This window comes from Lontra canadensis, unplaced genomic scaffold (genome assembly GCF_010015895.1).
Source record: "Lontra canadensis isolate GAN:19392208 unplaced genomic scaffold, GSC_riverotter_1.0 scaffold1, whole genome shotgun sequence".
Lineage (NCBI taxonomy): Eukaryota > Metazoa > Chordata > Mammalia > Carnivora > Mustelidae > Lontra > Lontra canadensis.
In genome coordinates, this window is record NW_022630995.1 from 23,269,832 (window position 1) to 23,409,126 (window position 139,295).

The 139,295-nt window shown below is 37.7% G+C and overlaps 2 protein-coding genes across 9 annotated transcripts; both read right to left on the minus strand.

The window, feature by feature from the left end:
• Positions 1-3,199: 3,199 nt before the first annotated feature.
• On the minus strand, positions 3,200-59,666 carry EXOC1 (exocyst complex component 1). Of its 8 annotated transcripts, none has more exons than XM_032851253.1 (21): positions 59,517-59,666; positions 55,991-56,124; positions 49,799-49,929; positions 46,796-46,955; positions 43,862-43,882; positions 42,128-42,315; positions 39,766-39,993; positions 39,426-39,558; positions 38,679-38,788; positions 37,869-37,922; positions 32,807-32,956; positions 27,625-27,730; positions 23,027-23,071; positions 21,609-21,772; positions 20,932-21,039; positions 19,621-19,697; positions 18,870-19,098; positions 11,333-11,516; positions 8,644-8,843; positions 4,999-5,193; positions 3,200-3,356 (listed from the first exon to the last, which is right to left on the minus strand). In XM_032851253.1, exons 2-21 carry the CDS (start codon positions 56,112-56,114, stop codon positions 3,204-3,206), a joined length of 2,760 nt encoding a protein of 919 aa, XP_032707144.1. In that variant the 5' UTR covers positions 56,115-56,124; positions 59,517-59,666; the 3' UTR covers positions 3,200-3,203. The 8 variants fall into 8 exon arrangements, with proteins under 8 accessions (XP_032707144.1, XP_032707153.1, XP_032707148.1 ...); XM_032851262.1 differs by lacking the exon at positions 23,027-23,071 and adding an exon at positions 26,667-26,690; XM_032851257.1 differs by lacking the exon at positions 43,862-43,882 and having other exon boundaries at positions 59,517-59,665.
• Positions 59,667-79,595: 19,929 nt separating this feature from the next.
• On the minus strand, positions 79,596-95,733 carry EXOC1L (exocyst complex component 1 like). Its single transcript, XM_032865280.1, has 3 exons — positions 95,613-95,733; positions 86,408-86,538; positions 79,596-79,939 (listed from the first exon to the last, which is right to left on the minus strand). The coding sequence occupies exons 1-3, from the start codon at positions 95,731-95,733 to the stop codon at positions 79,673-79,675; spliced, it is 519 nt and encodes a 172-aa protein (XP_032721171.1). The 3' UTR covers positions 79,596-79,672.
• Positions 95,734-139,295: the final 43,562 nt, after the last annotated feature.

Genomic DNA, 139,295 nt, shown 5'->3' on the forward strand with positions numbered 1-139,295 from the left:
TTTTTTCTCTCAGTACTTTAAATATTCCACTCCACTCTCTTCTTGCTTGCCTGGTTTCTGAGAAGTTGAATGTAATTTTCATATCCGTGTTCCTCTAGAAGTGAAGTCTTTTTTTCACTCTGGTTTCTTTCAGGATTTTTTTTTTTTTAATCTTTTATTGTCTGAGGCTTGAAAATTATGTGTAGGTATAGTTTTTTGGGCATTCATTCTGCTTGTTTTTTTTTGGAACAACTTCCTGGATTTGTGGTTTGGTGTTGGACACAAACTCAGGGAATTTCTCAAGCATTATTTTTTTCAAATATTTCTTCTGTTCATTTCTCTTCTCCTTTTGGTATTCCCATTACATACATACTATACTTTTTGTAGTTGTCCCTGTCATTATTTTTTTTTTTTTTCCCCCTTCTAGTCTTTGTTCTTTTTGCTTTCTGGTTTTGGAGGTTTCTTTTGAGATATCCTCACACTCAGAGATTCCTTCCTCGGCAGTGTTCAATCTACTAATAAGCTCATCAAGGGCATTCTTAATTTCTGTTCCAGTGCTTTGATCACTGTGATTTCCTTGGGTTTTCCTTAAGGAATTTGTCCCTGCTTACATTGCCCATCTGTTCTTACATGCGCTCTACTTTATCTCTTAGAACGGTTACCATACTAAGTATTTTCAACTGCTGCTGCTAAGTCCAAAAAACCCTTTCCTATCTGAGTCTTGTTCTGATGCTTGTCTCTTTAAATTTTTTTTTTTTTTTTGCCTTTGTCTTGTAATTTTTTCCTTGATAGCCAGATAGCTAGGTAAAAGGAACTGCTGTATATAGGCCATTAGTAATGTGAAGGTGGGGTGTTGGAGGAAACTATATAGTCCTATGAACAGGTCTTTTAGTGAGCTTGTACCTCCAGGCACAAAATTACCTGTGCTTTTCAGCCCTCCCCCCTTTATGTGGGAAAAGATGACATAGAATGGACTGAAGTTGGGTATTTCTCTTCCTCCATGTATAAGGCTAGAGCCAGCTGGAGCTGGGGACTTCCCTTCTCCCAGGTCATTTGAGCTCTGGTTAAATAGTTTCTCCTGAGAACACAATTTGTCAGGGGCAGAATATTCTGCCATATTTCAAAATGGATCCTTTCTTTGTCCTTCTGCCAGAAGGACAAGAGGATTTTTCTCTGACGTTCACTGGTAGAACTACAGGAGGTAAAACTCGCAAATATTTGAGGGACTCCCAATGACTGGGAGTTATTTCTCAGACTTAACCCACACTCAGCCTCAAGGAATTTGTCAATTACAGTTCAGTTTTCCCTACCTGGACATTGGTTCCTGTGGATGTTTCAGCTTGTGGGTTTCTGGTCCAGTAAGTTGTGATTCTGTCTTCTCCTGCTGGATCTCTCCAATTGTGGCAGTGGTTTGCCCTGTGACTTACTACTCTTACAGATCTGAGAAGAGTTGATTTTTCAGTTTGTTCAGCTTTTCATTTATTAGAATGGAGAGGTGACTTCCAAGTTTCTTTTGCACAGGACTGGAAATTGGAAATCTGTACCGAATCTTTACATTTGAGAATAACTGATATTTCTACTCTGTTATGTGTTCTTATCTGGACACATGAAACAATTCCCCACTTATTTAGGCCTTCTTTAATATCTTTCAATAGTTTTTATAATTTTCTTCCTAAAGGTCTTTTACATCTTGTATTATTAGCTCAGGCTGCCATAATAAAATACCATAGATTGAGTGGGCTAACAGAAATGTTATTTTCTCAGTTTTGGAAGCTCTAAGTTCAAGATCAGAGTGCCAACATGATTGGATTCTAGAGCTCTTTCTGGCCTGGAAATGGCGGCCTTTTTGCTGTGTCCTCACATGGCAAACAAAGAGCTCCAGTGTCTTCTTATATGGGTACCAGTTCTGCTGGATCACGGCTCTATCTTTATGGCCTCATTTAACCTTAATCACCCCCTTAAAGGTCTTATCCCTAAGACAGTCACACTGTTGGGGGATGTTGGTGGTTAGGGATTCAACAAATGAACTTTGAGAAGGCATAATTCAATATATAGTACAATGTTTTGTTAGATTTAGTCTAAATACTAAATATTTTTGATGCTGTTATATATGGTTCTATTTTTCTTATACTTTTAAGTGTTTTGTGGTAAATGAACATGTAATTAATTTTTGTATATTGATTTTGTAAGACTTTGGTTTTATAAAAATAACATATAACAGACCTAAGAATATAAAATTTTAACTTTTTCTGAAAAAAAAATTTTTTTGAAAATTTCTTTATTTCAGGTTCATTGCCACATGAGTCACATAATTCTCAAAATCTAAATTTATAACTGATCATCACAAGATTCCTTATCCATATACACATTAGTTAGAAGGGAAAACAATTCTGTACAATATTTTAGTAGTTACATGATTTGTAGGCAATAGTGAATTAGTGAAAACTGAAGAACTCCTAATGCCTTACACACAGGATAACCATTGTCAAATACAAGAAACTAGACAATAAAAGAAGACTTTCTGCTCAGTCATAGAAAAATGCTAAAGGCATTTTATGATGAGAGAAATGTTTTAAATTAGTACACAACTTATTGGGCAGATAAAACTGCTACATAAATTGGTACTTTTGCTCTTGAATATTTGTAGTATGGTATTACCCATTTATCTGACATTTAATAATACATAAAGTTCCAAGTCTGGGTTCTCAAAACAGTAACTTGATAATTTTGAATAATGTCTGGTGTACTCAGAGTGCTTTTTTCATTTATCTTTTTCTTCTTTCAGAAGGTTTTAAAATTTTTAAACACTTAAATGATACATTTATTGGAGTCAAAACTTTTCTACCACAATGGATTAAAAAAACTTGTCAAAAGTATGGTTTTGTCACTTTCTGGGCCACTTAATTTGGTGTTCATCCTTTCACATGTCTCTGTTATTACATAGGGCCAAGTGACCACTGTAGCAGGTAGCTCTCGTGTTATTAGTTACACAGATAAGGAAAGCTGTATATAAGCATTCCTCTAACTCAATCTATTGACTTAAAGCAACGGGGCTCCCTAGCACCTAAATCTTTGCTTTTTTTTTTTCATATGTGTGTGCGTGTGTGTGTGTGTGTATGTATGTATGTATACACACATATACATGTGTATGTACACACACATATACATATGTATATATACACACAACAAAATAGTAGACACTCTTTTCATTTATCTCTTCTTTTTTAGTGCGACTGTGCAATGCTAGAACAATAATCTAGAATGTCCTGAATAGTGAATTCCATTGTAACACCAGATCCAGGATAACAGCGAGCTATCAGACCTTCAAAGTGCTTGTATTGGCGTATAAATTCATCTTGCATAGAGTGCCACACTACCTATTATAAAAATGAAAATAAAAGTCATTAAATTATGAATGGAAATATATAATCAAGTGTGTAGAAATAATATCAAGATATATTCTAAGATTTTAGCAGAGGGTAATGGTTAAGGACACGCATCTTTGCTCCTTCGACTTACAAGACACGTGACCTGGAGTATGTTACATTACTGCTCTGGGCCTCAAGTTCCTCATCTGTAAACCAGGATAGTAACAATAATACCTTCCTCATAAGTTTCTTGTGAGGACTAAATGAGTGCATGTATGTAAGGTGCTTACCAGTGTTTGACATGATAAGCACTCATTACATTTTAGCTATTATTATATCTACTACAATATCCAATAGAGATGTGTATATGCACAATTATACGTGGAACTAAGACTAGTAATTAAATAAAATGCAACAGTTAATGCTTACATTTCATTCCAGATGGAAGTTTAAACATTTATCTAAAATGGATGATATAAAACATTGCTTGATGCCATGAAGGATACCAAGATGAGATAGACGGATTATATATATGATTCAGCAGTGGAAACTACTATGTAGATAACTATCAAGGCAGAACCTGATATATACATCGACACATTAGCTAATACGAACAGGTGACATTTATCGAGGCTTACTCTGTATCAGCACAGTACAAAGTGCTTTATATATGTATCATCCTATTTAAGTCTCATGACACCCTGGTGAGAGTGGGTGCTATGACCATCATTACTATCCAGCAGATGAGGGAATATGTTTTTCCAGGAATTTTCCTTGTAAACCCTTAATCTCATAAATCCTGAATCCTGTCACCTTAAGTCTACTTACCGAACAGTATTACACTTTTTGCTTTACATCCTTTAGCTCATGGTATTTCTTCTACCTGCCACTCCTCTCACTTTATCCACATCTATCTGACTTTCAGAGGCCAACAGAAATGCAACAGCCCTCAAAAAGGCTTTGATGATATTGAAATCAGAATTATTCTCACTTATCTCTGGGCCTTCCAGTGTGGTTTATAGAGAAAAATGGCCCCATCTGGGGTTTAAATCTGGCTCCACCATCCATCAGCTGTGAGATCTTGGTCATGTTACTCCACCTTTCTAAGCTTGGATTTTCTCATCTATAAATGGCAATAATAGTAGTGTCTGCTATATGAGAGAGGTATTATTTCCACTTTTCAGATAAGAAAATTGTGGCTCAGAGATGTTAAGTGACTTGCCCAAAGTCATGCAGCTTAATCTGGAGCCACATTATGAACCTGTTTCTAACTCTGGCTCCCATGCTCAGAATCACTCCACTGTAATTATATACTCTACTCCATTTAGTTAATCCCCTCAAATCTCAAGAAACAAACAGAAAGCCTAAAAAAAACCCCTGCCCCAACCCCAAACAAAAGAAAAACAACTCATGCCTCAAAACTATAAAGTAGAAATATAAAGTAAACAGGAATAGCCATATAAACACATTATAAATATTATTCCTTTCTTCCTCATAACGCACTGATCTGGTCTGTACTTTATAGCATTTTATGGAAATTTCCTCCTGTACTAGACTTAGAAAATCTGTAGCCTTTCCAGAGGACTTGTTTGGAGAAAAGCAATATATTTTAAGATGTGCAATCTAGTATGGTTAACAGAAGGAAGCATACCTGAAGTAAGTTTTCCTCTTCACATAAATGTTTATCAACCTTCTTGTAGAGGTTATCTAGACCTTTTTTCACTTCCTTTCCAGGATACTCTTTAATGACTTTACGAAGTTCTTGTTTGTTAAATGCAAGTTGATAGCTTACTTCCTCCTCTCTTATACCTTGTGCTACTCGAGCTTCAACGCCTTCAAAGAAATGCTTCAAGGAAATGAAAAAAGAAGATGTGGAATACATATGCAACGGACTATTATGCAGCCATCAAAGAACAAAATCTTACCATTTGCAACAATGTGGATGAAGCAAGAGTATTATGCTAAGCGAAATAAGTCAGAGAGACAAACACCATATGACTTCACTCATGTGGAATTTAAGAAAAGAACAAATGAACAGAGGGGGCAAAAAGAGAAGCAAACCATAAGAGATTCTTTTTCCCCCTAGGATTTTATTTATTTATTTGACAGAGAGCAAGCAAGTGAGTGAGTGAGAGAGCGTGTACACACAAGCAGGGGCATTGGCAGCAGAGGGACAGTGAGAAACAGGCTCCCCGCCAAGCAGGGAACTCGATGTACGGCTTGATCCCAGGGTGCCGGCATAGTGACCTGAGCTGAAGACAGATTTTTTTTTTTCCCCAAAGGCACATGCTTAACCCACTGAGCCATCCAGGTGTCCCACCATAAGAGACTCTTAACTATGAGAATACACTGAGGGTTGCTGGATGGGAGGTGGGTGAGGGGATGGGACAAGGGGTGATGGGTATTAAGGGAGGGCACTTGCTGTGATGAACACAGGGTGTTGTATGTAAGTAATGCATCATTATACCTGAAACTAATACTATACTGTATGTTAACTGGAATTTAAATAAAAACGTGAAACTACAAAAAAAAGGCAAAATAAATAAAAATAAAAATGTGAAATAAAAGAAATAATGGCTAAGCACTGCTTTTATTGTCACTTAAATTAAAAAGTCCTACTTAGAAAACAGTTTATTTTATTAACTGTATAAAACTCAGAAAATACATAAAAGTACGAAGGATAAAATAACAATTATTTCACTACTCAGAGATAACCAGTGTTAACATTTTAGATTTCCTTCTAATCTTTTTTTTTTTTTTTTTAAAGATTCTATATTTTTACTTTAACATTTTATTATTTAAAAGATTTTATTTATTTATTTGACAAAGAGAGACAGACAGCGAGAGAGGGAATACAAACAGGGGGAGCAAGAGAGGGAGAGGCAGGCTTCCCGCTGAGCAGGGAGCCTGATGCGGGGCTCGATTCCAGGGCCCTGGGATCATGACATGAGCTGAAGGCAGACACGACTGAGCCACCCAGATGCCCCAATATTCTATTTTTGATTCTAATTTTTTAAGTAGTCACTACACCCAGTGTGGGGCTTGAACTCATAACCCTGAAATCAACACTTATATGCTCTACCAACTTAGACAGCCAGGTGCCCCTATTTCTAATGAGTACATAGGTGAGATAATAATATTGTATGTTATATTTTCCATGTAATATTTATTTTTTAAATTTAATTTTAATTTAAAATTTTATTTTATTTTTTTAATTTTTAAAAATATTATGTAATATTTATTTTTTCTGAAGTATAAATTGTAATGGCTATATAATATTCCATCTAATGACTGAACTACAACTTATACATTCATTCCTCCAGTACTGGATATTTAACATTTTTCACTTTTTTTTTTTTAAAGTTGGCAGAATCTACTCAGATTAAAAGAAATTTATTTTAAACACAATTGTCATAAGTATCTTTCATACGCAACTATTTACCCACTTACTGATTACTTTTCGACACAAATTTCTATGACTATAATTCCTCAGTTGAAAAGTATAATTTTAAGTATTCTGAAGATTCTTATAAATTCTCATAAATTGCTTCCCAGGCAAGTTCAAACAATTTATATTTTTGTCAATAGTACAGAAGAGACTGCTATTTACCATATTATCACAATTTAAAGAAATCATTGCATTTTAATGAGTGAAAAAGACTTGTTTCTTTATTTCATAATTCTTTGGCTATAAATGAAGTTAACTTGCTTTTATATGTTTCATAGTATATTCAGAACCCCTGCCCGTTTATACGCTGGGATTTTAGTGGTTGTCTTACTGATTTAAAAAAGGTATCTTATATTTTATATTACTGACTACTGGATTGTTACAAATATTCATCTCAGGTTGTCTCTGAAATATATTTGTTTTTTATTTTATTTTTTAAATTTTTTATATTTGTTTTTAATGCAATTTTATTGATTGGCAAGTCTGTATTTGATCACTATACAATATACTCTTAATACTGAAAAGGCAAACTCCCCCTCTCATTACTTTTTTCTAAAATTTTCTTGGCAATTACTATTTGTTTATTCTTCATTAAATTATTATTATTATGTTTTTGCTAATAATTGTTTTGACAAGTCTATTTCTGGTGCTTTTAGATTTTTGTTTTTATATAAACTTTTAATTGGTTATTATGACATATAGGAAATAAGTTATTTTTTATATTTTTATTTTGAATCCTGTTATTTATTATAGTTTAGTAATTTCAACATATATACCTGTAATTATAATCTTGACTCTCTTTTTCTTTAGAGAGAGAGAGAGTGTGTGTGCATGTGGGCAGGGTTGGGAGGGCAGAGGGAGAGGGAGAGAGAATATTAAGTAGGTTCTACTCTCAGTACAGAACCCGATGCAAGCGCTTGAGCTCATGACCCTGAGATCATGACCTGAGTTGAAATCAAGAGTCAGATGAGCCACCAGGTGCCCTGTTAACTCTCTTTCAATATCTTTTATTTATGTTTTAGGTCTTATTGCATTGGCTAGAGCTTCCACAGCAATGTTAAATATTAAAGGATCTAGCAATGTTTCTGCTTTAAATTTGATTTCACAGGGAATGTCTCTGATGTTGCAGTTAAGTATCACACAGGATTTAGGTCTGAGACAGACCTTTAACCCTAGAGGGAGGGGCAGAGGGAGAGAATCGTCAAGCAGACTCCCAGTGAGTGTGGAGTCTGATGTGGTGCTTGACCTCACAACTCCTGAGATCGTGACCTGAGCCAAAACCAAGTCAGAGGCTCAGCAAACTGAGCTACCCAGGTGCCCCCAAACCATCCTTTCTTAATTTTAGTCAAATATGTTCTGGGGAATAACTCAGTTCAGGAAAGGAAGGGAAAGAAAGAAGCAAAGAAAAAAAATTTTTTGGTTTTTCCTTTCATCTTGATAAAGTTTTTGAAATCTTCATCTGAACTAAGGTTAAAGACCAGCCATTTGTGAGGTATGAAATAGGAGAGTATGGAATAATGGAAAAGCCTAACCTAGGGTTCATTCCCCAGCTTTGCTACTTGCCAGCTGTAACTTCAAGCAAGTATATTTACTTTCAGTTTCTTCATTTGTAAAATGGGTTGATACCACCTTACCCCACGTCACTGTTTACAACAATTAAAAGAAATAATATAGACCATCTAGCAGTATCTTGGTACACTGGAACCTTTGATAACTGGGTCCCTCCTTCCTTATGCTTCCCATCAATGCATGATCAAATTTAGGATAAATGTCTCCTGTTTTTCATATGTAAACATATGTACAGAGGTTCAAAATCAGGAAAATAATACTGAATGAAAATATACTTACATTTAGTTTTTCAAGAGGCTGTCCTAAAGAGTAAATGACATAAGACTGAAGGTGATCTGTGTATTTTTGTTTGGCTTCTTTTTTTTCAGCTTCTAGACATGAGATTTTCAAACGAGAAAGTGTTGCAAAAATATGGTGAAAATTTTCCATCATAACTACATCTCTGGGGGTCTTCTGGCTTTCATTTGCTACTTTCTCCACTAAAATAAAAGAAGAAAATATATAATAATATCCTGACATGAGGATTACCATATTTAGCTATAAAATACTTACATGATTTTTTTTCATTTTTAAGTTTAAGTAGTAAGTACATTTCTGGACCTAAGATATTCTGAAGGGTCTCCATATCCACCTAGCCCTAATATAAAAATCACACTGAAATAGTGTGCAGGGGCACACTGGGTAGCTCAGTGGGTCAAGCCTCTGCCTTCGGCTCAGGTCATGATCTTGGGTCCTGAAATCGAACACCGCATCGGGCTCTCTGCTCAGCAGGGAGCCTCTGACCCCCCACCCCTCTGCCTGCCTCTCTGCCTACTTGTGATCTCTGTCAAATAAATAAATAAAATCTTTAAATAAAATAAAATCGTTATAAAAAATAAAATAGTTATAAACATATAAATGGAAATGTAGCATATAATAAAGGTAGCTTTTCAAATCAGTGGGGGAAATGATGAATTATTCAGAATGCGGTAGGACAACTAGCTGGTCCTTTCGAATACACTAATAAATCTGGATTCCTATTTCCCATTTTCAGCCAAACAAATTCTAAATTGCTCAAGTACTTAAAAATGTAAAAAGCAAATAAACAAATATAATCACAAGTACTAAGGAAAATAAATCTAATTAAAAAAATAATTTTGGGGCTCCTGAGTGGCTCAGCTAGTTAAGCGTCTGCCTTCAGCTCAGGTCATGATCCCAGAGTCCTGGGATGGAGCCCTGCATCGGGCTCCCTGTCAGCAGGGAGACTACTTCTCCCTCTGCCTCCAGCTCCCGCTGCCTGTGCTCTCTCTGTCTCTCTCTGTGCCAAATAAATAAAATCTTACAAAAAATAATTTTGTGATTGCATGATTTTTTTATAGATTATATGTAAACATATGTACAGAGGTTCAAAACTTAGAAATCATAAAAGGAGAGATGAATAAATCTGAGAGGAAATTTCCAAAGCTCTTGCATGGCAAAAGAAAAGAAACTATGAACAAAATCAATTTTAGTCTATTAAGTTGACAAACAATAAAAAGACTGATAATACTTACTAATATTCAGCATTAATGAGATGTGATGAAAACTTTCATCAACAGCCTGGCACATTAAACTCACCTTTCTGTGAGGCAGTCTGGCAAAAGCCTTGAAATATATGCAAACCTTCTGACCTGGTAATTCCATTTCCAGTAATTTACGCCAAGGAAATTATTGGGCAAGAATACAAAAATATATGCAAAAAATTGGAAATAAACTAAATACCTATTAATGAAGATATGATAAATAATGATACAAGGATTATTACTTTCATTAAAAATGATTACAGTCATAATATAAATTGACAAGGAGAGGTATTAGAATTATAGAGTAGCAGGTTCCAAAACAGAGTGTAAGGTATGATAAAAACTTTTATATTCAAGAATACACATACACATATATACAATAGGCACATACATATGAAGGAGAAATACTGAAAAGCTTAGAAGAATAAAAATTAAATTTATCTCTGCCTAATGAAATTACAAATTATTTTTATTTTTTTCTTGATTTTTAAAATCTTTTTTTTTCATTTTGGGGGATGTACAATGAGCATATATTACTTTACGGTCAGACAAAGCAAAGCTACTTTGAATTTAATTTTTTTTTTTTTAAAGTAGGCTCCATACCCAGCATGAAGCCCAACCTGGGGTTTGAACTCATGACCCTGAGATGAAGATCTGAGCTGAGCTGAGATCAAGAGTTGGATGCTTAACCAACTGAGCCACCCAGGTGCCCCAAAGCTACTTTTAATTTTAAAAGAAATACTCCTCAAAATGAATGAATGAATGAACGAATGAATGATCAACCATATAATTTATCCATATAATTTCTCCATCTTTCCCCTAGGCCTGCTTCCACTGAAAATGTTGTATGTGATTGGAAAGATGATTCCACTTCCTGTCAACTGTTTCAGCTTTTAAAGTTCCTGAATATATGCAGTCAGATCATTTATTTCAAACTAAATGGCCCATCATACTGTTTCTGTAACATAATTGTAGGATCTGCCACAGGAAGACCGTAGTTTAGCATTAATCTACCTTACGTGACAGATAAAAAAACCAAGGCCTAAAGAAGTAAGTTGATTTGCTTAATGTTACACAGACATCACTGCCTATCATCTCCCAAAGAGTCTCGCTAAAATGCAAATGTAAAATCTCATTTTTAAATTTTTTAAAAGGGTTGTTTTTTTTTTTGTGATTAAAAAAGGAATTCCAATTTTGCATAGTGATAATCCCATATGAACCCTAAAATAGAAGCGGTTCCTGATGAATATGAATGGGTTTAATATACTGCTTCTTATTTTTTCAGATTCAAGAAATACCTACTTTCAAAAAACTTAAATAAGACTATAGACTATGGAAATAATGAACATATCTATCTCCCAATTTGAGTGACCATAAATAGTGAACCAACCAACCAAAAAATTCTTCAGTACATCACAAAGACTTACCATTAACAAATACTCCTCTGATAAGTTTAGTGTATGCTTTATCTAGATCTCCACGACGCTCAGCATTTTTAAAGATCGATTCTGCAAGTCCAGCAAATTCTTCAAATTCAGCAACAAATGGAAGAATTCCTACTTTACTCTTCTTTGAAATTTTTACTTCTTCCATTTGCCTTATTTGGTTACTCTATAGTTAGGCAGAAAGCAAGAGAGAGAAATAGACAAGCAACTTAGAAACATATAATTATAAGTAAACGTATATATCACAGAGGAAGGGCACAATTTAGTACCTAGAACATTTTCGATGTTTACTAATTACAGATTAATACAATGGGGTAACCAAGAAACACTATTTTTATAGATTAAAAAGAACATACACATATCTTTTTATTGTTGTTGTTAAAGAGGGAGAGAGAGAAAGTGGGGTAGGGGCAAAGGGAGAGAGAGAGTAGCAGGCTTCTCGGCCAGCCCAGAGCAAGACCTGGGGCTCAGTCTCACAACCCTGAGGTCACGACCTGAGACAAAATCAAAAGTCGGAAGTTTTAACCAACTGAGCCAGGCAGGTGCTCCAAATGGACATATATTTTAAGAAAAGGAAGTCGACGGAAAAAGCCAAATTATTTAAAACAAGAAACAATTAAACTTTGTGAAGCTCAAATTTTTGTTTAAAGTGAAAACAAGCAATAAACGATTCTATCATTCATGAAAGGTAAAAAAAAAAAAAGGCGATTGCTCATTTTGGCGTAGAGCAGATACCAGAGCCCACACCGGATTTCTCTGGGTTATTTCTAGTTGAGAATTATAGTTATTTCCAATTCTCATCAGCCTAAAATCTGTGTTTGGACAGACCAGTTCTTTAATTTCTGGATATGAGAACAGAGAGAGAGAACAGGCATTTCCACAATGGATTTATACTATATAAGTACGCTTTGTAACTATCAGTTACTTATCCTACTTATTCTCTATTATTTCAGCAAAGTGCTCGTGTATGATGGTGACAAAGTACAAAAGGGATGTCTCACACAGACAAAACCTAGACGTTTGGTTTAAAAAAAAATCGATGGATTCAGTTACGGTTCTGCGTACTTCTCAGAGGATCTAGATAAGAATTACTCTGTCAAATACTGTTAAGACATTTTTACTTCTATCTAAATCTCATAAATGATTTTTGTGGTGTAACTTGAAAATCATATGATATGTGGGTTAGAAAAGTAATTCTTTGGGGGCACCAAAGAATTGTGTCACTGGGTGGCTCAGTGGGTTAAATCCTCTGCCTTCAGCTCAGGTCATGATCCCAGAGTCCTAGGATCGAGCCCCACATCAGGCTCTCTGCTCTGCGGGGAGCCTGCTCCAACCACCCCCACCCCCCTGCCTCTTGTGATCTCTGTCTGTCATATAAGTAAATAAAAATCTTAAAAAAAAAAAAAAAGGTAATTCTTTGTAGGCTACAGGCATTAGTATTAGAAAGTCCTGGGGAGTACTGTCAACCACTTGATACTATCTTTCCTACTACGGCACACCCATTTTATTGTACTTCACTTTCCTGTACTTCACAGATACTGATTATTTATTTATTTATTTATTAACACAAATTGAAGGTCTGTGGCAACCTTGTATTGGCAAGTCTGTCAGTACCATTTTTCCAACAGCATTTGCTCATTTCATGCCTCCGTGTCACACTGTGGTAACTGGCAACATTTCAAACTTTCTCATTATTGCTATACTTGTTATGGTGCTTTGTGATCAGTGATCTTTTGTTTGGGGTGCCACAAACTGTGCCCATTTAAGCTGGCAACCTTAATCAATAAATGTGTGTATTCTGACTGCTCCATCAACTGGCCATTCTCCCTTCTCTTTCCCTCTCCTTAGGTCCAGACACAATTTTATTCTGAGACACAATATCGACATGAGGCCAATTAAGTGTTCAAGTCAAAGGAAGGATCTCATGTTTCTCGCTTTAAATCAATAGCTAAGAATGATTAAGCTAGGGAGGAAGGCATGTCACAAGCTGACAGGCTGAAAGCTAGGCCTCTTGCACCAAAGTCAAGTTGTAAATGCACCGGAAAGTTCTTGAAAGAAATTAAAAGTGCTACTCCAGTGAACACACAAATGGTAAGAAGGCAAAACAAACTTCTTGCTGATGTGGAGAAAGTTTTAGCGGTCACGATAAAAGATCAAACCGGCCACAACGTTCCCTTAAATCAAAGCCTAATCCAGAGCAAGGCCCTGACTCATTCTGGGAGGGCTGAGAGAGGTGAAGATGTTGAAGAAGGAAAGCTGGCGGCTAGCAGATGTTGGTTCACGAGGTCTGGGGAAAGAAGCCATCTCCAGAACACAAAGTGCAGGGTGAGGTAGCACGTGCTGATGGAGAAGCTGCAGCAAGTTCCCCAGAAGACCCAGCTGAGAGAATTCATAAAGGTGGTCACACTAAACAACAGATTTTTATGAAGACAAAACAGCTTTCCGTTGGCAGAAGATGCCACCTGGGACTTTCATAGCCAGAGAGATTATCAATGCCTGCTTCAAAGCCGCAGGGGACAGACTGACTTGTTATGGGCTAATGCATCTGGTGACTTTAAGTTGAAGCCAATGTTCATTTATCATTCCAAAAATCCTAGGGCCCTTAAGAATTATGCTAAATTTACTCTGTTTGTGCTCTATAAACAGAACAAAACCTGGATGACAGCTCATCTTTTTATAACATGATTTACTATTTTAAGCTCACTGTTGAGACCTAGTACTCAGAAAAAAATACTCCTTTCAAAATATGACAGCTTATTGACAATGCACCTGGCCACCCAAGAGCTCTGACGGATATGGACAATGAGATTAATGCTATTTACGTGTTTGCTAACACAACATCCATTCTGGAGCCCGTGAATTCAGGAGTCATTTCAACTTCCAGGTTTCATTATTTAAGAAAAGTATTTTATAAGGCTAAGCTGCCATAAATAGTGATTCCTCTGGTGTATCTGGGAAAAACAAAGTGAAAACCTTCTGGAAAGGATTAACCATTCTAAATGCCACTAAGAACATTTACGCTTCATGGGAAGAGGGCAAAAGTATAATATGAACAGGATTCTAACCCTTACAGAGGACTTTGAGGGGTTCACGACTTCAGTGGAGGAAGTAACTGCAGCAGATGTGGTAGAAATGGGGAAAGAACTGGAATTACGAGTGAAGTCTGAAGATATGACTGAATTGCTACAATCTCATGATAAAACTTCACTAGATGAGGAGTTGCTTCTTAGGGGTGAGTCAAGAAGGTGGTTTCTTGAAATAGAACCTATTCCCGGTGAAGATGCTATGAAGAATGTTGAAATGGCAACAGATTTAGAATATTACATAAACTCAGTTGACAAAGCAGTGGGTGGGTAATATGCTGTGGGTAATATGTTACTGAACAGCTTTGCGTGCTATAGAGCAACAGAAAAGAAGAGTCGATTCATGGGGCAAACTTCCCTGTTGTCTGATTTTAAGAAACTGCCACAGCCACCCTAACCTTCAGCAACCACCACCCTGATCAGTCAGCGGCCAAAAACACGGAGTCAAGAACTTTCATCAGCAAAAACCTTAGAACTCGCCGAAAGCTAAGATGATGGTTAGTATTTCTTAGCAATAAGGTATTTTTAAATTAAGTTATGGACACTGTTTTTTAGGCAAAATGCTACTGAACCCTAACAGATTACAGCATGATAGTATGATAAATACACAGTATGATAAACATAACTTTTATGTACTTTTATGTACATATAAACAAAACTTTTATATGTACGGGGAAACCACAAAATTCATCGGAATTCACTTTATTTCAATAACTTGCTTCATTATGATTCTCGCTTTACTGCGAGAGCTTGGGCCAACTGAGCCTCAAGATTTTCTGAGGTATCCATGTGTTCCATTTCATCGGTATCGATAACTGTGAAAAGTAAAAAATGGATGCAGCAGAGAGGGTAGTGTAAGACTGCAGGTGCTGGAACCAGACGGTCTGGGTATGCATATTAATTCCATCACTTTTTACTGCTGACCTGGGCAAAGTAACATAACCCCTCACAGAGTCTACTTAATGTAGGAGGAAGGACAGTGTCAAGTTTAGGTGACATAAAGTGTGCAAGGTGCTCAGACCAGTGCCTGATACCCAGGAAGCACTAATTTATGAACGCTGGTCTACAGTAGTTATTAAGCTGCATGAAGATTTTTGGCATTTAAAGGCACAGGATAGAATTATAGCCTGAATATACTTAAACATCAACAGGAAATATTCTAAATGACGGTTGTCTGTTCTGGCATTGTAACTGGTAGAATAGAAACAACACATTTGTTTAAGAAAAGAGCCATCGGGGGTACCTGGGTACCTCAATCAGTTAAGCAACAGATTCCTGGTTTCAGCTCAGGTCATGATCTCAGGGTTGGGAGATCGCCTTTCGCCTTGCGCTGGCCTCCGCACTGGCCGTGGAGACTGCTTAAGATTCTCTCCCTCTCCCTCAGCCCCTTCCCCCCAGCTTGCATACACGTGCATGCTTTCACTCTCTCAAAACAAAGCCATCGGTGAACTAAATCTTACACAAATAAAATTTCTCTCAAGCTCAACTCATATGTTATTTGCAGCTGACTGCTCAACACAGAGGTTATTCAGGGATTAAGACTAGAACTTGGGTGCGAGGCACAGATCACTGAATTACTTATCCGTCCTCTCTGCCCATGGCAATGTAACCAAATCATAACATTCTCAAAGGTTTAAGAGGGCAAGTCCACATCACTATAGTGTGAAGAATCCTGAAAAACAAATTGAGTGCAGATAAGAATGTATGGGACTGCAGAGCTTACCTTGGTAGTACTTAGTATGTCACTTACTTTCTAACTTTAGTTTTAGCTTGGGCTGGGCTAGCTTTCTTAGTCCTGTTCTTTGAAGAACAGCAGGTGCTCTGAGCTTAGCCACCAGATGAAAGAGCCAAACCTGATGCTATCTGTTCCACTTTCTGCAGCCATCTGACATTCATGCTTTTGGCTCAATACAAACAGGTCCATTTATTACCTTTTCAAGGTACACCTTAGAGTCTAATCTTGTCCCAAATACCAAAATACAACTTACTGAGTAATATAACTTACTGAGTACATACTACCCAGTAATATAACTTACTGAGTACATACTACCCATCAGACACTGAGAAGACATGAGTTAAAATAAGAGAGAGATGTCCCTTTAGTGAGAAAAGACAGATCCTTTAGAAATGCTTGTAATTTTATGAGAAATACATGTAATTTTATGAGAAAATATTGAGTTCATACCTTTGTCTAAGTTCACTTACTTTGTTTTTCCACTATTCGGTCTTGAGAATAACATGAACGTTGTTTAAAAAACTATTATGAATTATTACCACTGGCGGCAACAGCAGCACCACCATTATGAGTGATGAGTTAGTACGTGTCACTTCTGTGTAAGGCAGTGTGCTAATAAGCACATCATATGAAGCCACCTCTATATTTACCTGACACTCCATCCTATGCTTTTAACAATTATGTTCGGTTGGACTGACAGGTGTTACACAGAGCTATATTTTACTAATAAAAGCAACAAAGCCTTCAGAGTCTGGAAATGTAGAGTCCTCATGACTTAGTGTTCCTGCTGCATCACATGGGACTCATGATCTCAGCCGTTGGCAGCTCTTCCTTTGCCCTTTGCTCCCAGCTCGCGGTCAGACCCTCTGGGTTGAGCATCGCTGCTGGAGAAGCTGGGAGAGGCAAGAGGTCTAAAGTGGTCAAATTCTATAATATTTCAAATGTCAAGTGAAGTCATGTGGTAAGAAAAGAGGATTAACAAGCCTATTGAGGCGACATTTAAGTTTCTATAATGAACATAGATTGCCTTTATATTTTAAAAAGTCAATAAATATTGTTTTTCAAAAGTACAGAAGTGATGTGGATTTTAACTGCCCTTAATGTTTTTATCTCCTATTGTTTTATGGATATTCAAGAGCTGGATATGACTTAGAAGTTACACAGTAGAAATATTCAAATGATAGACATCCACTTTTATATACTAACTACATTAATAAAATCAAGCTTTTATTTTAGAACCTGGCCCTACCCAATTCATACCTACAAGCTTACCAAAACCTAGACAAAATAAAATTATTAATGATTTTTCTTTCCTATAGAACATGATGATTGCTGGAAGTTATTATAAGAACAATGTATTCTCTATTTTTTTAAGGCATTTAAAAAATTAAAAAAAAACTTTTTTTATTAACATATAATGTATTATTAGCCCCAGGGGTACAGGTTAAGGCACTTTAAAATTTTATTTATTTATTTTTTTAAAAAAGGGTTTTTGTTTTTTTTTTTAAAGATTTTATTTATTTATTTGACAGAGAGAGATCACAAGTAGGCAGAGAGGCAGGCAGAGAGAGAGGGGGAAGCAGGCTCCCTGCTGAGCAGAGAGCCTGATGTGGGGCTTGATCCCAGGACCCTGGGATCATGACCTGAGCCAAAAGCAGAGGCTTAACCCACTGAGCCACCCAGGCGCCCCAAGGCATTTTTTTAAAGGTTTATTTATTTATCTTGGCAGGCAGAGGGCAAATGGGGAGGGAGAGGGACAAAGAGGCTTGCACTGAGCACAGAGCCCAATGTGGAGCTCCATCTCAGGTCCCTGGGATCATTACTTGAGCAAAAACCAAGAGCTGGACACTTGACTGACTTCGTCACTCAGGTGCCCCAAAGAACAATGTATTCTTAAAATACAACAATATGATTATTAATTAAAACTCTCAATCTAGCAAACTAATAAACCTAATTAAATAATTTAAAGAATCAATTAAAATGATCCAATTATTAATTTTCTTATCAGTATATTTTAAGAACAACAACAATAAATCCAAATGAGAGTTTCAGTTGTTTCATGGGACCTATGGTCACCAATCAGTTAAATGAGATTTCAGTTACTTAGTGGATCTCTCAAGCAGCTGCTGCCTCTATGCCACTTACTCCAGAATTTGCCAAGACTCACACACAGGGGAGAAGGGCAGCTAGCTGGCACAGTAGCAATCCCACGAACTCTGTGCCTGTGAACTGCAGCCCACACTCTGCTTCAGGGCTTTGAGGGATGTGAACAGTAGACACTCAATGGAAAACTGAAAATCCCTCTCTCTCTTTTTTAATTATTGTGTTGTGTTAGTCACCATACAGTATATCATTAGTGTTTGAAGTACTGTTCCGTGATTCATTATTTGCGTATAACACCTAGTTCTCTCTCTCTCTCTCTTTTTTTTAAGATTTTATTTCTTTGACAGACGGAGATCACAAGTAGGCAGAGAAGCAGGCAGAGAGAGAGGAGGAAGCAGGCTCCCTGCTGAGCAGAGAGACTGATGCAGATCCAGGACCCTGGGAACATGACCCGAGCCGAAGGCAGAGGCTTTAACCCACTGAGCCACCCAGGCGCCCCACACCCAGTTCTCTCTTGATTTAAATACATTTACCTGTTTTTTGCAATGATTAGAACTCTAAGTTATTTAAAAAAACAAAAAAACAAAAAACAACTTACAATGCATTTGTCAAAGTTCCTTTTGACAGTCACCAAAACATTTCCCAACGTAGTACTCAGAAAAGAAGCAGGGTCCACATTCTGTGCAGTCCACACATGATGGCTCATTTTGACAAGCATGTAGAGGGAGTTAAAGCTATCAATTTTGTCTCCTAATGCAATCAGGTTGTTCAGTTCTGGCTCAATGCAGCGAAATATTTTAATCATCATCTGACGGATCATATCTTTCCTGTTCAGGAAACAAACAAAATATGGGAATTGATTATAGGTTTCATATCTTGATCTTTAACTTTAATCCACTGCAGATATACAAAATGACTAAAATTTCACATTTTAATGAAAAACGTCCAGATAGGATGAACTAATTTTCTACAGCAGTTTCCAACATAAAAATATTTTTTGAAGTTTTATTACTCAAAATATAACTTCATGTCATTTATAAAGCTGGATCCTGAAATGTGCTTTGTAATTCCTGAGAAATACCCTACAATTCAAATGCTACTTCTTAGCAGCAAACACTAAACTGATTGCACTTTTTTGTGATTACGAGCCAAAAAGAGCTGAAGGGTCAGACAACAGGACCAATTTTAACTGAGTAAGACGTTTGAGAAGGCATTGGGCACACATGTCAGTGCTCTGAGTGCTGTCACATCACCAGAATCATCTGGCTCCTCACCGACCAGCACCCCTTGAGGTTCAATTTTAAGTGTCCCCCTCCCCAGATAAACAACAGATATTAACAAACACATACTCGGATGAGACAGGTGGTGGCACGCCAGCATTATGTTGCCGGGATAATGTTCCTCCATCTAGGTCCTCTGCTTCAGTCTGCAAAAATTATTCGGGTACTTTACATAATAAAAGACCAACAATTTGACTAGCTTATATAGCAAAAGCCTGCTCAGTCCTAAAATTCCTAGGAGAGAATACATTATGAAAAATAATGATTTTTAAAGGCAGTACTTTTGATAAAACCACATAACTTAGTATGTTTAAGAATGGTTAGGAAATGTTTTGTTCTTAGATTTTATCTGAGAATTACTGTGGGCTGAGAAGATGTGCCTGTGTGTATGCATATGAGGGGAAAGCAGGGACAGAGAAGGTACCGGAGGCTCAGAGGGGGAGGGAAGCTCAAAAAAACAGAAACAACTTTTAAGAAAGAATTTTAAAAATTAAAGAATTTCATCAATCGTTTAAATAAAACTTTGGCATTTAAAAAATGTTATTAAAAATTCTTAAGAGAGGCTAACAAATAAGTAAATTTACTATCAACATCACCTAGAACAACAAATTCATTTTATGATTGCTTTTTATATATTGGTTCTGTATATTAAGATGACCTTACTTTTTTTCAAGTAAGCTTTATGCCCAACATGGGGCTCAAACTTATGGCCCAGAGATCAAGAGACACATGCTCTATCAACTGAGCCAGCGAGCCGCCCAAGATGACCTTAATTTAAAAATCACTTTATTTGTATTGTGCTTTTAAGTTTTTCAAAATATTGCAACAGCATCTCATTTTATTTTCTTACATTTATGCCACCTGAGAGGCATGCTGAACAGTTATTATTCATTGTACAGATGAGGAAAACTGGGGATTAAATAATTGGTTTAAGGTCTCATACCTAGTTAGTAACAAAGGCATAGGAAAGGTTCAGATTTGGGGCCTGGTTCTTTCTTCTTTTTTTTGTTAGACCTTGTTATACACACTCATATATCTTTTTCTTTTGAAAATTGTATTTTTTCTTGGTGACTACTAAAATGCTAAAATTTCCTTTTGAAGAGTATTTTTTACAAAGTAAATTCAGACATTTCCCTCTTACTAATTTAGAGGCTATTTAGGTCTAAGACAATTTGGAGTATTGTCTTAGACCTAAATGTCTGGAGTAGCCAACTATCACTGTTTTCATTATCTTGTGGTATGACAAAAATTACTGAAAAAATCCTTGCATTGTAAATTTTTTCTTTTTCTGTTCTGATGTTGAAATTCTGACAATAAATTAATTAGGCTAATTATACTACTGATTATAAATATTAGCCAACAAATAAATGTGAACCATACCATAGTTCCAGGCATACTTTGATGTTGCTGTAGTTTGAAAAATTTACTTATGAAGTCCTGTTCTGCCAGACACAAGGGCTCTAGTTCACTTAGTACCTGTTCAAAGATCTGAAGAAAACAAAAATGAACTGCACCAAACGCATAAAAACATCTTCTACATTTAATTCACTTTTCTGGAAAGATCATAGATGCTTTACGTATAATCTCAACAGAATCCCAAAAGAAACTATTCCAAGATTGATAGGACGATGCAGATGTATTAAGGCTTAACAGGGCCAGACACACCTAAAATAAAACTCAAAATAATTATTCACTTGGAATCTGGAAAGAGGAACACAGAGACAAACTTTTTAAACTTAATGCATTGCAGAGAACAGTTTAGCTTCATGCAAGCTGTTATTTCCACTTTACTTTGAAGTTTGGCTCAAGGAACTTAAAGATACAAGCTCTTAATGATTTATAATAAATTCTAATAAAGTTGTTATGTCAATGAATTGATAATACACATTTCAGTTGCCATTTGAATAGTATTTTTTTTTTCAGATTCAGAATTCAAAAGATACGGTTAATTCAGAGAGCCAACATAGCCCAAATCCTGGAACACACTTAAAGCAATAACAAACTGCTATTAGAAAACAAATGTTCGTGTTTAAGACATACTTGTTACATTATTTTACCTTATCAAATTTGGTCCTGTCGGCAACATCGAGATCAGAGGCAGACATGTTTCCCATATCCAACAAAGAAGATGACTGAGATCTGCGATTCCCTGAACTCTGAACGCTGAGTTTATTTAGACTAGAAGTAGATCCAGTTAATTTCCCAGAACTTCCATGAAGACCTAAGAAATAATAAAACTTTGAAAGTTGTGACCTTCATGAATAAAAGACCCATAGTGTGAATGAGGGATCTCGCCTACTGTCTTCGTATTCAGTGCTCATATCAGTTATCACACAAGCCGACCACATGGGCTGTGCGGTAGCGTGTCCTGCTCTCTCATTAACATTTGTGTCCTATTCTTGAGCATACTGTAAGGAGTAGCAAAAACTACACAGATTTACAGAATAGGACCAAAAGCGGTCTTAAGGATCGCATGATCTATACCCTACCCAGTACCACCAAAGTTGCCTAGTATTTCTAGGCTAAAGTAGATGAAGATTTCCTTCCTGAGTTACTCAAAAGATATAAATATGGATGAAGGCCAATGACTCCTTGGTGTACTAGCTATGATGTCTTTTTTATTTTTATTTTTTAATGACTTTTTTCTTTCTGAAGAAAATGGCCATATCCCATTATTACATGCCTCCACATTAAATGAAAATATTGGGTTGAACCAAACAAAACTGCCAATATGCCATCATTCTTGCCGTACAAAAAGCAGATTACATATGATGCAACTTAACACATTCCTGAATCCAGAAACTGTCTTTACAGTAAGTGAACTGATTATCTACCGCTCTTTAAAAACTAAACAAATGAAGAGAAAAAAAAACACCTGAAAACTTGCTATACTTAAAAAAAAATTATATGTAATATATACATCATGAACTGCATAATATGAGACATCTTTGAGGAAAAATGAGAACAATGTGGCTGGACAATATTCTATATCCATCAAGGAGTTAAAGGCTTCCATTTTTACAAGAAAATGTAATATTTTTATTCAGAATTAAATATAAACAATGAATAATTTTTTAAATTTTCTAAAATATTTCTCAGTTAACCTATACTATTTGCTGATGGTCAGAAGGGACAGAGGAAGATATAATAAGGACAATTAAAGATACACCTTGGTTTCATTACGCAAAAATCTGACCATATTTGTAAGAATTTTTATAGTTTCTAAACAAAGCCTGAAAACAGAAGTTTAATGGTTAAGCCTTTTCATAATTTCTGATTACCCACCATATATTTTGAATTACATTTCTTGAATGTAGCCATACCACTACCATCATGCTGGTTTTCTTCCACCGAACCTGGCAACTCAGAGCAATCAATATTTTTGGATGTAACTTTTTTCAAGACAAAAAACTAATTTCTAGACATTAAACAAACATGCATTGAGAATACCTACTAATACACTAAGCATACTCACTCTCTGTTTCCTGTTTGACAGCACTTTCTTTTCGAGGCAGTGTAGCTGTGATGGATTAGGTTGCAAGCATCAAAGACAAAGACAAGTTAATAAACTGCAATTTGCACAAACCATGCACAAGAGGAAGTTAAAGCTCTAGTTTAAAAGACACATGCAAAGAACCATGAGCATCAAGTAACAAGAGGTATGCAATGTATGTTTAGTTGGTCAGCTACTGTTTGATAAATTCTGAGAGAAAAAACTTTACTGGTCTAATGTTTGTTTTTACTCAAATAGGCAAAAATGTCTGTATTTGTCGGCCCCTCCCCCAACACTTTTAAGTGATTTTTTTTTTTTTTTTTTTTTTTTTAAGTTTATGGAGCTAGTGCGCTTAAAATTTAAAAGACTACATTTGTAAGTTTTGGTTTCTGGAAAAAAAACAGTTCAAGTAAAAGTGTTTTTAAAATTTTTTTAAAGTCATTTTATTTTATTTTATTTTAATCATAAGTGTACCCTTTAATCCCCAGCCCCTATTTCACCCATCCCCCCACCCACCTGCCCTCTGGGGACCCTCAGTTTGTCCTCTATAGTTAAGTGTCTGTTTCTGGATGTCTCTCTCTTTTTTTCCTTTGCTCATTCGTTTTGTTTCTTAAATTCCACATACGAGTGAGATCATATGGTCAAGTAAAAATTTAATAAAGTGGAAATTTATTAGAATGAAATTGCAGACTTAAATATTAAACACATCAACATTCTCGCTCCCTGAAAAGTCCTGAGAGGAGTCTCCACTGTACTGAATAATGTTATGACCACATCTGATAAAAAATTACATGGTTGGGGTGTTAAAATCATTTCAAAATATCAACCTGAACTACTTAGTAGCTGGCTTTATGAACACCTAGAATGAAAATTAGATATCAAAAGACTAATTATCAGGAGATGGGTGGATGGAAGGCTTAAAGCCAAAGGAACAGGTTTAATATAGGAATCTGAGTTCTTTTGGGATCATTTGGCATTTCTTTTATTCTAAAACTTCTCTCTATATAATATTTATTAGATCAATTGTAGAGATCATCTTGTGAAACATTCTCAACTCAAATTAGAAGTTAATGTGAAAGGTAAAGAAAGAATTTATAGAAAGAAAGAGAAAATTAAAGAATATAACTATAACCTAGAAATAATTTAAATACAGAGAACAATGTATCAAACTGTCACCATCCCTACCAAACTTCGAGGCAAAAGCCCAAGTAAAAGCTACTGACTTGTCATACCAGGGATATGTACATCTTTACAGCCCTAGCTATGTGGAGCTTAAGAAGAATGAAACACCAACGCTAGAGATTTAAGTGGTAAGCAGGGATTGTGCTGGATCAACTAGTGGGCCAAGCTGAACAGTACCTCCTAGTGGCCTTAAGGTGTCACTATACTAAGTTCACCCGTTTCAGAGCAAAGCCTGAACTTTATACACCTTTTTTTTTTTGTACCCAATAAGGAATACAGAGTTACTAAAAGTGCCAATTAATAATGATTTGGGGCTCATCAAAGACTATATTATTTATCAGCGACAAGCAATATTCAGGCAACTTTTTTTTTTTTTTGTAAAGTAGGCTCCACACTGGGCATGGAGCCCAATGTGGGGCTTGAACTCATGAACCTGAGATCAAGACCTGAGTTGAGATGGAGGGCTGGATGCCTAACCTACTGAGCCACCTAGGCGCCCCTTCAGGTAACCTTTTAAGTATCTTTAAATAATCCCCATTAGACTGTAAACTTCATGAGGTAGGGTCTTTGGTTATTGTTGCATTCTCAGTACTTAGCAGTGCTTATTATATAATAACCAGTATTTATTAAATGAATTTTCTAGCCAGCACTGAATTTAGTCTTGTATTCAAGACTCCTTTTGGAATCAACAAGATTCTTAGTTTACTGGAACAACACAGATTGAAAAACAATTTTGACATACCACTATTAAAATTTTGGAATGTTAAATACAAGGGAGGCAGTAATTATATAAATGCATATGTTAAGGGCCTAAAATAATATGCATGTGTGTGTTGTGTTATCTTAGCTATAGAAAGAAAAAATCAGTGATTTAAAAAATAATTTCTAAATTTCTTTGCCTGCCATTTCATTAAGTATATTTGTAGAACATAAGGGGAAAAAGTCCACCAAAGTATTATTCTTGGGGAGAAAATTCTATGCCTCTGAGTTTATCAAGGTAAACCTATTAATTAAAAAAGGCAATCACCTACTAAAGACCTTATTACAAAGAAAAGATGTCTGTTGGTATTTCAACATTATTCTGAATGACCTGAGCTAAAGTGATGTTAAAGTTGAGTCAAAGTGATTCAAAAAGAGAGTATTCCCCTGAATCTTTATAATATTGACTATACATTTCTGACCTTCTATTCTTATTAGCATCTATGACCCAGAATTTTCAGAGCAAGTAAAAAACAAAACAAAATTAGGGGTGCCTGGGTGGCTCAGTGGGTTAAGGCCTCTGCCTTCGGCTTGGGTCATGATCCCAGGGTCCTGGGATCGAGCCCCGAATCAGGCTCTCTGCTTGATGGGGAGCCTGCTTCCCTTCCTCTCTCTCTGCCTGCCTCTCTGCCTACTTGTGATCTCTTTGTCAAATAAATGAATTAATTCTTTAAAAAAACAAAACAAAATTAGATTTTATTTATAATTACTTCATTTTGATTCATGGACAAGTTATCTTTCTAAAATTTCAGGTATCTATTTTAATTATATTACTATTAAAAGTTGATTTAAACACAATTTGAATGAAAAGATATTTTAAAAATTTTCACTCTACCTTATTTAGAATTTAAATCATCTGTTTAAACTTGTCTTCTGAATTCTGTTTACTATTTAGTTTTTCTTCTTTTGTAGTTGATGTTATCAAGATAACTGAAACTATGATTTTCTGGTGCTATCAACCATCACAAATGACTCTCCTGCTATTATTTTATACATAGGAAGAAATGTGATTTTAATGCTATTTTAGAACTATAAAAGTACCTTCTAAACTTCTAATTTAAAACTATTTTAAACAAGATAATTTAAGAACTTCCCAGGAGGGAGAAAAAGAAAAAAATTAATTTTCAGGTTAATGCAATGATACCATTAAGATAGTGTTGTACTTGTTTTAAATTACATTTTTGTTATGTCATTTATCTCAATGTGAATCTTAGGCTTGATAAACTATTATGATACTGGGATTAACAGCCTCCTAAGGAGATAATTTTAGAAAGATTTCCTTTTTACCTCCAGTTTTCATATTCTGTTAGAAGAGTTCTCTCACAATAAAATGGTTCACTAACAAGTGGTGACAAATATACTAAATGAAAACATTAAACATGTAACTGAATTAATATGTTGCTTACTTAAAAAAAAAAAAGCATAACATACCCACAGTGAAACATTAACAAGGATATAAACACACTGCTGTTTTAGAACAATTAACCTTTAGGATGAGTTAGCATTTCTGTTTCCAAAAGCCTATGGTCCCAAGATACTTATCAGTGTATTTACCTACGTGTAACATATGTGTACACAGATTCAAAACATTTCAACAGTCTGGACTACCATAATCAATATATTAGTGTTGAATTAAAACAACAACAATAACAACAACAACAGTGAATTACTAAATAATTACCCACTAAAGACAGTCTTCTCTGTCCTAAAGGAAAAGAATGGAAAGATGTGCTATCAATTTCAATCCTGTTTCCTGATGACCAGAAGTTGCTTAGGGCATAGGCTCCTTTCAACAAGCAAATGCTAAACTCATTGGTCTAAAGGGAAACTAGGCAGACACACTGAGGAGTACACATTGTAGCCATTTAAGGCCAGGTTTTGACTTGAGTAGGCACAGAACTCCATCCAAAAGGAACTCCAGAGATGGGTACACATGCAAGAGCAGAATGTGGCCTCGGCAAATCACCTTCCTCGCAACTTGAAACTTTCACTGGTTATCTTTTCAAATCACATTTCTGTCCGCTTAACATACTTCGAAGCAACAAAAAATAACATGCTTGGAAAATATCCCTTTGGAAAAATAAGGTATAATCCCAGGAGAAATTTGGAGGACACTTTTATAGCCCCTTGACCGGGGAGGAAACACAAACTTTCTTTTTGATTCAAAATAGCCAGTGAGAAGTAAGAAGCCAGGAATTACTTTTCATTTCCCTGTAAAGAGCAATGACTTAAGAGATCGATGACTTGCCACCAACTGCTACAGAAGGCCTTTTAGGAAGTCAGAAACTCAACTCTCAACTTGTCTCTGAGCCTAATACTTTCTCCACCAGATTGCACTTCATTCTCTGGTCAACTGCTTTTCTTATGAATAGATGCTTTCATTTATGGTATGAATACACAATTACTGTCAGATTCATTTACTAGAGAATTCTGGTAAAAGCTGTATTTATAGATATAAACATTTGTTCTGTGAAATAACTATAAATCAAACCAACACATCAGACTTACTTTTTCATCAATTCTACCATATCTTCTTCCACCTTGCTCTAAAATGTCTTAGACTTATTTGTCATAAATAAAACCACTTTTAATAGAATAGAATAGAAAAGAAAACAATGAACTGAGGTGTCTAAGCTTACCAAACTTCTTGCTTTCTTTAGTTGTGCCAGTCATCTTGATCTTTGCAACTTCAAAGAAATCTTTAATTTCTCTCTCATATAGTCGTGATAAATAATCCATGTAATTCTTAAAATAAAAGTAAGAGGTACTTCTTATTAATTAAACAAATATAACAATTCAGTCCCCCCAAAGCCTTCGTGCTTGCTTTAAATTTTCTGGTCTAAAATCCTGAGGTATTTCATAGGATAAAAAAATTGGCTGTTTTCTGTCTTAAAAAAAAAAAGAACAGGCATCAAAACAGCAATTTATAAAAATATAAAATCGAATATAATCACACTTATAATTTCATTTTTATGTATTTTCTTTCAGAGATTTCAAATAGAGTTGTAATCCTACTGTATAGCATATTTGGGTCTGAGCAATCATGTTTTTCCAGCCTCACACTTTAATGACTGTACAGTGTTATGCTTTGTTGATATACCACAATTCAGCAAATCAATCCCCCAGCAGAGGCCACTTAAGTGGTTTCAATGTTTTGCTATGATAGACAATGTTATAATAACCTTTTCATCTTTAATGAATTGTTTTCTTGGAATCATTTCCTAAGGATGGAAATATAGGGCCAAAGAAAATGGGAATCTTTGTAACTTCCTCCATATTGCCATGCTGCTATTAAAAACAATCATACCAACAGTGTCAATGGCAACTAAGGGGGACATTCAGTGTCAGTGTCCCCTGCCAACTTAGGGGTAGTTAAGGCATATCAAAATAGGCTATTTTCAATACTCTTTCAAGGAGTGCCTGGGTGGCTCAGTGGGTTGGGCCTCTGCCTTTGGCTCAGGTCATGATCTCAGGGTCCTGGGATTGAGCCCTACATCGGGCTCTCTACTCAGAGGGAGTCTGCTTCCCCTTCTTTCTCTTTGCCTGCCTCTCTGCCTACTTGTGATCTCTGTCAATTAAATAAATAAAATCTTTAAAAAAATATTAGTACTGCAAATCAGTGAAGAGTTGACAGACAGAAAATCAGTTTCACATAATTTGTGAAATCTTCAATGGTGGTTTCTACTCAAATCATTCAACATAACAGACTGCATTCCAATACCCAAATTGTCTAAAGTGCACATTACCACCCAAGCAATTTGAAAACAGCTTCTTTGGTATCTAGAAAACAGTGACATGAGCAGACTATTGAAAATCACCCCCTTTTCCAATGCAGCTTGAATGACTAGATACCTTTTTCCAGCTACGTAACAGAACTCATTGGCGGGTGAGGCCACAGACAGGTGTAACCATCAGTTCATTCATTTACCAGATTCTGAAGAATGTCTCTTAGAAGGAGCTTAGCACCTTGTAAAAAGCACCTTACATTTAACTATCAAGAGTTTAAATACTGTTGTCTCAGGTAGTCTTTTCAACTTTCATTGTTTTGACTGTGCAGTCTTACCAAGATCTCTATATTTTACTTTTTCTTTACACAAACGGGTAAATTCCACAAATGCAGAACTGGGGCTGAAAGGAGACGTCTGAGTAATCTTCAAGGAAATTAATGGGAGAGGAAAGCTCATTTCCTCCCTAAGCATGAATGGAACATCTCTATTCTTAACTGCCCTACACGAATAATCCAGAGCCATGGAGAGGGGCTGTAGTCCTGGGGAGGAAAGAATCTGGGCAGTTATCTATTTCTCTAAGCTCTAATTATGTATACTAAAACTTGGGGCTTTGCTTAGATTAGATTAGAAGCACAGCTGGGCAGTGCCTAGTGATTCTTATCCCTTAAAGAACAGAAAAAGGCTTTTCTCTTTCCTGCCAGAAAGCAGGAGAGCTACGTACACCCAATCCAGTGCAAACAGCATTTCGTTATTATTTCTTACTAAAGAAGTACTGGTTTGTCTGTTTCCTTCTTTCTTTCCTTCTTTCTTTCCTCTCTTCCTTCTTCCTTTTTAGTCAAATTCCTGTTTTTGATGACTTCAGCAACCAAATTAGATTATGAGGTAAAATACATAGTCTGTCAAAAGTTCAAGCCACAGGATCAAGTAACATTCCTGGGAAATAAGTCAATTTCATTTAAAAATCTCATTAATATTGTCAATCAAAACTATACTTTGAGCAGAGAATGAGTCCATAAATCATCGCTAGGTTGGCTATCATCTTGTTTCTTTACTTAAATTACATTCATGAATACTGCATTATATATAAAGATAGGGCAATAATACTCACTGAGAACACAATTAGGCAAAAAGCTTATTGATTATTTTACTTATTTGAATATTCACTAAGGGACAGAGCACTTGTTGGCACAAAACTCTTAAGGAGATATAATAATGTTTAATTATTCAAAATATTAATCCTCCTAAAACTTCAAAAGGCAAAGAATTCCAGTACTGTCAATATTTTTCCTTAAGATATCTCCAAATCAGAATTCTGTTGAATGAAAACAAAACAGAACAAAATATAACACAACAGTAGAGTTGCAGAACACTTAAAAGACTAATTCTGAGGAACAAAAGTAGTCTTAAAAATAACTGACCAGATAAGATATATATATAAATACCTCAGGATACTTACATTCTTTTTGAAAAACATTTTTAAAATTATACTTTAAAATATTATTTATTTTTACCAAGGTTTATGTCCCTTTTCTTATGATCTCAATTTAGAAGTAAAGGGACCAGATCTTACTTTAAGTGGGCAAAGGCACTTTGAAACACATAAAGACTGATATACAAGAATGTCCTATGCCAAATGTGTTCAAACTGATACATTGATAGGCATGTATGACCTGCTTTTTTTCTTATCATCATAGTTCTCATAAATTTCTACCTAATCCTTTGCCTTCTCAGGAAGTATGAACCTAACACTAGAGGAAGTTATAATAATTATTTCAGTAAGTATGAAGATAAAATGGGTTCATGTATAAACATTAGTTTCCTGAGGGAGAATAAGCTTCATTATAAAACACTCTGAAAGAGAGCACCACTTTTTGAATAAAACCAGGAAAAACTCTGGCTAGCAAAACTAGCGAAAAATAAGATGATTTTGCTATCTAAATTCTGTTAGAAAATTTTTTGCCACAAGCATATGGGTTAAGGGGAAGGGCTTTTATATTAACAATCTCAATATTTTTGTTTTCATTCTAAGAAACAAAATACGTCCCTCTTTCCAATTCGAGAACATCTTTTAAGGTCATATTGTCCACATAATTAAATTATTACTAATTATTAAAATAACTTATGCCTTACTTAAATTTTCATAAAAACTTAAAAGACTTCACTTTTTCCAGGGTATTTCCAAATTTTAAGTAAAGTGCTCTTACATCTGATATATCAATACAGCGCTTTATATTTTGGAATTAGGTAGCAATTCTTCAGTTCCCTAAGTGACATGGTCAATTTCAATACTAAAGGTCATAGCAGAAATGCCAGAAAAGTATTATACCCATGGCTTTCTGCCACAATGGCCATTTATTAAAGCTAAATCAGATCATGTCGTTCTACTGCTCACAACCCACCAAAACCCCTTCCCCTATCTCCCTCACGGTAAAAGCCAAGTCCTTACCATGGGTACACAGTCCCTTCCAGATCTGCTCCGCCCCACCCCCACTTCACCTCCCCTACCTTCTTTCTAAGGTCCTGTTCCTGGTCCTCTGTGCTCCAACCACAGTGCCTTGCTGCTCCCCCAGTACACAGGCATGCTCTTGCCATAGAACAGCTGTACTGTGCCTGGAACGCTTTCCCCAAGAAACTCCCCCTGCTCACCTCTGCTTACTTATTTTTTTTTTAAGATTTTATTTTTAAGTAATCTCTACACCCAACATGAGGCTCGAACTCACAACCCTGAGATCAAAGAGTGGAATGTTCTACTGACTGAGCCAGCCAGGCACCCCACACCCTTGCTCATTTTAAAAATCTACGCTCAGATGTTATCTTCTCATGATGCCTTATCTCAAGCTACAGTCTTCCCCCAGTCCCAGCATTCCCTGTTTTATTTTCTCTAGAGCACTCAGTAGTACCTTCTAACCTACCATACAAATGATTTTTTTGTCGGTCTTCCTCCACCAAAACATGCGCTATGAAAACGCATTCGCCTATTTCCTTCCATGCTGTATCTCTAGCACTTACTTAGAACACAACAGGTGCTCGGTAAATTCGTATATGAATGAATGACTCATCTTCTCCAATTGCTGATGTTGCTGCCGCTGCTCTTCTAGTCTCCAAGTCTAGAAAGTTTGGCATCATCCTGTCCCTTCCATCCCTGGAGTCTCTCTTTTGGTTTCTATTCTCTATATCTACCACTATCTTCCTGGTTCAGATTTCATTTCATCTGAATATTATATTAGGTTCTTAATGAATTTGCCTCATCTAGTCTTTTCCCATGTATGAGGAATACTGTTAAGTCTCAAGGCTCATCTTTTTCAACATAATTTCTCACTGCTCCAGAATATGAAATTTCTGCTTCATGGGCCTCCATCCTCCATTGTCCTGACAAAAGGGCGTATTTTCCCACCTTTGTCTGCACGTCTTGCTCCTCATCCCCGGAATGCCCTTTCTCTTTTTTCTGGTTTATCTAATCCCATTCATTATTTAAAACTCAATTCAAGTCCAATTTCTGTCCTAAAGTTTTCCTCCATGGCTTTAGGACATGGATTTCTCTTTCCTATAACTGCCATGCATTTAAACTCATTTTCAGTTTGGCACTTAATGTTTTCCTAACTTTTTAAGTATAATTGTTCTTGTCAGATGTAAGGCTCTTTAGAAGTAGGGGTTGTTTGTTAGGGCCCATGTGCCTAGAATAGTGAAATGCTTGCTTAATAAAGAGGTACTCTGCATTTGCTTCATCGAACGGGTTATCCATTCTTAGAGGGCAAACACCTCACTTATACATCATCTAGTCTCTAGTTTCTATAATGCATATAAAATAATGCAGGAGATAATTATTGCATTTAACTAAACTGAATGATGCTTAAGGCCACAGTACAGCCCATTACTACACTAAACTGAAGTTTGAAATTAAGCTCTTCCTTACCCAAGTAAATAAAATAAATGTCCTGCCTGGTTAATGGGCACTCAGAAATGCAAGTAGTTTCTGCTTTGCTAAGAAAGTACTACAGTACTTCAAATGTTACTTGGGGAACTGAATACATGACGTCTTGCTTCTAGAAGACTACGTTCCATACGCAGTGAGTAACTGATATCAAACTCATACCTTTGTTAGTCCCTCATATTTTCCATAATCTGTATTCTTTAGCCACTCCATCAGCTTGGCGTATCGAAGCAAGTCTCTGTGAAATGGATGATGGTTGGGCAAAGCCAGTTCCACAGAGTGCTGAGCAAGAGTTGAACTCTGATCGTGACCCTAGAGTGAGTAAATAAGTAAATAAATACAATGACAGTAAAAGAAACACATGCTGTAACTGAAAATTCTAAACAGTGACCAAATGCAGCCAAAGAAGAGCAAAAGAAGATAGAGGGATTAAAAACTGAGTACTTACTTGTCTTCTTTCATCATCTCGCGTAAATCTACTGTATACCATCACCATAAAATAATCATAAACATGCAAGAATGGCACTCTGGGATACATCAACTAACCATTTCATCTTCTAAAGAAGCTGAGAATGAATGTTTTAATCAAGGCTGTCTCTCCCATTCCGTATCATTTTACTATTTACTAAGCAAATCAACCTCATGATACAACTGTACTGAGAAAGACATCAAATAGGCAAGTCATTCAAAACAAACTGTCTACATCTATGGTATTTCTACTATTAGAGTTTATAATATTTAAAACAACAGATAAGAACATACAGGATATAAACTTTTAAAACTATGAAGCACTACAGATGATGATATCCTGGGCTTTCCTGGATAATACTTAATAACAGTGTCATTTTAGTTTTTCTGGGAATTTGTTTAATAATTATACAAGATTTTATTTTAAAACTTGACAAGGTTTTTATGTAAATAAACTTGTGAGTTATCAGTCAGTCTTAGATGATGCATCCTAACTTTTGTTTTGAAAAATATAGTCCTGGAAGATTATCTGTTCCAATGACCTTATTTTCTAGAAGAAGTGGAAACTTAAAGGGTTAAGTGATTTGCTCAGGTCACAATGGAGGGAAGAAGTGGAACCTCAGTCATGTGAGTCTCGCTTCCATTTTCTTTTAAAAACATATCTAACAAAATCATTTTAACCAGATTCAAAAACTGCAAATGCTTACTAGTTATTGGTATCTAAAAACAAACACACAAACAAACAAACACTAAAAATCTTCCCAGCCATCTCTAGAAACAATCTAGCTCTCTGCTACTTGGTCAATATTTGTCATGAACTCAAAGCCAGTGTCTAAGAGATGAGGAATTGAAAGATTAAAGGAGTAGATTCCCCTTGAAAATATAAATTCCCAAGAATGAGGAAAAGGAAAAAGATGGACTAATTTGATGTTTATTCTGACTCAATCTAATTTGCTTAGTTAAAACTTACTTGTTAGCATTCTGTTAAAATGACACAGGGATTGAGTTTTGGCACTCATTAACTCATTTCCTAGTAAAGTCACCTAAACCTAATTATATATGTATTATACTAGCTGACATAGATTAGCTTATAAATATCCTGAATTTAAACGCTTTTATTTTTATTTTTTAAAGATTTTATTTATTTATTTATTTATTCAGCATGGGATAAAGGGCAGAGGGAGAGAGAATCTTAAGCAGACTGTTGTGCTGAGCGAGGAGCCCGATGCGGGGCTTGATTTCATGATCTAAGGGTCATGAAATCAAGAGTCAGATGCTAAACCAAATGAGCCATCCAGGTGCCCCTGAATTTAAATTCTTTTAAGTTAAAAGAGGTTTCTTTCCTCTATCTAATTTATATGCTTTACCATATAGACAAAGTAAGAACTTGGTGGTTATGGATTTTTCAAGCAATTTAACTACAGAGTACCCAGAAAAAATTCTTAGTTTAAGGCAATGAAGAATTCTCTAGCAATTGAGAAGTACTTTTAGAGCAAGAAAGGCAGGAGAGTAAGACATGCCGAGTACTAAAACCATTGTTACTTAAGTACCTTTTTCATTAAAGCTTTCAAATCAGCCTGTTGGGAGAATTTTCTTCTTGTAAGGTTATATACCCAATTTAAAAATGGAGAGAAAAAAGAAAAATAAGGACCCATATAGAAATTCCATATAAAACTATGTAGAACAATCAATGTATTTCTTTTTTTAAAGACTTCATTTTAGTTGAGAGAGAGAGTGAGACAGCACAAGCCAGGGGAGAGGCAGAAGGAGAAGGAGAAGGCTCCCTGCTGAGCAGGGAGCCAGACTTGGGGCTCAAGCCCAGGACCCTGGGATCATGACCCGAGCTGAAGACCGATGTCCCACTGACTGAGCCACCCAGGCGCTCCAATCAATATATGTCTAAGACTAAGATTACAAAAAAAAACAAAGATTAAGATTACTGATATTACTTAAGATTAAGATTACTGATACCTACTTAGGAAACTACCAGAGACAGCAGAAAAGTATCAGAAAACTAGACCAATTCAAAACAAAGAACCAGAAATGGCAAGGCAACACAAGTTCACAGCTATTATAGATGTTATACACGAGGTACACTACGTACATAGGTCTACAATCCCTTTCAGCAATTCTAATATACAAAAAACTCTCAAACCTCCATTTAAATTAGGTACCAAATCTATTTTAGTGGCAAAACTTGACCTGAACTGACATGAGGCTATTTATAGAATTTGGAATGACTATTCATATTTTTTTGCTATAGGAACATTGTGTGCTTCATCACAAGGCCCTATGCCAGCCCCCTCCTGGAGTGGCTATGTAATATTTAGTATGTATACTATATTACTTTACTAGAATCTGAAAAATTCTAAAAACATCCCAAGAGTTTTGGATAGGGGAGCATGGACCTATGTGAACATTCTCTTTTGCATGGCTGATAATTGTTAATGTTCTTTTGCAACTGTTTACTCAGGCCATTACACGTTAAGTTATATTACTTAATTTAGTGTCAGGAAAGTTCTTCAATTAAAAACCTTCTCCTCGGGGCACCTGGGTGGCTCAGTGGGTTAAGCCTCTGCCTTCGGCTCAGGTCATGATTCTGGGGTCCTGGGATCGAGCCCCGCATCAGGCTCTCTGCTCAGCAGGGAGCCTGCTTCCCTTCTTCTCTCTCTGCCTGCCTCTCTGCCTACTTGTGATCTCTCTCTGTCGAATAAATAAATAAAATCTTTAAAAAAAATGCATTTCAAGTTTCATTAAAATACAGCTCTGTGGAAGTCCTCATGTGAAAGCTGTATCATAGACAGTGTGCTCCAGATCACTGATTCCCAAATGCGAAGATTTTTTTACTGGCCTACGTCTCTAAGAAACAAATAAAATGATGGTAGAGAGTTTCTCACAAAGGGAAATGTATTCAATTGAGAAGTTTTAAGTTGTATTTTTTCTTTCAGTGCCAAGATAAAAAGATAGTGAAAGTAGATGGCAGGATTTCTTTTTAAAAGTTTTTACTTGGTAAAATAAAAAATTGGTGACTTAGTGGGGCCTGGGAGCTCAGTTGTTAAGCGTCTGCCTTAGGCTCAGGCTATGATCTCAGGGTCCTGGGGTCGAGCCCTACATCGGGCTTCCTTGCTCAGGCAGAAGCCTGCTTCTCCCTCTTCCTCTGTACCTGCTTGTGTTCCCTCTCTCGCTGTCTCTCTCTGTCTAATAAATAAAATCTTTAAAAAAAAAAAATTGGTGACTTAGTAAGTCTCCAGATTTTATTTCTTTTAATTTTACTGATGTATGAATTTTAAAGACTGGGAGTCATCGCTCTTAAATTACTGTTAGATTGTGATCAACAGATTATTTCCACTGTAGTCTTCTGTACGGTACTAATAGATGCTGAATATAGATACATTTGACAAAAACCGCATTGCAGACTCTGTTCAAGTCTTCTTACCTTATCCATGATGCCGTATTTGACTACCTAAATTTTCTGTAAACTCACTTATATTAAAACTTTTTAGCACTTGTACATATATATACATAAACTATGTATACATAGTCATACAATTAACAATTTCATATATGCATTGCTATAGAGCTTTAAGTACTTTAGTCTTAATGCCTCCTTAGAAGCATCTGGAGTGTAGGAGGCATTTCTTATTCTTACATATGGCAACAAGTATTTAAGAGGCATACAATGAAAATCTGCTAACTGACAAAGAGATATACTATAATATGGTAATCAACTTTTCCCAGCTCATTTGTTCCACAACTAGGAATAGAAATACCCATGTTTCCGAACCTTTTTTGCTAGGTGGCTTGATGCACTGAATTCGACACACAGAAAAATCTATTTTCTATACTTGAGGCACCTTCCTCCACTTTCTTCAGCACATCCTAGGTCATTACAACATTCTAGTTTTTCAACATGTATCACTCACATGTTACAATACATATTAGATTTTCAGAACTTGAAGCATTCATAGTAAACAAAGCCATTAGTTTACAAGGCAAGGAAGCAAAATCATTAATTAAATGCATGTTACAACAAACAATGAAGGGTGCAGAAAGGACTACTGTTGACCTACAGTAACATTCCAACATTCCAATATTTCTAATGCCATCTACAAATGTGGATAACATCACTATCAACGCTGTCATTTTTAAAAACTATGGAATTGGGCAGAAATAAATATTAAAATACTAATGTAAGAAAAATATGATCAGTATTTCTTGTATGACTTCTAGATTTACTTTTTTCTTGATACTTTTCAGGTCAAGTGAAACGTTAAGTCTTCCCCAATGTTTCCCTCATACCCTTAGCTAGATGGTCTTCCTTTATGCTCACATGTGTGACCACTATGATAACATTTACCTTTCCTAAGTATATCTACCTCCTTCCCTTAGACTGTGAGTCATTTGAGAACAGGATCAGCCTCTCACTTATCCAAAGTAAATGTCTGGTGTGTATCCCAGTCACCTGGTAAAAGGTTTCTTTCTTCCTTTTTTTTTTTGTAAAAGGTTTCTAAATAAATGAAGGAGTGAGTGAGTGAAAGAATGACAGGAGGAGAGGCAAGCAGAAGGAGATGAAATGCCTTTCTGGCCAAAATAAACTTTTTGCTATGGGATATTAAAAAGCTGCTATAAATATGGTTAACAGGCAGCTTAAGTCAGTAAAGTTATAATATATAAAGATTCTGCTGCTGTTAAGTTTAGCAAACTTTATAGAAAAAAAAAGAATCAGAGAAGCTTGAGACAAATTTGATGTACTCACAGGCACCGAAAGAAAGTAGGACCTGTTATAGAGCTGAAGGAGGGCCTGAGTAAACTAATCAGAAATAAAATATAGTAAATACAATTGTTTCAGAATACTGCAAAGTGAAATGTTTCAGACAGAATTTCTTGATGAACAAAATTTCTCTCAACTTTTTTTGTCCAATAACCCTAGTAAGAAATGAAAAACATAAGAAACCTAATTTATTATGCCAGATTAAAATGCCTTCTATTCAAATCCTTTTAAGGTACTCTTTATATTATTTATATTAATATTATTGCCACAACCTTAATTATAACCTCCTTTTCCATATAAAAATGTAGACAAAGGGTTTCTATAAAAGTAAATCAAATGGAATTTACAATTCAGCTACAGTCAGTTTTCTTCCATATAAAAATACATACAGCTAATGAAACATTAAAAACACTTGAGTCAAGTCCTGGTTCTCACCTCAAAAATACTGGAAAATAAAACAGGCTAAGCAGCAAACATGTAACAAGTTTGGACTTACTTTCATAAATAAGAACATATAAGTGGTATATGTAACAAGTAGGCAGAGTTATTTATTTGATTTCTAGAATCAAAAGAGTTTCAGTTGAAAGGAACTAGACTGTCTATCTGAGACAGTTGAGGCCCAACATACACCTAAGAGCAAATACTTAAAAAAAAAAATCTTATTTAAAAATCTTAAAATTGAATAAACATGTGAAAGAATACTGTGATCTCAATTAAACACATTACAATTTCTGTGGAAATATATATATAAAAGCTAATAGAAACATGGCAGTGTTATTAATGAAATAAAATTACCTGTTGAACAAAAACATTGTTGAGGTGACTGGCCAGTCTCCGGGCAAACTGCTCACGCAAATCACTGAAACGCTGCTGCTGCTGTTTGACTGCCTGGAGCATGTCATGACCTGAAACCAGAACATTTCTTGACTGATTTAAGACATAAAAAGACTTCTCTGCTATTCAATGAATACATTTATAACAGTCTCTATATTTCTGTTTTGAAGAACCCCAAGTTTTATTGGTTTATTCGTTTGCTTTATAAAAGGAAGGTAAAAAGAGGAGAAAATGGTATAGCACAATGGTTCTCCAAGAGTGGTCCTGCCTCAGCATTGTCTGGGAGCTGCTGGAAATTGGGATACTGGAGCTTTGGCCCAGACCTACTGAATCTGGGGCTGGGGCCAGGCAATAACGTGTTTTAACAAACCCTCTCCATGAGCAAACTCAAGTTTTGGAGCCACTGGCCTTACAAAACCTCCTGCTCTCTGGTCTAATCAAAGCACTGACTCTGTGCTAGGTTCTGTAGACAGTATTAGAGAAAAATCATGGTGTTGACTAGAATCACTGATGATCAATCACAGAAAAAGGAAAAAGTTCTTAGTGCCAACAGAAACATGTTTGGAAAGATGTGATACTGGTTTGAGGAGCTAATACTACAGACCCCTACACCACTTGCACTATGTATTTCCTGTTAAAAGCTTTATACCATGTTACAGGCTTAGTCTCAGATTCTTGGTCAGATTTTACTATTTCTAATGAACATACCTGGACGAAGAGCTACATTCATGCACTGCAAAAGGGCATCAGCAGCATTGGTGCAGGCCTCAATGCCTCTAGAAGAGGAGAGATCTCCTTCTTGAAGGGCCTTTATATGACCTTTGGCCAAGTCCATATGGTTCTGGAATTTACAAATAAATACACCATTTACACATGTAATTTTGGGAAATTTACAGGTAAGATGCTACTCAATCCTATCATAAAGTATTAGAATTATTTTAAATCTTATTCTCATAAGGAATTTAGAAAATGTTCATAAATGTGTTTTATATATTAGATTATCTTTTTTAATTTTTTGTTGGTGGGAGCAATTTACCAACATACTTACCACAAGAAACTCTATTTCAGACAGGAGCTTTACATTATTAGTGTTACTCAGATGAATTAGGTGGTTGCTTTCTGAGATCTGATCCATTTGTTCTTTCACACTTTGGAGCATTTCCTCGTAGCTGCTCAGTTTCAACTCAATCTGATCTACCTCCTTTAGAGCCTCATCCAACAACTTCATCAGTATGTTCACTTGCTTTTCAGAGGCCATGATTGATTGGATGTTGGCCTACAAAATGAAAAACAAAAGTAACTCTTCCCATTATTTAAATGGATAAAAGAAGTAGAAGATGAAATATTGCAAAATCCCTTTGACAGCCGAGTAACAAAGATTGGTATGCATCTATACATTTCTTTTAGTTTATCACTCTATGTTTATGTTCCCTTTTTACACAGTATTTCAAGCAGATACACCTGCCTCTTTATCAAAGTTAGAGACCACGCCTCAGTATTTCATATTTCCCCAGGCTGTACAAGTAGGGTTTTGCCCCACAATGTATCATCAGTGTCGATATTTCCCATTTCTGATATTTCCAATTCTACCAGCTATAAAAATCTTCTATACTTCTTAACATTGTTGTAAAATGCTAAAAAAAATATGCCTAATCACCGGTGTAATACTTTAATCAAGAGGGTAGCAGTGGTATATCAGTCTTTGAAGGATACACTGAACTAACGTAAAACTGTAGTATAATTGGTACTTATGTGATATGGAAAAGCCATGACCATAAGACCATATGGCCACAGACTATCTATCTATAAGAAAGCTCCTTCTATTGTCTTCTTTCTTTTCTCTTTCATTTGCAACTACTGTACGTTTTTTTTCCAGGCAAAGCAGGAACAAACCACCATCCCCTTATCATTGTTTTCTAAGTGATTCTGACTATTGATTCTAAATTTCCTGAAATATGGAAGCTGTCAAATCCAAAATAAAACTGGGAAGCAATATGATAACTTGTAACATACATGCAATATTTATTAGAAAAGAAATTATAAACCACTAAGCCACACTAAGAAGGCAGGTAATGGGATATGAGGAAAAAACTTGGCCTAGGAATGAAAAGAATTTCACAGGACAGTAGATACTGTAATTTCACACATATTTTGTATGCTATTCATAGTAACTCAACTGTGAGTGCAACCCAACTGCAAGAGTCAGCAGGGCTCTGGGCCACTGAATAGATCTCTCAAGAAGCAGACCCGGGGCTTGACCTTGTCCAGGACAATTTCCACTGTAACATCTTTAAGTTTCTTCTAGGCTTAGCTTCCGATGGGTTTTATAAACTTGTAAACTTGCACTATTTGTGTAATCTCGGGGCCTGAGTTCAACCTCATAAATTCTGCACCTTTCATGTATAATATGTCAAAATTCTTTAAGTGTTTAAAATATTCTTCATTCTCTGAGGGTTTTTTAAAAAATTATTTTTATTAACATATAACGTATTATTTGCCCAGGGGTACAGGTCTGTGAATCATCAATTTTACACAATTCCCAGCACTCAACATAGCACATATACCCTCCCCAATGTCCACAACCCAACCACCCTATCCCTAGCCCCCCATCCCCCAGCAACCCCTCAGTTTGTTTTGTGAGATTAAGAGTCTCTTATGGTTTGTCTCCCTCCCAATCCCCTCGTTTCATTTTTTCCTTCCCTACCCCCCCAACAACCTCCCTCCCTGCCTCTCAAATTTGAGGTTTTTCTTAAATGCTTACTTTGTCTAAACAAAACAAAACACGTTCTTATTCTAGACTTTACCGACATTAGTGGTGTTATTTTTAGCTGTTTTTTAGCTTTTTACTTTCTAAAGATGTGCTTTAGTTTCTAGACTCAGAAACTGTGCATACGAATTAAAAAGAGCTATCCCAAAACATTTTAGCAGGAGAGCCAAACATCCTTTTCCCCTGGCTCCTTGTTTTCACTATACTTATTCTGCTCCGTTTGGGTACACGATTCACTTATTTCAAACTAATTTTTCTATTTCTAATTTGTACTTTTTTTTTTCCCCCCAAAACACAAAAATGCTATTCTTTTGCACTGAACTATTCTGCGGTATTTCAGAGGCTGGGGGGAGGCGACCCCAAGTCAGTTTCTGGTTGGCTATTTTTTTTCCATCACTTTGTGTCAAGAACCTCCCCAAATCCCCAACCTCAGCCAACTGCCTTCACTGGCCTGATTAACAGGAATGGTTCTGTCTTTTGAACAAGAGCAGTAGAAGATAAGGCATCTGGTAATGTGCTTATGGAAAGAGACAGCAATAATCATAGTATAAAGACTTAGGTGCTGAGGAAGTAAAATCTGCACATTCCTGGTCTTCTCAATCCACTACATATCAGTCATTTACAGATTATAAAAAGGTCTTACCCCATCCAGCACCTGCAGCTCTCTGGACAACCTTTCTGCAAAGGCCTCAGCATTAGAGATTGCACATTCACAGCCTTCCATCATTATTTCAATATCCTGCTCTTCTCTTGCATTTAACTCTTGGTATACATCTACTACCTCTTCATCACCTCCTGTCACACTCTGATTTTCTCCACTTGGAACAGACTCTTAAAGAGGGTAAAAATTAAAAATAAAGTAGTAAAAAAGGAGAAAGGACAATAACATGGTATTTATAGTCAGTTATAAGCACAGGTCACATTTAGTGGCTGGAAAATAGGAAAGAATGATTCAGAATATGAAAAAAACCTTATTTTTATGAAAAACTGCATATGTTAATATTTTTTTACTATAACATTTACTTTAACAAACACAAAGCATGCAGTCTAATTCACTCACTTTTAAGTGTTAAAATAGGCTTTATAACAATTCCCCAAAACATTCTTAAACTATGAAAATGAATACAAAACCAGAAACAAACTATGTGGGAACAGCCTAATCTTTTTTTTCCTATCTGAGGTGGTTGTTAGTCTAACAAAACAATGACTATGAATTTAGGGCACATAAAAAATAATTTGCTTTCCTTCTTTTCCCCTGGTAACATTTTTCTTCCGTTCTTTTTTGTCCTGGTTATGCTTTTTTCTCCAAATAACTTTTAGTTGAAATGAAAAATGTATTTACAATTTATTTTGGGTATTAAAAACATTAACTGAATTTTCCATTTCTTTGTTTAAAACACTTTCATATGCATTGATAAAATTTCTAAAGATCAGGTATAAAAGTTTTCTCAGTAAGTCTAGAGTAACAAGAGCAACAATAACATGGCTATTCAAAATTACAAATATTTAAATGGTCTTCACGCTTCTTACAAAAGACCAAGAGGTCAAACGTAAGTTGTTTCCGGATAAATGTTTCAATTCAATTTTTTGTTTCAATTCAATTTTTTGAGAAAATATACTTAGCTTGTGGGATTTTATATAAAGTGTGAGGTTAGGAGAGGTAACATGAAAAAAAAATTTTTTTTATCCCCTAACTAAAACTCTAAATAAAGTTACTGATTTTCATAAACTTAATGGGACATGATTTAAATCACAATCTTTGGACACTTTAACTATTCATTATTTTGTATGCAAATGAAACATTTACAGGCTGCATGACTTGACATAGGTTAATTTGTTCTAGGAAAAAACCAACTAACTCAAAGTAATAAATGATTTACGAATGATAATTAGGCAGATTTAGATAATATCCCAGAATAAAAAAGGAGGGGAATAAAACTAATAAAACTCTTGGTACAGGCAATTACAGATTACAATATATGAATAGTTCTTTAGACAGGTATCACCTAGTTCCCTGTCCTTTGAACGAGTCCATTTTAGCTCACTGTGGAAATGTCAAATTGTCACATCTGACAGTTATTAGCCACTAGGGGGCAGGGACTGCCCCAAACTATACGGCTCCTTACACAAGCAGATATTTAAAATAAATAAATATTTTAAAAGACCATAACTGCTTCAGAAGTATTTTCTCTTCCATGAAACACAGTCCTTTGAAAGTCAATAATGAATCCTATCATTAATTTTATTACTATATGGATTTTGTGGTAATAAACCTGTCCCTATGCACAATTTCATAAAATATGCAACCAACAGTACATAACAATGGCAAGTAATAAAAAATATATGGAATAGAATAAAAAGAAAAGGTGTTACGCACCTTCTGTAACTTTAGGCAGTTCTGGAGAGTAAAAAGGTATGAAAAAAGCAGAGGAAAGTAAGCAAAGAATATTAGCTGGGTAGAAAAGTATACAGGTTTAAAATTTTTAAAATACTACCCATATTTCATTTGAACTTCTGGTACATCAAAGTTTAAAAGACAATGTCCAAATCAAGTACAAGATGGAAAGATCCTCAGAAACTAAATTTCCAAAGTTAATTCTCTTATTCTTTTTCTGACAATGACTAAAAATACATTTATCTTCCTAGTTTTTCCTTTCTTTTAAGAAACAGCACCAACTAGCCCTTGGAGAAAACTGGGAAATAGATCACTTCCTGAGAATTATTTTTAGGTCAGCTCTGACTCATGCATTTAGTCTAGTTATTTTCACTCAAGGCCCCAAAACTTTACCCTGACACTCCCTTCATAATAGATTAGTCATAAAACACTGTTAGAAAGGACGAGATTGAAATAATTAAAAAAAAAAAAAACAAACCACAACACACGAGATATCTGTTCAAGCTGGCTTTTAAGGATTCAAGTCAAAGATTTCTTTTTTAAAATATGGTTATAAGAATGAAAAAGAAAAAGCCAAACAAAAACTTGACTTTACTTCGACTGCTAACAAAAATCCTCCTTTAAAAACCTTAAAAGCCTTCTGCTGAGAAACCCTACTTACTAGCGTAAACATTCAATTGTCACCAATAAAAACCACTAAAGACGCCACTGTTAGCATTCACAGTGAAGTATTACTTGGATGATTACTTATCTCTTAAAAGTAGATGGTGATAATTTCTTACTTGTTTTCTAACATCACCCAAAACTTAGATACATTTATTGTTTTTTTTTCTAAATGGGAATCAACAGCTATGATTTCAAAATCCATTAAAACATTAACACAAATTTGCAGACATTAAGAAAACTACTCTCTGGACTCCTCTAAACCAAAGCAACAGTTATTGATTTATGGAAAATGATATTAATAGTGAGATCCTTAAGGATCTTCGCAGTACACCTAAAATTGGTCTGAACTTATAACTTCTATAAACATGAAAATGTCTACATTTTTTGCTTTAGGCCTTAAAAAATTAAATGTCTTTTTTTTTAAGCTAGACATTTCATTCTAAAAAACAGCAACTCTTTTTATTGATTATGGTAATATTTCTTAATGAGGGAAACCAGATAATATTTCTTAATGAGGGGAAAACCAGGTATTTTCCCATGACTCAATGAAATGTATTGGTTTAAAACACGTCGTAGGCAATAAATAACATCTGGAAATACACAATATTTAAAGACAGAATGGCAATCATTCCCTCAATAAAATGTTCAACCCTGAAATGGCAAAAAAGTAAATAAATAAAATAAAAGCTGTTCAAAACAAATTAAACCACTATTCAAGGCATGAAAAATTACCATCAATTTCTTTAAGGCCATTCCCTCAATATACTCAATTGAGAAGACACTGGGGTCTAATGTTGGTGAGATGGTGACCCCAAGGGCTACGCAAGGGCTTCACCGGGGGAAGTAGCACAGGGTCTGACAGATGGGACTTGCCTCTGCCAGCAGAGCATCAAACCTGAAACCAGTAACAGGCTTACTAATTACTAAGTGCTGGGAAGGAATACTATATTTCAGGGAAATATCCACAGGCAAACAGAAAAGGAGCAAGTAAAATAGAATAGAGAAAGGACAGAGGCAAGTGGCTGAGTAAATAGTTTGAAGCATCTGAAACACCATTTTTATAGGTCAAAATGTTTGAATATTGGCTATTTCAGATGTTTTAACTGAACAGAACAAAGCTCCTATTTTAAAATGCTAATATACAATTTAGGACAAATCTAAGTTTTCTTACTAATATATATTATTTGGAATAAATCTGTTTTTTTTTTATTAATAAAGAGGAGCAACAACTCTATTCTTCTGCATACTAGCTGTTATTTCAACTGCTTTCTTTGAGATAAAGAATACAACACAAATTGTATCCACAAGGCATACAGAATCATTTTCTTACAATGTTTATGTCTTTATGAAAGAAATTTTAAAGGAATAACATTTCATTGTGAATTTTTAATAAATAAGTTTTCATCTTGTAACACAAAATAATCCATAGTAACATCCCTAAGGATATACTGATCAAAAATATCCTATTTAACTTCATGCCTAAGGATTTTATCCTGATAAGATAATAAGAGCTAGTATTTGTTGAGTACTTATTATACACCTGGCACTATTCTCATCACTGCCATATATCAAATAATTTAATCCTCACAACAATCCTATGAGGTGGATACTACTAATTATCACTATTTTGAGATAAAGAAAACGGAAACATAGAATAATCCAAGGTCACATGACTGGTAAGTGACAAAGCCAGGATCTGAAATCAAGCAGTGTGACTCGAGTTATGTTCTTAACCACTACACTTACACTCTGCACAAAAATACAACTACAAGAATATTCATGTCAAAATTATTTAAAGTAAGCAAAGACTGGAAATTTTAAAATAAATGATTAGTTAAATAAAATAAGATATATTCATATAATGGAATACTATGGTACTACTAACAATAATGTTGGGTTAAGTATTTAATAACATGAAAAATGTTCATTATAAGAAAAAGTAAGTTAGAAAACAGAATGTGAATTTTAAAAAAAGTTTTTAAATATGCATAGAAAAAAGACTGGAAGAATGTCTAACAAAACATCAACAGCAGTTATCTGAAGATTAAGTTTATAAGTGATTTTTATTTATTTAGTTTAATGTATCAATTTCTATAATGAGCAAGTATCATTTCTGCAATAAGAAAAATTATTTTTCAACTCCTCTGCAATTTAAGGTAAATCAGTAAGCTAATCATTTTGAGTAATGTCAAATTATATATTCACTTATAGATATACTGATTTCACATAACCATTTTTATTTAACTTTACCTTCCAAGAGCTGTGAGCTAACATTGACAAAATCGATTTTCTTCCGGAGATATCGCTGATTCAATTTCCAAATGCATGAAATAAATGCATTCTTTTCAGCAGTGCTGCTGGCAACCCACTTATATATTTTTTCAAAATGTAAATCAAATTCAGGATTTTCCTGAAATAAAAATATACAAAAGATATTGTTTTGGATCAGATCCCTTTTGCATTATTATAAAGTCTATATTTCTATATAGAAATGAAATACGAAAAGAAATTGTGAAAAGAACATGAAAAGAAGAAAAAATATGAAAAGAAGTTGTTCTTTTAAAAAAAAAAATCACCATTAAACATCAGCTAAGTGACTTACAGAGAACAGTTCAGAGAATTCAATTTATAGGAAAAACTTTACCTCCCAAAAGAAGCTGGATAAAAAAAACAACACAGTGTTTCGGTATTTTCCTTCCTATGCCCCTTAGGTATATGAGTAGAAGTATAGGATGTCTAGGTAAAAGCCTTGTGCCCTGGCTTCCTGGTCAATAAGATGACAATGGTCTCCAGTTTTGATGTGGACCTATTTTTTCTTTTTAAACTGCCTCTGGGGTTTTAGAGCTATACCTCTTCTTGGATGACAATTTACGATTATTCATAACTGTGATCTGACACTAACTCCTTCATAAAGAATATGTCTTCTAATTATAACATATGAGAAAGAAATACATTCTACACCCTGGTGTGGTTCCCAAGAACAAAAGAGATGAAAGCAGGGACTGATTCTGCCTTCAATTCTGCAAACAGAGAAAGATCAAAGGTGCCTCAAAAATTAAAAAATGCTGGCTAGCCTGGAAGTTCTTTCGAATGACCAAGAAGCTCAACCTGTGGGAGAAGTGCAGTCTCTTAAGCCAGCTTGCAGCAGTGATTTCGTACCAGGCTAATATTTCCCACTGAATGCAGAATCACTTGACTGCTATCTAAAACACGAAACCATATGGATGTATGCTCTGCTTCACATCAGAGGAATTAAAAATAGATTCAAATGTTCTTAATGTCCTACGGAAGGCTACTAGTATATCCGATTCATTCAAAGTGTCATTTTGTGGGGGGGGGGGGGCGATGTAAATAATCGCCTCCAGGTTAAAGGAGATGATATCAGACTTCCACTGTGAAGAGTGGGGATAATTTAGGGATCAGGACTTGACCTGGTACAACAATCACATAAAGGCAGCATGGAACTACTAATTAGCTCAATAAGCAGAACTGATGTATCAGAAGATTAAAAATCTGCATTTCCAATAAAAAGGTAATTGTATTACTTATAAAAAAAAATCTCAGAGTATTGGCAACTAATCTAAAACTTGATGGGAAATGATCATTTCCCTGGGAATACTTCCCATAATGCCATAAAAGAAGCTGAGTGCTCTAGTGGCAACACTCACACAGATCAATGTGTGACACTAAATGGCTGATGTTAGGCTATGTTTAAAAATTTTATGTTTTATATCCATATATAGGGTGCACACGCCAAGGTGCCTATATAAAATGAAAAAACAACAATATCCATTAAGAAAGCCAGCAATAGGAGGCATCAGCTGTGAGAAGGCATGCAGATTAGCATCAGCAATGTTAGTGAATTATGCAAGTCAGTGAGCTTATCAAGTGCAAAACTACTGAAGGAAAGAGGCTCTTTAATAAAGACACATTTCTAAAAAGCTCTTACTGTATTTTCTCTTAAATAGAAACCTAGCAAAAAAGTCTCTACTCTTGCTCTTTTCCCATGGCAACAGAATATATTAAATAAGTTATTAAAGTGTTTTGGGTACCCCTTAGGGATAAAGCTGCAACCCAGTGTGCCTAAAAAACTTCTAGAAAGGCATTCACCACCTTTGTTAGAAATCTGAATTCTGAATTGTGTATTTTAGTCATGCAAAGCTCTCCTAAGTTGTTTTTGCTTCATTTAAAAAGTATTTCACACTCAACTCAACAGCCTGTCATTTTGTCCAGCCTTTAGTTCCTCAGAGGTCTGTACCAGGATAAGGGTGAAATGAGACTTTTATTTTATTGGATTATTCTACAAAGGTAGCTTCTACTTCTTTGTGTCTTTGAAGTGAATGTGTGAGACTTGAAGGGTTAAGGCAAAGGGCACCTGCAGTTACATTTATGTAAGCCTTGCTATCGGCCCCATCACAAGTGGGTGTGATGCAAAACATTCCTGCAGAAGGAAGATGAGGGGCAGGGTGAGAGAGGCTGAGGGGGAAGGAGCACCTAATTTCACCAGAGGAGCACCACTTAATTTCTCTGAAAAAAGGGTATGGTTGTGAAAAGCCTGGACTTGTCAAAAATAAACATGGTCCTCTAACACGATTATTACGTTATTCAATTTTCTTAAAGTTTGAGTGTGGCTTCAGGGAAAAGTATAGGTATTTACATTCTTGTATCTTATTCTTTAAGTTCCTTAAAATAAGGGTGTGTAACTCACCATCACTTCCTTTACTTGAGCCACAGCTTTGAAACCATGGCCTCAAAGGCCAGCCTGGTTGCCTCTGCTGATGATTCTACATTAATTTGTGAAGACAAACTAAGGAAGACTCACTTTGGTTATAGCATTACACATGATGTTGAACTAGGTTTTATCAGAACAATGAAGGCTTTTAAAAAAAACTACACACAACACTTTACAAATGTGTACTAATATGTGGATTTTATATTAAATATACCTAACCTAAACACCAAAATATATAGCTATTTTGCTCCAGGGTATGTAAGTTGTGCACAAACATAACAACAACCCAAAAAAAAAAAAAAAAAAAGGCAAAAACAATGAAACCACATGCATACAGATTTATTTTAGTAGTGTGAGACTGAAGAGTGGGAGAATGGGAGGTTTAATAATACGCTTTAGACTAATTCTTGGTGAGTTGGGTTATAAAACAAGAAGTTTAGATCATCTTAGAAGACAGAGTACTACGTTAGAAAATGAAAGACACTTTCTGAACACAGGTTAAAGCACTAAGAAAAACATACTTTAATAGCATCCTTGGCATCTACCACAGCAAGGTCTCGAAGGGCCCAAGCAATCTGCCTTTTGTAGAAATCTCCTTTATCAGATTTCTTGACTTTGACCATCTTCACCTGCACAGGGCGTTCAGTTGTCACTGTCGAATAAAACACACTTTCATCAGAAATATTCTTATTCTTCACCCATTCATCCACTCATTGCAAATACAGCTGTCAGGTGCCTGTACATGGCACTAGAACAGGATGGTATTTCCCGATACATGCCACGACCGAGGAATGCACAGAGCATCAAAGGGAACATCTAAATCAGACAAAAGGTCAGAGCCAGATTCCTGGAGAAGCAAAGCTTCAGACCAGCTTTGAAAGAACAGTAGGAGCCCTAAAGAATGACTGACCTAAGTGAAGCCAAGGGGCCTGAAAGAGCCTAACACCATTTCAGAGCAGTGCTAAGTGGTTCAATATGGATGGTTTATGCAATAAAGTGGATGGAAATGAAGTTACAAAAAAAGGTGAAAGTTCCGATCACGAAGGGTCTTCATCTGAGGTTGTGGAGTGCTCTTAGAGGACTTTAATTAGGGAAATGAACTGCTCTAATTTGTTTCTAAAAACTACTCTGTCAGCAGAATAGTGGATGGACAGGAGTGAATGCCAGTACATCTAAAAATTTACATGAAGTGGTTGAATCTCTAAGAAATGTAACTTACCAAAACTGACTTAAGAACAGAAAATACGGAAAATCTTTTGTATTAAAGAAAGTGCATTAGTAAGAGAAAAATCTCTTCCCCAAAACCTAGTCCAACACAGGTTTACTGGTATCTTTTGCCAAGTTTTCCAAGGAAACATTCCAAACATACATAACTACTGCACTGTACAGAAAACAAGGGAACACTCCCAACTTACCTTATTGCTTTGGTTGTAAGGACAAAGGCAGTGTATAAAAGAAAATTAGAGGGCCGTGTCATTAATGAACATGGGTGAAAAATCTTACAAGTACAAATATACAAATAACTACAAACAAATACTGCACTGGCAAACTTAATCCAAGGGCATATACAAAAGGTAATATTTCATTTCAACAATTCTGAGATGTACACTTTTTTCCACAGTTTAATATTTCTGAAATCAGAGTATATCTTTTTTTTTTTTTTTTAAAGATTTTATTTATTTGACAGAGATCACAAGTAGGCAGACAGGCAGGCAGAAAGAGAGACGGGGGAAAGCAGGTTCCCTGCTGAGCAGAGAGCCTGATGCGGGGCTCAATCCCAGGACCCTGGGATCACAACCTGAGCCGAAGGCAGAGGCTTTAACCCACTGAGCCACCCAGGCGCCCCAAAATCAGAGTATGTCTTAACAATTGATGTAATATCATAGCACTTTCTAAATGGTACATAAAATAATATATGATATAATTGATGGTATCCGGTACATCATGACTGAGTTATGTCATTCCAAGAATTCAATTTATCATTTGAAAAACCAAATACAATTACTCACCACACTAATAAATTAAGGAAGTATATGATAATCTCAAAGATTTGAAAAAGCATTTGATAAAATTGAACATCCTTTCAATGATAAAAATCCAAAAAGAAAAAAAAGTCAAGAACAGAAGGGAGCTTCCTTTGCACTGTAAAAAACCCAATAGCAACTATACTAAAAAGTGAAGACATTCCTTTTGAGATCAACACTGTATTGATGGTCCTAACCAGCAGACTAAAGCAACAGAAATAAACAAGAGATATAAAGACAATTGGGGCGCCTGGGTGGCTCAGTGGGTTAAAGCCTCTGCCTTCAGCTCGGGTCATGATCCCAGGGTCCTGGGATCGAGCCCCGCATCGGGCTCTCTGCTCAGCAGGGAGCCTGCTTCCCCCTCTCTCTCTGCCTACCTCTCCACCTACTTGTGATCTCTCTCTGTCAAATACATAAATAAAATCTTTTAAAAAAAATAAAGACTATAAAGGAAGGAAGACAATATCACTATTTAGAGTTTGTGGACAAATAATCAGAATTAATAAGAGAGTCTAGCAAGACTGATATAGAAATCCATATAAAAAACCAACTGTATTTCCAGATTCCAATAAATGATTTTTAAAATATATTAATGTTTGATAAATTAAAAGCTTCTGCTCTGCAAAAGACAACATCAACAGAATGAGAAGACAAGCCAGACTGCAAGAAAACATTTGCCAAAGACACATCTAATGAAGGAATGTTATGCAAAATATACAAAGGACTCTTTTTTTTTTTTAAAGATTTATTTGCAAGAGACCACCTGTACACGTGGTAGGGGAGGGGCGGAGGAAGAGAGAGTCTTCAGCAGACTCATTGCTGAGTGCGGAGCTGACATGGGCTCCATCTCACAACCCTAAGATTGCAACCTGAGCTAAAACTGAGTTGTACCGTTAACTGACTATACCACCCAGGTGCCCCTATACATAGGACTCTTAAAAATCAACAATAAGAAAACAAAAAAACCTGATTAAAAAATGGCCAAAGACCTTAACAGATGTTTCCCCAAAGAAGGTATATGGATAACAAATCAGCATATGAACAAATACTCAACACCATGTTTTATCAAGGCAATGAAAATTAAAACGAGATGCCACTATACACCTATTAGTACAGCCAAATTCCAGAACATGACAACACCAAACACTGACAAAAATGTGGAGCACCAAGAACTCTCAAACATTGCTGGTTGCAAAATGATATAGCCATTTTGGTAGAAAGTTTGGTGATTTCTTAGAAAACTAAAGATACTCTCACCATATGATCCAGCAATCGCAGTCCTTGGTATTTACCCAAAGGAGCTGAAAACTTATGTCCATGCAAAAATCCACACATGGGTGGTTAGAGCAGCTTTATTCATAACTGTCCAATTGACAGTTGAGATATCCTTCCATAGGTGAGTGGATAAACTGTGGTACATCCAGGCATGGAATATTATTCAATGCTAAAAAGAAATGAGCTATCAAGCCATAAAGAGGCACGCAGGAAACGTAAAAGTATACTACTAAGTGAAAGAAGCCACACTGAGCAGGCTACATATTGTACGATTTCAATGATATGACATCCTGGAAAAGGCAAAACCATGTAAACAGTAAAAAGAACAGTGGTTGAAAGGGTAGGGGTTGGGGGGGAGATGGAAAGGCAGAACACAGGATTTTTAGGGCAGTGAAAATACTCTGTATGATACTACAATGGTAGATATATTTCATCATACATTTGTCCAAACCCATACAATGAACACCACCAAGAGTAAACCCTAAGGTAAACTATGGACTTTGGATGATTACAATATGTCAATGTAAGTTCATTCTTGCTAACCACTGCCATTGTTGCCAGTGGTACTGATAAAGGGGGAGGCTACACATATGTAGGGTAGGGGATATTTGTGCACTTCCTTCCTCAATTTTGTTGTAAACCTAAAACTGCTCTAAGAAATTAAGGTCTTGGATGCCTGGGTGGCTCAGCTGGGTTAAGCGTCTGCCTTTGGCTCAGGTCATGATCCCAGGGTCCTGGGATTGAGTCCCACTTCAGGCTCCTTGCTCAGCTGGGAGCCTGCTTCTCCCTCTGCCTGCTCTGCCTGCTGCTCCCCCTGGTTGTGTGCACGCTCTCTCTCTCTCTCTGACAAATAAATAAATAAACAAATCTTAAAAAAGAATTAAAGTCTTAAAGATATATTAGTGCTAATAACTTTTTATGATAGTATCAAAAAATCTAGGAATAAATACAACGTATGTGCAAAATTATTGAAAGCCTTTAAAACTGTAAAACTTATTTTTTAAATTTTTATTTTATTTTTTAGTATTTTGTTTCTAAATATTTTCTTTGTTTATTTGACAGACAAAGATCACAAATAGGCAGAGAGGCAGGCAGAGAGAGAGGAGGAAGCAGGCTCCCCGCTGAGCAGAGAGCCCGAATTGGGGCTCGATTATGACCCGAGCCGAAGGCAGAGGTCTTAACCCACTGAGCCACCCAGGCGCTCCAAAACTGTAAAACTTACTGAAAGGCATTAAAGAAGACCAAAGTAAATGGAGAACTATATCATGTCCATGGACAAGAAGACTCAGTATCATGAAAATACAAGTTCTCTTTGAACTGAACTACATATTTAAAACAATTCCAATTAAAATCCAAAAAAATCTGCCAGTTGCCAAGTGGATTCTAAAATTTAGGTAGAAGAATGAAGAATCAAAACAAGACATAATAAAAACTAGATGGCGGGGGGAGAATCAAGAAACGTGCACACTCATTTTCATCACTACAAACATGGAAACAGGTAAATTAAATATCAGAATGTGAATGGCAAAATTATAAAACTTTAAGAACACAGTATAGGAGAATACTTTTGCTACTCCAGGGAAGTTAATCTTTTTTTTTTTTTTTTTTTTTTTAATTTGGCTCCACACCCAGCATGGAGCCCAATGTGGGGCTTGAACTCACGACCCTGAGGTCAAGACCTGAGCTGAGATCAAGAGTCAAATGCTCAGCCAACCAAGAGGTGTCCTTCTAGGGAAGATATCCTAAATAAGATAAAAAGGTGGAAGCCATAAAGGACCAGACTGATTAATGAGATCTCATTAGAATTAGAAATTTCATTAAAAAGTATCAAAAAGCTAATACACAAGTCACATACTGAGATACATATAACCAACACAGGATTAGTAAATATATAGAACTTGTACAAATCAGTAAAGGGACAACCAACACAATAGAGAAATGAGCAGAAGGCTTTAAGGCAAATTTCTAAGACAAGGAAACCAAATGGCCTATAAAGTCATGAAAAGATGCTTAATTTCATCATTAATAGGGCAATGAAATTTCAAACCACAATGAGTACTATTTTACATACTATTTCTACCAGATTGGAATCAATTAAGCCTGTCAAAACCAAGTGTCAAAACCAACTTTTCACTAGGATGTAGAGAAAGAACTCCAAACACACAGTGCTTGTGGGCTTGAAAACCAGTGTAATTACTTTTGAAAATAATTTGGTATTAGAGTAGTGTTGAACACTTACATGCCTATGACCCAGCAATATTACATTTAGTATCAACCCTAGAAAATTCTTGCCTCTATCCATGAGGGCACATGGACAAACATGTTCACAGAGTGCTGTCTGAACAGCAAAACCTGAAAACAAACCTAATGTTCTTCATTAGTGGGATGTGTAAGTAAACTGCTACTCTCACAGGGTAGAACACTCCACAGGAGTGTAAATGAAAGAATTATTGCTATATGAAGAAACAGAAATTAAACTCATGAACACAAATATAATGTTGAGTGGAAAAAGTCAGAAAAGGATACATGCACTATCATTCAATTCACATCAAATTTCAAAGACATGCAAAACTAAACAATATGTTATTTGAGACTATAAACAAATATAGTAAAATGATAAAGAAAAGCAAGGAAAGACTGAACCAAAATTCAGGATACTAGTTACCTCTTAATGAGTGAGGGAAGAGAATGGGATTAGGGAAGGGCACACGGGACACTTCAAAGGTAATGGTAATACTCTTCTTACACTGGGTGGTAAGCACGTGAGTGTTCCCTGTATGGTTAGTCTCTGCACCTTATATATATGATATAGATTCTGTTGTATCTACTCAAAATTTAATTAAAGACAATTTTAAAAATGAATTTGTTGGCCCAACAGTTTTTCCAATTATAGAGACAATGAGAATATACATATATATATATATATATATTTAAGATTTTATTTATTTATTTGACAGAAAGAGAGACCACAAGCAGGCAGAGAGGCAGGTAGAGAGAGAGAGGAGGAAGCAGGCTCCCTGCTGAGCAGAGAGCCCGATGTGGGGCTCGATCCCAGGACCCTGGGATCACGACCTGAGCCGAAGGCAGAGGTTTTAACCCACTGAGCCACCCAGGTGTCCCGAGAATATACATATATTTTTGAAGATATTATTTATTTTGTCAAAGAGAGAGAGCACAAGCAGGGGGAGCGACAGGCAGAGGGAGAAGCAGGCTCCCTGCTGAGCAAGGAGCCCAATACGGGACTCGATCCCAGAACCCTGAGATCAGACCTGAGCTGAAGGCAGATGCTTAACCGACTGAGCCATCCAGACATCCTGAGACAATGAAAATATTAAAAACAAGGAGGAAAAGTCTCCTGGGTAATAAAACAATAAAAGAATGCCAAATAAGAGCTTTTTCTTACTAAATACCCACCTGTGGCACACAAAAAACAGTTCTTTTTCTTTTTTCCTGCTTTGCAGACATTGACAATACTCAGCAGGCGTTCATCGTTTGGTGTAAAAATGTCTCTCTGTAATGCATGCTTGATTGCTGTCATTTTTAATTAACTGAAAGAAATTGAGAGTATAGATATTAAGCTCATTCTCAAGATCATTTTATCTCATATTGTTCCATTTATGATTTAAAAAAATTATCTTATTTATGGCTAGTAAGCATAGTTAGAATGATTTCATACATCAACATACAAACATCATAAAAATAAAAAGTCGTTATGACTCGAAAAGAAATTACAGAACCAGCATTATCAAATTCCATAATCTTTGGAGTACTACCCAAATATGATAACAAAAAAAATTTTTAAGAAAAAAAAATAACGTATGCTCAATCTTAAATTATAAATTTCCTATATTAGGAGCTCTTACAACTCAACAATAAAAAACCAAATAACCCAATTAAGAACTGAGCAAAGGGTCTGATTAGACATTTCTTCAAAGAAAATATACAAGTGGCCAATAAGCACATGAAAAGATGCTCATGCAAACCAAGACCAAATGTGCTAACTACCACTTTACACCCACTAGAATGGCTAAAATAAGAAGACAAGTGTTGGTAAAGATGTGGAGAAAAAGAACTCTTTCATTGTTGGTGATTGTAAAATGGTGCAGCCACTTTGGAAAAACTGTTTGGCAGTTCCTCAAAAGGTTAAATATGAAATTACCATATGACCCACCAATTCCATTCCTAGGTATATACTCAAGCAAACTGAAAATATATGTCCACACAAAAATTTGTACATAAATGTTCCTAGCAGCATTATTCCCAATAGCCAAAAAGTAGAAACAACTCATATTTTCTAATTAATGAACTGATATAACAAAGTGAAGTATATCTACACAGTAGAATATTATTTGGCCATAAAAAGGAACGAAGTACTGATATATGCTACAACATTGATGAAACCTGAAAACATTATGCTAAGTGAAAGAAGCCAGTTAAAAGACAACATATTTTATGATTCTGCTTACATGAAATGTCCAGACTAGACAAATCCATAAAGACAAAATGATCTGTGGTTGCCAGGCTTAAGGAGCAAGAAGGACTGGTAATGGATATGGGGTTTCTTTTGGGGTGATGAAAATGTCCTTGAATTAGATAGTAGTAATGGTTATATAACCTTGTAAATACAATAAAGACTACTGAATGATACACTTGAGAGGGTGAATTTTATAGCATATGAATTATATCTCAATAAAGCTATTATAAAGAAAAAGGTTTCCACTTCCTTTTTCTCACTAAATTCAATGCCTTTTTTCAAATATCAACGTAGGTTAAGTATTTTTAAAAATCTCTTTTCAACTTTATTTTAAAATATGTATATTTATGTGTATATATATATTACTATTTTCCAATGCAAATGTGTGGTATTTCATACATGTGAACTTGCTTAGGAAATTAACTCTGGATAATGGCCACTTTTTTTCTCTATCTCTGCACTTGGTTCATGCAATTTCCTTTTCCTGGAATTCTTCCCCTCCCGCCCCCCCACCCCAGGAAGTTCCAACTCATTCTTCAAGATCCCACTAAAATATCAACTCTTCTGTGAGGCAGTGACAAGCATAAAAAGAATAATCATTTTATACTTCTCAAACATTTCACCTTTACTCTGCTAACATAACACAAACCCTGTTTTCTAGTTAGTTGTATTCTTTCTCCCATTAAAAATAGCTTTTTGTAGGAAAGGACTCTATCTTCTTCATCTTCATATCCCTAGAACTTGGCAAAGACATAGCAGGTATTTCAAAATTAAGCAAAAATGATAGCACCAAATGACATGACAACAATAGTTTCCCTGATTTCCCTTTTCCAATTCTCACATCTGTAAGCGAATGTCTGAGTTCAAAATCTGTCATATTTTATTCTCCTTTGTCAACATGAAATCTGCTGCCGCGTTCTGCTGATTTCCCCTCATCTACGTATAGTTTACCCTTCCTTTCATTGCTACCACACTAACCCAGGTTCACATCAACTATATCCATTTAACACTTCAGTATCTGGTTATCTCTCTGCAAGTTTCCACAATCCCAAACCCTGTATAAACAAATAATATTAAAACATAGCTTTCATCACAACATGCCCCTGCTCAACATTTTCCTAAGGTTCCCAAATACAGATCTTCCGGTCCAAGCCCTCTTCTCAGTGCAGTCTTTGCATCTTCGCTTAGTGCTTTTCCATGCAGGGAATATCATCCATCCAAACCCTAATTACACTTCATGGTTTATGTGAATGGATTCAATAACGACTTTAATCCAAACTGATCTCTCCTCTCAATTGCCAGAGCACTTTATAATCAAAAGCACTAAATAGAGCACTAAATAATCAAGCACATTCTGTCCAATTGATTCATGAGATCATAAGCTTGTAGATCTCAAGAATGCTCTTGAAAGGAGAGAGAAAGAGACGGTGCTCCCACATAGTTCTGTGTTCTTGCTTTGCAGGTACTCAGCAAATGCCTCTTGAGGTAACCTGAACTGAATAGTAAAAACTGGTCAAATGAGTAATAGTCGCCAACCTTTACCACACAGTCCCTCTTAGGTCAAAAGCAACAATGAGTGCATGGGATGTGTAAAGCAAGATGGGACTGGTTATACCTCATAAAGGAGTTAGGCATAAGGGAAAGCACTATGCCACCCTTTTTCATTCAGCAAATACTGATGCCTACTAAGTGCCAAGCACTGTTCTACGTTAGAGGTGAATATGACAGACATGTTCAGGAAGACAAGAACATCGTGCCCCAGTGGCATTTACATTCTAAGGGTCGAGTCTTTAGAGTACTTTTGTGTAAGTGAATAAATCACTAGAGATCCTCGAATAAAACTGTTTTCCCAGTTTAAGAATCCATGTCTGACCACGTTTCCAGAAATAGTGAGCTACTGTTCTCTGTACTGGTTCTTGTTTCCTCAAAATCAGCTGGCCCATTACACTGCGTGACAAAGAGCTTGTCAATCTGAGCGTCCGCGTGGGTCGGGCCCTGTGAGCTATCGAGGCAACTGAGCAAGTGAAGCATTGTCATCCAGAAGAGAAAACTGTGCACAGAGACCGGAGAATGCGCTTCAGAGATCTAGAAGAAAATGTGGATTTGGACAAAGAAGAAGGCACTGTCACGTCCTTTTCTCCTGGTCCGCGCCAAACAGCGAATGATCAGGGCCATTCTGCACAAATGAAACCTGGTTTTTATGGGTGAAACAGGGAAGGGATGTGTGGGAATTGTTCTCCCAGCCCCCAGGACAACGAGGAGTTGGCGGATGCTCCTAGCGGACTCTGAGCCTCACCCAGACACAGGGGGAAAGGATGGGAGGCCAGACGGCGGAGAGACAGGTACCCGACCCTGGACGCGGAGCCAGCAGCGGGACTGAAGCGCCGCCTCAGACCCGGGCACCGCCTGTCTGCTAATCTGTCCACCGCCGCCGGAAGTACTGGGCAGCCACGGCCCAAGGCTTACCGCAAGGCCCGACCGAGCCCGCCCCGTGCCAAGGCGGGTCCTCCAAGAGAGAGACCGGACAGGGCCGCAACGGCCACCGCTACTAGCCTGAACCCGTCACCTGAGCCGTTCCGCCACCACTTCCCATTTCCGGGCACGTGACAAACCCCACGCCGGAAGTCGACCCCGTAGAAAAGGAAGGAGAGGGGCTGATGGGCGTGGCAAAGCGGTCGCGGTCCCGGTCCCATTGGAGGGGCGTGTCAAGGAGAGGCAAGGGCGGGGCCTCTGTCGCCCGGAGACCGCCTTGGCTCCCGGGAATTTCGTGTTGCGTGCTATTACTCTCTTTAGAAAAGTTATTTATTCAGATATTTCCCGCAATTTCATTTAGGAAGCTATCCGATTAAGTGTTTTCTTTTTTTGTATATGTAAAGGTCTGTTAACCCGAGGTCCTTGCTACTTACAACATGGGGAGTTTAAATGACTTAAATCAGAATTTCTGAGGGGCGAGACTCAGACTTCAATACTCTCAGTATCTTCCGAGGAGATCCTAAAATGCAGCTACAGTCGAGAACAATTGATGTAGTGACCGTGACAGTCTAAGTGTGGTTCACAGACCAGCTGCTTGGGCATCAGCTGAAGTTTTTTTAGATACTGCGGACTCTCTGGCTCGCTTCAGATCTATTGAATCCGAATCTGCATCTTAACAAAATGAGCCCTATGCACATTTAAGTTTGAGAAGCACTGATGATGCCGAGGTTGCTGTTGCAGGCAGATAATTCATATTCCATATTCCTGATCCTGGTTTTATGTGCAGAAGTGATTCAGGTGCAGAAGTGATTGAGAGTATAACCAGGTGCAGAAGTGATTCAGACGTGAATTCTATGCTGACAAGTTCACAGGTTGGTAGGTGCAAATACATATAAAAGATACAAAATAAGGGACCAAAGAGATGTGCAGGTGAGATAAGTGTGCTGGGAATTCAAAGGTGTGACTTCTTTGGTCCTGCTCAACACAGTCCTTTGCAGGCATTCTGCAGGGATCCGTTTATGTGTGCATTCAATTTATTTGAACAAACAATGCCATCTCTATACCAGGCATTGTGTCAGGAGCTAGAGATACAAAGGCAGGGATTCCATTCAAAAAGAGGGCACACTCTGATTGGGGAAACAGAATGAAACACATGGATAAATTATAGTTTGGTGAGGTAAACACAAAAGAGACTACCATGGGACTGTAAAAGAAGAAGGGACTAATTCTCTCAGGTGTGGAGTCACTGAGAAAGAGAAAGATAACTGTGTGAAGCATCTTTCAGAGTTTATCTGAATAAATAATTTGTTGGAAAAATTCAGAATTAATAAGGACTTATTTGCTGCTGAGATTAATATGCTCTAGTTAATGCTACTTGGAATGATTTTTGATTTCATTAAATGATTTTCCTTTTAAAAGCAGGATCTGTATCTAGCCCTATCTTTAAAAGGACCCATTTGGCCCTTCGTGCTCAGTCCTAGAACTCTTACCGTGGACTCTATTTAGGTGACAATGCATGTGCTCTTTTGTCCTATTATGCCTTTTTTTTTTTAAACAACTATGTTTGTGGCTCTCTTCAAAGATGGAAAGTGAATTGCATTTCAAAAGTCTGGACTTCTTCCTTAAACTCCAAATTTGGGTACAGACCACCTCCCTAACATCTCCACTTGCATGTCTTTTCAGACATCTCAACCTAATGGGTCCAAAAGTAAATTATTCTTTCCCCTCTCCCCTCTCGGCTTTCCCCAAAAAAGAGGCTGAAACAAAGACCTGTGTACAGAAGTTCTTAAGGGCTTTGACCCCAGAGAGCAAAAGTAAGAGAAGGGAGAGGGAAAGTAAAAGAAGGAAGAGGGAGAGGCAATATAATGATGTGTTATTGAATTGGTTATCACCACATTTGAATATTTTCTTGATCCCTTAAGACCTTCTCAGAAATTTCATGAGATAAGTCTCAAAACTGCCCACTGAAAGCAAGAATGGAGACCGAAGTGACCAAGAAATAGTGAGAGTTTCAAGTTCACTGAATTCCATTCTGTGTATTCTGGTGGAAATACCCCTCCACCCAACCCCTGGGGAACTAATCATTATTATCTAGCAAAACCTAGATTTGAGAATTAGGAAACATAAATCTGTAAGTGAGTCACTGATAAGATGGGCCAATCCTTCTTCAATTCTTGTGTTTCTGGAGCCATGTCTTTGAGTGTCCAGGGATACTCCTTTTTTTTTTTTTTAAATATTTTTTATTTATTTAACAGACAGAGATCACAAGTAGGCAGAGAAGCAGGCAGAGAGAGAGGGGGAAGCAGGCCCTCTGCTCAGCAGAGAGCCCGATGTGGGGCTTGATCCCCGGACCCTGAGACCATGACCTGAGCCGAAGGCAGAGGCTTAACCCACTGAGCCACCCAGGCGCCCCCAGGGATACTCTTTATTGGTTGGTTTTGGCATTAACCACCTCTTATATGACACCACCACAACTCCCAGCAGCTACGTTAACTGGGTTTGTAGCAAGACATTTTACTACTTTTATAAGACTGGCTGCTACTGAGCGATGAGTGATATCGCAATATCAGTGGATTCCATGGTGCTGTGTATATTGTCACCGTGCAGTTGGTTTGGTTTTTAGCTGTGACATGGTTTCCTTGGTTGAGATAATGTTGAGCACGAATATTATAATTCTGGTGGTCATAGACATTGGCAGAGTCACTGCAGGCAAGAGAGAAAAACCTAGACATCTGTAAAGATTTTTATTTCAGGCCACTTGTCTCTCTCTCCAAAGCAGATAACGAAGAATAATCCTTCATGTTCTGCCAGCTGGGAAGATTTCCCTTCACCTCTGTTCTCTAGATCCTTCCTTGCGTGGAGCTATATAGAGAGCAACAGCAGTCCAGTCCTGTCTACCTACCAACGTAATATGCGAACTCATCTGTGAACCAGGTTTAAATTTTTTATTCTGTGTTAGGTGGACATAGGGACATCCTAAAAGGACGTAGGAGTGTGTTGATGAACAGATGTCACTGCCACTTACTTAGAAGTAAGTGCCAGGAGTCAGACCCACTCAGTCATGTAGTTTTTACTTGTGTCTGCTGGAGCTGCTCAGGCTCAATTCTATACCATTTCCATACTTCATTCATTCCTGCTGTATCCATGTGCTTATGACTTGATGGGTGATGGGTCTGATCCTATGCAGGTCATGACAAATAGCTCTCGTTTTTCCAGGGACTAGTTCTCTGCCTCAGAGACCATAACCTTGTAGAACATGAGGGACCTGTACTGCAACTCTCTTACTGGAGGCTTTCCAGAAATGTCAAAGTGTGTTTTTTTAAAAATCTATCATAGATCCCTCTAGCACCATGAGATCTGCTCAAACGAATGACCTGAGCATTAAGTAACTTGCATTACAGCCCTTGTGAGAGCATATCTAAGCGATGGGTACTTAGTTTCACAAGTTCATTCCAACACCCTTACTTCTGAGAAACACATTCTAGTGGTGGTTCTTTAGTCTCACGTGATAAATTCATTCATTTTTTAGAAATTTTATTTATTTATTTGCTTATTTGAAAGAGAGAGAGAGAACAAACAAATGGAGGGGCAGAGGGAGAAGGAGAAGTAGGCTCACTGCTGGGCAGGGAGCCCGACGTGGGCTTGATCACAGGACCCTGTGATCATGATCTGAGCCAAAGTCAGAGGCTTACTGACTGAGCCACCCAGGCACCTCAATAAATTCATTCTAACATTTCTGTTTCTCTGTTTTCTGATTCCTTTCTCAATACTCATTCAGAATTGTTCTAGTAACATGGGGCTGATAAGGTTATTAGGGGATTAAATGAGTCATTATTTATATATAAAAAAAAGAATTGTTCTAACATCTCATTTAGCACAGACCATCATCATATCCAGCTTTAAGAAGACATCGGGGTTTTGTATTAGAACTGACTCCAGATGACTTTGTGGAACATTAAATCCAGAATCACAGGCAAATGGCCCCCTGATATAAATTCTCCCCTGTACAGCCTTATAACCAGATCCCTCTGGTATAACACTCTAAATCGTCACTCTCACCAATATTCCCCTGGTTCACATTGGTATGTTGTAGCAGTCTTGCAATTCCTTATGAGTTAGTCTAATTCAGTAGTTCTATACCAGGTGTGATTTTGATGCCTAGGGAACGTTTAGTAAGGTCTGGAGACATTTTTGATTGTCATTATTAGAGGGGTTCTACTAGAATCTAGTAGTGAGATGCCAGGGATGCTATAAATAACCTGCAATACCAGGACAGCCCTCCACAACAAGGAATTATCCAGCTCAGATGTCATAAGGGCTGAGACTGAGAAATCCTGGTCTAGTTACCCTTATAGCAGGAATTGCCAACGCCCGCATAGGCTGTGTTGAGATCTGACTGTGGTTACAGGCTTGAGGTAATGAAGGTAATGGGGGTGGATATTGAGGGAAATAAGATTATATTAGGAAGCCCTTGCCTCAGATATATTCTCTGCAGAATTTCTGTGCAAGGAGAGGCTGCTTTATCAAGAGGAAAGAGATTGTTGGCACAGAGGATAACAAAAAATCTGAGGGCTTAGGAGTATAAGGCATGCCCACAAAAATGTCCACATGCTGGACCTCAAGGTCCCATTATTTTTCCATTAGGACCCAGGCTTTGACATGGGTGATGTTTCAAAAGCTGTGCAGACTTCTTCATAATTCTGCCACACTTACGATTATTTGTTGTAGCTGATTTTTAGCACAGTTTGCTCTGTGGCTACATGGTCCTAGAGGACTTATGGTTTTCACAGTGTGCCATGATCGGCTGCACACAGCCTGTCATTTTCTTTCGTTAAGCTCTCCAAAGCAGTTAACAGACATCAGCCCATCTTAGAATTGCTATTACTGCCATAATGCTGAAGTACCGTATGTACCACTTAACCCAATGCTACATCTTCTGTCTGTCCCTCCTTCCAATCTACTGGAGCTGAGAATCATAAATTGTCACGTTACTCTATGCCAGCGGCTATCACCCCTTGGGATTTACCACCAACCACTTACCACCAGCAGGGGTCCTTATTGTCTTGTGATCCATGTTATAGGCTCAGCCTCTAAAATCTGCTCCTGAAGGTTTCTTGTCTAGAGCCAGTTTTAGAGCCTAGGCTTCCGAACCCAAGATGAAGGGTTACATGCTTGTAGTTTATTTGAGAATATGAGTTCAGGAAACAGGGTGAGGGCACAGAGGAAATAAAATAGAGGAGGTAAAACCAATACAAGGGTACATTATTGAGGTGGCCTAAGCTATGGCCTACTTTGATTGATCTTCTGGTGCCTTCTGAGAAGCCTTATGGAATGTCTTTCAGAATTCTTCACTGGAATGAAGGAGAAAGAGGAAAGCATTTATCCATCCCTTCTTGTCTACCTGTCATTGGTCAAGATTGCTTCGCAGGCTTCTGGTTGCACATGGGTGTGGAGGGTTGTTTTCTGCAAGTATCCCATGCTATGAGCAGGAAGTGAGAGAGACAAGGTGCTGTTCTGTTGCTCTTGAGAGAAGCTGGTCGATACCTGTGCAGAACTGTTCACTGCCCAACGCTTAGAATAGGAGGCGGAGATGGAAGGATTTAAAATGATGCATGACTTGGAGGTGGGTACTTATAGGATGCCTCAGCTGAAGAATGTACAAAAAAATAAATAAAATGATGCGTGAAAGGCTTCTAAACACAGCTTCTCCCTCAGCTTTCTCTATCTGGACTACTGGTATCTCTCTCTTCTCTCTCCCTCACATTCCACATCCAATATTTCAAGAAATCTTACTGCTTCTACCTTCAAAGTAAATCCAGAATCTGACCACTTTTCACTATCTTCATGACTATTCTTTCCTTGATTATTGCCAGTATCACGTCTCTCCTAAATTACTGCTGTCCAAACTATCTCTTACAGCTCCCTGCGCTCTGCTTTTCTATCCTTGTCTCCTCACAGTCCCTTCTTAACACAGCCTCCTGAGCGATCCTTTTAAAAACACGAGTCAGATATGTTACCCTTTGTTCAGAATCATCCAGTGGCTCCAGAGTAAAAATCAAAGGTCACACAATGACCTACAAACCTCTACACCATCTGATCCTCTGTCCACCTGCCAGGACTGCATCTTCCACTATCCCACTTGATCACTCTAGTCTAGTTCCTCAGACCTCCTTGTTGTTCCACAAAAAGTCCGGGCAAACTAGACCTTGGTGCTTGCCTTTTCCTCTGCTTGGAGTGATTTTCCATTAAATATCTGCATGACTCACTACTGCATCCTTTTCAAGTCTTTGCTCAAATGTCACCTCAGCGATGGCTTCCACAATAGCCCTATTTAAATTAGTGTCCCAGGGGTGTCTGGCTGGCTCCGTCAGTAGAATGAGTGACTCTTAATCTTGGGGCTGTGAGTTCAAACCCCACACTAGGTGTAGAGATTACTTAAGAAAAAATAAAATAAAATAGTGTCCCAACCTAGCATTCTTTATCTTCTGTCTTTGCTTTGTTTTCCTCTTCATGGTTCTTATTACATCCTGGAATACTATGACATTACATCCTGTCATATATGGTATTTGTCTACTTGCTCTTTCTCTTTCTCTAGAATGAAGCTTTATGAGGCAAGGACTTTTATCCATTTTGTTCAGTTGTATTCCCAGTTCCGAGAACTCATACCAATGCACTTATTATGTTCTATATACTATTGTAAGCACTTAACATGTATTAACTAATTTAATCTTCACTACAATGCTGTGAGGTAAGAATCTTTATGATCCTCACTTTGAAGACTAGAAAATGGAGGCACAGATTAATTACTTAGCCCCAGGACACATAATAAACACATAGTGGTATTTTAATGAATATCTCTTTACGTTACTATCATCACTGGGTCATGCAGAACTAGGTTTAAGTCTGGTCTTCACTGGTTCAGTGACCACAGGGAAAGTTACTTAATTAACTCTACTGACCCTCAATTTTCTCATCTGTAAGTTCAAAATAATAATCCCCAACTTTTGGGACTCTCATGCAATTTGCTGAGATATTTCTGGTAAAGCACTTGGGATAGTGCTTGACACATAGTAAGCAGTCAAAACCTGATAACTGCTATGACATGCTGGTTGATTTAGAAGATTAGATCGGGTAGATTGAGGTTCTTGAAAAATGAACGAAAGTCCCTCAGGCTCTGAGATCCTGCTTCCTTTTCATAGACAGAAGGCCACATGTATGAACATAGATCACATAGGAGGTAATCTCATGTTTGGATAGCATGAAATAACTTTTTCATTGTTAAAAAGCTCTGAGGGATCGGGCTTTCTGCTCGTTGGGGAGCCTGCTTCCTCCTCTCTCTCTCTCTCTCTGCCTGCCTTTCTGCCTACTTGTGATCTTTGTCTGTCAAATAGATAAATAAAATCTTTAAAAAGGAAAAAAAAAAAAAGCTCTGAGGGATAAGTTTCTTCCAAGCAGCCAAGAGGGGTGAATATTGATGATGACAGCATTAGTGGGATTACTGAAGTTAATTGCTTCCTCAGAGAAATCTCTCTTGATACCTTGCTCCAAAAAAGCAGAGGTGGGAAGCTTGTGGATTCTTAACGATCTTGGAGCACTCCGAATAACTCTTTTCCTCATTTTCCACCTCTTGGAGGCAGAGGGGGAAGCCCTTTTCCTCTGTTTGAAACCCTGAGGAAGGAACAGCAGAAGTGTCCTTCTCCAGGGCTCTGCTCGATGATACACCCATGGATAGCACAACTGACTCTGTGGACTTTCTTTAGTGAGAAACCACAGGGCTCACAGAAATGGACTTTCACATAGCCCACTAACACTGCAGTCCAACTGTCCCCTAGTTGACATCTGATTGATTTTAATTGCATACGAGGCCAAGAGGCCTTTTTATATCTAAAGAAATCATATAAGTTTATATAGTTTCATTTTTTTCCTTATTCCTGACTTTGGGGACTTTGATTATGTCAGTTCTTTGGATTTCTCTCTTTTCTTTCTCTTAGCATTGTTTTTTCACAATTCAATTAGGCACATTTCTGTCTAAGGAAGGAAGAACAACTTCTCAGAGATGTCAGATCATTAGTATGAATACAAAGAAAACCAAGTAGTATTTTTTGGAACAATGAGAATCGCAGTGCTCCACTTCCCACGCTCTTTCTTTATAAATGGCTTTAAAAGTGTCAAGATGACAGAACAGTGTCTACTCTTATGAATATAATAATTGTTTGTTTTAAGCTTTATTAGAAACAGATATAAATATCCCATAATACTTTTCATTTCTTTGCAGCTTTAGTGAAGGAAGTCAGAGAACTATTAAATGACAGTGATAATTCTCCTTGCCACTATTAATTAAGTAAATATAAAAAATGAATATTTGCTATGTAACAGATGCACATTTGAACAACACAGAAAGTAATACAATAAGATATACAGATACAAGGAAGACAAAGTTTGGCTTGCAGAATCACATTGTGTCTCATGCTTTTTTAATGCAGCTGCCTTATTCAATGTACATATTGTGGGGTGATATTACAATAAAATACATGGTGCTAAGTTCCCTGCACACACTCAGAGGGATTCTTTCAGAAGTGCAGAGATCAGCTCTTAACTAATTCTGAATCTCTTCTGGGAAATGGCCACCATGGACAAAAATATACATATTTTAGCTTGAAGTTGAAGTTAATGATTCTCAGCATGACTTTGTTAATATACTTGGGTCAAGCACAGGACATAGGATTTTTCTTCTCTCTGCACGTGGGGAATTCAGGAACAATGCCACTGGCAAACTTACACCTGCACCTTAGAAGTGAAGGAAACTAATATAACTATAAATGAATACACGGGCTTGACCACATTAATTTTTGCTAAAAATCAGATTTCATGTTGAATACTCCAACTGCTTAAGACTTATAACCGTCCTTAATTCCAAGACATTATTAAATTGTTAGTCATTTCATGGATTAAACTCCATGGCAATATATTTTCACATATACTAAGTAATATGTTTAAACAACAGTCAATAAGTAACTTTCTAGTAAGTAGCACTTACACTGTACAAAGGTAAGACTGCTGTTACTGTTATTACTTAGTGGCAAGGAGTATAGATAATTAATTTTTACCTTTAATGAAGTCTCTTGAAGATCAAGGACTTCCTAGGAGAGGCATGAAATGAGTTTCCAAGACTGCTTTTCCCTTAGAAATGTATATAAAATCTGGTACTTCTGCAGTAAACTGATTACCTATTTTTTCACAGCATCTTCAGTCTTTCAGAAAGAATATTTAAATTGGTAGTGAGCAGAGAAGGGATAGTCAAACCATGAAATAGGAAAGCACAACGGTTATGAGAAATTCAGTAAAAGTGGCCTCCAGGAGGTTGTCCAACCTAGAATGGTTATATAAGAAGAATGTACAAAAACTTGGTATGAGGACTAACCATCCGAGAAACGTGAGCTCACCTGGACTACATTTCCATCAGCATGGTTGAAATCAAAGACTTGTTTCTGAAATCTATGGATGCCTACAAAATTTATTTTCTCTTTTCTTGATGGTAAAACAATTGGAGCTTGTTAATATCTGCATTGGTGGAGAATTGCAAGTATTTTTACTTGACTTAATATTCTGATCGGTGTTAATTATCAGGACAGTTTACGGTTTTTATTTTATCTGGTTGTTTGTGTAAGGGCAGGAAAATTTTTGAAAGCACAGTGGATTACTCACTTCCTTAACATTTTCAGTGTTTTCTTTCCCAATACTTAAACGTTGTGGTAAAAATATACATAACATAAAATTTACCATCTTTACTATTTTAGGTGTACAGTTCAGTGGTATTAAGTACATTCATATTGTTGTGCAACAAGCACCCCATCCATCTCCATAACTTTTCATCTTGCAAAACTGAAACTCTGTGCTCATTAAACAATAGCTCCCTATCACCCTCTCCCCCAAGTCCCCGGCAATCGTCATTCTTCTTCTTCTTTTTTTTAAGATTTTATTTATTTATTTGAGAGAGAGCACAGAAGGAGAATGAAATGGAGAAACAGACTCCCTGCTGAGCTCTCTAGCCTGACACAGGGCTTGATCCCACCACCCTAGGATCATGACCTCAGCCGAAAGCAGACACTTCGCAGACTGAGCCACTCAGGTGCCCCAATCATCACTATTCTTACTGATGTCTTCTTTTAATGAGATTTTTTAAAACAGAAAATTAGATGATTAAAAATATTACATTAGATTAAAAATTGTATCTCTTTAAGTACCCTACATATAATATCTGGGAAGTAATTATGTTAATGAATAATTTCCTGGCTCAGACTTTCCCAAGAAGGGAAAAGTGGCTGCTTTCACGTCATGAATAGCTACTCTCAGAGGATGTGAAAACAAGTGGCTGAAATGTCCATTAGTTCTCTTCTGTCAGGACTTGGCTTCACTTACTTGAGAACTGAAAATTTCCAAGTTTCCCCTACAACCAGCCTTCAGGGGCAACACGTTAATGGACTTACAGGATCATAGACTTATTTGCTACTTATTTAAGGATAAAAAAAATGTGTATCATTTGCAAATGGGAAGTATGACAGCAATCAATCAAATAAATGCTTTTACAATTTAGGTCTCTGTATTATAAAAAACAAATCTGGTTTTCCAAATAAAACCTCACTTTTATATTTATAAAACATTGGTGGGGACAGGCACTGTATTATGTGCCCTGAGGAACCCACAGATGAACAGCTTTTATCATGCCTTCAAGGACTTTAGAATGAAAACTGATGACCATTGGGCATATCCACCCTGTGAGCCTATCACTTTCTCACCCATGCAATGCCTTAATATGAACTTAATTAAAGTAAATTTATTTTACCTTACTTTACTTAATTTAAAGTAAAAAATTAAATATCTTTATAAAGATTATTTATTTATTTATTTATTTGAGAGAGGAGAGTGAGAGAGAGAGGGCATGAGAAGTGCGAGGGTCAGAGGGAGAAGCAGACGCCCCACTGAGCAGGGAGCCCAATGCGGGACTCTATCCCCGGACTCCAGGATGATGATCTGAGCCAAAGGCAGTCGCCTAACCAACTGAGCCATCCAGGAATCCCAAAAAATTAAATTTTGATTAATAGTATATGGGGCACCTGGGTGGCTCAGTTGGTTAAAGGTCTGACTCTTGATTTTGGCTCAGGTCTTGATCTTAGGGTCATAGGATTGAGCCCTGTGTTGGACTCTGCAATGAGCATGGAGCTTGCTTGAGATTCTCTCAATGCCTTTCCCTCTGCCTACCTTACTCTCTGCTTTTGCACACTCTTGTCTCTCAAAAAAAATAATTTAGGTGGTATATTATTGTACAACTGAATAACTCCCCCTGAGAGATATTTCCAGAGCCCAGGCAGGCAGAATGCATATTGTGCTACTATTCGTTCTTCCAATATCCATCTAGGTGAGGAAACAAAGACAGAATGACTTAGGCTTCTGAGAGAAGAAGGTGAGCAAGAGAAGCAGTATGAGGAGTTTGTTAGATTGTGGCATTGTTCTCTATTATTCCCCTGGATTCCTATTATACATTTATATTCCTGGTGATGTTATGGTGAGTGAAGTATATTTCCCCATACTTTGACTTTGGACTTGATCCGGTGACTTGCTTTGACCAGTGGTTTGGTAGTGGAGATCATATGAGCAGAACTTTGAAATCTGTTTGCACAACTGGACTTGCCCTTTGAAAAAAAAAATTTTCAAGATTTTCCTCTTTGACCATAAGAAGCAAAATCTTGGGTAGTCATTGGTCCAAGGAGGAAGAGAGATGTGGAGCAAACCTGAACTCATCTGAAGCTTGGAGGCCACCTTGGCCCAATTCAGATAGGCCTAAACCCCAGCACCTCCCCCCGCCGCCACTGCTGCAGTACTCGGCTGGGTGATCCAAAATTCCCCTTTAGACGTGGTGCTCTTGTATAGTGTGCAACATGAATGCCTGTACAGGTGACCCTGCTGGTCTTGGGAACTAGGTTCTGGGAGTTTCAAACTGCTTACAGTGGTGAAAATAAAGAAGAGTACAAGAAAACATATTTAAGAACAGAGTATAGAGAAATAGGACATTTCGGTTTGCAGAGGAATTCAACAAAAACAAATTGGAAAAAAGAACACAGAAAAGGCAAAGGGAAGAGAGAAGAAACACAAAATAATGTTTATTTGATGAGGTTTTCAATAAGTACTTAAAGGGTCAGACTTCCTTTATAAGGATTGCATGTCAAGAAAATAAATACATTTATCTTGAGTGCCTCCTGTGTATATTCAAAAAGTGAATAAGATACTATCTTTATTCTCTCTATAAAGACATCACTCCAACGTAGGAAGTGGTCACTTTTGTTAACCACAGTCTGAACTCTTTACCTGAGAAGTAAACATGTGAGCTATATGGATCCGTTTTTATTAGTTGGAAAGGGCAACGTAAGACTTGGCACAGGAAATACGAGATTTTTCTAGCATATCGTCATTTGAACTGCCTGCTTTGATTAAAAGATGTACTCAAGATTGTACTTAACTAGAGGGCATTTCCATTTCCAAAGCAACTAGATAACTAAGTAACTTTGGTTTCAGGGAGTGAGACACCACTAACTTTTCCACATTTTGATGCTGTTTGTACCTCATGGCCCTGTTCATCTTTTAGCTGCTTCATAGAAGTCAACTCATATACGGCTTTGAAAGTTTTATTTTGGAAAAAAATTTAGACTTCCTGAGCAAATGCAAAGATAGTACAGAGAGCTCCATACTTCCTGTCTGGCTTCCCCCAATGCTACTATCTCACACACCATCACACAGTTATAAGAACTAAGAAATTAACCTTAGGACAGTATTACTAACTAAACTATAGATCTTATTCAGATTTTTCCAGTTTTTCCACCAATATCCCTTTTCTGTTCCAGGATACATTCTAAGATCCTATAATGTATTGAGTTATCATATCCCCTTAACCTCCTCCATCTGTTTGTGAGTGTTAATATGGGTTGAATTTGTGTGAAATCATTTGTTGAAGCCCTAAATCCCAGCACCTCAAAATATGACTTTATTTAAGGATAGGGTCTTTTTAGAGGTAATGAAGTTAAAACAGAGTCATTAGGATGGGGCTTAATCCTATATGACTATTGTCCTCATAAAGAGAGGTAATGTGAACCCAGATGTGTACAGAGGGAAGATGATATAGAGACAGGAGAAGGTGACCCAGAACAGATCCTTCCCTCGCAGCTCTCAGAAGGAATCCATTCTGCTGACACCTTGACTTCTAACTTCTATCTTGACCTCCAGAACTGTGGAACAATAAATTTCTGTTGCTTCTCCTAGTTTGTGGTTCTTGGTTATGGCAACCCTAGAAAATACACTTAGTCTTTTCTTATCTTTTGGGACCTTGACACTTTTGAAGAGTGTTACCTTGTAGAAGGTCTCTCAATTTGGATTTCTCTGATGTTTCCTCATGGTTAGAATAAGGTTATGGAAGTGATGCGCCTTTCTCCTGCATCATGTCAGGGGGCATACAACATTGATACGTCCCATTGTTGCTGATGATGTTGACCTTGAATCCCCTGGTTAAGGGAGTGTGTATCAGGTATCTGCCAATGTCAAGTTACTATTTTTTCCCCTTTTTAGTCAACAGATATTTTAAGGGAAACACTCTGAGGCTATGAAAGCAACCCATTTCTCTTTACACTTTCACTCACTAATTCAAGCATTCATCTCTTGATCTTGCCTGTAATGATTATTACTCTGCGGTGTTTTACTGGTGATTTTCTATTTCTCTCATTTTCCTACATTAACTAGTCCCATTGTTTCCTTCTGCTTTTATTATTTGGAATTATAGTGCAAGGAAGAGTTGTCCTTGCTCCCCTCACTCATTCATTTCTATCAGTATGTGCTCATCTTTACCTTCTTCTTCTTCTTTTTTAATATTTACTTAATTCTTTGGGTTGTGTTCCAATACTTCCATTATTAGTTTTGCTCAAATTGTTCCAGCCCTGGCCACTGGGAGCTATTTCAAGTTGTCTCTTGAGTCTTTTTTCCTCATCCATGGATTTTTTTTTTTTTTTTGAGTGCTTCCTCATCCTCTGGCACAAGATGTTCTGGGCTTATCTAGTATTTTCCCTGCTGAGCCCTTCTCAAGGAACTCTGGCTCCTTTTATAGGACAATGGTATTCCAAAATGAGCTCCAACTTTTGTTTCAAGATGATAGATGCAGGTATTTTTAAATGTTTTATTATGAAAATTTTAAATGTACACAAAAGTAGAGAGACTAGTATAATAAACTCCCATAGATTCATCATCCAGTTTTGATAATGACTATGCCCATCCTATTTTTTTATCGCTTTCCATTTTTTGCTCCCTGGAGTATTTGAAAATAAATCCCCACTTCATGGCATATTACCAATAAATGTCCAAGTATATAACTATCTTGTCTAATGCATAAGGATTTTTTTAAAGATTTTATTTATTTATTTGGCAGAGAGATAGAGAGCACAAGTAGGCAGAGCAGGCTCTCTGCTGAGAAGGGAGCCCAATGCGGGACTTGATCCTAGGACCCTGGGATTATGAACAGAGCCGAAGGCAGCTGCTTAACAGACAGAGACATCCAAGCACCCTGTATAAGGCTTTTTTTTTAATTTTTAAGATTTTATTTATCATCATGACCTGAGCTGAAGGCAGAGGCTTTAACCCACTGAGCCACCCAGGGACCCCCTGTATAAGGATTTTTAATGAAACACACCCACCACATTCTATTCACACTTAACAAAATTAACAATCCATTCCTCGATATCTAATACTCTACAAATTCCTATTTCCCTATTTCAAAACTGTCCTTTTATACTTGATATATTCAAAACAGGGTCCAAACCAGGTGTGTGTGTAGTATTTGGACACCATATTTCTTAAGTTTCTATTAAGAAATAAGATAATAATAAACATTGCTCCTCCTCACACTCCATCAAAATAATTGATTCATTAGAGAAAATGAGTCCCTGGTGTTGTAGAATTTCACATTCTGTATTTGGGTGTCATTTAGCTCATTCTTCCATTTTCCGTATTTCCTGTGGCTAGACCTAGAAGATGGATTAGATTCAGGTTCATTTTTTAGGTGAGACTCCTTCATTGGTGGTGTTGGGTACATACTTCATCGCCTCATGAGTACTTCAAGCTAGCTCATCCACTTCTAGTGATACTAAGATGGCTCATTGAGTTCAAGTGTTGCCAGTCTGATCCCTTCATTGTAAGTTCCCCATAAACTTTCCCCTAATGGTTTTAGCATTCACTGATAATTGTTGCCTAAATCCATTATTTCATTAGAGATTGCAAAACAGCAACTTTCTAGTTCTATCATTCCTATGGCATTTAGTATTTGGAATTCTACTTTAAATCTTCCCCGCAATACAGCTCCTGCAGAAAAGGCAAGATACACGCTTGAGTCTTTCTTTTATTTATCAACCTTCAGATATACCAATGATGATACATGAGATTTTTAGTATTATGAAATTCATGGACTTATATATTTGCTGTGTCATTCTATTATAGTCATTTTCTTTGTTATGCTTAGATTTCTCCCTCTTAGGTCGGTGGGAGTTACTTCAAGTTGGCTCCTTTGTCCTTTGATCCCAATCGACTTTGATAGCTTCCTTTCTTCCTGGTGTATGAGGATGTCCCATGTTCATCTTGTACATTTTCTGCCCCAGGCTTAGAATTACTAGTTTCTTTAAGTAATCCCCATTCTTTTCAGTAAGGAATAGTGTTTATAGATGACTCCTGAAAGCTAAGATGCTTATTGCTCATTGATTTCTTTGCTTCAAGGTCTCAGTGGACAAATCTAGAAAATGCATACTTATTTTTTAAAAGACAGGTTTATGTTAATATTTTCAGTTAAATTACTCTTTCAGGATTTTAATTTCTTTGAATGTATTCTCTCTCTTAAGCTTGAAGTCTCAGTTTCTAATGACATTAACATGATAACATATGCTTTATCTTATAATACTCACTACTGTCACAATTGTGTCAAAATAACATTAACATTATTACTAGGAATAATTAAACTTCAGAATACGGTTTACATTCAGTGGATTTTGACAAGCATATATAGTCATGTGACTACCACCATAATTAAGATATTTTTGAATATGCAATTGACCGTGACCAGACTACACACAGGAATAGAGCTCTGACCCAAACTTGCAGCAGTCAGCGTGGGAAGCCAACCTAGTAGATGCAATAACCAGTCCAGGAAGTCAAAGTACTATTTGTAACAATCAGCCTAGAAAGTCAAATAGCCTGGTCCAAGTGGCCTGGACTTGATTAATAATTGACAACTTCCTTAATTTTGGCTCCCACGTCTAACTTAGGACCTATTGGAGAAAGCCAAATATGTGCCTTTAACCAGTCATTTAAGATACCCTGCTTCCAGTCAGCCCACCTTCAGCTTTCCATGCCAACAGCCCCCGCACAGAACACACCTGGTGCCTTCACTATTTCCTAACTTTGTTCCGCGGCATGGTACTGGATTGCGCGTGCGCGCCACAGTTTATTCCATTCATCCTCCAGTGATGGACGGTTGAACTATTTGAAATACTTTGTTCTGGTAAACAATGTCACATGCCTGTGCGTGTGTCATTCTGTATCTTTGCTAAAATATCTTTGAGATTTTGAGATAGAGTCCTAGGAAAAAAATTAAATTGCTGGGTCAAAGAGTAAATGCATATGTGGTTTTGCAAGATATTGTCAAATTCCTCTCCTATAGGATTCGTACCCTATTGCATTTCTAACAACAATGAATGAGAGAGCCCGTTTTCCCACTTCCAGTAAAATATTGTTAAAGTTTGGATTTTTGCCCATCTAGTAGGTGAGAAACAGGATCACATTGTAGATTTAAATTAAATTTGTCTTACTGGGACACCTGGGTGGCTCAGTCGGTTAAGCATCTGCCCTCAGCTCAGGTCATGATCTCAGGATCCTGGGATTGAGTACCAAATTGGGATCCTTGTTCAGTGGGGAGCCTGTTTCTCCCTCTATCTGCCACTCCCCTTGCTCATGCTCTCTGTCTCTCTCTCTGACAAATAAATAAAATATTTTAAAAAAATTAAAAAATAAATTTCTCTTATTATGGGCAATGTTAGGCATCTTTTCTCTTTCTTTCTTTCTTTCTTTCTTTCCTTCTTTCTTTCTCTTTTTTAAAGATTTTATTTATTTATTTGACAGAGATAGATCACAAGTAGGCAGAGAGGCAGACCAAGAGAGAGGGGGAAGCAGGCTCCCCGCTGAGCAGAGAGCCTGATGCAGGGCTTGATCCCAGGACCCTGAGAACATGACCTGAGCTGAAGGCAGAGGCTTAACCCACTGAGCCACCCAGGTGCCCCTAAGCATCTTTTCATATGTTTAAGTGTCATTTGCGGTTCTTCTTAATGAAATGTCTGTTTATATCATTTCCTAATTTTTCCCTAATTTTTTAGTGAATTGCTAAGTTTAGCAAAATTTTAAAGAAGATTTATTTATTTTAGAGAGAAAGAAAACGGGGGTAGGGGCAGAGGGAGAGGGAGAGACAAACTTAAGCAGACTGTACACTAAGCAGGGTGCCAGATGTGGGGCTCAATCCCACGACCCTGAGATCATGACCTGAGCCAAAACCAAGAGTCTGACACTAAACCAGCTGAGCCACCAAGGGGCCCAGCATTGTTGGTCTTTTTAACCCCTCAAGTTTAGGAGAACTCCATTTGTGAAAAATATTAATATGTTGTAATAATTTGCATTTTTTCTAACTTTGTCATTTGTTATTTGATTATAATATTTTTTCATGCAAAGCCTTCTTATAATTACATAGTCAAATTAATCACTTTTTTGTTCATTATTTCTGGATTTGAGTGATAGTAAGCAGTTTTTCCAAGTCTCAGTTTATAAAAAATTCACTCATGTTTTCTTCTAGAAGACTTCCAGTAGACTAAATGTAGTCTTTTTTTTAAACAGCTTTATTGAGATATAATTTAAATACCATACAATTCACTCATTTAAAGTGTACAGTTCAGTGACTTTAGCATATTACATTATTATTTTTTAAATCATGGTAAAATATATATAACATTAATTTACCTTTTTCACCATTTTGTAAATGTACAATTCAGCAGTATTAGGCGCATGCACAATGTTGTGCAGCCATGACCACCATCTGTTTCAAACTTCTTCTTCATCCCAGACAGAAACTCTGTAACCATTCAGCAACAACTCCTTCCAGCCCCTGATAACCTCTTACCTACATTCTGTTTCTGAATTTGCCTAGTCTAGATATTTCATGTAAGTAGAATCATATAATATTTGTTCTTTTGTGTCTGATATTTCACTTAGCATATTTTCAACGTTCATCCATATTTTAGTATGAATCAGAACATCATTGTTTTTTACAGCAGAAAAATATTCCACTGTATGCATAGACCACATCTCCATTCATCTGTTTATGGATACTTGGTGTGTTTCCATCTTTTGGCTGTTGTGATTAATGCTGCAAAGAACATTGGTACTATATGCTGACTAACATAATATATATATATGTATATATACACATATACATATATATATATATAAAGAACGTTGGTGTGCAAACATCTATTCAAGCCTCCTGCTTTCAGATCCTTTGAGTGTACAGGTAGGAGTGGAATTGCTGGGTCATTTGGCAATTTGGTGTTTAGCTTTTTGAGGAAATGTGAAACTGTTTTCTGCAGTGAATGTACCATTTTACATTCCCACCAACAACATATAAGGACTCCAATCCTCCACATCTTGGATAATACTTGTTATTTTATGGTTTTGTTTTTGCTTTTAAAGCCATCCTAGTAGGTGTGAAGTGGTATCTCATTGAGGCTTTAACTTGTATTTTCCTGTGACTAAAGATGTTGAATATCTTTTTTTTTTTTTTAAGATTTTTATTTATTTGACAGACAGATCACAAGTAGGCAGAGAGGCAGGCAGAGAGAGAGAGGAGGAGGCAGGCTCCCTGCTGAGCAGAGAGCCCGATATGAGGCTCGATCCCAGGACGCTGGGATCATGACTTGAGCCGAAGGCAGAGGCTTTAACCACTGAGCCCCCAAGGCGCCCCTGAATATCTTTTCTTGAGCTTATTGTTTATCTTCTTTGGAGAAATGTCTACTTGAGTCATTTTTTAATTGGGTTGTTTGTCTTTTTAGGTATATGACTTGAAAATATTTTCCCCCACTTTTTGTAGGTTTTTCACCTTCTTGATACGGTCCTTTGATACAAAAGCAGTTTTGATGAAGTCTAATTTATTTGTTCTTTTGTTGCCCATACTTTGGATTTCATAAGACTCTGTTGCCAAATCCAAGGTCTTGAAGATTTACCACTATATTTTCTCCTAGGAATTTTATGGTGTCAGGTCTTACATTTAAGTCTTTAACCCATTTTAAGTTGATTTTTATATATGGTGTAAGATGGGGGCTTCATTCCTTTACTTGGGGATATCCAGTTGTCCCAGCCCAATTTGGTGAAGAGATTATTTTCCCCTTTGAATGAACTTGGCACCCCAGTCAAAAATCGGTAGATCACTGGTGTTTGGATTTATTTCTGAACTCTCAATTCTATCCCACTGGTTTATATGGCTATCTTTATGCCAGTACCACACTGTTTTGATTACTGTAGTTTTGTAGTAAGTTTTGAAATTGGAAGATATGAGTCCTTCAGCTTTGTACTTCCGTTTCAAGATTGTGTGGCTGTTCAGATCCCCTTGCAATTCCATATGATTCTGAGGATCGCCTTTTCCAGTTCTGCTAAAAGTGTTTTTGGAATTTTAATAGAGATTGCATTGGATCTGTAGATTGCTTTGGGTAGTACAGACATCTTGATGATATTAATTCTTCCAATCCATGAACACAGATGTCTTTCCATTTGTTCAGGCCTTTCAAGATACTTCTTGATGCTTTTTAGCAGAATACAAATGTAGGCAAAACCATCCAGATCCTTCCTAAGTTACTAAGAAACACACAGGGAAAAGTCCCAAATGTTGAATGATTGCATCAAAACATATTTCACTGCATTTTTTCATATTAATAAGAGTCACTGATGAAGGGAAAAAACAAAATCACAACTATCGATATTTACCTAGGGAACCATTTTCATAGAACACTGATGGAGGAACACGGGATACATCTTCAGAGTGGCAGGGGACATAGGGACAAGCACACTAGATTGAAAGCATAAAAGCATATTCTCATAAGAACCAAACAATCCTTGTTGTTGGAGGACCAAATGGAATCATCATTAATGTAAGTAGAATCAAAGTTCACAATCTGTAAATCCTTCTTAAGATAGGCATGATTCAGCTTATTTACAGTTCGAGCAAAGGCATATTTAGAAGCACAACTGTATGCTTCTAAGCTGTACACTTTCTTGAAATGCAGATCAAAAAATGGATTGTCCTAGAAGAAAAAGAGAGGCATGATTAAGCTTGTCGCCAGGAAAGTAGCTAGATTTCCTGGGGATTCTCTCATATTCTCTTACATATGCTTATTGATCCTAAAGTGTCAGTATCAAACATATTCCTAAAATCTACAAATGAGCTTTCCAAAGCTATCTGGTTTAAACATATTGCTTCTAAAGAGAACAATAATAATAAGATTATTTTCAGAAGACTCTGTGATTTTTCAGTGATTCAAATAAAACATGTCTCAAGATTCATAGTTACCAAGTCTTCCCACAATAGTAAGTTTGAGAGGATAAGTAGGGGTGGAAAAAGAGAATAACCCCCCTTACAGACTTTGGGAAAGGGGAAAAGATTTCTCCTTTCCTTTATTAGGAGATTGGCTCCTTGTGCTATTCCAGTGGTAGAAGGGGGTAATATAAGATGGCAAGATTAGTTTTGCCATGCTACAGATCACCAGCTTGCTGACTTTGAAGTTAATAGCAAGGAATTATCTTTGAAGTTAATAGCTGGGATCATTAAATCATTTGACTGAAACTGTCAAATTACTTAACACTGCCTCTATTGATTGCTCCTGGCTGTTGCCATACATCTAGCAGAGGTGTTCTGAGAAAAAGTGGACACCGAATCTCATCTAGGTCCTATATATTAAAATAATCATTGCTCTTACTAAGAGCAGTAACAGCATTGCCTTGCAATTATAAAATACTTTTCCATTACAAAATGCTTCCACATTCATTAACTGTCTAACCCCTAACTCTTTTTGAGATCAGAGGTTTTGAATTATTTATCTCTGTGTTCCTAGTGCTTATCCGTGACAACTACTAAGTTCTCAACAAATGTGTGTTGAACTGATCAGAAGTAGTCCTATAAAAAGACAGGAGGAGTAAGTGTTGCCCTAAATGACAAGGAGGTAGAGAGAGACCAAACCAGACTATTAATAATTTGTTACCATTTAGTGTATAAACATTATACAGAAATAGTTTATGCATTTGCAATTTCTCTTTTAAATAAGAAAATTCTTGTGGGAGGCAGGAGAAAGAACATGAGTTTTGAAGTTAGATAACCATTTCAAATCTCTGATGTAACCATGGGCAAAGTACTTACCTGATCTGACCTTCAGTTTTCTCCTCATTTTAGAAAAAGTTACTATGAAATTTATATGAGATTAATGATAAAAACTGCATGTGTAGAGTGTAATAAATAATAGCTCTTTTTTCCCCCTAATCTTCCCCCATAGATTGTGATACTGGTGTAAATGCTACTTTGCTTCCTACCATTAAATTAAAAAAAAAAACAAACCCAATGCTTTCAAACAAGATTGTACAAAAGTGATGTGATTTTTAAACACAGTGTTCCCTTGAGCCACACCTTGCAAAAAGTTTCCTGGCTGTCATAATTTCAGCTTGAAAGACACTTCTGCAGGAAATCCCAATAAAAGGAAATCACGCCCATTCCATCACCATACTAATCATGCTCTTTATATAGTTTTCTCACTGGAACATTTGTTCCTTATCCTGTAGATAATATCCGTTATGCCTTTGAGATACTCAGAGATTACTTTTCTCCTTTAGCCTAATAACTGAAGCCTGAGGAGGCATGCACATGGAATACAAGTACCTCCTTCCCTCTCTTTCTCTCTCTCCTCTTGTTCTTTCTTCCCATAGAATCCTAGAGCTAGCAGGGGATCTCATGGATCATTCAGTGACCTCTTGTTTATGGCTGGGATGATAGTTTCCAGAGAGGTGGAGCCCAGGTCACACGTGTAGTTGTTAGCAGAGTCAGGATAAGAACCAAGATCTCAATCAACCCAGCCCAATGTTTTGTTACACCACCCGTCCTCCTGGTATACCACATCACTCTCCAAATCCCCAGTCCTTTTGATTTCTGCTTTATAGACTGACTTCAATTTCAATTCCATTTCACTTTAAAGTTGACAACTCTCTGGCTCAAAACTGTTCTATTTAAAACCGTATCATTGTTGTTGAGAAAAATATAATAAATGCTGACTTCTGAGGATTCAATTCCGAAAGAGAGGAGACATAGAAATTCCCAGAACATCTGGGATATTTTCATTTCATCCACAGAAACCAAATCTTTGAAAGAAATGCTCTTTGAATATGATAAGGTGGTTTTTTTTTTTTTAATTCCTAGCAGTTTAGTATTTTAGGTCCTAAAGTTTTAGGTGAGAAATACTCAACTTTTCTTTTGTATCTAGTTCATGATGATCTTCCATGGGAAAGGGAAGAATCAACAAGGTTGGGATGGAATTAATGCCAGAGGTAAGGAAGAAATAGACCACAGCGAGCTATTTCCATGGAATCTACATTGACAGCCTTGCTGAATACAACTTCAGGCACTGACCAAGCTTGTAGAAAATCATTATGACACCAGTAATATTTGAGAACTTGAGAGAAAAATAAGAAAAGAAAAATGGCCCAAAAAAGAGACAGGGATGGTTAAGTCATGAAACTAGATCAGTGAACTTGACATCGATTTCTTTTTTTTTTATTTTTAAAGATTTTTATTTATTTATTGAGAGAGAGGCAGTGAGAGAGAGCATGAGCGAAGAGAAGGTCAGAAGGAGAAGCAGACTCCCTGTGGAGCTGGGAGCCTGATGCGGGACTCGATCCCGGGGCTCCAGGATCATGACCTGAGCCAAGAGTAGTCGTCCAACCAACTGAGCCACCCAGGCATCCCTCGATTTCTTTTTTTAAAATGTTTTTAATTTATTAAACAGCACAGTAAGAGAGAATGTGAGAGAGAACATGAGTAGGGGGTGGAGGGGGGAAAAAGAATCCTAAGGAGGCTCCACACCCAGTGCAGAGCCTGATGCAGGGCTCAATCTCATACCCTGAGATCATGACCTGAGCTGAAATCAAGAGTCAGATGCTTAACCAATTGAGATACTCAGGAGACCCTTTATATTGATTTCTGATAAAATTCAATGCAATATAGAAATTTTGACAAGTACATGAAAGTGTAAAGAAGAAATAATAATTTAAAAATATGTAATCCTGGGGCACCTGGGTGGCTCAGTGGGTTAAGCCTCTGTCTTCAGCTCTGGTCATGATCTTAGGGTCCTGGGATCAAACCCCACATTGGGCTCTTTGCTCAGCAGGGAGCCTGCTCCCCACACCCTACCCCTGCCCCGCCTGCCTCTCTGCCTACTTGCAATCTCTCTGTGTCAAATAAATAAATGAAATCTTTAAAAAAATATGAAATCCCATCACACAGAGGTAATTATTGTTAAAATACTTATTTCTTTCATCTATACATATACATGTGTAAATATGTATACCTGTATGTATTTTTTGTAATTGAATTTAAGTTTCAGATATTAGTTTTCAATAATATGAAATATTCTAAATATGCAAAATGAGATAATAGCAAAGAAAAACTTTGTATTTGGCTGACTTTTAAAAAACTTATTAAAATTTGGCTCAGATGGTTGGGCGTCTGCCTTCGGCTCAGGTCCTGGTCTCCAGGTCCTGAGATGGAGTCCCACATCAGGCTCTCTGCTCAGCAAGGAGTCTGCTTCTCCCTCTCTGTCTGCCTCTCCCCCTACTTGTATTCTCATTCTCTCTCAGGTGAATGGATAAAATCTTTAAAACAAACAAACAAACAAACAAACAAAGCTTATTAAGTGGTGAACAACTGTGTTCTGAGCCATTCTTGCAGAAACATGATTTTTAATGACATGTAACATTCCATCACATAGATATGCAATAATAATTATTTCCTAAGTGTCTGAAACTTTAAGTTGAATATATTATCAGAAAAATGTTATGTGAGTACAGGAAAAAAAAAAAAACAATGATATCCAGCATGCTTTGGCCAAGAAGTTATGCCAAACATACCAAATTTTTAAATAGGATTGATTCCTAGGTGATGTCAAGATAATGGCAGATAGCATATATTGATTTCAGTAAAGATCATAATGGCAAAATTCAGGCATTCAGACTAGATAATTAAGTAAATAAGTAAGTAAGGTAGAATTAAGTGCTTATGTCTGTCCATTTTACCACTGTATCTTCAGAGCCTAGCACAATTTGGTATACCACAAATTCCAAATGAATGAATGAATGAATGAATGAATATATGAACTTGTAGAGATGTTAAACAAGCAATCCAAAGAAGGCAAATTAATAGATTTCTGGGCAAAGTCCAACTCCATCACTGAATAGTTTTGTGACCTTGGGCAAGTCAATTAATCTCTTTGAGTTCCGTTTTCCTCATCTGTAAATTGGAAGTAATAACAGAATCTAATTCTATAGGGTTTTGTGATGATTATGTGAAATTATATATGAAAAGAGCTTCATGTGGTTCCTGGCATCTGATAAGAGTTCACTAAATGTGAGATGGTATCAGGGAGAGGTATTACAAGTGGTGGTAATAGTAACCTAACAATTACCTAGAGGTTACCCAAATGGCATTTAGCTCTGCCTGCTTCATCATTTTTATTATTGATTTGAATCAAGTCCTACATGTTGTGTTCATTGAATCTGCATCATAATACAGTGAATATTAAAAAAAAATCAGGTGTTAGAATATTTGATAGGTGGAAATAATAGGCCAAACTAAGAATATGGTATTCACTAGGATTAAGAACAAATGCACTGCCATTAATAAAACTGGAGGGGATTACACTAAGTGAAATAAGTCAGGCAGAGAAAGACAAATATTTCACTCATATGTGGAACATAAGGAATAGCGTGGAGGACCACAGGGGAAGAGAGAGAAAACTGAATGGGAAGAAATCAGAGAGGGAGACAAATCATGAGAGACTCTGGACTCCAGGAAGCAAACTGAGAGTTACAGAAGGAAGGGGCGGGTGGGGGGATGGGGTAACCAGGTGATGGGCATTAAGGAGGACACATGCAGTGATGAGCACTGGGTGTTATACACAACTAATGAATCGTTCAACACTACATAAAAAAATAATGATGTACTATATCTTAGCTAATTGAACATAATAAAAAAAAAGAATAAAAAAGCTTAAATTGATCCAACAAACCACCAACACTTATTGAATGCTTACTATCTACAAGGCAGAAGACTACGATAAAAGATGAAAAGTCATGGTCTCAGTTTTTTAGGGGGTTTCCATCCAGAAGAGAGACAGAGTAAGCCAACAATTGCAGTTTGTAGAATTATGTCTGTAACTTACATGCGAAATGCAATGGGGGTTTTGGGGAAGGAAAACATGAGTACGATTTTATCCAATGGGGAATCTGGGAATAGGGTGAGAGATGGAGGTGACTGGACATTTTAAACCTCAAGAATCAGTAGTTAAGCACTGTGGATTTATATAGTTTAAGGGGGAATGACCAGAAATAAAGAAGCCAGATCACCAAGAGCCCTAATTTAAATTTTATTCTATGTAAGTAGAGGCTATGGCAGATCAGGTTAAATGGTAATTCAGGCACAAAAGACCTGAGGTTTCAGGTAAGTGTTTAATAGAAATAAAGAATTTAGATCATAGGAAATACAAACTAGTCACACTAATTCTAAACTATTGTATTTAATTCTGAAAAGCTGGAGCATTCCAGGGGAGAGAAAAAGGTGGAGGGAGGGTGTTGAAGCAATGTCATCAGAAAGAAATCACAAGTAAGCTACTACCTTTTAGCATTTGTATTGTCCCATCATATTACCTTATTTGATCCTCATATGAAAGTTATTTAAAGAATGAAATGGGTACATTTAACCTAGAAAAGAGGAACCTTGAGGGAACATTATAATCATCTTCTAATATTAGAAAGCCTGCTATGTGAAAGGAGGATTGGATTTTTCCTAAATCGCTCTGAATGGCAAAACCAGGACTGATGGGTGGATGTTAGGAGTGAAGTAAATTTTTGGTTAAACATAGCAGGAAATTTAAAAATAAAGTATGGTGATTCAGAAGTTGAATGGACTTCCTCACATGATAAGGAGTTCCCCATCAGTGGATGAGTTCAAGAGAAGACTGAGAAAATCACGTGTTAAGTGGTCCTGTGGAGACATTTGCATATACACCCTCTCCCCCGCTTTCAACTCTAAGTTTGTAGGATTTCCAAGAGTTATTGGTTTTTCTGGAGGTTCAAGTGGTTAAGGAACAGCAGTTTGAAGAAGATGAGGAAGGAATCCCCAACATTTAATGGAGGAACTAGGGGTGGGGAGAGGGTGACGGTGGAAGCATCATATAAAGTTTTAGGATTGACTGGAAGATCATGTTTTACCTGTTAAGAACCCCTTGAGAAAGATGCTTTTAAATTTAAAAGACGAAAATTCAAACTTCAGCTCAGAAAAATGGAACAACAACAAAAAAAATCCAGTGGATTATCCCAGCAGAAAAACCCATAGCACTTAAGAACGCTATGTCATCTTAACACTTAGTATATGCCAAGAATAATATGAAGTAGGATATTGAACATAAAGATTTCTAGCATATTGATCCCACATCTCCCTTGCAAAACATAACACTTACGGTATCTGCTTCTTTTCCATCAATCATCTGCAGATCGTTCAAAGACCACTTTTTTGTTACTTCATATTTTTCATCTAAACCTATTCTGTAGTGTTTCACCATAATTATTTTTACTTCTTCATTTTTGGTCACTGGAGGGCAGAAAAACATTTAGTTTACATGAACTCTTAGAAGGTAATAAATTATTCATCAAGTTATACTTTTTACACTTTTCAGTATTTATGTATCTCCTTTTCATAGAACCAAGTTTGAGGCTTCATTATATCTGTACCCCACTGATGAACCCTGATGTATCTGAACCTTCATGAGTACTCCCCCTAATTTGCTCCATATGTTAACTTACTTTTTGCTACAACTGTGGTTACATACTGCCGTGGTAATGTCTGTCAGATGGAGCACTGAGCTATGTGATTTCAGCTATGAGCTTTGTGGTGGAGAATGGGGTTCGACTCATGGCAGGAAATAAGAGCGTTAGCATACAGTCAGTGCCAAAGTATTTACCAGAACAAATTGGAATTTTATTTATTTTATTATTATTATTTTTAAAGATTTTATTTATTCATTTGACAGAGAGAGAGATCACAAGCAGGCAGGGAGGCAGGCAGAGAGAGAGGAGGAAGCAGGCCCTCCGTGGAGCAGAGAGCCCGATGCGGGGCTCGATCCCAGGACCCTGGGATCATGACCTGAGCCAAAGGCAGAGGCTTTAACCCACTGAGCCACCCAGGCGCCCCCAAATTGGAATTTTAATTTATGACAATATGGAAAGTGAGGTCAGGAAAGCAAACAGTTCTGCTCACACAGCAACACAGTGTTGAAGAGTGGCCATACAAACACTCTGCATGCTTTCTTTTAAAGTCACTGTGAGATTTTTGATGTAGAAGTGTTTGGATTGCAGCTGCTGTTAGCCTGTTTGGTATTGTTTGAGATTTTTAATCTTCTTTAGAATGTCTCCAAATTTTAGCATTCAAAGTGTGCCATTAAGACAAAAAACTTTAGTACTATACCTTAAAAAGCATGCGAAAAATCATTGCTTATTTGATGTGAACAAAATGAGGGAAATAATTTCCTGGACTTAAAATCTTTGGTCTCATCTGAACACATCAGAAGATAAACATTAGATGTTGGAGCTCCTGGATTGAAAATGATCACTGAATTAATAAAGAAGTATTTACTGAGAATCTGATATTTACCTGATAAAGCTATTACAGATGCCAAAAGGGATACACGTATGAGACATGGTCCCTGCCTTCTAGAAACTATGGGTTTGTTGAAGAGACTATTCTAATACACGTGAGTCACATGAAATACATAATGATGGTATATAATGGTATATAGGTATATTATAAAGAGGTCGGGGTGGGAATTGAATATCTGAAAGCCTCTTTCAAGATGGATGATGTCACTTCGAGAGTTGCAAACTGGTTCTGTCCCCTAAGAGTGAGGTTGGAATTTGTCTTTAAGGAACTTTCTTTTGGTTCTGGAAAGTGCTACTTTGGCATATCCTCTTGGTTAAGAAGGTATAAAGCAATACATGATAATATAATCATAATGCTAGATAAACAATGTGCAGCAGACAATATGTTCAATGGGAGTCCTGAGGAGGGAGAGGTTCGGGATAGTTAAGAAAGGGATTCTGGGAGAAACAGAATTTTAGAAAGGATTTAAATCAGTCCTATTTGGGAAGGCAGGGTGATACTGAAATCATCTCTAGGTGAAGGACAGCATGAGGAAAAGGATGACAATAGAAGCTGAACCTCACCAATAGAATTAAAGCAGGTGGACTGGATAGACTGGTTGGAGAGAGGATGGGGTGGGCAATAGGGTGAACTAGGTTGAGAGAAGATTGTGAAAATGTTTTGAAAACCTCTGGATTTGAAAAGGGATAGAAACCACTGAGGACTTGTGATCTCTGAATCCTCCCTCTGGTGGAAGGGATGGGATTCTGGTCTGGACAGTGAGGGCTCCAGATTCGGGCCTGGTGAAGGGAGTAATTAACCTCTGAAGGTGCAAGTGAGACTGAAATTAAGGCAACCAGTTCTCAGTGACTTCAGTCCTCTACAGGTTGACAATCTAAGAAGGCTCTCCATCAGGTGTTCAGTGAAAGCTCATGCAGTAATACCTACTCAGTAAGTCTCTTTCCTCCTTGGAGCAGGGGCTAGTACAGAGGGGCCCTGTTAAAGGAGTATTTTTCTGGGAGCAGTGGAGCACACGATACATTGGAGAAGAACTGAAAGGCTTAGTGGGCTCTGGCTTTAGACAGTTTGGATTCAAATCATGATACCACTTTGTACAGTGTGGTCTGAGTAAACTACTTCATGTCCAGAGAGATTAAACCTCCATTCAGTCAAGTTGTAAAGCAAGATCAGAGTTCTACAAACTCATGGCATGTACAGGCTAAAGATAAAGTATAAAAATGAGGTAGGATAGTGCCTGGTTTTCAGTAAATGGTAAAGTATTTTATTTTGTTTTAAGAGGCTGTTGTAAACTAGGCACAGGATGTGGGCAGTGTAATAGATGTGGCAGATCTAAGTAAGATTTCAAATGAGGCATTGACAACACTGGGTGGAAACCTAAACAGGAGAGTACAGATAGTGACCTGCTTGGGCAGAATAATGAGTTTAGTTTTTGACATTCAGAGAAGGTGTCCATAAGCAATCTCAGAAGAGAAGGAGATGGAAGTTTGTAGTTTAGGGGTGGAGATAGGGGCTTGGGATTTTTCTGTGTGGACAGATTTCCAAGACCAAGTTTATAGGGAAAAGAGCAGAGGTAAGAGGTGAGATAGAGCAGAGAAGAAAAAGGTATCAGTAGAGAGGTCTGAGAAAGTGTCATGGGAAGAGACAAGCCCAATAATGTGATGCTGTGGAAATCAAGAGGACAGAGGATTTAAAAAATTGGAGACCATCCCATGAAGTCACTTTGTTGGGTAAAGCAGAGTTCAGACCTGGCACCGAATCTGACTTGGGAAATAGCATTGATTTCTTTCCTGAGGTCAGTTTCTCGGGAACGGTGAGAGCAGAACAATTTGCAGAAGACTCCTTCATGCATGAACTGATACTGAGTACATACTGTGTGCCAGTTCCTGGATTAGGTAGGATTAAAACAAGAAACAGGAGGAGACTAAAGGCTATGATTTAGATCACATATTCCACGAGTTTGGAAGAGGAAGGATCGTGTATTCTGGGGGATGAAGGGAGTGATTGAAGAGTATGTCCTTGAGACGATTCGGAAATGAAGATTTCAACCAGGTACCAACAAACTGGCTCAGAGTCTGTGAGCCTCCAAAAACTGGTGGGTTTCTCTGTACATTTCTCTGTACATTTCTCCAGCTCTAAGAAAGGTCTATTTCCATTGGTCTGGATGTTAGCTTTGGGAAGAGGAAAGGATCAGAAAGGAAACCTTTAGGATGGCATGTTGAAGTGGAGGCAGAGTTGATGCTCTCAGGCTTACTAAAGACGAGATCTTGGAGGCAGTTCCTTCCACCAGGAGGCAGCTGTGTCTGCTCAGGCAAAGGCTCTACCTCAGGAAAAAGGACAATGTTCTTGTTCTGGCTTGCTGTCTCACTTGCTACTTAGGGTGTGGGAGAGGATGGGTGTGGAGAGAAATAACTGAATGGTATGTGAAAATGTAATTTGAAGCAAATTCCACTGCCTCATCTATATGTTCTGATAGTTAGCTGATTGCCTGTAGCCCACCAATTCATTTCATTAATTTGATAAATATTTGAGTTCCCCTTTTGTATAAGGCCCTGTGGCAGGCATGAAAACAATGAATTCCCATAAGGCACCATTCTTGCTCTCACAGAGCTCAGGAAGCTCTGAAAGAACACCGGTGATCACAGTACCGTGAATGGGGGAAGCACAGACAGGGTAATAGAGGAAAATGGAGAGGGGACATTTTCGCCCGACTGGTGGGGTGAGGGAGAGCTTCTTGAAGAGGGTCACCTGAGTTGTAAAGGGCAGTGGGAGTTGGCAGAATAAAGAAAGGAGTTGAGGGACTTCTGGAACAGCATGCGTACAAAAGCATGAAGTACTTGACCCTTTTGAGTCATGATAGATATTTGGTATTGTTGGCATGAAGTGTGCAGGTGGATAGGTGGTAGGAACCAGGGAAAGCAGGAGGTAGTTCTTCAAGGGTCTGGAATGCTAGGCTTAGGAGTTGAAATGCTCTCCGAAAAGCTGTGTGTGTGTGGAGGGGTCTTGGGAGAAGGGCTGTTGCTGAAGGATTTTAAGTGATAGGCTGAGCTTTAAATTCTAGAACGTTTTCTTGAGCAGTTCTATAAAGGACGGAAGGAGACATTAAGGAGAGAGGACCTACCAGTTATCAAGTTTTATCAAGTTTTCTTACGTTAATGGTTACTGTCTCACATTAGCGGTTACTGTCTCACTAACGCCAAACTAAGAAAACAAGCACACTTTAAAAGGCAACCATTTGAGGCAATGATGCAGCACAGACACAGTGCAGACTTCAATTTGGCAAAAGTAGCCTGCTCTGGAGTCAAGGAGGCTCCAAGAATTGTCTTTAGCCAAGAGTCAAAGAAGTATACTCATGCTGGAGCGGACCCAATCCCTAATTTCCATGCTTGGGATCTGCTTACAGCTGAAATTAAATGGCCATATCCACATTAATGCAGTGGCAAAGTGGAAACTTACCACATTGTCTTAAAACAGAAATGTGTTTATATAGTCCACGTGTTAGAGAGTTGGTTTCAGTAACATCAGAGGTGTCATTATACAACTATGACTTAGTGAGTAATATCTATAGACTAAGGGAACTTCAAAATAACCTGCTCCAATATTACTAGTTTAGTTAGCATTTTCAGAGTTATGAAATTAACTTCACACCAACCATTTATTTTCACTTTCAATTACAAAAGAAACACTCATTAATAACTGCCTCTATTACCACGATAAAATAGTCACTGTAATTCGTAAGACTAAATGGGAAGAAGGTTGGCTAATTGAACCAATACAATTTTGCTGAATGGAGAAAAAACTTAGCTCACAAATAAGCTATACAGAAATGTTTTAAATAAACAAATGGCAGCTATTTCACAATCCTAGTGTTACATAATTGTTTTCATCATTGAAATTAAATAATATGAAAAAAACCACCACGAGATATCAAAGATAGGAAGTTTCAGTGAAAATGTTTCAATGTATCAATGATGTCTTAGGGTCATTGAGAATGTTATTATTGATTTCATTTAAAAAGCAATTTTCAAATTGTATTTTTTTCTAGAAATATTTTTATAAAATCAATTTTGGGGCTTACTGAGCACTATAGGTTGAATGTTTCTGTCCTCCCAAAATTCATTTTTGAAATCCTAACCCCCATGGTGACGTATTAGGAGGTGGAGACATTGGGAGGTGATGTGGCATTAGTACCTTTATGAAAAGACTCCAGAGAAATCCCTTGCCCTTTCTACCATGTAAGGTTACAGGAAGATGATGGTCTCTGAGGAAGTGGTCTTCACCAGACACTGAGTCTACTGGTGTCATGATCTTGGACTTCCCAGTTTCCAAAACTGAGAAATAATATTTGTTGTTTATAAGGCACCCAGTCTCTAATATTTTGTTTCTTTTTCTTTTTAATTTATTATTATTTAACACCCTTATTGTTACCATTCTTATTGTAAATGGTTTGACAAAATTGTTAGATTCCCTGGTTCACAGAAATTCTGTTCTGACATTAAAATATAATACGTATGGATAATTTATACACACAGTTTTCATAATTCTAGACAATGCCATTTATTTTAAAATTAACATTTATAAATGAAAAATGTTTTTCTAAATAGATGAGAATGCTTAAAATAATCTTTTTCTGAATATGTATATAATTTATATTTATAAAATGTATATCTCAATTTTCATTACATATTAAATATAATACATATGTTTAGTGTCTATTTTCATTTTACTATAAATATTTATAGTATATACATTTATACAAATATATTTCAGCATGTTTTCACAGTAAATGTATTTTTCTGCACATTTAAAAAATATAACCCTACTTTCTATTTTATTTATTTGGAACATAATTTATCATGTTTGTTTTTCTCCTAGTTAGGCTTTAACAGAAGAAATCTATGTGTAAATGTAGGTGTCATTATTTCCATATCAGAGATACCAACACTGAGGCCAGAGAGGCTAATTATTTGCCCCAAATTTCACAGCTGGCAGGTGGACAAAGTAGAGTCAGGTTTTATACCAGACCTCTCTGATTGCGAGCATCCCAGGGTCCATTCTACCATGCCTTGCTACTTCCTATTCAGTTATGGTGAATGCTGCGTATACTATTTCAAGCCCTTCAGAATTTCTTTAATTCATTTGCACTCATCATTGCACAAGTGACTTATCCCTTTCTAGTGCCCGCATAAAATAGGGCTCCTTTGTCTTCTGTAAGAACATGTTGCTTTTAGCTGACAGGGATAACGATGCTCTAGGCTAGGGGAAGCTTAACTCAAGGAGAAATGACCATGCAAACTCTGAGTTGGAAGGAGGTGCCAAGAAATCCTCAAAGTAAATCCTAGCAAAATACAGAGAAGGAGATTAGGTTTATGGCATCTAATTCCTGACATCAATCAGGTGAAGTGTCAAGATAACAGTACATCCTGGAGTGCCTGGGTGGCTCAGTGGATTAAAGCCTCTGCCTTCGGCTTGGGTCATGGTCCCAGGGTCCTGGGATCGAGCCCCGCAAGCCTGCTTCCCACTTTCTCTCTGCCTGCTTCTCTGCCTACTTGTGATCTCTGTCTGTCAAATAAATAAGTAAATAAATAAATAAATCTTAAAAAAAAATAATCATCTGGTTGTGAGACCTCTGCAAAAGACAGATTCTGATTAGATAAGTAGAAAATTTAACTTATTTAAACATTTATTCTTTAGTTTGAAAAATACCTGATGGAGTTCAGTTGGTCCTGCCTTCAGTTCTTACAAATTTAGAACTGCTAGACTGTAGCATATAAAGAGAAAATTATAACTATGAGCCTCTATTCTGTGAAGGTGGCCAACATTCAAAATTTGGAGTTACTCGCCTCAATAATTGTGATATGACCTGTTTGATTCACATCATTAGAAATCTTCTAAGTAAAGCATGATCAAAGATTAAAGACCATCAATCATCACACTGACTTCATTTTCAATTACCATTCTGCCTAAATGTATTTGAAAGGATCATAAAGAGATGTTACATTTAGTCAAAGTGCTCTCAAACTAATGGATACGATATAGAGAAGAGCTATGAAAAACTGGGAATAATTATGACTTACAATGTTAACTTTTATCTGAAATATCACAATCTTGCTTTCTCTTCACATCTGAGAAGACCTTGTTTTGTTTTGTTGTTGTTCTTTTGGTTCTTTTTTCCTTCCTTACTTCTTACAGAAGAGAATCATCGAATTTTACTAATGAAAGTGATCATCTATGCTACTTGGTCATTTTCCAGATGAGAAAATTGAACCCTAAAGAGGTTGTCTTCACACGTTATGAATGTTAACCTCTTGACCTTCTGAACCTTGTTAAAAGGATTCAGGTCATTTATGAAAAAATATAGCAGATAACCCTAGCCCATAGCATCTTCCTTAGAACACAAGAACAAGAGAAGAAAAGACATTATCCATTTCTGAAAGTTTAATTCTAGGGGCCTTTTTTTTTTCATGTCAGATAGGACAAGTTTAGTTATTTATATGATTAGAGAGAAGAATTAAACTATATTTGGTAAGTTAGATATATGTATTGTTCAGATATTTTATTTTTATAAGTTTTCTTTAAAAATATTTATATACTAATGTTACATGATAAGTAATTAACTATAAAGAGGATCATCATAGGAATAAAATGATTAAATGTTAATGTTGGAATAAACATCTTCTTTAATATATTAAGTCAAAATACTTAAAAATACAGTAATTTTGTGGTTAAGATACAATATATTTTCTAAAATTATTTCATTTGACTTTTTTCCACAATTTGATTTCTTTCTTTTTCCTGGCTAATTAAGTTTTTTACCTTGCTGATATGCCAATTCCTCTTACTCTGTATTTATATAGCAACACATGCTAGATAAAGTGTTAGATAAGTATTAATATGCCTATTATTGAGTAAATATTGTTCTTATTAAGAATGATAGAATTTTTAAAAATTCTTAGCACTTTATTGAAAGCTGTTCTACTTTCCCTATAGTACTCCAACTTGACAACTTTAGAGAGTCCTTCTGAGGCAATTATCAGGAAGAGAATTATAATAAGTTGTTTTCTGAAAATGCTGAGGTGTGCCTTAAAAAAGAAAATCCACAATGAATACTTAGAGTTTCTGAGCTCTTTCCTCCTAAGCTCCTGAGAAGTAGTAAAAGGCATGGATTGGGAAAAGGGAATGCTATATATTAAATTCAATAATGGCACAAACATTTCTGCCTTAATTCACAAACATGGCAGGTTAGGCAAATCATAATTAAGCGCAAAAGCCTATTCCCACGTATGGAAAGTTTTTGTGAATTTTAAGAACATGAGGGAATCTGTATCTATATCTATATTTTAGTTAAGTAGTTTAGAGAGCAGAGAGTTTAGAGAGCAGACCCTTATCCTTGAAGTTCCATCTTCATGAACTAATTTCTACAATTAAAGTATTGTTTCTGTGAGCACACTTCCTAGAAGAGAAAGAGTTTTTAGAGGATCATTTCTCTTTTCAAAATAAGCTCCCAGGAAGTCTAAAAAAACCCTTAGAAGAAAAATCTAAGGTCTTTTTCTCCTTCCTGGCATGAAAAAGGATCACCTCCTAGTTGTCCAGGCTGGTTGGAAATAGAGCCGTATAACTCAATTCTCCGGTGTATTTAAAAATATACAGAAAGCTGTCTGTTGAATTTTTTAAAATGAGCTCTTACACGTTAAGATTGCATACCATGCAAGTAAAATTAAATAAAAAATTGGAGACAAAATAATCAAAGCACGAAAATACATACCTGGCTTCATTCTGAACGATCAACCAAGATATGTCTTACTACAATATCATTTTTCTGTCTTCCATTTTAGCACTGAAAATAAAATCCTGTGGCATCCAAATTCCTAAACTTGGCAGGGTTAAGCTCTATCACCAGAAGATACACGTGCTGTTATTATAGCGGAAAACAAATGCAAACCTGTCCTTTCATCACCCACGCCTCTGGGAGGTATTTACATTCCGAAGTGATAAGAGAAAGAACAGATTACCTGACACGCAGAGGTAATACCTGTCCTGGACTGAGAACTCGATTTCAATAAACTCGTACAGATGCTGCGAGAGTGGCTTAAACAGTTTCTTCTCCAAGTCCTCCTTCACCAGTGATGACATTTCCTCCGGGTCCACTTGGCCTGATGTCTTGGCTCAAGATCACCCTCGCTCGCCTTTTGCTCCCTAGATTTCCTGCGGGCTTTGCGCCTCCCAGCCCTCGCTCCCTTTAACTTCTCATTCGCAGTCAGACCCGGGCTCCGCAGAGCGGTCGGCGCGCGCGGTCGGACCCCTCACTGCGCCGCGTGCCCTGTGGCAGCGGCCAAAAAGGCGGCGGCAACACCCGCCCCACCGTCACTCCTCAGCATCCAGGCTCAAGGAGGCTGCTCTCTGGAGCTCTCCTGTGGTTTGCTGATGGGGATCACAATTCTGAACACCGGCAGCCCTACTTGTGGAGTCCCTTGGTTATTCTAGTCTATAGCCTTTTCCCTTTCGCGCCGCTCTGCAGAGGAAGACCACTGCTTCGGCTTGATTCCATTATATAAATCAGCTGTCTGGTTCTATTGATTGGGATCATCTTCCATTAAGAACTTTGCTATCATTGGCCGGAGACAGCTCGCTCGCGACACTTCCAACAAGTATCTTGCCCTCCTTCTTTCCCCTCCTGCAACTCATCAGACCTTTGCTTCTGTGAAAGTCAGCACCAATTCCTGGGTCCGAATTATTGTTTAAATGGGCTCCTTTGGTGTTGTTTATGCTCCTACTCACAAAGAAAAAATGTAGTAGGTATCTACCAGGGCAAATCTTCCTATTTGTTTCTTGGGAGGGTGAGTCTTCTATCCCCAAGGAGTTTATGATCTGATAGAGAGGAGTACACCATAATAATTAGCGTGAGTGTTTTAAAGTGATACATGGCACAAAAGAAAAGGGAATGAATGGAGAAGATATTTGTACCTGAAAAGTATCAAAGGAAGTGCTGTAGGAGAAGGTCTATCTGGAGCTTGAAGAATGAGTGAAAAGTATCCAGGTTTGGGGGCGGGTGGGGGTGGGGGAGAGGGAAGGAGCCTATTCCACAGACAGACTCTGTGATCCAAAGGCCTTCATCAGAAAGCTCAGGGGGCCTTTGGGAGGAGAGGAAGTAGTCTGTTTTCCTGAGTGGTAGCCTGTGTGAAAAGTAAAAGATAAGACTGGAAAGGTAGACTGGGGCCAGATCAGAAAGGGCCTTGAATGCCAGATTAACCCTTTGAACTATACTCTGTAGAAGTAGAGAGCCAGTGAAGATTTTGGCGCATTCATTCATTCATTCATTCAACAAATATTTCTCAAGGGTTGATTTTTGTGCCAGGGAATACACAATGAAAAAGATAGGTCAATTCCTTGCTCCTGTAGAGCTTGGAGGGGTAAAGCGAAAATAAAGAAATGAACCAGTGACCATTCAGGGCGCACTCAGCTGCAAGTAACAGAACATGTGACATAAAGTTGTACAGAGGAAAGACTTCAAACTCTCATAATAGAAGGTCTGCAAGGAGACAGTTTCAAGATCAGCTCAGGGCTCATAGATGAGGGTCCTAAGTGCTTTGATTCTTCCAGCCCTCAGCTGTTGGCGTTTAGCTCCAAGGACAGCAAGACAGGGGGCCAGGGATTGGTAACTCTTTTTGATTTCTTTTTATGTCAGAAGCAAACTCTTTCTCAGAAAGCAGCAAGAGACTTCCCTTTATATCACGATGGCCCAAACTGGGTCTCATAGCCATCCTAGGAAATAAGTATATGTTATTTTTGGTTCCTACCACAGGAAAGGGGATTTTCTAACAAGGAAGAAGAGGCCGGGAATGACCGTAAGCAGTCAATAAATAGTGTTCCATGGCTTCCATATTAGCTGCTCTAGAGAAAAATTAATGGCATGGCTGTGGCTAGGCCAAATTGTGGGGTCCTGGGTGAGACATTTGTCTTTCTGATCCTCAGTTTCCCCATCTGAAGAATGATCTCTAGGGTCCTTTCCTACTTTAATATCTCCTATTTGGGAGTCTAGTAAAACAATTTGGGTAGAGAGTAACAGAGAACTGGTACTATGTTTTCAAATACGGAAATGGAGAAGGTGGGTGCCTGGGTGGTTCTGTTGATTAAGCATCTGACTCTTAGGTTCCGCTTAGGTCATGATCTCAGGGTTGTGAAATTGAGCCCCACATCAGGCTCCACACTATGTGTGGAGCCTGCTTAAGATTCTTTGTCTTGTTCTCCCTCTGTCCCTTTCACTCTCTCTCTCCCTTCTCTAAATAAAAAAAAAAAAAAAAAGGAGAAGGGGCATGAATAGAAGATATATTGGGATGATAAAATCAACATACCATGCTACTTAATTAGATGTGAAAGGTGGAAGGTAAAAGCAATATGACACAGCAGCTTTCTGTTTACACTAAGGGAATGAGATAATGGATCCATATTACAAGAGAGAGATTATCAGAGAAAATATTATTTCCAGCTTTTACACTTGAAAAGTTATTTCCTGGGTGTTTTAGTCCTCTTATGGAGACGTATGACAGTCAGAACGCTCATCAACACCATTGTCATTGAAATTTAATGAAATACTTATTTATGTGATTTTTAAAAATGTTTTTCTCTCCTGCTGGACTTAAGTTTTATGAGGTCAGGAACCGTGTTTTTTCTGCTGACCATACACTCAGGCTATGTGATAATGCACTGTCTAGCACAACCTCAATGTTCTTGCATTCATTTAGTCACTCACTTTATCTGTAAATATTTACAAAAAGAATAAATCAGAGAATCAAACAGTCTTACAATGACTTTCTTCCTTTTTTGCACAGCCGATTTTGTAATTATATATCCTCATAGCTGGACTCGACAGTTATCAGTCTTACCAATGACTTATTCTGTATCAATATCCATTTGCTCTTATTGCCATGAATGCACACACTTCAGTTGTGAGAGTCTCAACTGCACTTCTGAAGGAAATTACTACAATTTTCTCTGAAAGTTCGTAAGTGAAGAGTGGCTATGCACTGCGGTATGGTCTTAAGTAATGTTGAAAGCAGAGATTCAAGAACTGACAGAGTGACTTTTTAGTTCTGAATTGAAATGTTTGCTGTCAACAAGTGTGTTCAGGAACGATTTGCAAGTTGGTTTGAATATTCTTATTGTATTGATTTGTTTGAAAGTCCTAGGGGGAAAGTCATATTAAAGTGCTAAGTGTCTTTTTTGAGGTTCTAATTCATTCTATGAGGCCAATCCATCAAAACATTATCTAAGTTATAAAGAATCAAAAGATTCCACCTTAAGAAAATAACAAATGGTGATTCATCATAAAAAGGGAAACAAGGAAACTCTCTAGATATCCTAATTTCTTTGTCAATTGAAAGGAATACAGTACTAAACCTTTAGAAACTAACATCAATGGAAGAGGTTATAGAAAAATAACAAATAGACCCCCAAAAATGTTCACTAAGATATTTAAGAGAACTATAATGGGTTGCTGGCTGGCTTAGTCAGTAGAACATGTGGCCCTTGATCATGGGGTGATGAGTTCAAGTCCCATGCTGGGTGTAGAGAGTACTTAAAAAAATTTTTTTAAAGATATTTAATGGAGCTATAAAAACATTCTTTCCTCATGGCCAGCAATTATTCTAGTATGTAAATCTATTTTTTTAAAATCCTACAGAATTGTGAATGGGGATAATGATGGGGAAACCATTGGAAAAAATGATGTTTTTTGGAAACCCTTATATTTAAAACTCCATCATCCCCTAAATGTATTTCCTACAGGGAAGCAACATTTAAAAAAAAAAAAAAAGATTTATTTATTTATTTTAGAGAGAAGGAGAGTGAGTCGGGGGGAGGGCAGGGGGCAGAGGGAGAAGGAGAGAGAATCCCAAACAGACTCCATGGTGAACACAGAGCTTGATGGAGGGCCTGATTCCATGACCCTGAGATCATGACCCAAACTGAAATCAAGAGTCTGATACACAACCTACTGAGCGACACAGGTGTCCTTAGAGAAGGACATTTTAATACCTACTGTTTCATTAAGAGGTCCAGCTAGTCCACCATCCTGGGTAAAATAATGAAACTTAATGTCTATACAGATTAGCTCAGCTGGTATGCAGGGGGGTAAATTACTCAGAAGAAAAGGCCTCCTTGCGAGTCCTTAAGACTCACAGATTAATTAACTTTTGTTTTAATTGGGGAACTGAAGCCTGGATTCCACACAATCAACAACTAGAAGAGTGGACTATAATTTCTAGGTCTGTAAATAGTTCGGATCTATTTTATTCTCACACTTTTTTCCCAGATATCAAGGAACTATTTTTCTTTCAATTTTCAGTTTCGGAGTGTTGCTGTAATCACTTCCCAACCTAGACTGTAAAAATTTTACATTCTCTTGCAACCACAGAATAATTTATTTGCTTAAGGTACCTAGGAGTAAGTGTCCTACCTGTGCATAATAACAGGATTATAATGTGTACAAGTGATAACATTATTCTCTCTTTTGCACATTCACAAATTATGGGAGTGTAGGCTTGCACAGAGCTCAGGGTTAAGAGTAATTGTTCCCTGGAATTAGAGAGTTGGCTTAACTGAGAGGTTGTGGACCAAAGGTCTGCTCTTCTCAAGTCTGCTCTGAAGGTGCAGGAAGTGGTGGTAAACACTGTGAATACAGGCTAGTTCCCAACTGTGTCTTCTTTCTAGACCCACACTCTGAGGCCTTTTGCTTAAGCAAAAGGCTGTGGTTGTGTATGCCCTCATATCACTAAGTCCTGGAACGTCCTCCAAGAGAGAAGAGAAAATATTTATCAGCACTAATCAATTCGAGACTCTAAGTGTTGGCCATTGCAATATACATTGTTTAATTTAGTCTTCCAATAAAGCTAAGAGGTAGGTACATGATTGTCTTCATTTTCCCTCAGAGGGGACAGTATTCTGTGGAAACATGGTAGTCCCTCGCTTAATGCTTGACAAGAAGGGTAAGGCATCTGTCCCATATTTATTGCTTCTACCTTCGGTAAGAATATCTTATTAATAATATGTTATTGTAACCAAATTTTTTTCATTATGAGAGTCCTGAACATACTTTTTTTTTTTTTTTTTAAGATTTTATTTATTTATTTGACAGACAGAGATCACAAGTAGGTAGAGAGGCAGGCAGAGAGAGAGGAGGAAGCAAGCTCCCCGCTGAGAAGAGAGCCCGATGTGGGGCTCGATCCCAGGACCCTGGGATCATGACCTGAGCTGAAAGCAGAGGCTTTAACCCACTGAGCCACCCAGGCGCCCCCTGAACATACTTTTAATGTTATTTTACATGCATATTGAAAATTGCCCATTCTGTGTTATATTTCTTAAACTTTCATTTGTAGGAATCAGGACAATGTTAGAATGAAAATATTTAATATTTTTTACACATAAAGAAGATACACATAAAAATTTCATTACTGTATTAGATCATATTTTACTTAATCCAAGAAATATTCTTTAATCAAAGAGGTTCTTGGTAACTGTAGTCTAGAAATACTGTGTGTGCATGTGTGTGTACGTGAGTGCACAATGATCTAGAATGTAGATCAGATTCTAAGTTGAAATCCTAATTCCCAATGTGATAGAATTAGGAAGTACAGCCTTTGAGAGTTCATTAGGTCATGAGGGTGGAATCCTCATGAATGGGATCATCTTTATAAAAGAGATGCTAGAGAGAACTCCCTTGTTCCTTCCATGAGGAGGACACAAGGAGAAGAACAAGGAAGCAGGCTCTCACCAGACACCAAATCTGCTAGTGCCTTGATCTTGGACTTCCCAAGCTTCCAGAACTGTGAGAAACAAATGTTTTGTGTTTGAGCCACCCAATCTATGGTATTCTGTGATAGTGGCCCAAATGGACTAAGACAGTATGTGTGTGTGTGTGTGTGTGTGTGTGTGCGCGCGCGCGTGTGCGCACGCGTGCACGCGGACACATTTTGATGATTTAGGATAAATTCCAAATAGATGTACTTTGTCCAGTGTTTTCTCTGGTTTCCATTTGTTTTTTCCCAGTTATCGATGCTTCATATAGTCCCACAACTCTGTTGCAAGAGTTATTAGAGCATACAGCCCTATCCCTGAAAGGAAAAGAAATGGAATTCCTTCTGATGGTGCCCACCGCCATTCTGATGGTGTTAAAGTTTCTCCGACATTCTAACACTCACTGATGAGGACTTGCTGAGATACTTGATATTTCAGACTTCAGTTTATCACTAATATTGCAGAATATGTCATAATAGGAAGGCTTCAGTGGTTCACAGTCAGTGCCAGAGTCCTCATTAAGAACGGGTTTCTCTGACTCAGCCAGAGATGGAGTACATTTCTTGCTTGGAATGTTCTAGTATCATTTTAAAACACTGGATTTATAGAAGGCAGTTTCCTATTAAAAGGGAAAAAGAAAAAGAAATCCTAAAAGTGCTCTTATAAAAAGTATTCTTTTATATACACAAATTTATTTACAGGGAAGATTTCATCTTTTCATACAATTTTACAAACATTTAAAGAAAGTTTATAAAGAAAAGTTTTCTATTTTCTTCAAATGCTGTAGAATAACACCAAGAACAAATTTTTGTTTGCCTTTATTTGATTCCATGGAATATAGGACTTGTGTTCAAAAGGAGAATACCTCAATGCCATAAGGTAGTAAAAATAAAATTATTTCTATAGAATGGGTGCTCGTATATATGTATATATATGTAGCAGTTAGATGTTTTTAAGCAGGTTTTTTTTCATATTTTGGAGATAAGGCCATTTCAAATTAGTTGATAGAGAGAAACACACATTACTTGATATCCAACTAATAATAGCCAATTCATAATAAGTGCATGATAGTTGTATAATGCTTACTAGGTGCCAGCTTCTGTTCTAAGAACTTTATAGATGTTAGCTTATTTTAATCTCCCCAATAGTCCTATGAGGTAGGTATTATTGTTATTCCAGGTTTATGTTTGAGAAGACTTTCACACAAGTGGTCAGTTCTTTACCCAATCTCACATTGCAGCGGAGCTGGATTTGGACGCAGGCAGTCTTGCTGTATAATATGTACTCTGAACCACTAGTCCATACTGCCTTGTTCCAACTTGAACATGAATAGTATTTTAAAACTTTGCTATGAAGTTGTAGACATACTCCTTAGGACAGTTTAATCTGTAAGTATAGGTCTTATTTTCTTGTCTCAACCTGTTTTTTAACAGCCTTTTCATTTTTAGAACTTTCAATTCAACCTGTGTCCACAAAAATGCCAGTAGTTTGGGACAGTAAGATGAGTTCCTCTCCTAGTAGGTTCTTAATAAATGTCTCTTAAATGAATGAAAATGTAGTTATCGGGGCACCTGGTTGGCTCAGTGGGTTAAAGCCTCTGCCTTTGACTCAGGTCATGATCCCAGGGTCCTGGGATCGAGCCCCGCATCGGGCTCTCTGCTCAGCAGGGAGCCTGCTTCCCCCTCTCTCTCTGTCTGCCTCTCTGCCTACTTGTGATCTCTGTCTGTCAAATAAAAAAAAAAAAAGAAAATGTAGTTATCAGTCTTAGGGAAAAGGCCGTGGTTTTCCCTTGGCTATACCAACAGCTCCAAATGGAACTGGACATTACAGGTCAACATACAATATACAAAGGATATCTACTTTCTTTTTTTTTTCTCTTTGCCTTGCACTCTCTTTTCTTCTGGTGGAAGAATCCATCTTCTCCATGGAGAAGCCATTCCACGTGTGGCAGTGGGGCTGCTTTCCCCTGCCATTTGTTTGACCACTGCACAGGCACGAGCACATGGCCCTGGCCTCATCTTAGCTAATGAGAATACTCTTTCCCCTGGTCACAGTGATTGGTGCAGGGCTGGGCATATGATCCAAGTAGGACAGAGCCTCACCGGTTGCCTCTCAGCTCTCAATCTACCCTTCTTTGCCTTGCTTTGTGATCTTATAGATGGCCCCTGTAAACATATCTCTTTCACCAGCTAGCTAGTGGAATGTTAAACTTCATTGGCAGAGGACAATTAAGTAACCCTGCAAGGCAATAGCAGTAGGAAGGTAAGTCCCTTCCAGGTTCTGGTTCTCTATTATTACTGTTATCCAGGATGGAAACCTAGTGGCTACACAGGGGAATTCTAAGTGTACCCTTGGGCCATGCTCTCTCCATCAGCAGCTTCTGATACCTTCTGGCAGCTCTTTATTTCCTCTACAAACCAGCTGCAGCCTGTCCACACTCTCCCACCATGGCAAGCTGCTTCTGGAGACTGGCCCTGGCCAGCACCACGTGGTAAGTCTCTTTCACCACCAGTAAGTTTCTGGTTCCTGTGTTAGCCACGCCCCCTTCAAAAGGCCTGAATCTCATGCTTGATGGGGAGGGGACTCCTTTAGTCCTTAGTATTTTATTGTTCACTCATCCTAGTCTCAAGTTAGTAACTGCTTTTTTGTACCTGTTCCCTGTTCAAGGAACGGTGTGGTTTCCATCTCCAGACTGGACTCAATAGTTTCCTCTGAAATTTATGTAGAGATTCTGGGGGGGAAAAAAAAAAGATGATTTCTCTCTCCCCTTACTGGATCAAGAGCTCTAAGTATAAGGTAAGCTGGAGCTGTTTGAGGCCATTGTCACCAAACACAGAGAGGCTATTTTCAGTTTAAAAAAAAAAAAGATGAGGTCATACAGAGATAAATAGATAGGAGAGACAAAGGAAAGTGGAGAGCAGCCATGACTAAAGACAGTTTTCCAGTCATATTACCAATAAATTCCCTCTTTTTCTTAAGCAAGTTCAAGTTGGATTTCTGTCCCTTGAAATTGAAAGAACACTAACCAGAATATAAAGTAGTTTTGCCACAAAAAATATTCACTTTTCATTTTTGGTTTCCATAGTATCTTTAATTTTCAAAAGGATCATTTGTTTATTTAGCTTTTATTCACAATCTCCTGAGGGCAATCTCTGAAGGCTGTTTGCTAACAGCCCTCCTTCGCTGGAGGGGGATTGGGACAATGCATGGTAGTACCCATTCCAAGGGTGCCCAGCTGAGTCTGAAGAATCTAAAGAAGACCTCCAGCTCCAGAAAAAAGTCACCGCCCAGCTGATGCCCAAGGATGTGTTAGAGTCATCCAACATCAATAAAGTGAAAGAGTCAAAGAAGGAATATATTAACCTGATCATTCAACAAACATTATGGAGTCTTTCCTGTACAAAGTATTGTGGTGGGTTCCAGAGATACAAAACTGATTAAACTTCCCCACTTTTAAGGAGATTGTATGAAAGATGTGTTTTATTTTTTATATCGTGATGCCTTGACATCCGGTGCCTTGTTGACCCTGGGCGGGGTGGTTCATAATCCCATCACCTTCCTTATCAGGCTCTCTTACACAGGCCCACCTGTCGTAATTAACCCAGGGCCAAGTACCAGGCATCTGTGGACAGCTCCTAAGCCCCAGAGGCCACTGAAATTAATCAAACTAGCCAATCCCAAACCTGCTTACCCTGCCTCACCCGTTTCTCCCTGTGCAAACCACAATAAAGACTCTTGCCCACACGTTCCCCCTCTTCCTCTGTGTCTTGACAGAACCCAGGGTTTCTTTGTGCGTCCCGCTATGGTTTGGCATGCATGGCCCCTCCCCTTGGTGCCTGCGAATGTACCAAACCATCTTTTCAATGGCCATTGTTTCTTTATCTGTCAGCCATACTGAACTTCCCATGTTCTATTTCTAAACTCTATTTTAAAACAGAGTCTCTATTAGGGGAAATTTAAAATCGTTTTATATTCCCAACCAATCTCAAGTTCCTTGAAAACAGAGACCGCACTCACCTTATTCACCGTTATATCCTCATCCATAACTCTCAGTTACTACTATAATTGTCCTATGTGGATTTCCAAGCATTGTTCATCTAATATCACTTACATTCATTCCTTCTCTCTGATTTCTACCACCTCCACTCCACTTCAGGATCTTATGACAGCTAACTTGCCTCACTCTTCTGCTTGTTTCCTTCATCTTTTCTTCTTTCAGGTTTTTGTTCATGGTCTATTCAAATGGCACCAGAGCCACCAAACCTCTCCTGACCTTCTCAACTAGGTGTAGACTTCGATTCCTTTAACTGCCATGCTGATTTTTTTCAACCTTTCATTGTCCACTCTACCTCTTGTTCTAGTTATCTGTGTTTTATCTCTCTATCCTTCCCCTTGAAGGAAAGAACCATATTTTAGACATCTCTATATTCTTAGCTCCTAGTACAATGCCTGGTAGGAGGTATTTCACAACTGTTGAATGATAGACAAATACTGGATTATAAACTTCTTGAGGGCAGGGAACATGTTTTACTTCTCTGCATATCATGGAATGCCTTAAATAAGATCTTACCTATAGATGATCTATGACTTTTCAGTGAATTGAGTAAGCTTGTAAAGTAGGTGGAATACTTAGTGTTAATAATCCCATTTGACAGATAAAGAAACTGAAGCTCAGAGAAATTCACGTTTTCCCCAAGGTTTTCAAATTTTCAAGTCAGTATGCAATAGTATAGCTGGATTAGAACCCAGGTACTGTGCCTCCGCTCTAGAGCACGCCTTTCCCCTGTCTGAAAGTGAAACATTCCTATGAAAACTTTCATAAGCCAAAATGGTGAGAAGCCATGAGGCAATTTTTAATTTATATGGGAAAATTTTGGAGCATTCTTAGACCCCCTCCCCCACAAAAGCCTCTTGTTGGCATTCTTAAACTTTAGGACACGTCTTGCTGGGAGATACACAAAATAAACCAAGATAAAGCACAGATGCTCCCAGGCACCGTTTGGAACCATCTCAGCTTGAAGGTGAGATGCTGAGTGTGGTTCCTGGGGAAGGAGCTTGGTGGTTCTGCTTTTGCTGCTTGAGATGTGCGTTGCCCCTGTAATGGCTTGCTGCAAAAACTGCTGCGTTCTGTTTTTCTTTCACCCCCTTTGCATAAAAGCGGAAATGCTCTTTGGATTTCTCTCAGTTAACAAAAACAGGCAATAATGTAGGTCTTTCATAAAAATCAAAGTGGCTTAATGCAAACTTTTGATAAGCAGGGGATACCTGTATTTCCCATTATCCATCATCACAATAATAGGTGGCATAACTGAGTGATTCTCATGTACTAGGAACATAAAGATGTCATTGAGAAGTTTGTCACAGGGCAAGGTCTTGTTCTCTATTATACACATTGTTGTGGACGGAATGCTTATGTCCCAAATTTGTATGTTAAGTCTTTACTCCCAATGTGATGGTATTTGGAGGTGGGGTGTCTGGGGGGGCTCTTCAGGTCATTAGGGTAGAGCCCTCATGATGGGTATAGTGCCTTTCCAAGAGGAGGCTAGAGAGATCCTTTACGCTCTTTCCTCCATGTGAGGGTACAAAGAGAAGTCTTTAGTCTGCAACCCAGCAGAGAGCTCTCACCAGAACCTGACCACTGGCACTCTGAGCTCACAGTTCCAGCCTCCAGAACTGTGCAAAATAAATGTTTGTTGATAAGCCACTCAGTTTATAGTATTTTGTTACAGAGGCCCAGTGACAAAGACATGTTTTTGAAACCCTCTTGATCTTCATGAGATCAGAAATGTATCATGACTTTTGTTGACAATAGAGACTTGGATATGTCTCCTCTATTGATTTAATAAAAGGTGAAGATTTAGAACCTCACTGCTGCCTGAGATGAGGAATTGGCAAGTATGAGGAATTTAGCATTATTTTCTTGAGAATGACACATCATAAGTTGATCTGAATCTCTTTGATTTCTCAGAATTTTCGCAGGCTGGGTTTATGCCACACACACCTTACCCTTACCTTGGCAATATCTCATGAGCTATTGATTAATTATTAAGCTCTGATGCAAACCTGAGTGCCAGGACTAACCATAAAATTGTGTATTCATCAGGGTCTAGTCAACAGACGGAAAACAACAGTTACTTTGACAGAGAAGATTTAATATGAAGAATTGTTGACTAGATAAGAAGAATCTTCAACTGAAAAGTTAAAAGAAGCACTGTGTCCCGGATGTAGCAGCTGCTGAAAGTAACCACTACCCTCTAGGACTGGCGAAGCAAAGGAAGGAGGTTGAGATGATTAAAACTTAGAAACTTACAGAAGAGACCCCATGCAGCTGAAAATCAGGTCTCTGAGGAGGAGTGCTATTGGGCTGGTGTCAAAAAAATGTACTCGGAAGGGAGTTGGGGGAAATTGGAGGAGGAGACGAACCAGGAGAGACTGTGGACTCTGAAAAACAATCTGAGGTTTTGCAGGGGTGGGGGTGGGAGGTTGGGTGAGCCTGGTGGTGGGCATTAAGGAGGGCACGTATTGCATGGAGCACAGGGTGTGGTGCATAAACAATGAATTCTGGAACACTGAAAATAAATTTAAAATATAAATAAAAATTTAACACCCCCCCACCCCAGTGTACTTGGGATTGTCTTTCATCAGGTATGGCAAAACACAAAGACATAGACATGACTTTCATGAAGGAAGAAATTCATATTCACAGACCTCTGGAGAAAGGAGACATAGCATTCCATGCAGGACAACATGGGAAGCACCAGAGCGCGTCAGGAGGCAGAAGGAGGAGGAGAAAGCATGGGCACAAAGCTTTGCTATGGTATCTTCGGGAAAAGCAAGGCAGGGCGTATTATTAGGATCAGATGGTTTGAATCGTTTCTATAGGCTCTGGGCTATGGGAAGTGGTTTCTAGCTATCAAGTACCTGGCCCTGGAGTGATTTAGGGCAGGGGGAATATTGGCTTGGTGAGTGAGAGTATGATAAAGAAAGTGATTGGGGTGTGGGCTATGAGTTGGTTGGTTTGCATATAAGGGCATGTTCAGGGATGTGTTGTTTGCTATCTTTAAAAATTAACTAACCTGGGGGCACCTGGCTGGCTCTGTTGGTGGAGCATGAGACTCTTGATCTCAGGGTTGTGAGTTTGAGCCCTATGTTGGATGTAGGGATTCCTTAAAAATAAAATCTTAAAAAAATAAAAATAAAAAAGAGTCCTTAGAAATCAGCTTGACCCTAGGAGGGACATCTGCAAGACCCCCACAATGTCCAAACATTATAAAATAAATAAAATAAAAATCATGATTAATACGCTAGACTGGTGTTTTTTGAGTTCTGAGGGTTGCTAACTGCTTCTCTGGGCCTTTCTTCCCATAGATTAAACTTCTTTCTTCCTCCAAGCTCAGAGCGGGTAGCTAATATCCAGGTTTCAAAGGGAAGGGAGTTTCTGGCCCTTACCATCGAACTTAACAACAATCCAAAGAGTTTCCATTAGCCTAGATATTCTAGATATTTTAGAGGAATGTACACATCCACTTCCTCACCTCACTTGAAGATCTTCAAAGCTCTAGGTTCATTAGTAAATACCACATGTCTGCTGAGAGCAGAGATGTTTAACTGCTTTTAAAGTGGAGAGAAACATAAGGCTAAATGGGCATTACCTTCACCTTCTACCTCTTCTGCTTCCTCCTATATGTCTCCTCTCCCCATCGCCACGACTCAGGAGATCTCAGAAAAGAGTATTCATCTAAATAATTTCCAGATGAATTTGTGAAAGGATATTTTTTACTTTGTAAGAGCTTTATCCCTTCAAAAATTAAGCTTTTATGGTATGAGTGGGATAGAAAACAGAACCCGAGACAAAGTGTTCATGAGAATGTTTTACTTGGGAATGCAGTCCCAGGGCAGCAAGAGTGAGGGGGAAAGGAGCGTGAGGCAGAGAGGGAGGGTGGAATGTTACCACACTGGACAAAGCTTCAAAAAGAAACACAGCTTGTACTTGGTCAAGTAGGATGTCTTCAGATAGGCTTTATGGAACCATTGTACATGAGGCAATTTGTTCTAGGAAAGAAAGGAAATGAATTTATCTCTTGGCTCCCTCCTGCCTTTTGACTCTCACTGGTAAAAAGTTTGTCCCATTTTTGTTGTGTTAATTGACCTCATCAGACAGCTGATGGGAAATTCATATTTCCATGCTTTGCAGCACAGAGTTTCTCTTTGAATCTGCGAAGACTGGATTTGGTATTGGAGCTGCCGTGGTTGCTACGATTCTGAGCATGATGGTGGCCATGCCAGTTCCAGTCTTTCCCCTTACAAGAAGGAGAACTTCAGCAGGGTGAGGAGGAGAGGCAGTGGGGGAGGTAGCCAGAACTTTCCACCGAGCAAGTGGCAAGTGGCAGAGAACTAACGTGAGGAGGAGTACAAATTAGATCTGATACAGAGAGTATTGGGTAAGGAGTAAACCAGAGATTGGAAATATTTGTAAATACAAATGAATATCATTGGAGAAATGGGAAGTTCCAGAAGGATATATCTGGAATATGGATTTATAGATCATGGGAAACAGATTTCCGTCAGCACATGGAACCAGAGTGTGTAGGAGGGGCAGCCCTTTGTTAGGAGGCAGAAGACCTCGTTCCTCTTCCCTGTCTTTCCTCAGCTGTGGCATTTTGGGCATGGTCTTGGATTAGTTTCTTCATCTCTCTGAGCCTCTGTTGCTTTATTTAAGTAATGGAAGAGAATCAGAGCTGATGTTTTTCCATGCTAAGATATGCATTTCAGAGAAACAATTTTGCAGATATAATGTACATGTATGGTCTTCTCAAATTTCACTATACAAAAATAAGGAATTATAGTCAAGAACATCAGCAGACTAAAACTCATTTTTAACTTAATACTTGCACTAGTCGATCTGACAATAAGCTACTATACTGGGCAGTCAGCCAATCTGAAGTCTAGGCCTGATGTCTGCAGCCAGCCATATGATCACATGTAAATCAGTCAACATCCATCTCTGTGCTACATCAAAGCAGAAACTCTGGTTTCCCGTCACCTTGGTTCGAGTCCCAGTGTGAGCACTGACCAGGTGTGTGATCCCGGTCACATTACTTGAAGTCTCTAGTTCTCTTTCTTTGTCTGTCTAGTGGGGCTGCTGTGAGCAAATATGCATGAAATGTCTGACCCAAGTGCACAATCAAGTGCTCATTAGTATTTCCTCAATTGTAAAAAAGGGGTAGCCAGAACCATAGATCCCTGGGACCCATTCCAGCTTTAACATTCCATGATCCCATACTCTGATTCATTACTTAGTTATTACAGTGCTTAATGAGCATTTATTCTGTATGTAGCCCCGTGCTGCTTTGACCTTAGGAAGCACACAGCCTGGTTGAGACCATCACATAGACTGGAATCCATACATAGTAATCTGCACTATTGTGATAGGGAGAGCTATCTTAAAAGCATAATAAATCTCTATTTAGAGTTCTAAGATTGATGACTCGTCAAGCACATTATTCTGGGAAAAAGCACTTTGTCAATGTTGAAGATATGCTTATGACAGGTCCTTACAGTTCTTTAAAAAATTATTATATAGATGCAAAGTGTATGTTCAACTGATAACTAATGGAGTATTATTGGAAGAAGTGTCCACACAGGGTTTTATTCTAAAGTCTGAAGCATGGTAAATTATGTATCATTGCTTAGTCTAACTGCTCTTTATAATGATATCATATTTCTAAAGGAGAAAAATGACAGTAAAATTAATATTAAATTGGTGACTTGTGTTGAATTGAAATGGAAATGCTTTCTATTGCCATAAAGGTTACCATGGTTAGGCTTTTAGACTCAATGCAAAATACTGCACACAAGAAATAAAGGACAGTGTCTTCGTCATCAATAACTAAGACTCTCCAACAATTCAAGGAGTGACATTAAGTGCCTGCTCAAAAATTCCATTCACTTTGAATTATGAAGATAGAGAAGAAAATTGGGAAGAGTATGTTACTTCAGAAGTGTGTCTGGACTAGAAAAAAAGTTCTTTTTTAACGAATAGTGCTAGGCAAAATGAAAAAATCTGTAGTATTATTAGGCATTTAATAAAACATGAAGAAAAGTAATTTAAGAAGGCTTAAGGCAGGACTCCCAGAAGTTTATTTTAGGACATTCAGGAAGATGCTATTATGGGGTGCAATATGTTGTGGTAAGAAGCTGATCTTTGATTTAGAACATGTTTGTTAGACTTCTTAATCTGCTACTTACTGTTTAGGTCACCTTGGCCAATGGTCCTACCCACCCTATGATTTCTTATCTATAAAGTTAATAGACCTCAATAAAATTGTTTCAAACTATTTTGATCGTTATTTGTTTGCAGTGTTATCAAAATTTTACACGCACATAATTTAAAGAGATAAGTAATTTAACAAAGCTTGTTTGAAAACCAGCATCCCACCCCCCTTCCCCCCTGCCCTTTTCCTAAGATCAGAGGAAAACACTTTCAACTCTCAGAGTTGTTACTTTTAATATTTGTCTCTGTAGCTCTAAGTTATATGTTGAATTGCTAGATTTAAAAATTGTGGCAAAATATACATAACATGAAATTTACCATTTTATGAAACAAGATGGGATCGGGAGGGAGACAAACCATAAGAGACTCTTAAGCTCACAAAACAAACTGAGGGTTGCTGGGGGGTAGGGGCATAGGGATAGGGTGGCTGGGTTATGGACACTGGGGACGGTATGTGCTATGGTGAGTGCTGTGAAATGTGTAAGCCTGATGATTCACAAACCTGTACCCTTGGGGCAAATCATTATATGTTAATAAAAATAATTTTAAAAATTACCATTTTAACCATTTTAAGTATACAGTGAAGTGGAATTAAAGATATTCATATTGCTGTGGAATCATCCTCACTATCTCCAGAATTTTTTCATTACCTCAAACTGAAACTCTGTGGCTCATTAACAGTAACTTCCTATTACCACCTATCCCCAGGCCTTGGTAACCTCCATTCTGCATCCGTCTTTAGGAATTTGAATACTCTAGATGCCTCATGTAAGTGGAATCATACAATATTTGTCCATTTTGTCCGGGTTATTTCACTGAGTATCATGTCCTCAGGGTTCATCCATGGTATAGTATGTGTCAGAATTTCCTTCCTTTTTGAGGCTGAATGATATTCCACTGCATGCACACACAACCTTTTGTTTGTCATTTATCCATTGACAGGCATTTGGGGTGCTTTTGTATTTTGGCTATCGTGAATAAAGCTGTAATGACCATGGGTATGCAAATATCTGTTGGAGTCCTTGCTTTTAGTTTTTTTGGATATATACCCAGAGGTGGAATTGCTGGACATACGATAACTCTGTGTCTACTTTTTTTTTTTTTTTAAGATTTTATTTATTTATTTTCAGGTGCCTGGGTGGCTCACTTGTTTAAGTGTCTGCCTTTCGTTCAGGTCATGATCCTGGGATCCTAGGATGGAGTCCTGCTTGGGGTTCCCTGCTCAGTGGGGAGTCTGCTTCTCCTTCTGCCCTTCACGCCCTCCTCGAATAAATAAACAAAACCTTAAAAAAAAGATTTTATTTATGTGAGAGAGAGAGAACACAAGCGAAAGGAGGAGCAGACGGAGAGGGAGAAGCAGACTCTGTGCTAAGCAGGGAGCCCAATGCAGGGCTTGATTCCACCACCCTGAGATTATGACCTGAGCCCAAATCAGGAGTCGGACACTTAACTGAGTCCCCCAGGTGCTCCATGGTCTACTTTTTTGAGGAATTGTGAGACTATTTTCCATTGTGCCTCCACCACTTAAAATTTCTACCAGGAGTGCACAAGGGTTCTGGTTTCTCCATCTCCTCACTAGAACTTGTTGCCGTTAACATTATCATTATTATTTGGAATACTTTATGAATTTGTGTATTGTCATGTTTGATAGGGGCCATGCTGATCTTCCCTATATTTAAATTTAAACCCTTTTAATATACGTATTGCTGAAATGAGCACTCTATGTATTTTTGCTTTATACCTTGTGGAATTTTTTTTTTAAATATTTCATTTATTTATTTGACAGAGAGAGAGGTCACAAGTAGGCAGAGAGGCAGGCAGAGAGAGAGGGGGAAGCAGGCTCCCCGCTGAGCAGAAAGCCTGATGCGGGCCTCCATCCCAGGACCCTGAGATCATGAACTGAGCTGAAGGCAGAGGTTTAACTTGTGGAATGTTTTTCAAATTTCATCTCCCAATCCTTATATTGAGTTTTAATTTCTGTTCTTACACGTGTAATTTCCAAAAAACTTTTGATTTTCTGAATGTTCCTTTTTAAAAAGAATATCCTATTCTTTCTTTTTAAAGATTGCTTTTTTTCAAAGATTTTATTTTTTCGGGCAGTTTTAGGTCTGTGACAAAATGGAGAGGGAGGTACAGATTGTGCATTTAGCGCCTGCTCCCACACCTGCATAGCTTTTCTCACTATCAACACCCCTCACTCACCACAATGGTGCCTTTTTTTTTTTTAAAAAAAAACCAAGGATGATCCTATATTGACATATCATAACCACCGAAAGCCCATAATTTACCTTTGAATTCACTCTTGGTGCTGCGTATTCTGTGGGTCTGGAGAAATGTATAACACGTATCCATCATTGTAATATCATACATAGTATTTTCACTGTTCTAAAAATCCTCTGTGGTCTGCTTATTCCCCTCCCCACCCACCCCAACCTCCACCCACCCCAAACCACTGATTTTTTTTTCCAGAATATCATATCATATCATATCATTGGAATAATACAGTATATACCCTTCTTAGATTGGTTTCTTTCACCTAGTTATATGCATTTAAGTTTCCTCCATGTCTTCTCATGGCTTGATAGCTCATCTCTTTTTAGCATTGAATAATAGCCCATTGTCTGGATGTACCAGAGTTTATTTACCTATTCATCTTCTGAAAGGCATCTTGGTTGCTTCCAGGTATTAACAGTATGAATAAAACTGCTATAGGCACTATGTTTTTGGGTGGACATAAGTTTTCAACCCTTTTGGTTAAATACTAAGGAGCACCATTGCTGGATTATATAGTGGGAGTAGGTTTAGTTTCATAAGAAACTGCCAAACTGTCTTCCAAAGTGACCGTACCAGTAAGCATCCCCACCAGCAATGCATGAGAGTTCTTGCTGCTCCACATTCTTTGGTGTTGTCAGTGTTCTGGATTTTGGGCATTCTTATAGATGGGCAGTAGTATCTCATTGTTTTAATTTACACTTCCCTGATAACATATGATGTGGAGCATCTTTTCATGTGCTTATTCGTGATCTATGTATCTTCTTTGGTGAGGTCTCTGTTATGGTCTTTGGCCTATTTATAATGGAGTTTTTTTTTAAAAAGATTTTATTTATTTATTTATTTACTTGAGATAGAGGTAGAGAGAGAGATAGAACATGAGCAGGGAAGAGGGACAAAGGGAGAGGAAGGGTGAGAGGCCAACTCCCCCACTGAGCAGGGAGCCCGACACATGGCTTGATCCCAAGACCCTGGGATCATGACCTGTGCCGAAGGCAGCCACATAACTTACTGAGCCAGCCAGGCACCCTGAGTTTTTTGTTTTCTTATTGTCAGTTTTAAGAGTTTTTTTTTATTTTATTTATTATTATTTTTTTAAAGACTTTATTTATTATTTGAAAGACAGAGATCACAAGTCAGCAGAGACACAGGCAGAGGGAGAGGAAGGGAAGCAGGCTCCCTGCTGAGCAGAGAGCCTGATGTGGGGTTCGATCCCAGGACCCTGGGATCATGACCTGAGCCGAAGGTAGAGACTTTAACCCACTGTGCCACCCAGGTGCCCCTAAGAGGTTTTTTTATAAAAGTATTTTGTATAACAGCTCCTTATGAAATGTGTCTTTTGCAAATTGTTTTCTCTCATTTCTCCCAGTCTGGGGCTTGTCTTCTTGTTGTCTTGATCTTGTCTTTCACAGAGCAGAAGTTTTTAATTTTAATGAGGTCTAGCTTATCCATTATTTCTTTCATGGATTGCGTCTTTGGTGTTGTACCTAAAAAGGCCTCTCCTTACCCAAGGTCACCTGGGTTTTCTCCTATGTTATCTTCTAGGAGTTTCATTGTTTGTCTTTTACATTTAGGCTTATGGTCCATTTTGAATTAATTTTTGTGAAGGGTATAAGGTCTGTGTCTAGATTCATTTTTTTTTTTTTTGCCTGTGAGTGTCCAGTTGTTCTAGCACTATTTATTGAAGAGACTATCTTTGCTCCACTGTATTATCTTTGCTTCTCTGTCAAAGATCAGTTGACTACATTTATGGAGGTCTATTTCTGGGTTCTCTATTTTGTTCCATTGATATAACTGCTTATTATTATTATTTTTTTGCCAATACCACATTGTCTCTATTACTATAACTTTATCATAAGTATTAAAGTGGAATAGTGTCATGTTCTTTTTGTATGGGTAAAATAACTTTCTCTACTTGAGCACATTAATAATAATTATTATGTCACTATTTGACCTACGTGGTCTCTGCTTCTCCAAATTGTCTCTCTTTTGTTTTTACCTGACTTTTATGCTACAGGACTTTCTTCCAGATATTTGGTAATCCTTGGCCATCTGCTCATATTTGAGAGCCCTGAACTGATTGGAATCTCTGGGCTTTTGACTATGGAATTCACTGCAGGGTGATTTGGCAGGGAAATTTTGTGGGTATCTTTAGATATATTGATTTGGATTACTCACGTTCCCTAAAGAAGTATTTTCTAATTCCCTACTTGGAAGATATAGCCCTGGTTCACTTCATTCCAGAACTCATTTAAAAAAAAGAGAGAGAGAGAGATTGGACAGGGGTACAGGGCGTTTACAATATTCGGTATATAAGATTTCTGTTAATATTTCTGGTTTGGTTACAATACTTCTGTCTTTATCTGTGCCTAATGCCACCTTGTTCAGAAACTCTACTATCCGTCTCCAGAGAGTAAAATTCCAGTATTTGGATAGGCTGGTAGAGAAACATTTGATCTGCTGCACAGAGTGGAAGAAAGTGATCCGAAGATCTACCTGCTCCTAAAACAGACATTATTCAGTCTTCCCATAGTCCAATTTTGCCCCCACTTTCAGAGGTAGCTGCTGCTGCCAATTCTAGATCTTTCTGGGATTCTGTAGTGGAACTAGGTTGTTGCTTCTGAGCTTTCTCTCTGCAGGTTTAGTAATCAGCTCTCTGAGAACCACTCATTCACTGTTCTCTAGTTCCTAGACCTTGTTGCCTGTTTCCTCTCTTGTTCTTTTTATCTCCTGTGTCTCTTTTTTTCTTCTTCTTTTAAAGATTTTACTTATTTGTCAGAGAGAAAGTGAAAGAGAGCATGCAAAAACAGGGGGGAGCAGCAGGCGGAGGGAGAAGCAGACTCCCCGCTGAGCAGGGAGGTGATGCCAGACTCAATCACAGGACCCTGGGAACATGACCTGAGCTGAAGGCAGATGTTTAACCCACTGAGCCACCTACATATCCCTATCTTATGTCTTTTTTTTTTTAAAAGATTTTATTTATTTATCTGACAGGCAGAGATCACAAGTAGGCAGAGAGGCAGACAGAGAGAGAGAGGAGGAAGCAGGCTCCCAGCTGAGCAGAGAACCCGATGCTAGACTCGATCCCAGACCCTGGGATCATGACCCGAGCCGAAGGCAGAGGCTTTAACCCACTGAACCACCCAGGCGCCTCATCTCATGTGTCTTAAAACAACCTTTTTACTAGCATTTTATAGAAATTAGAAGAAGCAAAATTAGATATTTGTGTGCTTGATCTTCTCTTTTTCTCCAGGATGCTAATGCATTTTTCACTTCTAATAGTTTGTCTAAGATGGATGATGAGTTGTAAAAAAAAAAAATCAGTTCTCAATGATTTAAGGCTATGTTGTGCAGATACAGATTTCCCTGACTATTGAGGCTTTTTATACAAGCTGCTCATTTGGTTGCTTTGTCTCACCACCATCTTGGTAGATGGGGGCAGAAAGTGTGGTGAAGTTTCCAACAACTTGTTTTACAACTTTTTTTTTCTGGTAAAAATGCAGGAAGGAAAGTGTTAAGAGTCATAGCTGGAAGTGCGAGTTTGCTGTTTTACATTATTTATGGTCTCTTAGCCCCCAACTGGTTTCACTAGTTTAAAGTTCTAAAACCACCATTGCTTTCAATAAAAAAAAAAATAGGGAAAAGAATGTGTTGTTTCAAAATGCTGTATCTGCTCACAATATTTTCATGCCTATCCTAGGATGATATTAATTATGCATGTTCAGATAAAGAAACTGAGGAATGAAAAGCCAAGTAATCTCTGTAAGTATATATAGCGAATGAGGATTTGGGGGGGAATCAGGAAAATCATAGTTTTTTTCTTCCCCTCTTTCCACTTGGCGGTGATGAGAAGGTGTCCACTCTTTTGAGAGGAGTTCAGTCTAGAGAGGATACTCTGGAACAGAACTGCTGCGATTTATAACGACTATTTAGTGAGCATCTACTAAATTGCCTGGCTATATGCAAATGCTTCACATGAATTCTCAGTAATCTTTATAGTGATTTTCCTTCTTTACAGACAGGAAACAGACGCTCAGACCAGTTTAGAAACTGACTGAAATGCACACAACTTATGAATGCAGGAACTGGGGTTGAAACTAGGCTCTTGGACTTGAAAGCTCAGGCTCTTTACAAGTGCAGCTTCCTTTTGGGTATAGGTTAGTAGCTTAGTCTGGTGGTGAAGTAGGGGGAAATGGGCAATTACAATACTGTGTGATAGGCATGTGGTGGAGGGCCGGTGTGGTTCTAAGAGCCTATGGAGCGGAGCCTGGGAAACTCCCTGGAGAAAATCGCCTACTGATGGAACAGTAGGAGCCAGCCAGGAAAAAAAGGCCCAAAGAGCATTTCAGGCTGATCTTTCAAAGAGGCATTCCTATACCTAGAGGAAATCAGAGTATTTTAACAAGGGCCATTGGGAAGGAGGTGTGGCAGGAGATGGAGGAGCAGGGAGGGAAAAAAGAGGCGAGGTTAAAGAAGAAAGTGGAAGGAGTGAGGCCAACTAGAAAGAGCCTTTAAAATCTAATGAGAGGTTAGTTTATCCTCAGGCCAATGCAGAACCATTCCTGACACGAGGCTCATTAAAACCTGTCCATTCCTAAGTGTTAAGAACACTAGAAGCATCTTTTGCTTTTTTGAGGTGACTCTGAGTGGGTTCCTAGATGGCTCCTGGATAGGGGCTAGTCCCAAGGAAGACCAAGCCATAATTAGAAGCTTGGAATTTTCAGGCCTCCCCTCCACTTCTCCAGACAGGGGAGAAGGGTGGAATTGTGCCCACACATTCCATGAAAATGCCATTAGCATAGGATTTGGGCAACTTTCAGGGAAGGTGATGCACTCCAACTCCACTGGCACAGAATCTGCTGTGGTCAGCGCCCTTCCAGACCTCCCCCTTGTACTTCTTCATCTGAATGTTTATCTGTATCCTTTATCATATCCTTTAGCAAATGTAAATGTAAGTTTCCCCCTGAATTCCCTGAGCTGTTCCAGCAAATAATCAAATCCAAAGGGAAGGAGCTCATGGAAACTCCAGTTTGCAACCAGATTGGACAGATTTTGTTGGTAACCTGCTATTTGCAATGGGCATCTCAAGTAGGGTCCAGTATTGTGGAACTGAGCCCTTCAACTGTGGGATCTGATGCCGTGTCCGCATGGATAGTGCTCAAATCCCGTTAAACTGTAGGTCTCCCAGCCGGCGTCACCGAGAATTACTTGATGTGGAAAAAAAACTCTGTACGTTTGGTGGCCAGATATGAAGTGCTTTGTGTGAGTCCTAAAGGAGAAACACAGGAGGAAGATACAGGAGGAGAACAGATTTCTCCAGCTCACTGTGTTTCTCTCCTAAGGCTCTTCGCATTTGGAGGGTCTTTGAAAAGACAACTTCACTCTTCATGAAGCTTTAAACTTGCTACTCCTTTCTGCCAAGAGAACCTAAAAAGGCAACCTCTTTCTACATGTGTATTTTCTCCCGGTCAAGCACGTTGCCATCGCCATTCCCTCCATTTCTGGCATGATTCTGTTTTGAGGCCTCTCCAACAGAACACCCCGGGAACACCGCGGGGGAACAGCTCATTATGCGACCATGGCTAGATGGCATTGTAGGTACTTAAAAAACAACCAAAGTGTATTTAACTTCGTTTCCCATGAAATGGAAAGCAAATTTTGTTAAGTTGCTCCATCAAAACTATAAGCGGTAACTTATAAATCAGCCTAGGAAGAGAACCTCCAGGCCCCTTTGAGCCATCAGTACCATTCATCCCGGAGTCAAGTAAAGACTCTGGCTTGCACCGCCCACGTCCACGAAGTTCTTTTATGGCTTTTTTTATCCCCCACCGTTTCAGAGCTTTCCGTAAGGGCCCAGGTTCAAACTTCTCCGCAGAGGAGGTTGACTTAGGGCGGGTCCGCGTTCCCCTGGGGACCCCGGCTTGCTGGGCGGGGGCGAGGCTCCACGAGGAGGGCGTGTCCTAGAGCCCGACCCTGTGAGCTCCGGCCAGGCAGGCACCAGCACTTAAAACAAACACCCGCGTACCCAACGTCCCTTCTTAAACTGGCACGTAAGGGCACCTCTTTGCTGGTCGCCACCCTGAGGATCTCCCTCACTCCCGCAAAATTTATTTTAGAGTCACATTATTTTAAGAACAAATGTAAAATATTACATCGAAATTTATTTTAGAGTCCCATTATTTTAAGAACGAATGTAAATACTACATCTACCTCCACAGTGTACCCTTAGTAGTTTCCAAATAAAAGTAAAGGTTCAAACTGCCCACCTCCATGCACGCGGCATGGCCACGCTAGCACCTCCCTCCCCATCCCGGGCTCACTGTTGGGCTGCCTAACCCGAGGAGCCCAGCGGGGAGGATATCTAAAGCGTTGCTCAGCCCGAGGGGCGGGGCCGAGGCAGGTCCTCTCGGCGCCCCGCCCCCTCCCTCCAGACGCCGGCGTCCCCGGGGAGGGCGAGCGCCGAGGTTCCCGAGTGGCGACGGCCGTGTCCCGGTCCTGCTGGGTCGAGAGGGAAGCTCCGGCGGGCTGGGGGCCGGGACCCTGACACTCCTCTGCGGACTGACCCGGTAGACGAAAAGGTAACAGCCGCCCAGGCGCCCGCCCGCCCCTGGCCAGGGCCGCCTCTGCCATGGGGGCTCCCCTTGGCGTGCTGGTTCCAAAAGCCAGCAGCGCCGGGACCCGGGGGGAAGCGGCCATTGCGGCGAAGCCCGCCCCCTCCTCGACTTGCTGGCATTCCCTGACGGGAGAATCGCTGCCTTCCCTCTGCGGGGGAACGTGCCTACTCGCCACGGACCCTTCCCACCCTCTTGAGTCAGCTGTGACTAAGAGGTCAGTTTGGTTTCCAAAACTAGGAGGTGGAAGAGAAAGGAGAGTCCAGATTTTCTATATTTGCCTCTGGAGAGTGCGAGAATCAGAGATCTGGCCCCTGGGATTGATTGTAAGTGTCCCTCCAAGTATGGGGTGTGGCTTTGTGGAAACCCTTGAGGAAGACTCTGGTCTTGTGATTGCGGCCACTCAGCATAGGTGAGAGAGGGGTTTTATTTTTGGTTTTGGTTTTTCCGTCAGGAGCTAGGCGAAGAAGACGTCTAGTGAGGGTCTGCGGCAGAAGCAGATCTCAGCCAATGGGGAGATAGTACCCGCTCTTTTATTCAGCTGCACTTCCCTTAAAAAAAAAAAAGAATGAAATATAATTAACATACAGTGTTATATTACTTTCAGGTGCACAGTCTACGAACTCACCTGTTCTGTGCATTACTTAATGCTCATCAAGGTACGTGTACTCTTAATCCCTTTATCTATTTCACCCATACCTCCTCCTTCCCCTCTGGCAGCCAGGAGTTTTTCCTCTGTATTTAAGAGTCATCCTCCTTTTTTTTTTTTTTTTGTTTTTTTTTGGTCTTGGTTTGTTTTATTTCTTAAATTCCACAAACGAGTGAAATCATATGGTATTTGTCCTTTTCTGAATCCCTTATTTCACTTAGCATTATACCCTCTAGGTACATCCATGTTGTTGCAAATGGCAACATCTCATTTTTTTGTGGGTGAGTATTATTCCATTGTATAGATATACCACATCTTTCTCCATTCATCCATGGATGAACACTTTGGTTGCTTCCATTATCTTAGCTTTGTAAATAATGCTGCAAAAACATAGGGATGCATATAACTTTTGGAGTTAGTGTTTCTGTTTTTTCCTTTGGGTAAATACCCAGTAGTGGGATTGCTGGATCATATGGTAATTCTATTTTTAAGTTTTTGGTTTTTGAGGAACTTCCATACTGTTTTCTACAATGGCCGCACCAGTTTGCATTCCCACCAACAGTGCGCAAGGGTTGCTTTTCTTCCACATCTTTGCTGACACTTGTTTTTTCTTGTCTTTTTTTTCTAGCCATTGTGACAGGTGTAAGGTGATAGCTCAGTGTGGTTTTGATTTTCATTTCCCTGATGGTGTTGAGCATCTTTTCATGTTTCTTTTGACCATCTGTACATCTTCTTTGGAAAAAAGTCTATTCAGCTCCTCTGCCCATTTTTAAAATCAGATTTTTTGGGGGGGGGTGTTGAGTTCTTTTTTGGTGTATGAGTTCTTTATGTATTTTTTTTGTATTGACCCTTTATCAGGTATATCATTTGCAAATATCTTCTCCCATTCAGTAGGTTGCCTTTTTGTTTTGTTGATGGTTTCCGTGTGAAAGCTTTTTATTTTGGTGTATTCCCAGTAGTTTGTGTTTGCTTTTGTTTCCCTTGCCCGAGAAGATACAACTAGAAAAATGTTTCTACAACTGACAGCAAAGAAATGACTGCCTATGCCTTTTTCTAGGAGTTTTATGGATTCAGATCTCACATTTATGTCTCTAATCCATTTTTACTTCATTTTCGTGTATAGTGTAAGAAAGTGGTCCAGTTTCATTCTTTTACACATAGCCGTCCAGTTATCCCAACACCATTTGTTGAACAGACTGTCTTTTTCCTATTATATATTCTTGCCTCTTTTGTCATGGATTAATAGGCCATATAAGTGTGGATTTACTTCTGGGTTCTCTATTGTGTTCCATTGTTTTAGTATTTATTTTTGTGCCAGTACCATACTGTTTTTATTATGGTAGCTTTGCCATTTATTTTGAAATCTGGGATTGTGATACCTTCAGCTTTGTTCTTCCTCAGATTGATTTGGCTATTCAGGCAGGGTCTTTTGTTGTTCCATACAAATTTTTGGTATTGTTTTCTCTGGTTCTGTAAAAACTGCTAATGGTATTTTGATAGAGTTTCATTAAATTTGTAGGTTGCTTTGGGTACTGTGGGCATTTTAACAATATTTATTCTCCCAATCCGTTCATTTGTGTCATCTTCAATTTCTTTCATCAATATTTTACAGTTTTGGGGGTATAAGTCTTTTACCTCATTTGGTTGAGTTTATTCCTAGATATTTTGGTTTTTTTGGGGGGGAAACTATAAATGGGATTGTTTTCTTAATTTCTTCTGTGTTACTTTCTGCTATATTAGTATATAGAAATACAACAGATTTTTATATATTAGTTTCTGTCCTGTAACTGAACTTATCAGTTCTAGAAGTTTTTTGGTGGGGTTTTTAAGGTTTTCGATATATATCATCATGTCATCTGCAAATAGTGAGTTTTACTTATTTCTTACCAACTTATTACCATTTATTTCTTTTTCTTGTCTGATTGCTACAGCCACGATGTTCAATATTATGTTGAATAAAAGTGGCAAGAGTTGACATCCTTGTCTTTTTCCTGATCTTAGAGGAAAAGCTCTCTCTTTTTCACACCAATCCCTATTCTTTAATAACAAACACAAAAAAGGTTACACTTACTTGATTTTGAACTTGGAGAAAATGTCAGATAAAAATGATGTGCACATTTAACTAGGCAGTCACCTAGATGTGGAATCTTTAGATTGCCCTTAACTAATGTTTGAATAGAAATCTCACTTGTGGACCCCTGGATAGCACTTGGGCAATGAGACACCTGGTACAGGTATTTCTGAGGACGTAGTAACAGCAACAACAGTAACGTAACACTTATTGAGCAATATTTACTATGTGCTATGTGTGATTCTAAGTGAATTACATACACTATGTAATATAAAATGGCATTCTGAATACTTTCATCCATTAGTACTTAGTTTTGACAAGCATATGAAAGAGCTGCTGTCATTAGAGTTGCTCTCATTCAGTCCCAGGAAAACTGAAATAGTTTTTCAGGTATGTAGGAGTCCCCATTCTCCAGGTGCTATGAATACGGGCTGCCAACAGCTCACAGCTATACCTTCTCTCTAGAATTCCCTGTTGATGGAAGCTGCCCTGCCAAGAAATGCCCAGGAGGTTACACCCCAAGACTCCCAGGTGTGGCCTGTGGCTAAAAGATGACAGATCCTGGGGTACCATCCCTTCTGCCTTAAAGAGGAGCCCTTTGGCCATGTCATTGGCAGCCCTTTTGCCATGTGCTAGACAGCTTCCTGTGGATCAGGCTGGGGTGGACTGCAGTTGGACCCACATCTTTGCCTTGCTTTTTCCTTTTCCTTATCCTGCTTACCCTACTTATGGTTTTTACCTGAGAACTGCAAATCATTTGCAAAAGAATCATCATCTCAGGCTCTGTTTCTGAGAAACCCAGCCTAACACAACTACTCTGCTACCCTGGGTTGTGAAATTTTCAAAGTTTTATTCTTTATTCACTAGGGATGTATTTTTCTCTGGAAAGACAGACAATCCACTGGTTTCAAACCTGTATCAGATGACTTTCTCTTTTGATTAACATAACAAAATATATTATGGAAGCTTTGCTGCTAAAATAGTGCTTTATTTGTGTAAAGGAAATGATAGAATGAATGACTTCCCTGAGATGCTGTTTGGAAGAATACTTTATTCCTATCAGGGATGCAGATAGCCAGAGTGGGTGATAAATGTTTGTTCATTGGTTTCTTGATTGAAGAAATGGATTATGAGAAGGAAACATGTTGATAGTATTTTTAACATCTTTGTAGAAATATAGTTGACATAATGAAAGTGTACATTCGGTAAGTTGATCCATTATATACCCATAAGCCATCATCACAGTCAAAATAATGAAACTATCCATTAGTCCCCAAAGTTTCCTCAGCCCTTTTGTAATACCTCCTATCCTGCCCCCAGGCAATCACTGATTTGCTTTTGTTATAGTAATATAAGGTTGACAAAGACCTTGGAAACCTTGCAGTTTGGGTCACCGAGTTGTTGAGCATACCCAGGCGTGAGGCATATGACGATTTCCATGAAACTCTATGAGGGAAGTTGAAATAACTGGGAGCGGGTGCCGGCTGCTCAGGGGAAAGGAAATAGATACAAAGTACAAAGCTGGACTCTGATGACAACTTTGGCATCCAAGACACATACTCCAAAGTGTGAGGCGAATGCAGATGAGGTTCGGGCAAACTTTGGGATTGGGCCAGTCTGGGATTTTGTTACAGGTTAAAGGAGGCCTTGGGACAGTGATCCTTGTAATGCACAACTCAAATAAAACATATAAATAAAACTCACCACCAAAGCCTGGAATTCCAAGAATAGCACTAGAAAGGGAAATTCCTGGTAGGTGGGGCAGGTGATTTTTGTCCTTCAAGTTATCATCCTCTTGGTTTTCTTCTTGGTCACTCCTGACTGTGAGAGACATGCTTTCCCATTGTAACCCTTTAGCCCAGTTTGCTACCTTGTGGTGTAGTTAAATGTGGTTAGAATATTCGGAGACTCTGGCAAAAGCAACACAGAGAGAACAAAATGAGAGCAATTGTTTTAGATGATCTGGCATCAAAACATAGTTTTGTCGTCTTTGCTTTATACTCCTGCTCTGCTTCTATACTGTCTCCCATGCCTAGAAATCTCCATCGGTTCTTTGAGATCCAAGCCAGGCCCAGTTCTTTCTTTCTTCTCTCAATTTTTTGCTACTTTGTGGAGGATTCTTAGGGCATAACAACTGATGCTTAACTTCATCTGGCCCTTGACCTCATGGTCTAGATCCTTTCTGCCCAATAGAAATATAACACAATCCACAAATGGGAGCCACTTAAATAATTTTAAATTTTCTAGTAAACACACTTAAAACGGGAGAAAAGAAGTAGGTGAAATTATTTTTAATAATGTATTTTCAGCCCTGTATCTCCAAAATGTGATCCTTTCAACAGGTAATCTATATACAAATTATTGATGATATATTTTACATTGTTATACTAAGTCTTTGGAATCCAATGGGTGTTTTACATTTATAGCACACCTCAATTTGGACCAGCCCGATTTACATTCTGGACTGTGCCAGTCTAGATATAGCATCATGGACTGCATCCAAAATTAATTAGATGTTCTGGGGAATAGAGGAGGAAGATGAGTTTTATTTTGGACACACTGAGTTTGGGGTAAGCATTCCTGTGGACCTTAACAGTAGGCTTTTGGAAATGCAGTTCTAGAGCAGGAAGACAGAGAGCATTTTCCAACTTCATTTTTCAGAGCAACATGTAACGCCTTCATAGTAGGTTACCCATTTCACCTTGTTTTTTGAATCCATACCTTAGAGTTCTTTCCCAGATCCTAACTTGCGCATGAACCTGTATATCTTCTATTCCAGTCAATTGATCTCCATGGTAGATTGTTTTCTTACGTGTTTACTCTAACTTATATATTTTTTCCTACATATTTTTATTATCTCCCCTTTGGGTACATTGAAGAGAGTTGAGCAGAAGAATGGGCAGTTTTACTTGAACATAAAGTATCATTCCATTAATGAACTACTGTTCAGCATGAGCAATCATTCTAAATATAATTTGCTTAGTATTTTGTATCTGCATTTTAATAACTAGTTTTAAGAGTAGCCAAAATCTGCAATATCTTAATTTTTTTCTAATATAAAAGTGATGGAGAGTAATGATATCTCCTTCAGAAAAGTGTGTTGTTTTTGTTTTTAATTTTGTTTTTACAGTGGCAATATTCAGTGTTTCAAGGATATGGGGAAATGGACACTTTCATCCATTGTTGGTGGGAATGTAAATTTCTCCAGGGATTATGGAAGGCAATTTGACAATGTATATTCAGATATGAAATGTGCATACCTTTGTATCTGAAACTCTAGTTTTAGAAATTTATTCCAGAGAGTAATTGGATAAGTACACAACTTTGTGCAGGAATGTTGATCCTATTATAGTTAATAATTTTTAAAGGAAACAACATATTTCAACAACTATTGGGTGCCTACCTATGCTAGGCATTGTAGTAGGTACGGGGCTATAAGAATTAATCAGATATAGTTGGTCCCTGTCTTCATGTAGTTTATGGTATAGGAAAGAAGACAGCCAATTAAACATTCATTAGCATTAGCATTGCAGAGCTAATGGTATAGAAACTGTGGTTGAAGTGCATGCAAAGGGAGCTGAACGCAGACTTGATGAGGCGGTGAATAATGGTAAGTAGAATTTTGCTAGATTTTCACTTTAAATGTAAACATATTACTTATACAATCAGAAAGAAGTGTAGCTTTTTAAAAATTGGAAATAAAATGAAATAATACAAGCTGGGCATAGGAAATTTGGCAGTTAGAGTAAGATTATAAAGAAGAAAATAAAAATGACTAAAAGTTCTGTCTTCAAGATGACAGATGGTCAGTTGTAACAATTTGGTATATTTTCCACCATTCTTTGTATGCATATTAATGTACTGGCTCTTTTCACAATGATACGTGTTTCATAGCTCTGTTTGAAATTTTAATATATTTAATATTAAAAATAATTTGAGCTTACTACTTATATATCACGGAGTGATATCACAGAGTGATATCACAGAGTGAAATTTATTTCTGAAAATTACAGTTTATTATGCTTTCAGAGCTAAATTCCTATGTGTATTTGGGGGAATATATTGACATCAAATAAAACAATTCACTTTTCTCTGTTTTTTAAAAAAATTTGGTGCAATTAAATTATTACATGTTAATCATATCAGTAATTTTTTTCTGGTTTCTGGTATTCATTTGAGATTACAGAGTTATACTGGTTAAAAGTTCATTTTTCATGGGCTCATGTGAATAATATTATGAGATCTCATTAGAAAGTGCTAGCCAAGGTGGGAGTGTTAACTTGCTTCACATTGTACAATGTAGTACCCAATGTCGGCAGGAGGCATAGTGGAGCAAAGTTCCTTGACTTTGGTAGACTATGGTGCTGCTGTCATGGATTCCTTTTTTTAAAATAGCTGCTAAAAACCAGGAGAATTAAGTCAGCAAATTCTGTATGTCATTCATAGCATGTTAAATAACCAGGACAGTTTCCTCCTTATATAGGGAGCCTAAAAATGTAAACTGTTCTTCTGAGTTAAAACATCTATAATGCTTGGAATAAGTCTTGAAACATACTAAGTGCTTAATAAATTACTATTATAACTGCTACTGCTGTTAATAGGAGCAAACAAGCTATCAGAATAAGTCTAGGAGTATTTTAGATCTATATTCAGATTCTCATCATTGGGTATGGGACGTGAAGAGTAAATTGATATCAAGATGTTGCAAGGCAGCCATACTGTTTCATGTTAATGCCTAAGACCTGGAATAAAATGTTAAAGAAACATATTCTGTTGGGATAAATGAACTCAACTGAACTGAGTTGCATTTCCCCTTATAGCATTATCCTTAGTTTGTAACACTATTTTGAAATTGAATTCCCTAGGCCAAAAGGACTGTTGATGCTCTTGAATAGGTTCATGGAGTCTTTTTGGTTGACTGTGATCCTTATTTAACTGAGTTGACATGAGATTCGTCTACATTCAGAGGGTGACTCATATCCATAATTCAAGTAGCTTTTCATCATCCAAGCAATTCTCAATTTGCTATAATGGTTTTATTGTCTTTGTTATAATCAAACGTGTCTATCTATAATATCAGTGAATTCCATACTTGGTACTTCAATTCTTTTAAGTAAATCTGCTTTTAAAGGTTATTTCAACAAAGTTTATGTGTAAAGTTAAAATTACATAAACATAACATGTTCCCTAGACTATAGATCCTGCCCAAATTTTTGGAAGAAATTGGGCCTCTAGGACCAGGTAGAATGCATTCAATGTAAATATACTTTGTTTTACTGAGAAAAGATTTTTAAAAAGCTGAAAACACTGTTGTTCATTCAACTTAAAGAAATGAAGGAAAATCTCAGAGAGGTGAAGAAATAGATTTTTTCCCCGGTATATGATTATTCCAATGTATGAATAGATTATTCTAATGTTATCCATTATGCTTTTCTATCATTTTAAGCAAATGCAGGTTAACACTATAAAAGCATAATGCCAAATTATTTTTCTTATATTTTTACTCTTCTAATCCTTTTCTTAGTTTTAGGGTTGTGCAAAACAAAATGGGATTAAATAAAGAGGATTGGAATGTTTATATTTTGTTTTGGTTTGATGAAGTTGTTCTTTTCTTTCATTTATTTTATCCCTTGATTAAAGAAATATTTATCATTAGGGTGCTACTGTGTATTACATTTGAGGCCTATATTTGAAATAATTGATTTTGAGTATAAATAAATTTATTTAAGCCTATTAAAATGTCTTCTGTAATTTTAATTTACTTATCTTTGAACAAACTTTAGTGATCTGTTACATAGATATGGATTTCTGCTTCTAAGAGATTAGGTGGACCTTCTCTGCTTCTATTAAAATTTTAATATACTTTAGGTAAATTGGATTTACATTTGTCATTTTTTAGCCTTTAGAGGATGTTTTGTAAACTAGCTATAAAGTAAAAAGAGGTATTGATTTTTAGACATTTTAAGATATGAAGCATTTCAGAGTATCCTAAAAAATAAAGTGCTGTATTATAAGTATTCATCATCTTTGGCATCAGACGGTTCTAAAAGTCAATATTTTCTGTGCTTGTCAAATTAGCTTGAATCCACCTATGCCATTTTAGTCTGGGAAGATCTAACCCTAGTAAATATCATAGCGGTGGAAGCTCTTGTTACTAAGAGCTGAAATTCTCGTGTGAGTACAGATCGTCCTCAATAGTGAATTTATAACTTGGAAAAAGTAGTATAAACAAACATGATGGAAGTTAAATTTATCTTTCTCATGGAACCTATTTTAAGTGGAGAAATATGTTCCTGAAGGTATAAAAATAGGCTCTATATTTACTCCACTCTTTATGAATCATAGACATACTATGAAGTATATAGTTTCTTGAATATGCATAAAGCAGTCAGGATGACATTAAATTACCGAGCACTTGTACTGGCAGACATCACCAGAAAAGGTTTTTCAGGGTAGGAAAAAGTGCTGGGGGTGATGAGAATTCTGATGGTAGGTGACTTGTAGGGTCAAGAGCTGAGGGCAGTGTATCTTACGAACTAAGTAGCACACTAGCTCCTCATCATTGCCACCCATGAACCCCCTGTGGGTTTTTGTATTTATTTATTAATAATTAATTTAGCTTTCTGCTTTTCCAAATCAAAAATGTATCTTACTGTCAATCAGCACTTTGGTTCATGCTGAGTTGCCATGATTCCAGACAAAGCAAATAAGAGTAATAATCTTCTGGGCAGCTTTATTACAGGGCATTTGTGATCTCATTAGGTCGTTGGAAATATTCAAAGTTAAAAAATCCCTACTCACCCCTAGACCCCTTTTAATTCTTTAACTAGCTCTAGAAGTGACACATTGGAAATCCCTGTTCTGGCTGTTGTCAGCAAGACACTGGTAGGGATGAGTAGTTTGTACAGAATCAGATAGGAGTAAGTCAGGGAATAAAAGGATTGTAAACCAGAGAATACCCTCTCTACATTGTCCTAAAGGTAGATGTGTACCTGAATGCCACTTGCATTTTAGGTAAGGAGAAAGCCCTGAGGTGAACATAACTACATTCCTTGTGCTTTAACCACCTTTCTACGAAGTGCCAGCTACCAGCTTCCGTTTGCTTCATCCCACCTCAGTGGGATGCACCACCCATCCAGCCGCCAGTGCTGATCTACATCCATGTTGCAGCGGCTGGGAGGAGAAACGGGTTGATTGTCTGTAGTGTACTCTGGGGTCTGCAGCTGGGTGCGTTGCGATAGGGCCACCTCATAGAGCAACCTTCAGATAGCTACCCCAGCCTGATGCCAGGGAGATTTCAGTTTGGGCAACTTGCACATGCAAACTGCACAGGTAGATAGTAATAATGGGTTACTGGTGGTATGTTTTTATTTTTGGTTTGAGTCACCTGGAAGTGAGACCCACTAATTCCGAGTTACTGAGTGTAAGCCCTGAGTTTACCTGAAATTAAGAAAAAAATTAAACTTTTTATTTTGATAGTTTTAGATTTACAGAAGAGTTTTAAAGATAGTACTGACAGTTACTATATGCTCTGTACCCAGCTTCTCCTATGTAGTCATGCTACAGTGATCGAAACTAAGAGGGGCGCCTGTGTGGCTCAGTCATTAAGCGTCTGCCTTTGGCTCAGGTCATGAACCCAGAGTCCTGGGATCGAGCCCCGCATCAGGCTCCATCCCAGGGTCCTGGTGTTGAGCCCCGTCCCATCCCAGGGTCTTGGGATCAAGCCCCGCATCCGTCTCCCTGCTCCGCAGGAAGCCTGCTTCTCCCTTTCCCATTCCGCCTGCTTATGTTCCCTCTCTCGCTGTCTCTGTCTCTGTCAAATAAATAAATAAAAGCTTAAAAAAAAAACACCTAAGAAATTGAGATTAGTTCAACAAACGCAATTAACTGCAGACTATTTAGGTTTCCCTGGTATTTCCACTAAGTGACTTTTTTTCTCCCCTGTTCCACAGTTCAGGTAAGGATACCACACTGCCTTTAGTTGTCGTGTCTCCTTAGTCTCCTTTAATCTATGACAGCTCCTCAGGTTTTTTATCTTTAATTACTTTTGAAGAGTATTGGTTAGATGTTTTGTAGTATGTTCATCAGGTTGGGTTTGCCTTTTTTTCCACATGTTAAGACTGAGGTTGTGGATTTGGGGTACAATGAGATCAATAGATCTTATTAATGGTGATCTTAACCTTGATCACTTGGCTTAGGTTGTGTGCTAGGTCTCTCTGCTGTGAAGTTACAAGTTTCCTCTTCCCATACTCTGTTCTTTTGAAGTAAGTTACTAAGTCTGGACCATTAGAGTTATTAAGTCCAGTCTAGGGGATCTGAGATCCATCTCCTGGAAGGAGTATTTAAGAAATTGAAGACATATGTTGAAAACACCACAGTTATTAATAAATATTATATGAGAGATATTATGAGTCAATGTGGATACCCTGTTCCTCTTTAAAGTTTCACTCACAAATTTTAGCATTCATCAGTGGATGTTGCCTGCAGCAATTATTACTTTGGTATTGTGAGAACAAATAATGGAAACCTTATTAAAGATGGAGTCCAGAAATCCTGAAGGGGAAGTTCTCAACAACCCTAAACAGGAGGAAACTTACTTTACATACCTCAGTATGAAGAAGGAAGAATTTCACCTCATTTAGCAACGGGCCAGCTATTGGGACACTGCCACACTCCTCCAATGAGAAGCTGTTATCACCCTGAATTCTTTGAAACAGCCCCTCTCAATATCTTCCTTTCCTCCTTAAAAGCAAACCCCTCTCTTCTGTTCTCTGATCTTGCCTTTGGTTCTCCATAATTTATTTGTCCTGCATGGTAATTCTCTATTACTTTTGAATAAGCTTAATTTTGCTGATAAAACGGCTCGTTTTTTGTTTGTTTGAAAGCCAGTAGTACTCTAATGATGATGTTCTATTTTCCTTTTTGTTCCTGTAGTTATAGTTCTTCTGTAGGAAGAATTGCCTCTTTTCATTTGTTCATTTGTCTATTTATATCAGTATGGTCTCATGGATATTTATTGACTTAGGGGTGTTTATTTTCTTTTTGGGGGTATAATTACTATCATTGTTTATTGTATTGCTTAAATGATCCCAGCTCTGGCCATCAGAAGCTCTTAAGAGTTGGTTCCTGTGTCAATTCGAGGAACCCGTATCTTCTTTCTTCTCTCATTTTCTTTTTATGCACTTACTTTCTGGCGCTATAAGATACTCCTCCTGGCTCTTATCTTGTATTTTTTGTGTCCTAGCCCAAGAATCAGTATTTTTTGAAGAATTGTGGATCCTCTGATTGGAGAATGGTATTTAGAAACCTAAATCTGGCTTCTTGGTGTTCTTGTTGCCACTAGAGAGTCATTGTTTCTAGACCCCTTCAGTGCATAGAGCTAACAAATGTTTGTATGTGTACTAACCCATGTATCTATCTCTTTATATCTCCATTTGTGTATATGTATTAAAATAAACATTTGTTCACACTGGTATCTTTAACTTCAGCCTGTTACTACAGGGTTTATTCTGGCATTCCCCTTTGCTTGTTTGTAATTTCTTTGTTTCACAGATTCTTTGTTTCACAAACCTGGCAGTCATTATCTACAATATATTTACTTATTTATTCAACTCTAGTATGTGTGGAAAATAGTTTCATAATTGCTGAACTGGACCTATGTGACATACATACTTACCAACTAGAGTCCAATATTTTGTCTTTAGACTTCTGTCTTTAGCCTGATAGTATCAAAACTCTATTATACAAAGTTATTTATCCATGAAATCATGGATCAGCTGGTGAGTGGATAAACTGATACCTCTATACAACTAGGCAATAAAAATAAATATATTGTTGATTCACATGAGACAAGCGGATCTTAAATGCATTTTGCTAAGTCAGACAGAAAAAGCAATGTATTTTGTGATTCTATTTACATGATATTGTGGAAGGCAAAACCATAGGGAAAGAAAACAAATCAGCAGTTGACAGAATTCAGAGTTGGAGAATGGGTTAGCCAAGGAGTGGAATTGCTGGGTCGTATGATAATTCTGTCACTTTTTGAGTAATTGCCAAACTGTTTTCCACAGCAGCTGCACCTTTTTACATTCCTACCAGCATGCCCAGGGTTCCAGTTTTTCACTTTCTTCACATCCTTACCAACACTTGTTGTTTTACTTTCTTTTCTTTTTTAAATTATAGCCATCCTAGTAAGTATGATATACTAACTCATTGTGGTTTTGATTTGCATTTCCCAAGTGACTAAAAATGTTAAGCATCTTTTTGTATACTTATTGGCCATTTGCATATCTTCTTTGGAGAAATATCCATTCAAATCATTTACTCATTTTTGAACTAGCTTGTTTGTCTTTTTGTTACTGAGTTATAGGAATTCTTTATGTATTTGGTATATTAAACCCTGTCAGATATATGATTTGCAAACATTTTTTCCCATTCTATGTGTTGCCTTTTCATTTTCTTGATAATGTCCTTTGATACAAAAAAATTTTAATTTTGATGAAGCCCAATTTATTTATTTTTTTGCTGCTTGCGCTTTTGGTGTTCTATCTAATAATCCATTACCACACCCAAGGTTTACCCCTATGTTTTCTGGTTTAATAGTGTTTAGGTCTTATATTTAGGTCATTGATCCATTTTGAGCTAATCTTTGTATATGGTATAAGGTGGTATGAGCATATCTTTCTTTTTTAGACCTTTTGAAAATGCAAATAGTCACATTATAGTTTTTTCTTTTCTTTTTTTTTTAAGATTTTATTTATTTATTTGACAGAGAGATCACAAGTAGACAGAGAGGCAGGCGGAGAGAGAGGAGGAAGCAGGCTCCCTGCTGAGCAGAGAGCCCGACACGGGACTCGATCCCAGGACCCTGAGATCATGACCCAAGCCGAAGGCAGCGGCTTAACCCACTGAGCCACCCAGGCGCCCTATAGTTTTTTCTTAAAGATAGAAGGCAGATGCAATTTTTTAAAAAAGACTTTTATTTATTTATTTGACAGAGCAAGAGAGGACAAGCAGGCAGATCAGCAAAGGGAGAGGGAGAAGAAGGCTCCCCACTGAACAGGGAGCCTGATGTGGGGCTCGATCCCAGGACCCTGGGATCATGACCTGAGCTGAAGGCAGTTGCTTAACCAACTGAGCCACCCAGGCACCCCAGACAGATGCAATATTAATGCATATTTTATTTTTATTTTTTAAAGATTTTATTTATTTATTTGACAGATTACAAGTAAGCAGAGAGGCAGGCAGAGAGAGAGAGGGGGAAGCAGGCTCCCCACTGAGCAGAAAGCCCAGTGCGGGGCTCAATCCCAGGACCCTGAGACCATGACTTGAGCTGAAGGCAGAGGCTCTAATCCACTGAGCCACCCAGGTGCCGCATTAATGCATATTTTAAAACTAATATTTTGGAAAAGGGGGAAAAAGGCAGGTTTGAATTTCTCACTGTTAATATCTTCCAGTGAAAAACTCAGGCACCATTAGATTTAATTTTTTCTGGCTTATGATTTATCTTGATTACTTTGCTGAGCAAATTAGGTTCTGATGTGTTCCTTACCAGTTTCATCAAAGAGGTAGGGGCCTAATACCATGGAATTTCATGAATGTTTGTGAAGACCATCTCACCATGAATGTCTCCTTCTCCTTCCCTTATATAAGAGAGGTTTTGCTCTATGAAGATCATACCAATTTCTCATGAACCCAGATAAGGAAGATTCTTTTTTAAAGATTTATGTATTTATTATTTTAGAGAAGGGAGCAGGGTAGAGAGAGAGAGAGAGAGAACCCCAGACTCCACATTGAACTTGAGGCCCAATATGGGGCTCAATCCCACAACCCTGAGATCATGACCTAAGCCAAAATCAAGAGTCAGAATGAGTCACAGATACCCCCCCAAATAAGGGAGATTATAATTGCCAACATCTATCATATAAAAAATGGCTAAACTTTGGAGAACATGTAAAAAGCTACTCTGGTTTTGGTTATCAGAAACTTTGATGGGATCTGAGCTAATATAAAGCTTCATAATCATTTTCTTTTAGCCCTTCTCTAAGCTATTATTTATCTATTTTCTTTCTCTCTTTCTTTCTTTCTTTTTTTTTTTTTTTAAAGATTCAACCATATCTAAAGAAGAATAGGTCATTTCATAGTTTGCAAAATGAAGTACAGCTCCAACTTTGGCAGACAAATGGTCTATCAAGAGTAAGCGACACAAAAATGTTCTACCTAGGTCTTAGAAATCCCTTAATGGGTTGCTACCCTTATGCTCTTACTTATACCCTTAATGGTATGTAGAGGTTAACAAAACTTCAAATACAAAAGGCATGTTACAAATTCAATATTGACCAAAAGAAATATGTAGTGGTTTGGGGTTTGTGCTTGGAACTCTGTAATGTAATGATGAATTTTCAAACTAATCTAAAGGGGACTGAAACTGAAAATAAGATAAAGAACAAAGTTTATTATAAGCAAAAAAACAAAATAATAAAAAATGACTGGACCACTAGGACAATCTATTTATTTATCTAGAATAAGAAAAACATTATGAAATACCTTAAATTTTGTCATAAAAATCTGAAGTTGACATTTACAATTTGAGGTGGTGTACAATCTTTTGAATATGACTACATTTTAAAATGGTTACATTTTTATAGTCCCCAATAATGTAAATTCCATCGTCTCAATGAGAAATATAAAACCAAAACAAAAGGGGGCACCTGAGTGGCTCAGTCGGTTAAGCAGCTGCCTTCAGCTCAGATCATGATTCCTGGGTCCTGGGATCGAGCCCCACATTGGGTTCCCGGCTCAGACGAGAGTCTGCTTCTCTCTCTCGCCCTCTGCCTGCTGCTCTGCTTACTTGTGTTCTCTCTCTCTATTAAATAAATAAATAAAACCTTTAAAACAAAACAAAGTAAAAACCTACCTTTTGCAGCCCCTTCCCTGACCTTTCTTTTAGAGTAAAGATACATGATACAGATTCTAACAGATAAATTTTCATGAAATTAATATATGTAGGGGAAAAGGTAGGACATGGGGCATCCCTTTTGGTGCTGTAGGAATTGGCAAAAACCACATGATTCTTTGTTCAGATGTGGTGGCTCCAATTTCCTGACTGGTCGGAACAGTATGGATCTGGGGTCTGTTCAGCATCTTGACCAAGTTGTTCCTGGATGTTTGGCTTAGAAACTATTTCACTAAACTTTCCAAAGATTCTGTAAATCTATCTAACACCTGTAGTAAATCCTTTCTCTCTTGAACCAATCAGAGTGGATTCTGTTATCTGCAACCCAGAACTCTGTTTAGTCTAAGAGTGTGTATGTGAGTCTTTCTTGGAAAAAGTTAAATGATGTCGCATTAACAGAAAGTCTCATTTTATAAATCATGAATATTTAGAAATTTTTATGGAAAGTTACTTTCATTAAGCACCAGTTGATTCAATGAAGATTGATATTAATATTTATTCAAATTTACCCTTTTAAATGGAGGATAAAACAAAATTAATGTATTTATAACTAGTTTGTGTTATTCATAGATTCTTCTTAGAGTACAATATACAATATACATATATGGCCATATGTATACATTTATAAACATTTTGATTTTTTTCTTAAAGATTATTTATTTATTTATTTGATAGATAGAGATCACAAGTAGGCAGAGAGGCAAGCAGAGAGAGAGGAAGGGAAGCAGGCTCTCTGCTGAGCAGAAAGCCCGATGCGGGACTTGATCCCAGGACCCTGGGATCATGACTGAGCCGAAAGCAGAGGCTTTAACCCACTGAGCCACCCAGGCGCCCCAACATTTTGATTTCTGATTGTGAAGGTATTACATCTTTCTTTTTGTATTCCTAACAAAAATACTCTAATTTTTGTATTTGTTGACTTAGAACAATCGTATGAATAGGCTTAACAAGAAAGAAATTCTTAAGAAAGATGATGATTTCAATAAAACTGTTGATATTTACAAATGCTTTAAGTATTTAAAGTTTTTTTTTTTAAGTATTTATACAGAAGTATAAAATTAAATGTTTTAGCATGAGAAATCCTGTTTAGTATTGGCATTCCTTCACATCACTCAAGCAGGCTACTGAGGAATCATTCTGGAGTTACTTTATAACACAAAGGTAGAGTACAGGCCCATGTGAATATTTTATAGTTTATTGTATGGGTGGGTATTCTTAAATTTTAATGCTGCAAAAGAAATGGGTGCCCCGGAATCCTTGTGTCAATGAGATAGAGAGGAGGCTGGTGATCCAATTAGTATAATGGGCATCTGGCAGCCAAATGATGCATTTCAAAACCTGGCTGAGAATGACTGGCCCTCATCCACCCTTTCACAATGTAAAGGGGAGAAGACAGGATGTGGATCCTCCTGCTCTTTCTGTGCTGCTTTAAATGCAACTGAGTCTTGGAAACCAGATTTTTTCTATTAAACCACTTGTCATCCATATATTGCTTCTCCATTCCACAGGACTTCTCTTTCCTTTTCCATCCCATACTTCTTCTTGTCTTCACTTTCATGATTCCATGGTGGTCCTGTCGACTGTTCTCCTATTTTTAGTTCGTAGAAACCAGCCATTCTCTTGAGGATATTTTTGTGATGTGGTAGTTACTTCAGCAAGTTTTAATCATTTTTCCAGTCTTCAGATTCAAGTAGTGGTTTTTCAGGTTGTTACATGTTAACATAAACAATAGGAAGAAACACTAGAATAAACAATAGAATAGAAAGGAGTCTTCACATTTTAAGCTTGTGATTTTCTTTCCAAAGACAGTGAAAAATGTAGCATGGTAAAATTTCCTCCTTGCATATTCTTCCTTTGGAACTAGGATCATAATTCTTTAAATAAACTTTGAACCTTATTTTAAAGTTTTGCCCTTTATGTTGGATACAGTCAAATATGTGCCTCTTGTGCTCCTGTGTGTTTTGCTGTTTGTGCCAAAATCCCAAGGCTTTGGCTGTTCTGACATCTGGGCCACGTCTCTGGATTGATTGTACATTGCAATTCTTGTATTACACCTGATCTTCTCCCAGACCTATAGGCTTGCTTACTGTTTGTTATATAAGCAGCAGATTCCTTAAGCTTAAGTTCTCCCCTCGAACCCACTGCTCTGCATATACAGGCTCCATTGGGCCCTTCGTGTTGCCCTGTGGGACTTGGGCACTGGTACAACCATACTGCTACTCCCATGATTCCCTTTGCTGTAGCTAATTATGTCCTTTGTCTCTGACTCAAGAGTCATGTATCTTCTCTCAGCATCCAAGAAACTATGTCAGGCTTACTTAGTTTGAAGAGTTATTCTGATGGGAGCTTTCCTGCTTTTAACTCTGCTTCTCAGCATCAATTTTATTGAAGTAGGGCAAAATCCTAATACTTTATTTATAAAATATCTTCCTCGTGAGCAATTAAAATCACTGTTATATATTATATTTTCCCCTAAAACATTTTATGAAGTATGTAGGTATAAGTTAATCCTGTTTTATAAATGAGGAACTGGAGGTAGAGATTAAGTGATTTTCTAAGATCACTTAATTAATTCATAACACAACAAATGCTAGGCCTTCTCATTGTTCACTCAGGGATGGCGGTGTTTGCTATATATAATACTGCCATCTTCCTTCTCACTAACATCCTTTGTAATGATACCTAATTTAGAACATAGAATTTATAACTGGTATTCTTCAAGGAAGGAAGAAATCTTGGTAGTATAAAATTACTAACTGAAAATTGGAAATTATTTAGACTTCCTAATATTTCGTAAAACATATTCTGTTCCATCATTCACAGACATTACTCATATAAAAAAACTAAATAAATAATGTTTGCTCTTAGCCTCCAATACAGTGTTTCTTGCAGTGTAGTCCTCATCAAAATAATCTGGAGAGCCTTTTAAGAACATAGGTTGGGGGCGCCTGGATGGCTCAGTGGGTTAAAGCCTCTGCCTTCGGTTCAGGTCATGATCCCAGAGTCCTGGGATCGAGCCCCGCATCTGGCTCTCTGCTCGGCAGGGAGCCTGCTTCCTCCTCTCTCTCTGCCTG

What these genes read in the sequence shown, in the direction of transcription:
- EXOC1 (XM_032851253.1), bottom strand. Translation starts at nt 56,114, where the DNA reads ATGACAGCAATCAAGCATGCATTACAGAGAGACATTTTTACACCAAAC. An exon ending in GAATGTAGCTCTTCGTCCAG is followed by an intron (nt 38,789 to 39,425) that starts GTATGTTCATTA and finishes TTCTGGTTTCAG; the next exon opens with GTCATGACATGCTCCAGGCA. An exon ending in ACAGGACCAAATTTGATAAG is followed by an intron (nt 21,040 to 21,608) that starts GTAAAATAATGT and finishes TGTTTTCTTCAG; the next exon opens with ATCTTTGAACAGGTACTAAG.
- EXOC1L (XM_032865280.1), bottom strand. Translation starts at nt 95,733, where the DNA reads ATGTCATCACTGGTGAAGGAGGACTTGGAGAAGAAACTGTTTAAGCCA. An exon ending in GTATTACCTCTGCGTGTCAG is followed by an intron (nt 86,539 to 95,612) that starts GTAATCTGTTCT and finishes TCTGCCCTCCAG; the next exon opens with TGACCAAAAATGAAGAAGTA. An exon ending in ATGGAAAAGAAGCAGATACC is followed by an intron (nt 79,940 to 86,407) that starts GTAAGTGTTATG and finishes TTTTTCTTCTAG; the next exon opens with GACAATCCATTTTTTGATCT.